Below are 129,924 nucleotides of genomic sequence, written 5' to 3'. Positions count from 1 at the left end.
CCCCCTTTCTCTCTGCACATCCCCCCTTCCCAACTTCCTCCTCTCTTTCTTTCCTCTCCACATCCCCCCGCCCCCCACCACACACAGACACACACACACACACACACACACACACACACACACACACACACACATACACACACACACACACACACACACACACACACACACACACACTACTATCGCACCCCTTCCCCCCTATACTTCCTCCCTTTTCCCTTTATCGCAAGCACACACAGGAATCGCCCCTGGGCTTCAGTGCTCTGACTGCTAATACACTGACACACTCACAGAAAGCGAGAGGAGAGAGAGAGAGAGAGAGAGAGAGAGAGAGAGAGAGAGAGAGAGAGAGAGAGAGAGAGAGAGAGAGAGAGAGAGAGACTAGATCAGAGTGGGGCGCACACGCACACTGTTTATGGCACACATCACAATGCACACATCTTTCCACTATCTGCCCGGAAAATCTATACACCTCTCTGTCTCTCTATACTTTATTTAGACAGCCATCAGCCAGCCTGTTCCATCTCTCAGTCTGGTTCCTGCCCAACACATGAGAGATGGGTCAACTCCCCCGTGGCCACTCAGTAATGATGCTCTCACTGAACCCTTAAGCGAGATACACTCACCCTGACTGCTCTTGTTAAATAAAAAAAGATACAAGCTGTGTAATTGGGCTCTTGAATATTTAAGTTAGCCCGGGATGAAAGTTTAATGAAAAGATGATTATCTACCAGTTTATCACACTATTTCATCTTTCATTTTATTCACTGGCTGTTGCAGCACTCACTGTCCGTTTTTGGCAGCGGTGGATACAGCAGAGGCTCACGGATTGAAACCGCACGAGCCAGCAAGTAGAATGTTAGGAATTATATTAGTGAACAGAGCAGATGTATTTAAAAAAAAGATGTATCTTCACAAACCACTAAATCGAACCTTCTAACACACAGACACAAACACACACACTTGTGTTTGATCATACATGTTGCTGTCATTTAGTCTTATTGTTTGTATCTATAGGGGGAATTAATCATTTTTTGTTGCCAGAAATGGTGTGAAAAGCAGACAATGTTGTGCTTTGACAGACATAGCATTTTAGCCAAACCCCAGTGGGATACGCGACGGAGTTAGGGAGGATTATGTATGGACCCAACTTGCCCTAAGGGGAGAGCTGCTGGAATGGGACATGGTTTGAACGACAGAGATTAGCAATCAATGTGCATGGTGCAAACAATTTGAGGGAATATCCAACACGGGCTAAAGCCCCCCGTTTCAATTTACAAAAAAAATATGCTTGTCTTTTTCTTAACACTAAAAATATTAAAAAACAGCCTGGAAAATGAGGTTGTGGCTGTGCAGGCTGTGAGGCTCAAGCATTTTGACATGGTTCAATTTACAGAGATAAGATTCTTGACCTTCACACACAGACTTTCCTTTGTGAATGTAGACAACATCAGCATAGATTTGTGCGCTATCCTAATTGACTGAGTAGGCAAGACTGTAACCTGTTTTATTTGATAAGTTACTGCAAAATTGCATGACCAATTTCACACTAACCAACAGACTGGCCTATGGTGTGGTGGATCATGATTTTGAAATATGGGGCTTGAATAGAAGTGTCGAGGGAATAGAGAGTTATTGTGTTAAGACTTTGTTTAACCTTGCCTTCTTAGATTTTGGCATTCAATTATACGTCCTGAAGAAATGCGAGGTCGATATCAGTGGCACCGTTTATCGGTTTAATCCACAATTTCACGGTGCTGAGGCGGGATGGGATGTCACCGTTTAGCGGTCCCTTTCGTCTGCAAACCGGGAGATGGACGTCGAGGGAAACTGGGCACGAGAGACCACTTCATCTCAAGGGGGTGAAAAAGAGCAAGTTAAATGGAAGTGACAATCTCTGAAAAAATTCCTGCTGGCAGCTGCGCGCATTCGACATAGTCAGCTCCCCTATATGGTCGCCGACCGCACGACCCCCGTGTCTGGCACACGCACCTGCCGCTCCCAGAAGCGCTTTCACCAACAGCCACATAATCCATGGGCGTGTCGCGGAGGGGCTTCTCTCAATGTGCTCTTGTGAAACCCCCTTATGCGTGAAAAAGCTCCCTTTCTCTCTCTATTGTCCGACACAGTTTTATGGGACAACATTGGGCATTATGAGGTTTCGGGATTTACATGGGACTCTATAGAAGGGTATAATCCTTTCAAGCAGAGAACGAATACAAGTTTTAACCCGCTGTTTTCATATTTATTAGCTGGTTAAAGCAACCGAGGCAGCTGAACCTTATACCCCAGACCCCACCAACAGGCTCTCAAGACCCCCACATTCAGAAAGTCCCGGCGAACCCCCAGAGGACCCCTCAGACTTGGACAAGCAGGCAGGCAAATGATCAGTGATACAGGTCTTCAGAAGGCCTACTATTCCCACAACCATGATAGCAAATTGAAATATAGGCCTATAGACGCACTGTATCGGCATAGGCTAACTTGGTGTGGTCATATTCAGGGATCATCATTTTATCTCAGCCAACAGGTTTCTTAAATCTCATCAATTAAGATGACCTGCATTAACAAGATGATGACGCATTAGTCAGGATAAATGATGTCTTCATTGAATTAGTCCATTTTATGTCCAAAATAAAACAAAAACAAATACAGGCCTCTATGAATCCATGAGGATATATCTCAATAAGCCCTCTGGATTGTGGTTTACTTTATGGAGAATAGTATCATTATTAGGCCTAACCTACATTTCAATAATAACTTTATATTGGACCTCGAAACATTTTCAACATCATATTAAAATGACATGAAAAAAAACATGTGGATGAATGAATTGTCATGTGACGCAAAGAGCACTTCCCATTTTTTATATAAGGACATATCTTGCCCATCCCTGACTCTCCTTGGCATTTATAAAGCACTCCATCAACACTTTTGTTAAGGCTCTGTGCACAATTTCTATCCTCACAGCACTGTAAAGGTTATGATGATATAGCCTACTTGTGCTTTCTGTTGTAACGCTACAGCCCTCCAGTTGTACCGAAGGTAGTTTGAGCATTTGCTAACCATTTCCAATTCAGGCAATTCAGGAAGTGGTTTGAAATTCCGTTCATGAATTAAAATGTGCCTGGTATTTCTATGAGGATATTTTCCATTCATTAATTTAATTCTAATTCACTGCTGTGGATATTGATATAAAAAAATTAAATGATTCAAAGCCTGGCTGGAAATGATCCAATAAAATAAATACTTTTTTTATTAAAAAAATAAGAATATAACTCACAGAAAACCCACACAATTTCATACTGAAGAAGGACATATATACTGTCTGAGTGGCTCATGGCAAATTTGAGTTCATTTTCAATTTGTTATGTAGATCATTGGTAAAAAGTGAAGAGATACTTAACTACATCTATCTATCTATCCTGCTGTATGTTTGCTCTTTCTCTTTTGGCGACAGGTCTTTCTATCCAGTTCATCATACACAGGCCGCAGGCCGCAGCCCCCCTGCCCTCCTTTCCCCCCCAATCCCCCACCACCCCCTTTCTGTCAAAGCTGATTGTTTCCACGCCAACAGAGTGCTGGGGGCAAGCACACTGTCACACTACATCAGGCAGAGGGAAGACAGGGAGAGAAAGAAGAGAGGGGAGAGAGAGAGTCTGCTCTATGGACTCATCAGACAACACTGGGTAGTACGGGCCTATATGTCCAACTCATAAAACACGGGCTGAACTGAAGCTACTTCATTGGATCATGCAGAAGATAGCCCCCTTGTGTTCTTAACACGCAATTGGATTTAAAAAAAATGTAAGTGACAAAAGGAGCTATGTGATGAAGAGTCGCCCTCTGCTGGACTAAAATATAGTTCTTATTTCACTCCGCTTTATAGGCCAACTGCAGGATACTGTGTCATGGTGGGTTCAGTTTGTTGTCAATGTCGTGTGAAAAAGACATGACCGTGTGATGGGAAAGAAAACACGTCAACAATGGGCAAATCATTGAAAATGACCATCCCATGCGTTATGGCACCATTACGCATGGGATGGACTAGCCTGACCTGGACTATGATGATCAATTCATGATTTTCAGAAATACAGGGGTTAGGCTAAATGAAGACAATATCATTGATATAAAATATAGCCTAATTCATGAGAATAGTTGGCGTTTTAGGCAGAACACCACTGCTATCGAAATCCAAGTTATGCCCGAATGCGCGCAAAGTTGCCAGATAGAATGTCTCTACACAATGGACACAACAGTCTGAAACGTACATTCCATACATTCAATTGTTGGAGTGTATGTAATGAGTAGGTGGATCGTTATTTCGCGAATATCGCAGGGTCACACATACTTGGAAACACTTGACACCGACTTGGATGACACCAGGCACAGCTGTGTGCACCTCTCTCTCCTCCGCAATAATTTGGGAGAAAACGTTAGCAACGCAGTTTGAGGCGTTATCTTCGCTCGTTTTTAGCAGTTCTGCTCAAGGAGAGAGACGGTGGCGCTTCCCGCAGCTCTCCCGTGCGTGTGCTTCTCCCCGGGCGGGGTGCTCTTTCGCCTGTGCGGCTGTTCGCGCCCAGCAGGACCTCCATCACACATGCCTCGTGTCCCGCCGTGTGGCGAACCTATTATACAGTGTCGCTGAGACGAAGAGATGTGTTCAGGGTGAGGTCACAGTGTTTAACGTTAGACACAGCGCAGAATCCCAAATTGAGATACAATGTGCATCCAAGAACACTTTTTTCCTCCTTACAGAAACAAAGGAGACATTTGCTTGAATTGGCCCTTTGTGGAGTTGAGGCCAAAAGCTAACAAGACATAATAACAACTCCATCCCATCTAATTGTATAGGCTACAGGCCAAAAAGTAAAATGTCCCTTTGCATTTTAACTTCACTGCCTGCCTAACTACATCATGGGGATTTTATGTTCTCAATATGTTTTGTTTCTCTGCGATTTTTGGAAACGGTATTTGTTCACAGGCAGGACAATGACAGAACAAACGTGTTATCCCAGCCGCTTCCCTTTTTGATGCCCTAAATACACACATCTTAAAAACCAATAAACAACAGATAAATATGTTAATTCTCTCACATGTTCACTGTCATGCCTGCGTCCAGGAGAGGCGATAAGCTTTAGAACATAAGCCTCAGCGCCCGGAGTTCGGAGGTATAACCGAGGATTATCCCAAACTTGCCCCGGGGTTTGGCTCATATTGCGGGACTGGACCGGCGGCTGCTCACCCGGCCGGATAGGACCGCCTGGCCCCGGGGCGCAAACTGACAGATTCCCCGGGGGACCGTAACCTGCAGAACCAGCTCAACTCAGACCGCAGATTAGTTGGCGAAGGCTGGTATCTCTGGAAGCACTCACACAGACACACACAGCACTGCTAGACGTTCCCTGCCCGCAGCGACGAGAGACGCAGTAACCATGCCTATAAAGAGTGATGCTTGGTCTTCACAGGGCTATCACACCACCAACAGAACACAGTCATGATGAGGCGATACAAACGAACTTTGTGCTGCTGATAAATAGAAGATTGTACTGAAAGGTCATGGACCAGTGGCTGCAATGTATATATTTCAACAATGAATACAAAGAGGCTTTAACTGTTCTATTAGTGCTTTATGTATAAAATAGAGCACACTGCCATGCACTCTCCATAGACAAACATTAGCAGTAGAATGGTCTTACTGAAGAGCTCAGTGACTTTCAACGTGGCACCGTTATAGGATGCCAACTTTCCAACCTTTCCTCAAATTTCTGCCCTGCTAGAGCTGCCCCAGTCAACTTCAAGTGATGTTATTGTGAATTGGAAATGTGTAGGAGCAACAACGGCTCAGCCGTGAAGTGGTAGGCCACACAAGCTCACCGAACGGGATTAACGAATGCTGGAGCACGTAGCCTAAAAATCGTCTGTCCTCGGTTGCAACACACACTACCGAGTTCTAAACTGCCTCTGGAAGCCACACCAAGCACAATAACTGTTCGTCGAGAGCTTAATGAAATAGGTTTCCATGGTCGACCAGCTGCACACAAGCCTAAGATCGACATGTGCAATGCCAAGCGTTGGCTGGAGTGGTGTAAAGTGCACCGCCATTGGACTCTGGAGCAGAGGAAATGTGTTCTCTAGAGTGATAAATCACGCTTTACCACCTGGCAGCCAGATGGAAAAATCAGAGTTTGGCAGATGCCAGGAGAATGCTACCTGCCCCAATGCATAGTGCCAACTGTAAAGTTTGGTGGATGAGGAATAATGGTCTGTGGCTGTTTATCATGGTTCAGGCTAGGCCCCTTAGTTCTGGTGAAGGGAAATCTTAACACTACAGCATATGACATTTTAGAAAATGCTCTGTTTCCAACTTTGTGGCAACAGTTTGGGGAAGGCCTGTTTCTGCATGACAATGCCCCCATGCACAAAGTGAGGTCCATACAGAAATGGTTTGTCGAGATCGGTGTGGAAGAACTTGACTGGCCTGCAACAGAGCCCTGACCTCAACCCAATCGAACACCTTTGGGATGAAATAGAACGGCGACTGCGAGCCAGGCCCAACATCAGTGCACGATCTCACTGATGCTCTTGTGGCTGAATGGACACCCTGCAACATCTTCCCAGAAGAATGGAGGCTGTTATAGCAGCAAAGGGGGGACCAGTCCAGATACTTTTGTGATGTAGTGCATGTTAAATAAACAGCCTATAGCTTAGGTTTAGCATGTGTTCAATATAAGGTATCTGACATAGCCTACTTGTTCTCATATGCTGCTAATCCACACTTTTTTTTGTATGCTGACCCAACATTGATGTGGGGTTTATACTGTGCAAAGAGTGCAAATAGACTAGTAAAATCCCAACAACATCCTAACCTTATAAATGATCAACTATCGATACACAAATAACTCTAAAACAATTGTATTATGCCACTGGAGAAGAAACATTTCACCTCATATGTTGTACTTTGAATATTTTTTGGCATGGATTATATCACAGTTATAGAAACAAATAAAATAGCACAGTCTACAACGTATATAGAACATTTTAAGATACAAGCATTTATTAAACTCTTAAACTCTCATATAATATTTTATATATTTCAATAGATTGGCGGAATTAGGGTGAAAAAAGATATCCTGGCTCTCAAGAAGAAAGGTGACATGGATATGTTTGGAAAGTGACACAGGGTAGGACGCCAATAAATAAAAAACAAATTGCATTATCCACTTATTAAAACACCACAACAGAGTAAAATCTCAGAGGAGGCTTGGAGATTGTCTAGTTCAGGGAAAGTTAAGCCTGGGACAAAATAATCTAAATTAACCATCGCCAATGGCAACAATGCCTTTGTATTCCCCTTCAAAGATTGTCCTGTCTCTGCTAGTGACCACTTCCTGTTATGGCCTCCGCTCTTCCTTCTTGCTCTACGATTGGCTGGCGGTGGCAGTTGCCTTGGTGCCAGCACCCATGCGCAGCAGCTCCTTCCTGTGGTCGAGGATGACGTCAAAGCTGGACTGGAGGCGGTTCTGCTGCTCCTGGACGCGGCCCTGCAGGGTGCGAACCCAGCGGATCAGAGCCAGCCTGCGGTACATGGTGAGCTGGACCTGGTGCTTCTCCATCTCCTGGGCCTTGAAGCGCTCGCGGTCCCTCAGGGTCCACACGGCATTCTCCAGCTCAGGCAGCTCACCGCAGTCCGTGTCCGAGTCCGACAACGTTCCCCCGTCAAGCAGGCTGTTCCCCAGTCTGCCCCACCCCCCCATCCCAGCCCCCTCGCCTCCACTCTCCATATTGAGAGAGGACAGGCTGCCGCTGGACCTGAACTCAAACTCTGAGTCGCTGTTGCCCCATTCCTCTGAATCCTCCACTTCCACCTCCTCCTCTTCCACCACCACTCCCTGTTTCATGCTGCCTCCCCTCAGCTCTTGTTTCTCCTTCTCGTCATCGCTCATCCTCCCCATCTCCTCCTGTATCTTGCCCTCCTCTGCGCCGTCGGGGGGGACTCTTCTGTACCCATTGTCTCCACTCTCAATCTCAGGCAGGGGATCCAGGGGGCTCCAGCAGGGAAGGCGGGAGAGTGGAGACGGGGGCCCCGGACCGTAGTGGTTGGAAGAGGATGAGGAGGAGGGAGGGTGGGGCTGGTCGTGGCCCAACAAGCCCAGGTTACAAGGACGTACCTGGTTGCGGTTCTCGTCCCCTCCCATCATGATGTCATCGTCTTGACCCAGGAAGTTGAAGTTGCCGTCCTTCTTGCCTTGCTTCCTGTTGCCCTCCTGAGGCTGGCTGTTGTTGCTGAGTATCCGCAGTGAAGAGGAGCTGCCTCCCTGGCCTCCGTACTGGGGATTCACGGGTCGGTTCTGGTGAAGCATTTTCCTTTGCTGAAACTCACTTCCTCTTGACCGAGAATCAATTCTTCTTGACCTTGACTGAGATTCACTGTTGAGAAAAGGAGAGACAGAAAATATAATATTTTATTTGTCACATGTTACAAGCCATTAACCAACAAAGAATAGTTAATAAAATGTAAATAAAATGTAAAAAATGTAATAAAATAACGTGGGGGTACCGGTACCGAGTCAATGTGCGGGGTACGGATTAGTCGAGGTAATTCGTACATGTAGGTAGGGGTAATGTGACTATGCATAGATAATAAACAGCGAGTAGCAGCAGTGTAAAAACAAAGGGTGGTGGGGGTCAATAAAAATAGTCCGGGTGGCCATTTGATTAATTGTTCAGCAGTCTTATGGCTTGGGGGTAGAAGCTGTTAAGGAGCTCTTTGGACCTAGACTTGGCGCTCCGGTACCGCTTGCCATGTGGTTGCAGAGAGAACATTCTATGACTTGGGTGACTGGAGTCTTTGACAATTTTTTGGGCCTTCCTCTGACACCGCCTAGTATATAGGTCCTGGATGGCAGGAAACTTGGCCCCAGTGATGTACACACTACCCTCTGCAGTGCCTTGCGGTCGGATGCAGAGCAGTTGCCATACCAGGCGGTGATGCAACAGGTCAGAATGCTCTCGATGGTGCGGCTGTAGAACTTTTTGAGGATCTGGGGACCCATGCCAAATCTTTTTATTCTCCTGAGGTGGAAAAGGTGTTGTAATGCCCTCTTCCCGACTGTCTTGATATGTTTGGACCATGATAGTTTGTTGATGATGTGGACACAAAGGAACTTGAAACTCTCAACCCTATCCACTACATCCCGTCAATGTTAATTGGGGCCTGTTCGGCCCTCCTTTTCCTGTAGTCCACAATCATCTCCTTTGTCTTGCTCACATTGAGGGAGAGGTTGTTGTCCTGTCACCACACTGCCAGTTCTCTGACCTCCTCCCTATAGGCTGTCTCATCAGTGTCGGTGATCAGGCCTACCACTGTTGTGTCGTCAGCAAACTTAATGATGGTGTTGGAGTCATGCTTGGCAACAGTCGTGGGTGAACAGGGAGTACAGGAGGGGACTGAGCACGCACCCCTGAGAGGCCCCAGCGTTGAGGATCAGCGTGGCAGATGTGTGTTGCCTACCCTTACAACCTGCGTGCTGCCCGTCAGGAAGTCCAGGTTCCAGTTGCAGATTGAGGTGTTTAGTCACAGGGTACTTAGCTTAGTGATGAGCTTTGTGGGCACTATGGTGTTGAACGCTGAGCTGTAGTCAATGAATAGCATTCTCATATAGTTGTTCCTTTAATCCAGGTGTGAAAGGGTCGTGTGGTCTGCGATTAAGATTGCGTCATGTCTAGGGTTTCCAGGATGATGGTGTTGACGTGAGTCATAACCAGCCTTTCGAAGCACTTTATAACTACAGACGTGAGTGCTACAGGGCGATAGACATTTAGGCAGGTTAACTTCAGTTTCTTGGGCACAGACTATGGTGGTCTGCTTGAAACATGTAGGTATTACAGACTTGGTCAGGGAGAGGTTGAAAATGTCAGTGAAGACACTTGCCGGTTGATCTGAGCATGCTGAGTACACGTTCTAATAATCCGTCTAGCCCCGTGGCCTTGTGAATGTTGACCTGTTTAAAGGTCTTGCTCACATTGGCTACGGAGAGTGGAACAGCTGGTGCTCTCATGCATGCTTCAGTGTTGCTTGCCTCGAAGCGAGCATAAAAGGCATTTAGCTCCTCTGGTGAAAGTTAGTTAAAGCAATTGTTTCAAGGCTATAATCCCTGAGTTAGCCTACAATTTAGATAAATCTGCATGCTATAATTTGATAACTCCCGCCTCGTTTCCTGATTCAGTCCTGTATGCTGCTGAATAACTCACAATATGTTTTAGATTAGCCTAATACTAGTTAATCTTCTAGCCATCACTCCTATTCCTTATTTTTCTAATATGGTAAAAAGGAGCTGCTCAGTGCGTCCAATTGCACTCCACTTATATTACCATCAAATATTTACATGTCTCCTCTGAATGGAAATTTCTCTAATCCTGACTTCGGGGTACTGTCACTCATTCTCCGCTCTGTCCCATGATGCACAGGCACGTTGTGCTGAAGGACAGCAACTAACGTTCCGCTGAAGGACAGCAACTAACGTTTCAGGGTCCTGCGTGCCAATGGCATCTATGTAAATATTGACGCTCGATTAGTGAGCATTAAGTTATCAAGTAAAATCGACATTTAGGTGATGAGATATAATATGTTAATTTATGTTTTCTATTCGTTTGTGGTTCCTGCAATAGCCCAACAATAAAACGCATTTCCATCATTTTTTAGCTTATGTTAAACTACACAGCATAAACGCTGTCAACTACGGGATGCACCATTACTCTAATGCGTTTGTTTGTTCTCAATACACCACCTGCTTTGCAGTTACACAGCATAATGCTTGAACATTCATTTTTATTAATTCGTTCTGAAATAGATTTGAAATGTTATGAACGAACGCCGATGCTCGATGAAAGCATATAGACTATTATAGGCTATAGATCTCACGACAATAAAGCGTCGAGATGTAATATTATCCTACATAGACCACATAATATGGTTTGAGAAAAACAGATGTGGTAAAAAACGCGGTTTTATGAAGTTAATATAAAGATGAATGAATCTCCACTGTGCGTTACGTAATAGCATAGCCCTATAGCAGCAGCGCTATCAGCTCACCCCATATCCGAGTTCTCCTCTCTCGGTCGTAGCGATAACCTCTCTCCCACTCATACAAAACAACCTTACCATTCTTTATTTCATTCACCGGTTACATAATAATTCTGTTTGACAAATGTGTGAATTGATTCATAGGAGGGCCTTGTCTTACCGTTTGGTAGACAAGTGCTTCGTAGAGGAACTAGATTCAGCGCCCTCCGTATTTCACCATCGGTCCACCCTCCTATGTAACGTTCATGTTTATCAGTGACTAACCTCCGCTCTATCCAGAATCTCTATCCATCCCATCCGCTCTCTCTAGCGCTCTGATATAATGGACTGCTAGCCTACCCAATGACTCACTTCTTAAACTGGGCAGGGAAGGTAGAAGGGAAACTTCAGAAAGATGTGAGCAGAAAGAGTGCTGCAGAAATGACATTGGAATGTCTCATCTTATCCTTGTTTTTTAAAGGGAAGGTACGACCAGAAAAGTATATGCCACAAACGAACAATTGTTTATAGGCTACTCAAATGTTACTTACAATAAATGCTCACACTGTTGTCAAGTGAGACAAACTGCTATTTGTTGCATTGTGTCGCTTTAAACTGACGACTGTGTATATGTCGGTATTAGATCATAGAGAACGCCTGTGTTGAGTGTGAGTGTGTTTATGGGTGGGAGGTATGGTACATCAGACAGACTTTGCAAGTATACTCCCTCCCCATTCCCTGACATGCAGTCGCTGGCGGCAGAAGAGCGAAAGTCCCCCTCGCCCCCCCCCTTCACCCCATCTCCCCCTCAAACCCTTTCCACTTCAACAACATCCCCATTCAAGTGTCGCACCTCCAGGCTGTCCCCCTCCTCCCCATCGTTCAATAGTAGCCTAAGCACATGAAAAATACATCAAACACATCGGCCGCCCGCGGCCTCGTCACATGCAAAATCATCTCTATCTTCCAAAACTGAACACAGAACCGTGGAGCAGGACACCGATATAGAGAAACAGATAGCTACAAGGCCGGAAAATAGAAACATTGCGAGGCATACAAAAAGAAACAATGAGAGCGCGTGCTGCGGTGCATGTGAACCAAATGTTCAGACGCATGGTCATCCGCGAGGTCCCTTGGGGTGGTAAATAAATATTGTGCTTTGGTTACAGAGCAACCGAGGAAACTCATAACCACCCATCTCACACGCCAGCATTTAATAAAAAGAGCATGACTTACCTAGCGAATAAGACCTTGTTAGATTTTTACACAGCCCCAAGTAATGACCCACTTCCCTCAGTTCAGCTTCATCTTCAGTAACACCAGTCCTTACTGTGACAGTGGCCGAGGGGAGCGACCAATGGCTATACTGTCAGCTCACAACACCACAATGCATAACGGCAGATACTGTACAGAGAACTAGAGTTGAGAGGACCTCCAGCTTTCTCTTCTCTAACAGAGATAGTCAAATCGACCAAGACACGCCACATAAAACGAACCCCGTTACATTTAGTTAGATGTTCCACCCCTTGGAATGCATCACGGAGAGTGAAAGAGTGCATATTTCTGGTCAATTATTCTAGCCTCTTCTCGGTTGGAAGTCAAATAAAACGGCTTTGTCCTCTAGATATTGTGGTCGGTCAGGCCCGATTAATATAATTCACATAACCTTCCCCGTCTTTCAAATGTTATGATTGAATAAACAAAACCAGGATTAAGTCTCAGCCTAAAGCTAAGAGGGTATCCATGGGGTTCACTCCAGCCCCTGTGCCTGCTCCTAATGGTGTGTAATGAGCTTTCCTGCAGCCCCTAACCCCGAGACCTGCTGCTAAATCACCATGGACTAATGAGATGGAGAGATAAAAGCGGTCATTAAAAGTACTCCTAATGGGGCCTTATTATTAGCCACTTATCATAATCATTAGGTTATAAACTGCAATTATCTTAACTCTGGACCAAGAGTGGGCCTCTCTGAGCCTAGAGAGGTCAACAGAGGATGGGTGTAACTTCTAAGGGACTGAGGTCTATAGGTAACAGTCTTGATTCAGTCAGGTTGAGGTCAGTCAACTGATATTCTATTGTTTGTATTCTGAAGCTAAGGTAAGACTGATCAAAATGAAGGTGCAGAGAGCGAGAGGGAGAGAGAGACAGTGACATTTAGGGACACATTTAAGTATGTGATAAGTATGTTACTTACATTTTCACACAATTCTATTGACATCAATGCAAAATCTGCACAAAAACTTAGTGCTGAGTGGACATTTTCCCAACTAGGATTCAGTCCTTCAAAGTCAGATATTTGATTTGGATCTCTTTTAGTCCCCATTTGGACTAATCTTCCAAGAGTCCTTAAACATTCAATTAAAATACAATTTATAATACAAACACATTTTCACATATAATACACTATTACAAACATACATAATATACGAGCATAATGACCCAATAAATACTCGATCTAAAAAATATTGATTCTTCATCTACTATAGTCCCACAACATTTCTAGGTATTATATTTAAATTGTTTAAAAAATAATCTTTACATTTATATATTGAAAGGTTTCTAGTTTGCTCAGTTAATTTTTCAATTTCTTTATTGCTCTAAATTCCTATTTCTCTTTTCTGTCTGGATAACGCATAGATAGTGGACAATCTATTCCTAGTATTTACGGAATGTCTGTCTCTTACCAACTGAATACCGTTGTAAAGAGAACTTGGCCGTTTTAAATGATGTATATTATGAAATAAAATAAGAATGTTTTTTCCCCAATTATCTTGTTGATTGATGACCAACCATGAACACTGCGCATGACTGCAACAGAAGAACCATATCTCCACCTTAAAACAATCCTTGCTGCTTTATTCTGTGCATTCTGCAGCCTCCTAACTTCACTTGATGATGCATTTCCACAGACCACCGAACAGTAGTTCACCTGACTCTCAATTAATGCTTGTGTTATTTGCTGAATCATTTTTCCCGGTAAATATTTAGCTATCCTTCTGATTATGCATGCTGTTTTAATATTTTTTTTGTACATAGATTAGTTATTTGAGACGACCATGATAACCAGTTGTCTAGCTGCACTCCCAATAGTTTGGTTTCTGCCACTTCTTCAATTTGTACTCCTCCCATACTTAATTGTATCCCATGCTGTTTTGGCCTTTTCCTAGTTGAACAGATCAACATAACTTTGGTTTTCTTGGTGTTTAAAACAAGTTTGTTTTGGCAAACCCACTTCCTGATATTCTCCAAATCTTCTTGTAAAGCCTGCTGTACCTGTTGAACCGATTGTCTTGCTGCATAAATTGTAGTATCGTCTGCAAATATAGTAGCTTGAGTTTCAACTAAGGCATAGTGAAGGTCGTTGGTATATATTAAATAAAGAAGTGGCCCAAGGCAGCTGCCCTGCGGTATTCCACAGTTAAACACTGAGGGGAAGAAAATTAACCATTGATATAGGTGGACTGTTTCCTGTCAGTTAGATATGACTGTACCCAATTCAATGCTACCTCCTTAAAAACATAACACACTAATTTTGTCAAAATTACTTCATGATCCACTAAATCAAATGCTGCACTGAAATCTAAAAATAGTACACCTACAAATTTGCCATTATCCATAGCATTGAGCCACTGGTCAATCATGTCAACCAATGCAGTGGTAGTGGAATGGTTTTTGTGATAAGCATGCTGATTGGCTGTAATTAGATCATTCTTTTCCATGCACTCCCACATTTGTCTACTCACAATACCCTCCAATATCTTACTGAGTGTAGGGAGTAGACTAATTGGTCGACTATTGGCAGGAGTAATGGGTTCTTTCCTGTCTTTTGGAATAGGACACAGTTTCGCATGCTTCCAAACATTTGCAAACATCCCCTTTTCCAGTGACCAATTAAATATGTATTTCAGAGGAACTGCAACCTAGGGAGCAGCACAGCGAAGCAAAAAATTGTCCATAAGACCATAACCTGTAGATTTACCATCAGGTAATGACTTCAACAGGTTTAATACCTCCACTGACACCGTTTGCAGACTAAAAGAGCAGATCTTGTTGCTCATAATATGATCATCAATCCATTGGACAATAGCTTGTTTGGAAGAATGTTGGTCTACATTGTTACTCAGTAATTTAATTTTCTGTATACAAAAATCTGCAAAATGATTGGCAATATCAACTGGTTTGGTTATTATTCTCCCGTCAACCTCCACACTAGATGGGCATGATGAGATAGATGTACCAAGTAAGCCCTTAACTGTATTCCATACCTTTTTAGAATCATTTTTACAATCAATAAAAGCATCGTTGTAAATTCACTTTTTTTTCTTTCGATTCAATTTAACTGCAGTTACGTGATGTTCTATAGTTCTGTTCATCAATTTCTAATTTTGACTTGGCTGCTATGACTTGTGCCATATTTCTTATAGTGCCTTCACTTTTGCCATATTAGATATAGTGCCTTCAGAATGTGTTCACACCCCTTGACTTTTTCCAGATTTTGTTGTGTTACAGCCTGAATTTAAAATGGATTAAATTGAGTTATTCTTTTGTCACTGGCCTAAACACAATACCCCATGGTATTCTACTGTCAACACTGCTCCACATAGTTCAAGGCGGGGTAGGCAGACTCAGATTTAAGGGTTAACTTGGCTTTTTGCAAAACAAAGCCCACTCCACTTTGTTCATCTTCATCAGTGGCTCCGATGTATGTCGATGCACCAATGGCTTTGTTGGAAGTATCTGAAAACCCACATACACTCAGCAAAAAAAGAAACATCCCGCTTTCAGGACCCTGTCTTTCAAAAAATAAAGGTAAAATAAAAAGACAAATCGTAAAAATTCAAATAACTTCACAGATCTCCATTGTAAAGGGTTTAAACACTGTTTCCCATGCTTGTTCAATGAACCATAAACAATTAATGAACACACACCTGTGGAACGGTCGTTAAAACACTAACAGTTTACAGACGGTAGGCAATTAAGGTCACAGTTATGAAAACTTAGGACACTAAAGAGGCCTTTCTACTGACTCTGAAAAACACAAAAAGAAAGATGCCCAGGGTCCCTGTTCATCTGTGTGAACATGCCTTAGGCATGTTGCAAGGAGGCATTTAGGACTGCAGATGTGGCCAGGGCAATAAACTGCAATGTCCGTACTGTGAGACGCCTAAGACAGCGCTACAAGGAGACAGGACGGACAGCTGATCGTCCTCACAGTGGCAGACCACGTGTAACAACACATGCACAGGATCGGTACATCCGAACATCACACCTGCGGGACAGGTATAGGATGGCAACAACTGCCCGAGTTACACCAGGAACGCACAATCCCTCCATCAGTGCTCAGACTGTCCGCAATAGGCTGAGAGAGGCTGGACTGAGGGCTTGTAGGCCTGTTATAAGGCAGGTCCTCACCAGACATCACCGGCAACAACGCCGCCTATAGGCATAAACCCACCGTCGCTGGACCAGACAGGACTGGCAAAAAGTGCTCTTCACTGAGGAGTCAGGGTTTTGTCTCACCAGGGGTGATGGTCGGATTTGCGTTTATTGTGGAAGGAATGAGCGTTACACCGAGGCCTGTACTCTGGAGCGGGAATGATTTGGGAGGTGGAGGGTCTGTCATTGTCTGGGGCTGTGTGTCACAGCATCATCGGACTGAGCTTGTTGTCATTGCAGGCAATCTCAACGCTGTGCGTTACAGGGAAGACATCCTCCTCCCTCATGTGGTACCCTTCCTGCAGGCTCATCCTGACATGACCCTCCAGCATGACAATGCTACCAGCCATACTGTTCGTTCTGTGCGTGATTTCCTGCAAGACAGGAATGTCAGTGCTCTGCCATGGCCAGCAAAGAGCCCGGATCTCAATCACATTGAGCATGTCTGGGACCTGTTGGATCAGAGGGTGGGGACCGTTCCCCCCAGAAATGTCTGAGAACTTGCAGGTGCCTTGGTGGAAGAGTGGGGTAACATCTCACAGCAACAACTGGCAAATCTGGTGCAGTCCATGAGGAGGAGATGCACTGCAGTCCTTAATGTAGCCGATGGCCACACCAGGTACTGACTGTTACTTTAAATTTCGACCCCCCCCCCCTTTGTTCAGGGACACATTATTCAATGTCTGTGGAACTTGTTCAGTTTATGTCTCAGTTGTTGAATCTTGTTATGTTCATACACATGTTAAGTTTGCTGAAAATAAACGCAGCTGACAGTGAGAGGACATTTTCTTTTTTTTGCTGAGTTTAGCTCTGTGCATTTTGCCTTTGAGAGGGTGTTCTTAGTGTTAGTGCATGGGATACGGAGCTGCTTCTGATCCTGTAGTGAGTCCCTCCATGCTTCCCATTCTTTCAGCTTTTTTTCAGGGAGTGGTAAATCCCAATTACAAGTGTCTGAGGAGAGTTACCACATTATGGCTCTGCCCTGTATGGTTACTTGAGCTACCAGGCTGAGAGGGTCGACGAGGCTGTTTACCGTTGACAGGACTCCACGTCGTGTGAATGGTTGACTGCTGACTGATACTCCGCAGTTGAAGGTGTCTGTTGCTTTTTCCCATAAACCAAGACTGTGCTGCATGCATAGTAAATGTCTCTCCATTAACTGTCGAGTGTCTGCTCCATGGTCTTGCTCACCTTCTTGAGCGGTTCGCCTGAGTCCGTAGATGGCGACATCAGAAGATGGGCTGTTGCCGAAGACATGGCCCTACATCATGTACTCGATGATGTCTTTTGTGATGTCAATGACTCTGTACCATAATAATAATCTCAGGTAGTTTCTGTGATCTTCTCTCACAACGAAACATCTGTTGGATATCTGCCGTTATTGGTACAGGTGCTTTCCTGAAGCGGATGAGAACTCCCAGAAGACTGTTGTTTAGGTCTGGGCCTGTGAGCAGCATGTTGTTGAGGGAGGGTGCTGGCTCTGCATGGTTGTTTACAAATATCTTCTCCATGAAGGTGACAAACTACTCTTTCATCTAAGGCTTAGACAGGTGAGCGCCTGTGAACGGTTGTTCGAGCGAGGTGGTCCTCATTGAGTCTGAAGCGGAGAGGAAGGGAGAGGAGCTACCCATCTGGAGGGGAGAGGAGCTACCCATCTGTGTATCTTGTCTTTGTAGATCTCTTTGTCCATAGTCTTTAAAAAAAGACTGTGTTCTCAATGGAGAGAGCTGTCTTGTTGTCGTTCTCTGGCCTGTCAAACAATGTGTGTCCAAGTTTGCCTTCATCTGCTTTGTGAATATGGCTTTCCTTGAATGTATGGGGAAACCATCCTGTTGCTCCCCGCCTTAGCTCACCTTTTCTTTTAGATGAATATAGCTCTGGCACGGAGTGTCACATTAGTTTTGAAGCTGTTCCTGATTGGCTTGTGTGCGTTTCCCAGGTATACTTTACACACCAGGACCGAATCTAAGTCGAGTCTCTGAGCAAAATGGGCATTGTGTGATCCATTGATATTTTGCCTCACTTTATGCACTCTGACAATGTCTCTCCCAAGCAACAGAAGGATCTGGGCACTTTGATAGAGCTCTGGAATGTAGGTGGCCACAGACTTGAGGTGGGCGGTGTGATGGGCCACCTCTAGGGTTGGTATTTCTCATCTGTTATTGAGGGTCTCACTGCACTCGATGATTGAAGGAAGGGCTAGGCTTACCCCTCCATTCACTGCCTTGATCTGGAAGCTGTCCGCCTTTCTTCCTGCCGTTTCCATGACTCCAGCGCAGGTCCTCAGAGAGTAGGGAGATGGGTTGCCCAGAATACTGAACCGATTGAAGAAGTCCGATCTTGCCAATGAGCGGTTGCTCTGGTCGTCTAGTATAGCATACTGGACAGGGCTTTCACGCTGCCCCTTGGGGTATACTCTCACGAGGCAAATTTTTGAGCATGAACGGGAGCTTTGGGAGCTGATTGCGGGTGCAGTGGTCGGGTTTCCTTCATCCTCCCCGCTGTTCTCTGACATAGAGCCAGAGGGCTGTAGGGTCCAGGGCTTGGATGCATTGCGATTCACCTCACACTCTTTACATTTCAATGGTATGGTGCAGTCTTTTGCCAGGTGGGAGGATGAAGTACAGCACTTGAAGCATATTCCCTTTTCTTTGAGAAAGGCCTTTCGCTCATCAATGATTTTCTGAGCGGATGTGGTTTATTGTGGATGGGGCAATCTTCTTTCTTTTCTGTGGTTACTGTTTTGGGGTCAGCAGTGGTGGCAACTTCCATTTTGTTTTCCAATATAGGGGTTCTCGTGTTCCTCATGGCTGGGTACTCGCTTCTCGCAGGTCCACTATTAGAAAGGGCAAAGCTCGGGTCGTGTCTAGTTCTTGCTTCATCGCATATGAACTTTGTGAAGAAGGAGAATGAAGGAAAGCAATGGTTGTTTTCATTTTTGTACCTTGAACCATGGGAAATCCATCTTTCCTGAAGGCTGTGGGAGAGTTGTTCCACTATGGGGCTGATACCACATGCAGTGTCCAGGTAAGTTAGAGCAGGTAAGTCTCCATCTTTTACAGGCTTAACTTCCATCAGGAGACCTCCAAGTTCCATTATCTTGGAATAGTCTTCAATAGAGATTCTGGGGAAGTTGTTCAACTTCTTGAAGAGTGTTGTTTCTATGACTACTGATGAGCCGTAACACTGCTTCAGTCTATCCCAGGGCTTTTTCAGGGCTACACTTGGGTCGTTGACGTTCACTGAGCCGACCCACTTTACATTTTGTTACGACTCCTTCCCCAGCCATTTTGTTAGCAGATCCAGCTCCTCATTAGCGGGAGAGGTCCAGGCCCTTGGTAGCATTGTTGAATGAGGACTACCATGCCCTAAAGCTCTCAGGATGGTTGACGAACTGTGGGAGTCCTGTGTTTACCATCTCCCAACGTGCTAGATATTTGGCAAAGTCAATCATTTTAGGAGCTTGAGTCTGGTCTGCTAGAGCTGTGTGTTGCTGAGCGGTGTAGGGCTGAGCTAGGGTGTTCCATGGCTGGCTGTGTTTTCTTTTGGGTTGTGATGCCTTAGCAGCAGGTGATCCTGTATTGTTGATGGGTGGTGAATGTCTCTCTGTTAGCATTGAGTTATGACGCTCTTCAGGGTGAGTGGGTTGCCATAACCTGGGGTCTTCCAAGTGGCTAGCGTGTCGTCAGGATTGGGTGGCGACCTACTGTCATCATATGCTTGTTCTAGGCTTGGCAAGAAAAGATAGCTAGTATGTAGCCTGGCCTGCTCCCTGACGGCTTAGCCTGCTCCCTGACGTAATTCGCCTGCTCCCTGACGTATTCGTCTGCTCCCTGACGTATTCTCCTGCTCCCTGACGTATTCGCCTGCTCCCTGACGTATTCGCCTGCTCCCTGACGTATTCGCCTGCTCCCTGACGTAATTCGCCTGCTCCCTGACGTAATTCGCCTGTGCGTTCAGCAATGTCCTTTGACATGGCGGGTCGCCAATTTTATCGTGGAGCCCCTCATCCTGTAGCTCTATCGCTGCCTCCCAAGATCTCGGCCTGAGCCAGTGCTGCGGCTGCCTCTCTATGAAGGTTTAATGCGTCTAACTCCGCTTCAAATGTAGCTTTTTCTATCTTGATCTAAGCTTCTCTGTCAGCGAATGATGCACGGGTGCGTGCTTCCTCTGCCCTGGCTCTACTAGCTGCAGCAACTGATGATCTTGACGATCCCGTTCTGGAACTGACCTGGGAACATTGGTCGTCTTGTTTTCCTTTAGCTTCCATGTTGCAGGTTCTGTTGTACTGTGTATCGATCCACTGCCATAGTAGTTGTGCCTTTTGACTGTACTGTCCTCCTTAAGGTGTATGCGACCATAATTTGACAGCAAGCCAAACTCCAATCAAGAACTGAACCAGAGTCAGGGACAGGCTTTCCATAAACCTCCTGTTTTACAGTTGAAATGGTATAAAGCTGTAACTACAAAGAAAAACTAAATTATTGGAGCAGCTCAGACTTAAAGGCAATATAAATACATAAGAGTGAATAGAGTTGCATTGTGAACAATACAATACTTGACCAACACTGTACATAGAAAATGCACGTATCCTGCTTGAATATTGTTCTAAACAGGATTAGTATCTACATTTTCACGTAAGATAACTTAAGTGTGAAGAGAACTCACATGTAGAGAGAAGCTAGCTGCAGAACAGCACTTAACAGGCAGGTGAGTGAAGGAATTTGTGTTTTGTCCTATATTTCGATGTTATTATTATTATTTTTTAAATCCCAACCCCTGTCCCCGCAGGTCTTTTGCCTTTTGGTAGTCCTCATTGTAAATAAGAATTTGTTCTTAATTGACTTGCCTATTTAAATAAAGGTTAAATAAAATTAATATAAGAAATACATGTAATCGATTTACTTAAAAACTACTTACAATACTACTTACTTACAATACTAAAATATGAACATCTTAGAAATGATTTGTACTTACTGGCAATGCTTTATGAAGGCATAACAAGGATGGCAGAAGATAAACAGCAGTATTACGTTGCTCTTTTCCAACAATGAGGCTGAACAGGCGATGAAGGCACTGCTGGCTGCCGTTTTATGGGCTCTTAACCAACCTTGCTATTTTGGTATTTTTTTCCGCATTGCTTGTAACTTATTTTGTACATAATGTTGCTGCTACCGTCTCTTATGATTTACTCTAGACACCCGACCAGGCCCTCATCCCCGTCATTCGCAGGAGGAAAAGACGGAGATATCGCGGAAGGAGATCGTGGGGTGCCTTGTAAAGATCCGGCGACGAGTGGCTAATCTGCCTTTGCCATCGGTACTATTGGCCAACGTACAATCGCTGAATAATAAAGTGGACAAACTACAGGCACGTATATCCTACCAACAGGACATTAAAAACGGAAATATCTTATGTTTCACCGAGTCGCAGCTGAACGACTACATGAATAACATACAGCTGGCGGGTTATTCATTGTATCGGCAGGATAGGACAGCAGCCTCTGGTAAGACAAAGGGTGTATATTTGTAAACAACAGCTGGTGCACGATATCTAAGGAAGTCTCAAGGTTTTGCTCGCCTGAGGTAGAGTATCTCATGATAAGCTGTAGACCACAATATCTACCAAGAGAGTTTTCATATATATTCGTCGTAGATGTCTATTTACCACCACAAACCAATGCTGGCACTAAGACCGCACTCAATGAGCTGTATATGGCCATAAGCAAACAGGAAAACGCTCATCCAGAGGCGGCGCTACTAGTAGCTGGGGAATTTAATGCAGGGAAACTTAAATCAGTTTTACCTAATTTCTACCAGCATGTTAAATGTGCAACTGGAGAAAAAAAAAAAACTCTAGGCCACCTTTACTCCACACACACAGAGACGTGTACAAAGCTCTCCCTCAACCTCCATTTGGCAAATCTAACCATAATTCTAGCCTCTTGATTCCTGCTTACAAGCAAAAACTAAAGCAGGAAGCAACAGTGACTCAGTCAATAAAAAAGTGGTCAGATGCTAAGCTTCAGGACAGTTTTGCTAACACAGGCTGGAATATGTTCTGGCATTCTTCCGATGGCATTGAGGAGTACACCACATCAGTCATTGGCTTCATCAATAAGTGCATCGATGACGTAGTCCCCACAGTGACCGTTTGTATATACCCCAACCAGTTGCCATGGATTACAGGGAACAACCGCACTGAGCTAAAGGGTAGAGCTGCCGCTTTCAAGGAGCAGGGCTCTAACCCGGAAGCTTATAAGAAATCCTGCTATGCCCTCAGACGAACCAACCAATCCTGTATTGACGCTTTGCCTAAGTGTCAATACAGGATTAAGATCAAATTGCACAACACCGGCTCTGATGCTCGTCAGATGTGGCAGGGCTTGTAAACTATTATAGACTACAAAGGGAAACACAGCTGAGAGCTGCCCAGTAACACAAGCCTAAGCTCGCTTCTAGGCAAGTAACACTGAAACATGCATGAGAGCATCAGCTGTTCCGGATGACTGTGTGATCACGCTCTACGTAGCCGATGTGAGTAAGACCTTAAAACAGGTCAACATTCACAAGGCCGCAGGGCCAGACGGATTACCAGGACGTGTACTCAGAGCATGCACTGACCAACTGGAAAGTGTCTTCACTGATACTTTCAACCTCTCCCTATCTGAGTCTGTAATACCAACATATTTCAAGCACACCACAATATGTCCCTGTGACCAAGAACACTAAGGAATCCTGCCTAAATGACTACCGACCCGTAGCACTCACATCTGTAGCAGTGAAGTGCTTTGAAAGGCTGGTCACGGCTCACATCAACCCCATTTCCCAGAAACTCTAGACCCACTCAAATTTGCATACAGCCCCAACAGATCCACATATGATGCAATCTCTATTGCACGCCACACTGCGTGTGCTCTCAAAGCTCATCAATAAGCTAAGGACCCTGGCACTAAACACCTCCCTCTGCAACTGGATCCTGGACTTCCTGATGGGCAATCCCCAGGTTGTAAGGAAAGGCAACAACACATCCGCCACGCTGATCCTCAACACGGGGGCCCCTCGGGGGTGCGTGCTCAGTCCCCTCCTGTACTCTCTGTTCACTCATGACTGCATGGCCAGGCACGGCTCCAACACCATCATTACAGTGGTAGGCCTGATCACCGAAAACGATGAGACAGCCTATTGGGGGAGGTCAGAGACCTGGCCGTGAGGTGCCAGGACAACCTCTCTCTCAACATGATCAAGACAAAGGAGATGATTGTGGACCACAGGAAAAGGAGGACCCAGCACAACCCCATTCTCATCGACAGGGGTGTAGTGGAGCAGGTTGAGAGCTTCAAGTTCCTTGGTGTCCACATCACCAACAAACTAACATCCTCCAAGCACATCAATACAGTCGTGAAGAGGGCACACAAAACCTATTCCCCCTCAGGAGATTTCGCATGGATCCTAAGATCCTCAAAAGGTTCTGCAGCTGCACCATCGAGAGCATCCTGATGGGTTGCATCACTGCCTGGTATGGCAACTGCTCGGCCTCCGACCGTAAGGCGCTACAGAGGGTAGTGCGTATGGCCCAGTACATCACTGTGGCCAAACTTCCTGCCATCCAGGACCTCTATACCAGGCAGTGTCAGAGGAAGGCCTGAAAAGTTGTCAACGACTCCAGCCACCCTAGTCATAGACTGTTGTGTTCGGCGCATGTGACAAATTTGATTTGAACTGCATAATTTTGTATTTAAGCAATAAGGCCCGAGGGGGTGTGGTCCATGACCAATATACCATGGCTAGAATATGTTGTTATGCACGAAGCAACGCGAAGTGCCTGGACACAGCACTTCGCCATGGCATATTGACCATATACCATGAACCCCCGAGGTGCCTTATTGCTATTATAAACTGGTAACCAACGTAATTAGAGCAGTAAAAATAAATGTTTTGCCATACCTGTTGTCGTACACAAATTTGTTAACATCCCTGTTAGTGAACATTTCTCCTTTGCCAAGATAATCCATCCACCTGACAGGTGTGGAATATCAAGAAGCTTAGGGGCGGCGGGTAGAGTAGTGGTTAGAGCGTTGGTTAAAAATAAAGGTTCAATAAAATAAAAATACATTTAACAGCATGATAATTACACAGGTGCACCTTGTGCCGGGGACAATAAAATGTTCAGTTTTGTTACACACCACCACAAATGTCTCAAGTTGAGGGATCGGGCAATTAGCATGCTGACTGCAGGATTGTGCAACAGAGCTGTCGCCAGATAATTTAATGTTGTTTTTCTTTACCATAAACCGCCTCCAACGTTGTTATAATTTGGCAGTACGTCCAACCAGCCACCCGGACAGCTGATGAAACTGTGGGTTTGCACAACCGATGAATTTCTGCACAAACTGTCAGAAATCATCTCAGGGAAGCTCATCTTAGTACTCGTCGCCCTCACCATGGTTGCGACCTGACTGCAGTTTGGCGTAGTAACCAACTTCAGTGAGCAAATGCTCACCTTCGATGGCTACTGGCACGCTGGAGGAGTGTGCTCTTCATGGATGAATCCCGGTTTCAACTGTACCGAGCAGATAGTGTATGGGGTTGTATGGACGAGCGGTTGCATTATGTCAAAGTTGTGAACAGAGTGCCCCATGGTGACAGTGGGGTTATGGTATGGGCAGGCAGAAGCTACGGACAACAAACACAATAGCATTTTATCCATGGCAATTTGAATGCGCATAGAACCCGTGCCGAAATCCTGATGCCCGTTATCGTGCCATTCATCTGCCGCCATCACCTCATGTTTCAGCATTATAAAGCACAGCCCCATGTCACAAGGATCTGTAAACAATTCCTGGAAGCTGAAAATGTCCCAGTTCTTCCATAGCCTGCATACTCACCAGACGTCACCCATTGAGCCGGTTTGGGGTGCTCTGGCTTGGTGTACCACAGCGTGTTCCAGTTCCTGCCAATATCCAGGAACTTCGCACGGCCATTGAAGATTGGTACAACATTCCACAATCAACAGCCTGATTGATAAACTCTATGCGAAGGAGATGTCACGCAGCATGAGGCAGATGTGGATAAAGTTAATGTCACATGCACAAGTACAGTAAAATGCTAAATTGCAAACTCAACCCAAGAACACAAATATCAATAACAATGTAATACCAGAAAAAAAGCACAAGAAGAAATACAACATGAGCATACTATATACAGGAAATATTTATAAAGTCAGGTCCAATACCATATTTACATGTGCAAAGATACATGTGTGGGGGAAAGGTGACTCGGCAACAGTATATAAGAGTAGCAGCAGCTTGTGTGCAAGTGGTATTTTATTAGGGTCCCCATTAGCTGTTGCAAAAGCAGCAGCTCCTCTTCCTGGGGTCCACACATAACATAATACAGAATGACAATACGGAACATCAGTAGACAAGAACAGCTCAAGGACAGAACTACATACATTTATACTGACTACACACCTGCACAAAATGTGCATATTTTGTTTGAGTGAGCAACTGATTGTGTTTGTGTGTGCATAGAAACAAAAGGTCAATAACGATAGAAGGTAAACTCAGTCCGTGTAGCTATTAATAAGTTGTGTTGCTTGGGGATAGAAGCTGTTCAAGAGCCCGTTGGTGTCACACTTGATGCAGCGGTACCTCTTCACGTGCGGCAGCAGAGAAAATAGTCTATGGCTTGGGTGGGGGTCTTGGACGATTTCCCCGGGCCTTCTTTTCGCACCGCCTGATATAGGTTCTGGATGGCAGGGGGCTCGGCCCAGTAATGTACTGGGCTGTCCTCACATCCCTCTGTAGTGCCATGCGACGAGGGCGGTGCTATTGTCATACCAGACACTGAATGGTTCAGATCCACACCCCTTTCAATTTTTTTTAAATATATATATATATATATACATATACATATACATACATATATATATATACACACAGACATTTAAAAAAAGGTATCTGTGACCAACATATGCATATTTGTATTCCCAGTCATGTAAAAATCTATAGATTAGGGCCTGACAAATTTATTTCAATTGACTGATTTCCTTATGAATTGTAACTCAGTCAAATCATCAAAATGGTTGCGTTTATATTTTTGTTCAGTGTATTAAAAAGGTATCTTTACTTTTCCACCACTGTACCCCAATGTCAGCAAAGAATTGCGAATGAAAAAAAGCTGGAATGTCTTGAGCCAATAAGTATTCAACCCCTTTGTCACGGCAAGCCTGGCATTCAGAAGTAAACATTCTTTAGTCACATAACGTTCTATGGACTTATTGTGTGCAGGCAGTGTTGAACATGGTTGTTGAATGACCTCATCCCTGTACCCCAGTAGAGCAGTGGATTTCAAAAACATTTAACCACAAAGACCAGGATGGTTTTCGAATGACTTGCAAAAAAAGGGAACCTATTGATAAAAACTTTTAAAAAAAATAGACACTGAATAGCTGTTTGAGCATGGTGACATTATTAATTACACTTTGGATGGTGTATCAATACACCCATTCACTAGAAAGATACGTGTCCTAACTCAGTTGTCGGAGAGGAAGGATAACGTTTAAGGATTTCAACATGAGTCCAATAGTGACTAAAACAATTAATGGCTGTGATGAGAAAACTAAGGATGGATCAACATTGTGGTTCAGCCACAACATTAACCTAAATGACAGAGTGAAAAGGAAACCTGTACGGAATTTAAAAAATACAAAAACATGCATCCTGATTGCAACAATTCAAAACAGCAAGATTTGGGCAGAATTTATTCCTGAAAACCAAGTGTTTTGGATTTGCACCAAACATTACAAAGTACCACTGTCCATATTTTCAAGCATAGTGGTGGCTGCATCATGTTATGGTTATGCTTGTCATTGTTAAGGACTGGGGTGTTTTTCAGGAATAGAGCTAAGCAAAGGAAAAATCCTAGTGCAAAACCCGGTTCAGTCTGCTTACACCAGACACTGGGAGATGAATTCACCTTTCAGTAGGACAATACTCTAAAACACAAGGCCAAATCTACACTGGAATAGCTTACCATGAAGGCCATGAATGTTCCCGATGGGCCGATCTACAGTTTTGACTTAAATCGGCTTGAAAATCTTGGGCAAGACATGAAAACAGTTGCCTAGTTATGATCAACAACCAATTTGACAGAGCTTGAAGAATTATGAAAATTGGAAAATATTGTATAATCCAGGTGTAGAAAGCTCTTAAAAACTTGCCCAGAAAGACAGTTACAGTATAATTGCTGCCAAAGTGATTCTAACATGTATTGACTCAGGGGTGTGAAAACATATGTAAATGAGAACCGCATTTCATTTTCTAATAAATTAGCAAACACTGTTTTCACCTTGTCATTATGGTGTAGTGGGTGTAGATGGGTGAGATTTCCCCCCCCCCCCCCCCCTCACTAAAAACAAAATGTGGAATAAGTCAAGGGGTATGAAAACGTTCTAAAGGCATTGTACTTCTATTCACCTACAAGAAACCTGTCTGAGTAAAAGAGAGAAAGAAAAAAGCATGTGTTAAAATATGATTTAATTTCATAAACTTAAAATACATTTAATTACACCCCCCCCCCCCCAAAAAAAATAAAACATCTAACCCATTCTATTTACATGATATAAAATTAATAATAATTCAGGACAAAGTCAGTCAAGTGCTGTCCAAAAGAGCCAATGTGGCCCTGGGAGAAAGTGTGAATGTTGTGGTAGCACACACTCCGGGTGTTGTGAATGTGATTGGCACAACAGGCACAATGTTGGGCACCTCAGTTCTCCAGGTAACAGAAGATACTTCTTTGGGGTCCTTTCGCTGCTGGTGTCTCTTTTCCCCGACATGGCCGCTTAGCAGCCGGGGCCAAAACCTCTATTTGTCCCCGCTTCTTCATCTGCAAAATAAAGATATTCGGAGTGAAATATGAGAAATTACTCCTGCTGCTAAAATAATAGACCAGAACCGAGCAGAGATGCACCAAGCTTGTCAACAAACTCTCCACCACGTTAGCAGCAAATGTCCCATTACGATAACATTTCCATTTAGGGACTCTTCATTTCTTATTAGAATGTAATTATTTTGGTCTCGGCATGGAGTCCCATTACAATTCTACACGCCCAGCTGTGTTTGTTGAGGTCTGTAGATCTACTGTACGGCTCTGAGAAGTACTACAGCTATTTAAAGATCAATTAGGCCTCAGTTTAAAACATAACTCCCCAACAGAGTCTTAACACGGTTAGCAGGATCTGTCACATTTTACTGTAATTATCATTAAATGTCATTATGACTAATAAAAATTAGAGCCAATTTAAAAAAAGACAATGTCCTGAGACAAATTGGAATTTCATGTTTCATGCTGCTTCCCTGATCGGTTCAGAGACGATATACATAGAACGTACAAAACATTAGGAACACCATTCCTAATATTAAGTTTCACTCAGAACAGGCTCAATGCATCAGGGTATGGACTTTACAAGGTGTTGAAAGTGTTCCACAGTGATGCTGGCCCATGTTGACTCCAATGCTTTTCACAGTTGTGTCAAGTTGGCTGGATGTCCTTCGGATGGTGGACCATTCTTGGTATAGACAGAAAACTGTTGAGCAAGAAAAACCCAGCAGCGGTGCAGTTCTTGACACACTCAAACCGGTGCGCCTGGTACCTACTACCATACCCTGTTCAACAGCACTTCAATATTTTGTCTTGCCCATTCACCCTCTGAATGGCACACATACACAATCCATGTCTCAATTGTTTTTTAAATGTTTATTTTTTTTAAACTTGTGACTGAAGTAGTTTTAACAAATAAGGGATCATAGCCTTCACCTGGACTCACCTGGTCAGTCTCATGGACACTCACTGTATACAATCATATAGAAATACATATTCCATACAGATCTAGTTTGAATTATGTAACGTTGTACACATTCAGCTTAAAAGCTGAGTAAGTACGGATAAGAGCGAGCAGTGAAACATCGACAGCTATGGCCTTTGTCGCCACCCTATGGTCTAATATCAGTACAACACTACAGGCTCCAACATGACAACTAGCAAAACGAGCACAGCAATGACTAAACTGGCACAAAGTTCTACAGAAGAAACCATGTGTTCTTAAAAATGTGGAATGGATGGGAGTGAATAGGGAGGCTTTCTAAAAGATAAATTATCATTTGTTTACAACACTGACCAACAAGCACCCTCATCCTCCTATGCGTGTTGGGCACACAGGATTACATATAAAACACCATTCCATCTCTATGGTTGGACCTGCCTGTTTTTTAGGGGCCTCCGCAGCAGAGGCCTCTTTCTCTGGTGACAGGCTTTGGAAGACAAACCCTCGGGTGTTGCGCGGGGCTAGAGGGTTCCCCTCAGAGATGCAGGCCAGCTTCTGCAGCACGGAGGGGGGCTGGCTGAGCAACGAGCCCCTCTTCACCTAAAGTCGGGGTTCAAAGGTTGAAGAGAGGTCAAACGGTCAGAGTCATCTAGTCATTTAGTAAAGATTCTTAGGAGGAGCAGATTACACAACAGTGAAAATCACAAGTGTCACACTAGAGAGGGTGATTACTAGTATGGGGAAGGTAGTGACCATGGTGGGTTGAGAGGGTCTCTGGAAGGGGTTCTGAACTGGGGTTCTCTCCACCTGGGGTGCAAGAGGCAGCTCTGGAAAACAAGAGATGGAGGGATTGTGATGGAGAAGGGTTAAAAAGAGGAGCACTTCAAAAATGAGAAATTTGCAGTCATTCCTTATATCTCTCATTCCATATCAGCTCACCTTTCTTCTGTAGTTTCTTGGCAGTTAGTTTCTTGGCGAGCTTCATGAACTGGCTGTCCTCCTCTCCAATTTGGTCCCCCTCTTCCTCGTCCTCCTCTTTCTTGGCCTTAGCGTCGGCCTAGACGGACAGAGGGGAGTTGGATACATGATACACCACACATAAACGCACACTACATAGAAGACAGACCAGGGGTGTAATCATCAGTACAAACCTTAGCAAACTGAAAAAGTTGTGCAACGAATACGAGAGTTTCTATTGGACAAATTCAGCTAGGTCCCTCCTCGTTTGGTTCCTAGTGAATACACCCGTTTCCCCTGACAGAGTAGAATAACACACACCAAGTGTTCAATACACTCCCATATGCTATACAAACCTGTTCTCGTAGCCAGTGCTCCCTTTCCAGCCTCTCTTTCCGCCTCTGCAGCTCTGCCTGGTCCAGCTCTTCCTCCTCCTCCTCTTCCTCCCCCTCCACCCCCATGCCATCCATGTCAAAGCCATCATCTATGGAAGAAAAGCACCACACACAATCTAAAAAAAGAAGGTATTTAACCTTTATTTGCCAGAGTCAATGTTGTTACCACAGTCTCTTTTCCAGATGAGCAGTGTTTAGTGCAATATGAAAACACACATTATATACACAAATCAAAAACACATTTTTCAGTAAAAAGAAACAGCAGTCTGAAATGCCCTAGAGGCACCAATTATGAAGTGTATTGAGATCATATCCTTCCAACACGGAAGGAGGAGAAATAAAAACTAAAAGCAGATCTCGAATCGATCTCCAGAGTTAGCCATCTCTGAGACCGGGTTTAGTATCTCATACGTCTGTCTAGAAGTTAACAATGAAGTAAGGTACTGAGGAAGTTTATGCAGGAGGGCTTTATAAAATGTTCTTAAAAAAGCAGTGCAACGCATCGATCTACAAGACTTCAAAAGATATCCATCCTACTTCCTCATCTGATTAAATACATTTGATTAATTTCTGACAGAATGCAGTTAAGAGTACTGAACCTATCGCTTGTAATAATAATAATGATGAACTGCATCCAACTGACTTTGTTGACAAAGTCTGCACTGGGCTATCCCCGACCGTCGATTAAAGCTTGTGGGATAGAAAAGTATTGTAATCAGTCTTAGAAGACCACCTATTGGCACACACTCACTCACCGATGTTCTTCCAGCGGAAGCGGCGAGCTCGGCCCGGGCCGTCTGAGTGCAGGTCCCCGTCGGCGAGGTAACGCTCCTGGTACAGCCTCAGTCTCCGCTTGTCGTCGTCAAGGACCTGTTTCCTGTAGACGAGCGGATTCAAGCAAGCTTTAGGGTAAACATTTCACACAGATATCCTATGATTGGATTGCTCCCCCCCAAAAAATAAAATGAAACCCCTCTACTAAACACTACCTATAAAGGTAACGCACATTGTGCATTGCTTTTCTTAACCAAATAGCAGTAATATTAATGACTATAGAAGTTATTCTGATTGTTTTGTTGAGGTATCTAGAATGTTCTGTCAGCACTTACATGTGGATCTTGTTGACCTGGTCCTGCAGCTCTTCATCAGAAGGCAGTTCGTCCAGCAGCTCCTCTTCCTCATATTCATTCTCACCGTCATCCTCATCCTCACTGCCCACGTCACTACCCGAGAGCTCAGCCTCAGAGTCCACAAACTCTGTTATGCGCCTGGAGGGGAACACACACACACACAACCGGACATGAATCCAAAGTGGGCTTAAACTATCCTCCTGGAAATGACATTTTAAACTGATGGCGAGTGGACGGACAGTAGGCTAACTTATGCCTAAAGCTAATGGCTGGTTAGGGGATGCGGGCTGGCTGATCAAAGTTCACACGTGATATTGGATGGAGCAGTCATTCTGATATGACACCACGCTCTGAACTCTGATATTCTCATTGTAGGACACCGAGGGATGCATTCTGGGATCAGTCAATCATTTCGATATTAGAAACATACCTCCCGAACCCAAACCTTTTCCCCTTGGGATCTACACGACTCACCTGGATGCCCCATTTTGAAATCAAAACGGTTAATAGTGACGAGTGTGCATACCTTATAAGGTATGGGCACATACTCAAAGACCTAAAAACTATAGACAGACTAAGAGAGTAGAGTACTGAAACTTTTTCAGTTGGCAGAATTTCTCGCAACACCCACCCCAAATCGAATAGCCACTTTAAAAAAATGAATTTCAACTTTTACATCAACGAATACTCACATTTTCATCTCTTATCAAAATGAAAAGAAATCAATACATTTAATAAAATGCAATTTGTCAGTTTGTATACATTTCCATCTTTATTAATTTCTGTAAAAAAAAAAAATCAAAGAAAGTGTTCTGTTCTAAAATGTTTAAAAATCATTCAAAAAAATCAAATCAATTTTTTTTGTCACATACACATGGTTAGCAGATGTTAATGCGAGTGTAGCGAAATGCTTGTGCTTCTAGTTCCGACAATGCAGTAATAACCAACAAGTAATCTAACTAACAATTCCAAAACTACTGTCTTATACACACACAAGTGTAAGGGGATAAAGAATATGTACATAAAGATATATGAATGAGTGATGGTACAGAGCGGCATAGGCAAGATGCAGTATATACATATGAGATGAGTATGTAAACAACGTGGCATAGTTAAAGTGGCTAGTGATACATGTATTACATAAAGATGCAGTAGATGATAGAGTACAGTATATATGTATACATATGAGATGAATAATGTAGGGTATGTAAACATTATATTAGGTAGCCATTGTTTAAAGTGGCTAGTGATATATTTTACATCATTTCCCATCAATTCCCATTATTAAAGTGTCAGGAGTTGAGTCAGTGTGTTGGCAGCAGCCACTCAATGTTAGTGGTGGCTGTTTAACAGTCTGATGGCCTTGAGATAGAAGCTGTTTTCAGTCTCTCGGTCCCCAATGCAGTTCGCCGTTTGGGGTTTTAGGCTGGGTTTCTGTACAGCACTTAGATATCAGCTGATGTACGAAGGGCTATATAAATTTGATTTGATGATTCAGGAAGTTCTGCCTCTACTTACATTTTCTTCTTTCCTTGATGGGGTGCAAACACAGCCTCCCTCTCCTCTTCTACCTCGTTCTCTCCATCCTCCTCATCGTCCTGCTGGAAGGAAGGAGTTAGTTCACCTGTTCAGGCTATACATCGTTGATGCAAGCGAACGCACACGCTCAAGTGTCTTACTTGCTCACTCTGGCTCTCGTCTGACAGAAGCCGAAACTCGCAATCCTCTTCCTCCTCCTCCACCCGCTTCTTACTACTGAAACACCACATAAATTGCATTTAGCCTTTACAGGGATCAATATTTGAATCTACAGCCTGAGAATATCATAGTTGGTTAGAAGTGTAAGGTGGTACTCTGTTACGGAATTGAATAAACTGACACGCAGAGGGGAAATTATTTATCAGATGTTAGGCTTGCGCTTTTTACCCGTCTTCAGCGGTTGAAGAGTGTGGGGTGGGGCTCGAGTTGGATCGCAAGGGGGAGACACCTATATGGAGAGAAAGATTAAGAAATGGAACCAAAACATCACACCTGTATACTACCCCCTTATATACCCCATCACACAGACAAACACTCTTACCTTGAGTAGTAAACTTCCCAGAGCAGAGGCCGAGCAGCTGATCCATGTCATTGTCTCGGTCCATTTCCAACTCCATCTTCTCCTCCTCCCTCTTCCTCCCTTCCGCTCCTTCCTTCTCCCTTTCAGCCTGTGCGCTAGTGAACACTCCCGAACAGAGCCCCAGCAGCTCATCCTCTTGCGTTGCCCCTAGCCCTCCCTCTCGCTTCCTCTCTTTCACTCCCCCCTTCTGTGTGGTAGGGAACACTCCCGAACACAGCCCTAACAATTCCTGTGAGGCCCCAAGACACCCCACGCTGCCCTCTCTGGCCGTCCCGAACCCCCCAGAGCACATTCCTAACAGCTCCCCCATGTTAGCATCCATAGCGTTCTCATCGAGGCTGTCGAGTAGGAGCTGTCTCTTGTGGGAGCGCGGGGGGCCGGTGCGGGGCCCCACATTGAGGAAGCCGTCCGCATCCAGGAGCTGGGAGTCCTCCTCCACAGAGAAGCATCCCTGAGACGGGGCCCCCAGGGGTCCAGAAGACTCGCCGGGGGAGTGGGGAGTGTACAGGTCCTGGGAGTCCTCCACGGGCAGCGAGAGGGAGGGCTCGGAGAGTTTGCCTGAACTCTGTGGGACGGAGAAGAGAGGGATGAGATGCCGGGGATGAATCTCAGCAAAGGAGTCATCCTTTCTCCTCTTCATCAAGGGTTTAACTCTAACTGGAGGTAAGCATGTCTGTGCAACTTGAATTCAGAGCCCTGCGGAAGTAGGATGCGGAAGTCTGAACCAAAAATGTATGTTTTGACACAGAAGTTTTAGCTTAATGTAGAAACTGAAATACGGACAATGACTGTTGGTCTATAACTCACAGGTAGCCTAACAATAGTATTTCTTGCAGTAAAATGATACAAAATGAACATATGGTGTCTCTGGGAATAGGAGTGGGAAAATCTGATTGATTTATTTCAGCATCTTGAGAGAATGTGTATGCACGGTTAGGGACTGTGCAAACGTGCAGTCTGTCAGCTGACAATAGGCTATTTCAACCACATAAAATATGCATCCAAGACAAACTGAAATCTTAGATTCATGATGGAGTTTTCACTTCCTTGAAACTAATGATGTCATTTGAACATTTTGCAGGGGCAAAAAAAACATGCTGCTTTAGAATGAGGATATTGCATTTTCGCTCCGGTCCCTACACGTCCACTTTGAATAGTGTTGCTTGACATGACAACGAATGAAAATGCCAGGGAAGAATTATTGTGATTGGTTCCTACCTTAAGTGTTGATAAGTGATTCCAAGGCTACATTGAATGTTCTCTTAGTAGCTAACATTCATGCGCCGTGTATTCCTCTATGATTTAAAAAGACAGTTGCACAAACATGCTGATTTAAGTCTACACAGTCACTGGTATTATCAGGCTGTACAGCTATTCACGTTTGCGCTGACTCAGCCAGCTAACTAACAATTAGCATTAGCGCCTAACACGTTTTGCACCCAAAGACAAACTAGTTTGTAGACGTCAGAAACAAACTAATAATGTAATTATAGAACGCTAGTGGATTTATATTAAGCAGCAAACTGAAAACAGCATCAATGTCATGACATGTGCTGCATTGACCATGCAGACTGAACGCAAGTCTCTCGTGGTCGAAGACCAACAAACGAGCTCCTTGCGTGATGGGGCAGGGCTAGGTCTGTGTGGAAAGCGGCATGGAGAGAGTGATGACTCAAGTAGCCAAGTAAACTATAAAAATTGACATCACACACAGCATATCACATTCAACAAACCAAACATTCAAATACCGTTATAGAAGGTAAAGTAAAAACCCAACCCGGTCCATGCATCAATACCAGTATATCGTAAAATACGTTATACAGCCCAGCCCTACATTACAGTTGGGTGTTATAATAGCAGTCGCTTTCCATTCATCAAAATGGCGGCGACGGCCATTAAAAACACCCAACTGTTAGATGCTGGAATCATTGTAGAGTGGATCAAACGTGCGCAGGTAGGCTACTTTTTTAAGTGGCTTGTTTGGCAGTAGCTAACATTTGATTCCAATTGGCGACAGATTTTCATGCAAATATTCTACAATTTGTATAATATAAAGAAAATGCTAATTTTCTCGCCAGCGGTGTCTCAGCCAAACAGACTTGTTGCAGATAACCTGTGGGGTCATGTAGCGCACACAAAATATATATATTTTTGCTTAAAGGTGCTATATGCAGAAATGGCTCTGCCATTTTCCTGGTTGTTAACATTCGAAATAGTTTGCCTAATTTCAGTTTGTGAGACAAAACAAGCAAGTATAGTGTAGAGAATCATTGTACCATCTAAACCGCTGTGAAATATCTTCTTAATAACAAAAAATATTATATTTTCAGCTGGTGTACGTAACATACAAAAACTAAACCTGAGAATGGGAAACATAGGACAGATCTACCACTTAGACTTGCTTTCAATGAGAATTACAGATCTGTCACTCAAATCCATGTGAATTTGATCAGGTCACCCCCCCCCCCCCCCAATAGTGGCAATAGTATTGCCAGTTTAACAGTAAAGCTTCCGTCCCTCTCCTCGCTAACTAGCTAGCCATTTCACATCGGTTACACCAGCATAATCTCGGGAGTTGATAGGCTTGAAGTCATAAACAGCTCAATGCTTGAAGCATTGCGAAGAGCTGCTGGCAAAACGCAAGAAAGTGCTGTTTGAATGAATGCGTATGAGCCTGCTGCTGCCTACCGTCGCTCAGTCAGACTGCTCTATCAAATCATAGACTTAATTATAACATAATAACGCACAGAAATACGAGCCTTTGGTCATTAATATTCATTTAGAAAACAAAACATTTATTCTTTCAGTGAAATACGTAACCGTTCCGTATTTTATCTAACGGGTGGCATCCCTAAGTCTAAATATTGCTGTTACATTGTACAACCTTCAATGTTATGTCATAATTATGTACAATTTTGGCAAATTAATTAGTCTTTGTTAGGAATAAATGGACTTCACACAGTTCGCAACGAGCCAGGCGGCCCAAACTGCTGCATATACGCAAGAGAAGTGACACAATTTCCCTAATTATAAGAAATTCATGTTAGCAGGAAACATTAACTAAATATACAGGTTTAAAAATATATACTTGTGTATTGATTTTAAAGAAAGGCATTGATATTTATGGTTAGGTTTGGTGCAACGACAGTGCTAAATCATCACCCGTTTGGCAAAGTAGGCTGTGATTCGATGAGAAATTAACAGGCACCGCATCGATTATAGGCAACGCAGGACACGCTAGATAAACTAGTAATATCATCAACCAAGTGTAGTTAACTAGTGATTATGTGAAGGTTTGAATTTTTTTAATAGAATTTCACCTTCTTTTCTCCCCAATTTCATGGTATCCAATTGTTAGTAGCTACTATATTGTCTCATCGCTACAACTCCCGTACGGGCTCGGGAGAGACAGATTGAAAGTCATGCGTCCGCCGATACACAACCCAACCAAGCCGCACTGCTTCTTAACACAGCACGCATCCAACCCGGAAGCCAGCCGCACCAATGTGTCGGAGGAAACACCGTGCACCTGGCAACCTTGGTTAGCGTGCACTGCGCCCGGCCCGCCACAGGAGTCGCTGGTGTGCGATGAGTCAAGGATATCCATACCGGCCAAGCCCTCCCTAACGACGCTAGGCCAATTGTGCATCGCCCCACGGACCTCCCGGTTGCGGCAGAGCCTGGGCGCGAACCCAGAGTCTCTGGTGGCACAGCTGGCGCTGCAGTACACAGGGTTAGTACACATTTTTGACAAATGGAATTGAATGACTTTTTCATGCCTTTTAACCAAATTTCCATGACCAACGGTTGGTGGCATGACCACAATAATTGGCGCTTACTTTTTATACGTACATAAAAGTATATGTATTGTGGTATGGACACTGGGATGCTGCTTTCTGATCCAAAGTACCAACTCCTGTCGTTGTGCAAGACACTTAACCCACCCGAAGTAGAATACCTGTTAGGCAAGAATTTAAAACAGATGTGGTCAACCCTTAGTCTGGAGAGTTACTGGGTGTGCAGGCTTTTGATCAAGCCCTGCTCAAAACAGAGTTCATCAAGGTCCAGTTGAGCAGCGAATTTCTTACGTGGTTTGTTAGAGGGACTGGAATAAAAGCATGCACAAAAATTTGCTCTCCTGGAGGATGGTAGACCAACCTTGATGTATAACATTGCAACCAAACACATTTAATGCCTGTTGAAATAATTTGCTCATTCAATATATATCAAAGATCAAATGGCTCTGGTAGGCTAGAAATGTTTTTATTCTGCTGAAGCAAGCACACAATTTTTTCAGGAAATGTACCTTTGAGTTTAGTCATATTTATCTTAGTTACCTCAGAAGTGTTTACTTTGCAGGTTGACTAGCATCTATTGAGTTACAAAGTATCTACAAAACCAGTTGAAGCCACACATTTCAAAAGGCTACATCAAATATGTTTTCCTAAAATAAACTGTTTGTGATTCACAAATTACTACATGATTCGATTCACAACTAATACAATGGCGAAGTGAACTGCTAGTTTTGTAAAAAATTATTTGTTTAAATTATGAATAAAGCTAATTGTTCCAAAAAAAGCTAATCAACTTTGTGCGACCTTAATCACAAGTGTTGGTGGAAAGTTTACGGGGACATGACTCATGACATTAATACATGCGAAAAATAGCTAAGCAGCTAACTAGAGGGTACAAGATATTCTTGAATTGACTACCTAGTTATTAGTCTGTCCTCCATCATATTTTATAGGCTAGGCCTACCTGCTGCTGTAGCAATGTCCGACTGTCGCTCTCTCCTTGAGCAACGTCCCAATTGTCTTGCACACGTGCAGGTGACGGCCGCAAACAGACGCGCTTAAGTGTCATGCTGATCCTGGCTGATATGTAGATTTTTATTTGATTGACAAAATATTTTAACTGTGCCTAAAAAAAATCTACATTAAATTCATTCTACAAAACCTTTTGGATTTGATCATTATCCAAAACTTTTCCAGGCCTGGAAAACGGCATTTAAAAATTCCATGACTTCTCCAGGATTTTCATGACCGTACAAACTCTATGCGGTATGACTTTACTCAGATAAAAACATGGTTCATCAGCACTCCTGGTTGTGTTCATGCCACATTAAAAGGGTAATACAATTCTACAGCCAAATGACACGACAAATACTATTATGCTCATAATTTAAAAAAATAATAAATCAATATATATATATATATTGCACACGCACAGGAGGTCCCGCAACCCTTGTCAAAATCGCTCCATCGCCCCTGCTTAAACTGTCACGTAACGCATGCATTACCGGGAGACATGCATACTGGGGTCTGTTTGGTTATGGCTGGCTCTCTCCTGACACTTTTATACTGTCATACAGTGGTACGGAAAACACCGGGTCCTAGTCATATATGTCATCAACCCTTCTAAACTGTCAGTGTCTTACCTTGGAGGCAGATCCCAGGAAGCTGGGTCGAAAGAAGCAGGGTGAGGGGGAGCGGAAGGTGCTGGCTGACAGACCCCTGCCTCCTGTGGTGCTGCGGTTGACAGGCTGGTAGGACGGCAGCATGGAGCCCTGCAGCTCAAAACTACTGTTGTGACTGTTGTCCTTGGCCAGGGACAGAGAATCTTCCTCCTCTGTAGCGGGAAAGAGACATAGAATGCCAACTAAAATTGAACTATGGTCGTTTAAAAAAAAAAGTTGTTTACACTGGAAAAAAAGACAGATTCCATCAAGGATGAGAGTATTTTCTGAAGTAGCACAGTTGTGACAATTGACTTTAAAGATGTTCGGTCTCGGCTCACCCATCTTTGTGTAACTGTCTTGACCACCAGGCTCTGTCCTCTTTACACCATCTCTGTGATAGACTAAAACGTCAACAACTTGGGACAGATAACACCGATACGAACTCACTGAGCACATACATTTACACCCGTGTTCATTTTCTGAATTATTTTTCTACATGTAGTCTCGTCAGTCATTTTGACTACATTATAAGTCTTATTCACATTTGTAATTGTAATAATGATTGTGTAGTTAGTCTAGTATTGCTTCGTTAACCTACAGTAAACATTAATCAGAATTCCATGTGCGTAAAACACACATAGCCCTGTCCTACCAAGAGAGACGTGACAGAAACATGAACACATACTAATAATAGCTAAACAGTTAACTAGAGATTACAATATATGTTTTGAACTGGCTATCGAGTTATTAGCCTGTTCCCTATCGTATTATAGGCTAGGCCTCTGACCCTCTCCTTGAACGACACGCTCGTCTTGCACACATGCAGGTGATGCACACAGACAGACAGCCCCTAAAGCAGGGGTGTCAAACTCATTCCATGGAGGGCCTAAGTGTCTGCAGGTTTTTCTTTTCAATTGAGTCCTAGACTACCAGGTGAGGAGAGTTCCTTACTAACTTGTGACATCACTTCATCAATCAAGTACAAGTGAGGAGCGAAAACCCGCAGACATTGAGCCGTCCGATCGGGGATGATAAGTTGATTTTTATTTGACTGATCAAATATTTTAAAAAACTGTGCCTTAATAAATTACATTAACAGAAAAGTAATTACATTTCCACGACTTCTCTAAAACGTTTTGGATTGTATCTTTTTCTATTCGATCCCCCCCAGGCCTGGAAAATACCATTTTGAAATTCCAGGACCTTCATGATAATATGAACCCAGACACTCCTTGGAGAGAAAAGCATAGCTAGAATGTTGTTTTACTGTTAAACTTAACGCTGCAAATTGTTAATAATTTCATAAAGCAGCTTGTGTTTCTTAACCAGAGGGTAGATAACTAGAAGAAAGTTGGCTGCACAATGTGTATAATCAGAGGTGGAGCTGTAGCCTGTGTGCCCATGCGCATCGCTTGGAGCCCTGCAACTAACCAGCTGATGTACGCTGTTTGTGCCAGGTGTGGCACGTCCTTCCCATTGCTGAACAGAACTGCGCATCTGTGCAGCTAATATTATGTTCATCACTGAAAAGCTCTCAGACTCTTATCCAGTCCATTTACTACGCAGATTTGTCAGAGATAATTTCATCTCGTTTTTGTGAAAATAAATAAATAATCTAGTCAATTGCCACAGAAAAATAGGTGTTTCACGAAAATTTGTCACATTTTTGCTGACGGAATTAACACTGGCGTACACACATTTACATTATTTGAATCCACCAATCACGTTTGAGAAGGATTCAGATATGTGGTACCTTGCTCTCTGCACAGCAAAGCTCCCCATGACCGCTGAAACAGAGCAGTATCTCGCTAGCTACGTTGCCTTTGTCTTATGCAGGCCTGCAATCTGAAGGCCACGTACTGTCAGCTCCTGTACATGACTGAGACTCCCGGATATCAGCACCACACACACGTACCCGGTGCGCGAGCAGGAGCTGTTGGCAAACAGCATGAGGGTTCCTTCTGTGTTGGGCAGATCTGGTGGTGGAGAGGGACACTTTAAACTTGACGGGGATGTGCTCCTTACACTCCTCTGGGCCACACTGCCCTCATCTTCATCCTGATCCTCTTCCTCGCCATCCCCCAGTAGCTCATCTACACCCTATGGAGTGACAAAAACAGGTTGACAAACTCTTAACCACACCTACTTCATGTTTCCTTTACAAGTCATTGGACATGCCCGGCTCCCCTCTCCTGGTCCATTAACCCTCGCTAAGTGAAACATTTAAAGGTTTTGGTCTTGAATGTTTCGGTTCCCATCTTCGAGCACCACCTTGAAAAGTCTACGGAAAGCACACTGGCTGTGGAACGTCAACGTGGAAGATCCACTCTTACCTCTTCCCCCTCGGAATCCGTCATTTCCTCTTCCTCCTCGCCACAGTCCTCGTTGTCTAGGCGATAGAGGGCAGCCTTCCGTTCTCTATCCTCCTGTCTCTTTACGGCCATGGCTTGCTGCAGACGGGTCTTCAGGTTGGTCAGCTTCTCACCTGAGGACAAAGGGAACACAGGACTGTTTAGGAAAGACTCATGTAAGCTAGAGGACAGAAGCGAAGACTGTTGGAAATATTTCAGGAACCTGGCTTACTATGAATCATATGGGATGCAGTGCAGTTACCTCTTTAGAGTGTGTGGAGGTTTAGAGAGACGGTGTGTGTGAGATGGTGTGATGGTACCATGTCCATACCAGGCGCGGTGTGTGCGGCCTCCTCCTCCCCTTCCTTGATGGTGGTGGTTACAAAGTCTTGGTGGAGCTCCTCGCTGCAGTCTTTACGGATGACGCTGAGCTGCACAGTGCGTTCCCCTCTGGGCCGGGCCACGGGCTGGACGTGGCGTAGGTACCGCTCCTTCAGCGCCTCCACGCCTAAGGGGGAAACAAACAGTTTAACTACAGATACATAACCGACTTGACTGGGTTACTTCTCACCTCAATTCATTCAAGCTCACCCTATTTTGCCACAATAAAGTGTGCTAAAGCAGTGGCTTAAGTTGTCCCACCAAGATCCTTTTGTCCAGCACATACAATTGACAACAGCATGCATCTAAACACAAGGCTTTAAACCCCAACCCACCATATGGGAAATATTGTGGTAGAGAGTTGACATTGCAGAGGTGAATATTATTTGTTGTGCTCTCACCTGGGTTAACCTGAGGGGGCTCCAGATCGAAGGACCCATCGTCAGCACACAGTTTGGAGACCGGCGGAGGCTCTACCCCCAACTCCCTCAGTCTGGCAAGCCTGTCCTTCTTGGGTTTGGGGACTGGTGGAGCTACGGGCTCCACACTGGCGGGAGCAGGTAGGGGCTGAGTTACATCCACATCCCCTGCTTTCGCCTCCATCTCTTGGGCTTGGGAGACAGAGGCCTCTGCCTGGTTCTGCTCTCGTGGTTCAGCCTCCATAAATTCTGGTGATGTCATTTCAGCACTATCCAAACGTAAAAAAATATTGGCCCCCTGCATAATGGCAGCCAGTTCAGGTAGTGGGGATTCATCGTCGTCGGAATCCGGGGTTGAAGAGGTCTCACCTGCCCTGCTCTGGTTCTCCTGGTGTGTGGAGGTGGTGGCCGGTAGCTGGGGAAGCGCCTGGGTCGAGTGTGGGTCCAGGGAGTCTGGGGGCTGTTGGGGCTCCTTGGGTGGATCAAGGGGAGGTGGTGGGGTTGCCTCCTTTATCAAGTCCTGATACTTGGCAGACCTTTACCGAAGGGGGGGGGGGGGGTAAAAGATTGAGGGATTGGGCTTAACGTAATGTAACGACGGACCGATGGATGCAAGGACTGACCACCTATTAGGACGGGGAATAGCCAGGGACCTCACAATACTTACTGTTGGTGCCGAAAATATATGTTTTGTGATTTGATACTGGGCACATGAGAAAATGAGTTTTAATCAGTCACGGAAAGGGCTGAAAACATGTTGGCTAACAATTTAAAAAGTAGATGGAGAAAAAGCCACATGGGGAAAAATACAGGCTTTTAAAATGCAACTACAGCAGACTAGCGCTAGCAAACGCTACCCAGCAAAATAAAATACAAATATATATATATATATATATATATATATATATATTTTTGCAAATCGACACTTGGAGTCAAAGTATCAATACAATATCCAAAATAATACTGCAATATATAATGGTATCGATCCCACCCACCATCACAACCACCTATATAAAATGGCTAAAACTATGTTGAGGTTATACAGAGATTTTGGGTTCTGATAGGGTATGACAGTTAAACTAAGCACATGAGATAAGTAATATTCTTAAAGACTCAATAGGTATAAAGCACCTTCAGAAAGTATTCAGACCACTTGACCTTCCACATTTTGTTACATTACAGTCTTATTCTACAAATGTATCTACACACAATCCCCGTAATGACAAAGCAAAAACAAGTTAATTATTTTTTTAAAGCCTGAAATATCACATTTACATAAGTATTCAGACACTTTACTCAGTTTTTTTGTGGAAGCACCTTTGGCAGCAATTACAGCCTCGAGTCTTCTGGTGTATGACGCTACAAGCTTTGCACATCTGTATTTGTGGAGTTTCTCCCATTCTTCGCTGCAGATCCTCTCAAGCTTTGTCACACTGGATGAGGAGTGTTGCTGCACAGCTATTGTCCTCCCTCCAGACATGTTCGATCTGGCTTGTCCCGAAGCCACTCCTGCGTTGTCTTGGTCTGAGAGTCTTTAGGCAAACTCCAAGCAGGCTGAGTGGCTTCCGTCTGGCCAATCTACCATGAAGGCCTGATTGGTGGAGTGCTACAGAGATGGTTGTCCCATCTCCACAGAGGAACTCTGGAGCTCTGTCAGAGTGACCATCAGGTTCTTGGCCATCTCCCTGATCAAGGCCCTTCTCCCCCGATTACTCAGTTTGGCCAGGCAGCCAGCTCTAGGAAGAGTCTTAGTGGTTCCAAACTTCTCTCAATTAAGAAGGCCACTGTGTTCTTGGGGACATTCAATGATGCAGAAATGTTTTGGTACCCTTCCCCAGATCTGTGCCTCGACAATCCTGTCTCGGATTGTGGAAACAAACTGGACGATCTACAATTAAGACTATTCTACCAATGGGACATAAGACTTGGCTGAACGATCTCACGAATAATATAGAGCTGACTAACTTCAGTTTTTCGGCAGGACAGAGCAGCGTCATCTGGTAAGACGAGGGGCGGGGTGTGATGCATTTGTCAATAACTGCTGGTGCGCGATGTCTAATATTAAACAAGACTCAGGGTATTTCACGCCTGAGGTACAATAGCTCATGATAAGCTGTAGACCACACTATGTACCAAGAGACTTCACATCAAAATTATTCGTAGCAGTCTATTTACCACCACAAACTGATGCTGGCACTAAGACCACACTCAATCAACTCTATACGGCCATAAGCAAACAAGAAAATGCTCACACAGAAGCGGCGTGCCTAGTGGCCAGGGACTTTAATGCAGGGTGATCTAGAAGAAAAAGAAAGATATTCCTTGGGGTGGTAAACAACGTCTATTTGCGCCCCCTACTGGATGGAAATTACAAATGTAATGGCTGTGCTCAATGCAATGGCACTTATAAATGTAGATCCTTCAAACACCCACAAACAGGGAAATCGATCCCAATAAAAGGTGTTATTAAGTGCTCCACTAAGGCAGTTATTTATCTTATAACTTGTCCTTGTGGTAAAAATTATGTAGGTAAAACAAAGAGCGAATTAAAAGTACGTATCTCAGAGCATCGTAGCACCATTAGGTGTAAAAACTTTACTTATTAACCAGTTGCGGCCCACTTCTTGGAGGCAGGCCACTCGATTTTGTCTCTGCGTTATATTGACATCGAACAGGTCACCCTCCCTAGGAGAGGGGGTGACCTTGATAATTTGTTAAAATGAGAGGCTGCCTGGATCTTTAATTTAAAGACCCTTGCGCCTTTCGGTCTCAACGTAGACTTTGAGCTGAAGCCATTCTTGTGACTTTGCCATTGTAATCGTTTGTGTAGTCAAATTAATCTATGATCGTATGCTATCCATTTGTTGTTTGTATGCTGTTCTTTGTATGACATTTTAATATTTGATTATTAACCAATGATATTAGGCCACTCTTGGCCATGATTACAGACACCTGTGTCTTGACACTATATAAACGAGTCATCCCGCAGTGTTTGTGATTATACCCTGATGAAGACAGCTTGGCTGTCGAAACGTTGGTAATTACATTTTTGCATCTGAGCTCCTAGAGTGTGCGGCTCCCTTTTATGTTCAACTTTAATGCAGGGTAACACGTGTAACCGGAGGGAGAAAAACAAAACCTCTAGACCACCTTTACTCCACACACAAAGACACATACAATGCACTCCCTCGCCTTCCATTTGGCAAAACTGACCATAATTCTATCCTCCTGATTCCTTCTTACAAGCAAAAACTAAAGCAGAAAGTACCAGTGACTCCCTCAATACAGAAGTGGTCAGACGACACAGGACTGTTTTGCTAGCAGACTGGAGTATGTTCCTGGATTCATCCAATTGCATTGAGGAGTATATTACCTCCCCACAGTGAACGTACATACATTTCCCAACCAGAAACCATGGACAACAGGCAACATCCGAACCGAGCTAAAGGCTAGAGCTTCCTCTTTCAAAGAGCGGGACTCAAACCCGGAAGCTTATAAGAAATCCCGTTATGCCCTCTGACGAACCATCAAACAGGCAAAGCATCAATACAGGACTAAGATCGAATCCTACTACACCGGCTGAGACGCTCGCTGGATGTGGCAAGGTTTAAACTATTACGGACTACACAAGCCTTCCAGACAACCTAATGCCTTTTACGCACGCTTTGAGGCAAGCAACACTGAAGCATGCATGAGAGTACCAGCTGTTCTGGACGACTGTGATCACGCTCTCCGTGGCCGATATGAGCAAGACCTTTAATAAACAGATAAAATTTCACAAAGCTGCAGGGCCAGACGGATTACCAGGACGTGTACTCAAAGCATGCGCAGAGTGCTAGTGTCTTCACTGACATTTTCAACATGTCCCTGATTAAGTCTAATACCAACATATTTCAAACAGACCACCAGTCCCTGTGCCCAAGATAGCGAAGGCAACCTGCCTAAATGACTACCACCCCGTAGCACTCACGTCAGTAACTATGAAGTGCTTTGAAAGGCTGGTCGTGGCTCACAGCAACATCATCCCAGAAACCCTATACCCACTCCAATTTGCATACCGCCCCAACAGATGATGGTGTTGATGCAATCTCAATCGCATTCCACACTGCCATTTCCCACCTGGACACAAGGAATACCTATGAGAGAATGCTGTTCATTGACAACAGCTCAGCATTCAACAACAGTGCCCACAAAGCTCATCACTAAGTTAAGGACCATGGAACTAAACACATCCCTCTGCAACTGGATCCTGGACTTCCTGACGGACCACCCCCAGGTGGTGAGGGAAAGCAACACATCTGCTATGTTGATCCTGAACACTGGGGCGCCTCAGGGGTGTGTGCTTAATCCACACCTGTACTCCATGTTCACCCACGACAGCGTGGCAAAAAATGACTCCAACACCATCATTAAGTTTGCTGACGACACAAGTGGTTGGCCTGATCACCAACAAAGATGAGACAGCCTATAGGGAGGTCAGAGATCCTGGCAGTGTGGTGCCAGGAAAACAACCTCGCTCTTTCTCAATGTGAGCAAGACAAATGAGCTGATTGTGGACTATAGGAAAAGGAGGTACGAGAGAATACCAAGAGTTTGCAAAGCTGTCATCAAGGCAAGGGGTGGCTACTTGGAAGAACCAAATATACACTGCTCAAAAAAATTAAGGGAACACTTAAACACAATGTAACTCCAAGTCAATCACACTTCTGTGAAATCAAACTGTCCACTTAGGAAGCAACACTGATTGACAAATTTCACATGCTGTTGTGCAGATGGAATAGACAACAGGTGGAAATTATAGGCAATTAGCAAGACACCTCCAATAAAGGAGTGGTTCTGCAGGTGGTGACCACAGACCACTTCTCAGTTCCTATGCTTCCTGGCTGATGTTTTTGTCACTTTTGAATGCTGGCGGTGCTTTCACTCTAGTGGTAGCATGAGACGGAGTCTTCAACCCACACAAGTGGCTCAGGTAGTACAGCTCACCCAGGATGGCACATCAATGCAAGCTGTGGCAAGAAGGTTTGCTGTGTCTGTCAGCGTAGTGTCCAGAGCATGGAGACGCTACCAGGAGACAGGCCAGTACACCAGGAGACGTGGAGGAGGCCGTAGGAGGGCAACAACCCAGCAGCAGGACCGCTACTTCCGCCTTTGTGCAAGGAGGAGCACTGCCAGAGCCCTGCAAAATGACCTCCAGCAGGCCACAAATGTGCAGGTGTCTGCTCAAACGGTCAGAAACAGACTCCATAATGGTGGTATGAGGGCCCGACGTCCACAGGTGGGAGTTGTGCTTACAGCCCAACACCGTGCAGGACGTTTGGCATTTGCCAGAGAACACCAAGATTGGAAAATTCGCCACTGGTGCCCTGTGCTCTTCACAGATGAAAGCAGGTTTACACTGAGCACATGTAACAGACGTGACAGTCTGGAGACGCCGTGGAGAAAGTTCTGCTGCCTGCAACATCCTCCAGCATGACCGGTTTGGCGGTGGGTCAGTCATGGTGTGGGGTGGCATTTCTTTGGGGGGCCGCACAGACCCCTTGTGAGACCATATGCTGGTGCGGTTGGCCCTGGGTTCCTCCTAATGCAAGACAATGCTAGACCTCATGTGGCTGGAGTGTGTCAGCAGTTCCTGCAAGAGGAAGGCATTGATGCTATGGACTGGCCCGCCCGTTCCCCAGACCTGAATCAAATTGAGCACATCTGGGACATCACGTCTCGCTCCATCCAACACCGCCACGTTGCACCAGACTGTCTAGGAGTTGGCGGATGCTTTAGTCCAGGTCTGGGAGGAGATCCTTCAGGAGACCATCTGCCACCTCATCAGGAGCATGCCCAGGCGTTGTAGGGAGGTAAAACAGGCACGTGGCGGCCACACACACTACTGAGTCTCATTTTGACTTGTTTTAAGGATATTACATCAAAGTTGGATCAGCCTGTAGTGTGGTTTTCCACTTTAATTTTGAGTGTGACTCCAAATCCAGACCTCCATGGGTTGATAAATTTGATTTCCATTGATAATTTGTGTGATTTTGTTGTCAGCACATTCAACTATGTAAAGAAAAAAGTATTTAATAAGGATATTTCATTCAGATCTAGGATGTGTTATTTTAGTGTTCCCTTTATTTGTATAACATTTTGCATTACTAAATGATTCCATATGTTATTTCATAGTTTTGATATCTTCACTATTATTCTACAATGTAGAAAATAGTAAAAATAAAGAAAAACCCTGGAATTAGGTGTCCAAATCTTTGACTGGTACTGTCTGTATTAGAGGTCGACCGATTAATCGGAATGGCCGATTAATATTAGGACTGATTTTAAGTTTTCATAACAATCGGTAATCGTCATTTTTGGACACCGATCATGGCCGATTACAATGCACTCCACGAGGAGACTGCGTGGCAGGCTGACTACCTGTTATGCGAGTGCAGCAAGGAGCCAAGGTAATGTGCTAGCTAGCATTAAAGTTATCTTATAAAAAACAATCAATCTTAACATAACTACACATGTTTGATGAAATTACTAGTTTATCTAGCTTGTCCTGCGTTGGGGCGGCAGGGTAGCCTAGTGGTTAGAGCATTGGACTAGTAACCGAAAGGTTGCAAGTTCATATCCCCGAGCTGACAAGGTACAAATCTGTTGTTCTGCCCCTGAACAGGCAGTTAAATAAGAATTTGTTCTTAACTGACTTGCCTAGTTAAATAAAATTAAAATAAATATAATCGATGCGGTGCCTGTTCATTTATCATTGAAACATAGCCTACTTGTCACGCCCTGGTCTTAATATTTTGTGTTCTTTATTATTTTGGTCAGGCCAGGGTTTGACATGGGTTAATTATGTGGTGTGTTTTGTCTTGGGGTTTTTGTAGGTTATGGGATTGTGGTATAGTAGAGTTGTCTAGGTAAGTCTATGGTTTCCTAGAGTGGTTCTCAGAGGCAGGTGTTTATCGTTGTCTCTGATTGGGAACCATATTTAGGCAGCCATATTCTTTGAGTGTTTCGTGGGTGATTGTTCCTGTCTCTGTTTGTTTGCACCAGATAGGGCTGTTTAGGTTTTTCACGTTACGCTTCTTGTTTTGTATTGTTTGTTATCATCTTTATTAAAGATGTCTCGAGATAACCACGCTGCATTTTGGTCCTCCTCTCCTTCACCGGAAGAAAACCGTAACACTACTTCGCCAAACGGGGGATGATTAACAAAAGCGCATTTGCGAAAAAAGCATAATCGTTGCACAAATGTACCTAACCATAAACATCAATGCCTTCCTTAAAATCAATACACAGAAGTATATATTTTTTAAACCTGCATATTTAGTTAAAATAAATTCATGATAGCAAATTGTGTCACTTCTCTTGCGTTCATTGCATGCAGAGTCAGGGTATATGCAACAGTTTGGGCCTCCTGGCTCGTTGCGAACTAATTTGCCAGATGTTTCAATGTTTCAAGCATTGTGCTGTTTATGACTTCAAGCCTATCAACTCCCGAGATTAGGCTGGTGTAACCGATGTGAAATGGCTAGCTAGTTAGCGGGGTGCGCGCTAATACTGTTTCAAACGTCACTCGCTTTTAGATTTGGAGTAGTTATTCCCCATTGTGCTGCAAGGCTGCGGCTTTTGTGGAGTGATGGGTAACGATGCTTCGAGGGTGGCTGTTGTTGATGTGTTCTTTGTTCGAGGCCAGGTAGGGGCGAGGAGAGGGACGGAAGCTATACTGTTACACTGGCAATACTAAAGTACCTATCAGAACATCCAATAGTCAAAGGTATATGAAATACAAATGGTATAGAGAGAAATAGTCCTATGATAACAACCTAAAACTTCTTACATGGGAATATTGAAGACTCATGTTAAAAGGAACCACCAGCTTTCATATGTTCTCATGTTCTGAGCAAGGAACTTAAACGTTAGCTTTTTACATGGCACATATTGCACTTTTACTTTTTGTTTTTGCATTATTTAAACCAAATTTAACATGTTTTATTATTTATTTAAGTTAAAATAAGTGTTCATTCAGTATTGTTGTAATTGTCATTATTACAAACCCCCCAAAAAACTGTCCGATTTAATCGGTATCGCCTTTTTTGGTCCTCCAATAATCGGTATCGAAAAATCATAAATCGGTCGACCTCTAGTATGCATGTATATATATCTATAATTAATGTAATCGCAGATTGCCAGACAAAACCAGATGAGCATAGTTCAGAAATGGTAGCGAAAACTATTACAAGTAAAAAAGAAATCCAGGTAGAAAAATTTCTACTTACTTGAGTAGTGCCATAGCAGAACCTTCAGGTCGGGCTCTCCTCTTGAAGAACTGGTCGATGCTCTTGGGCTCAGGCATGTGATAGGGCAGCCCGCATGTGGATTCTGCAAAGGAATTAAGAACACGTTACAAGAGACACTGGGTTGGACAATAGAAGCCACAAAGGACAAGTGTGTAGCAAGTCATGTAGAGACAAAGCATTGTGGAACACGGCACGATTGTAAAATGAACGTGAATACAAACTGACCACGGACAAGCCTCTGGGTCTCACTGTGCAGCTGCTTCATGGCCTCTTTGCCGGCTCGAGCTGCCTTCCTTTCCTGGGGACGCTGTTTCGGTCCAGCCTCTTCATCCCCCTCCTCATCGTCAAATAAAGGCTCCTTAGGGAAAGATACAGAGCATAGTTCTGACACACAGAATACAGTGCATCTTCTACCTGCAAGGCACACAAACCACTGACTTAATGTACAGAGAAAGCTAAGTAAGACTAGCCATAAACTCAAATGAACTCTCAAACCACTATTCTAGGGGATTTATTTTGGGAGTACGTTTGCTTTTTAGTGACCTCACACCTACAGATACTGAGATGACTTAAATGTTGCTCTTACTTTGTGCATCTTGGCTTTTTGTTTTACTGCTGCTCTGATGGCATCCAGAGACTCTTCCTCTTCATCATCCAGACCAGCATCATACAGGTCATTGTTAACAAGGAGACAACCGCTGTCATTCAGAGTACAGGGCAAAGGGGTCTCCTTCAAACCAGAGAGTGATGGGGATAACAAGTCTTTAATTTGTCTCAAAACTCTTCATTTTACACAGTCACTTATTTTTCTGTCCCTCAATCTCTTACCTCCTCAATTCTCCCTCTCTTCTTCTGCCGCTCCAGAGCCTTGCTGTTCTTTTCTTTCTTCTCTTGGTGTCGCTGGCTATTCTCCCTTTTCTTCCCTTCCTTCTTCGGTTTCACAGGATTTCTTACCAGCTCTTCCTCACACTCTGTCGTGCTTTCATCACTGTCGACAGGGGCTATCCGGGACATCTTCTTGCTCTCTAATTTAGCCCTTTTGACCTCTTCCTCAGCAGTCTCCATCTCATCTCCACTGGATGCTGATAGGACCAGAGCCTCTGCCATCTCATGCACCTCCTCCTCGCAGTCACTGTCTCTCAAGGCCTTACGACAACGGGACCGCCTGTTTACTGTCATGTCATCATCCGAATCTGGGAAAAATATTACAAGCCATCTTAACGACTAATGCGGTATAGGTGGTATTCCCGTTGCATCACAATGCAAACTATTTCCAAATAAAGTAAGTAGGTTAGTTTGCATTGGTGGTTGAATTGTCAAGTACTGCAGTTTGCATTGATAATCTAAAGTCAAAGACTATTCATCGTTTCTCATCAAAGAGCAAATGGCCCAGCGCTGTATATTTACATTAACAGAGGGCTCTGGTCAGGCTTTGGCTAGTTAAGTTTACTGATCAATCTTCTTTGTTGTGTCACTGTACCTTGCAGGTCAACAGTATTGCTAATCATCTCAGAAGCCATCTGCATCTCCTCCACTGGTGAGCCCATCCCGCTGTCTGAATCGCTCTCCGCTACTGAGACCTCAGCAGGGAGCTCCACTGCCTGGATAGGGGGGAAAAACAATGACAAATTCACCTCATGTTGATGTTAGATGGAACTATGCCAGTCTTCTTCATGCCCAGTGACAAGACATACAGTTGACGGATTTAAAAAACTTTGACAATTCAAATATGAAAAACACGATTGCAAATTTTAGGTAAATTAACTTGCATTTCTGTTCAATGTTGGGTCGCCGAAATGGCTGTGGTGCTTGCGGCCTTCTCTCTCAGCTGCCACAAAGTGCATACGGTTACGTTTGCCAGCCGGACATTCCGTGGTTAATGTCACACCTAACCTAGGAAACTGTCTAGAAGAATCAACAGTTAACACCGGCCTGTTCATTACTCACAGTCAGTGACAGTGTTACCCTGTGAAAATGACGAACAAACAAATCTTTCAAAAACGTAGACAAACTTAACTAGCCAAAGCCGGACGATAGTTGTTCGCCAGTTAGTTAACAGTAACGTTAGCTAGTTAATCCAACTCAAACAGCAACAATCCAGGTACCTAGTTAACGTTAGCTTGTTAGCGAGTTTACTGGCATATGGGTTATGGCGGACTCAATCCCCCAAATAAATGAACGTAACTAGCTAAACGTTTAACTAATTAAGCAATGTATTGGTATGCAGCTAGCGAAAGTAGTTGACTTAGCTGCTTGTCAATTCGAAAATATAAATTCTTACCTGTTGTTGATGGACCACCACACATCTTGACTTTATTCGCCAATTATGTGTATTCGCAGTGAAGCTTCATTAAAATCGGGAAACCAAAACTTCTGTACCGTTTTAAATTATTTCCAAACATAAAGCACAAATATCAGTGTAAAATGTTGTATGGCTAATGTTATTAAATTGTTTATTGATTCGAATTTAGCTAGCTAGGTACCTTTTTCTCTCTCTCGCTCGCTCCCGCTTGTTCTTGTTCTGAATTTATTTAATTTTTTTATTTTTCGCGGGCTGACAACGAAAGTCTAACCTTACATCTGTCAGTCATTGTCGTTGTGCTTTTCTATTGGATGATACTCAAAATTGGTGTCCACCATCACCCAATCATTGGATTGTGAGTTTGGCTATGACCGAGGGAAAGCTTTTGATTGGTAAATCTATGTGCCACAGCTGACCAGATATGTCCACCCACTCCACTACAAAAATCAAGGAAGGCCAGTTTATGCGAATATTCTATGATCCGAATAAAGAAAATATGCGAATTTTCCCACCAGTGGTGTGTTTCCACCAAATTGTCTTGTTGCAGATAAAAGTTAGTACCTGATGATGTAGTGCACACAAAATGTACTATTTCGTTTAAGTTTTCATGTACCGAATAAACATCTAAAATTCAGTATGTTTCATTGCATTTCTCACAAAAACTGTTCTGTTAAGTAGTAAATGTGCTTATTCTGGTCTTGATGAGATTATTATGTTTAAAAGCGATAATATTTGTATTTGTCAAAAGGCCGGCAAGCATCGATCATCATTTCACCAGAATCAGACCCAATATATCTATTGGAAAGCAGCATCAAACTCATCACCTTTCACTTTCACCATCCTCTGAAATTCATCATAATATATTTAATCTGTAGCCCAATAAACTGTATGGTTTCCGGAGTCGTAGTGGGAGGACCACACACCATATTATCGCGTGTCTCCAAGTGCACTTCGACATGATGGTTATTATATAAAGGGAAATGTAGCAAGATTATCTGGAGATAGGGGATGACATTATCATTTATAGTCTAATGACAAACAAGTGAAATACAGCTACTACGTAAGTACAGTACTATGATGTAGTAGCCTATTGTATGAATGAGTCACATTTACAGTAAAAAGTATGAGTAGTGTACTAACCATAAGTGCCCATGGGTGGTGCTCTTTTGCTACAGCTGTAATTCACTTTGCGCAAGCGCAGAGTTATTTTATATCACCTCCTCGCGCATGCTCATTTCCAAATCCACAGGATATGTGTTAAATCACTCAGAAGACAACGCATCCACAATACCTCTGGACATCTACGCATTATATTCCCTTTCTTAAATTAGCCCCCCCTCAGCGTCGCAATACCGCCCCCAATTTCAGTGTCGGTACGGAGCCGCCAGGCCGGGACAGAGACGGAGAGAGAGCCCTCGGCCATGGAAGCGCTCGGACCCGGTAAGAGGATGATATGAGAAGCCCATATCGGGGGTGTGTGCGCCTATTCATTGCGCAACTGGGAACCGTGGTTGTAGTTAGGCCTCGGCGACAGAGAAAAAACAAACAAGCATATCAGGCCCAACGTGAGTGGCATATTAATACAACGGAGATAAGGTTCTGTCCATGACTTCTACAGCCTGATAAGCACATGTTATATAAGACAAATCGAGTGATTTGTTTTTGTTTCTCGCCTGCTGCTTTTATATCTGAAGACCGCAGCTCCAGACGATGGTTGGATGGCATTGTGTGTATGTGGGGGGGATTTAACCAAGACCTTCCTTCCGTGTCGTGTGTTTACGATGTCTGTAGTTATCTAGCCCATCGTTTCATCATCAAACACGCTATTTATTCAGCATCATGATACGTTTAAAATGATTCCAGTTGAAATAGGTATGCCCTCAAGCCAATATAGCATTAGAAAACGTTAAAATATGAAGCCTAGTAATAAGTAATTGTACAATCGACAGTAGGGAAGGGAACTCTGGCGTCTCGTTCGTACTGTCCTTTCTACCTATTGAACGCAACGAGGTACAGTAACTAACATCACAATACTGTTATCAGGTCTTTGTTCACGCTGAAATATTTCAATATTATCGACTGTTTGGTGGCAATAATACATTTAAATGTGTTTTATATGCTCGCTAGAATTTCTGTCAGTACTCGGCGGTTTGCGCGCCACCGTCGCCTGCCCGTGCCTGGGAGGAAATCAACGTGCACTCGTGCACGCATGGAATGGAGCCTGCCTTGAGTAGAATGCGTACTACTATTTATCGATCGAACTTGCAAGCCATCGCCATACTCCCATGACCATAGTTGAGTTCAGGATATCACGCACGCTAGATGCCTTAATAATGCTGCATTGACAATTGATCTATTAATCTTTTTCACACCTGATATACAACTAACTTTCATGCAGCTGGTGAGAATTCCTGTCTTTATTATATGGGATTACCAAGTTATCACCTCTTTGTCGCCTGATATAGAAACAATTGTCACCAGCAATGCAGCACTCATGCCATCAGTTTACTGCCACATGTCTATCAATTCTTATAATGTTCATGTGTTTTAACCATTTCCATGCTAAGGTAAAATGTCACTAGGCAGTAGAAAGCAGTGTGTAAAGTCACAGGGGAAGCCAAGTCAATATTACCATTTTTAAAAAGCCATATTACAACCTATGTTGTGATAATTGGGTTTTTGCTCTATAACCCATTTGTTCATACGTCACCGTAATATACAATAAGGCCGATACAACAAAAATGCAGTCACAGTGGCAGAGTAAATTCAACTACACAAATGTTTGTTTCATCACAAAACTGAAGAGCACCATCTGTCCGGTGAAATCCACAAAGACAATATTGCATGTCACAATCAGCATGGTCATGACCTACAGCAAGGTCCAGCAAAATCATAATTTTGACAGTTTACTAAACAACTACTGATTTTAGAATCACAGAGATACCGTAAGCCTGCAGAAAGACAACAAGATCACTGCCTCAGCTATTGCAGCACCATTTTAACTTACTTTTATAACATCATCAAATCAACAAGACTATTTATGCTCATTGAAAACATACTTAAAGATGCCAAAAACAATTGAATCCAATCAATGTTCCTAAATATCATATGGCTGTGCACAGTGTGGCTGTGCATAGTACTGATTCTGTGTGCATGCGCACCCAATTAAAACATTTTTTTTTTTTTAAACGTGGCCTACTTGTGGTCTTGTTGAATGCCAATGCCGTCCTCCTCTCTTTCATGTTGGCAAAACTGTCTATGGCTCTGTCATACAGTACATATTTCGTTTTTGTCATAATTCTACCTAGCTAAGATGCTTGCTAGCCTAACTTCATTACATGGGCAACAATGAACCAGATAAGTTGATTAAAGGATCAAACCCTTTTTTTCAATCCAAATCTAACTCCCTGTAGCTCAGGACCTGAAGCAAGGATATGCATATTCTTGATACCATTTGAAAGGTAACACTTTGACATTTGTGGAAATGTGAAATGAATGTAGGAGAATATAACATAAGATCTGGTAAAAGATGGTAATATAAATAAAAAAACATGCTTTTTTGTATTTTTTTGTATTGTCTTTGAAATGCAAGAGAAAGACAAATGTATTCCAGCACAGGCACAATTTAGACTTAGGCCTCTAGCTAGCAGTGTATGTGCAAAGTTATAGACTGATCCAATGACCCATTGCATTTCTGTTCAAAATGTTGTATCAAGTGTGCCTAATTGGTTTATTAATCCATTTTCAAGTTCATAACTGTGCACTCTCCTCAAACAATAGCATGGTATTCTTTTGCTGTACTAGCCACTGTAAACTGGACAGTGCAGTTACATTAACAAGAATTTAAGCTTCCTGTCTATGTCCTGGGAAATGTTCTTGTTACTTACAACCTCATGCTAATCGCATTAGCCTATGTTGGCTACCAATCCTGTAGCGGATAGCTTGTTAAAGTGAGCCTACAAGGCTACATATTGAACTTAAATCGTCTCAGGCCAGTGGCACAATAAATGCATTTATGGTAAGAACAGAATCACCATCATAATCATTAGCCTATACAGAGAATTATGTTAAAAAAAACAAGTCCAAATACTCATCTCATCCATGTCTTAGGAAAGGGTTGATTTAGCAAGCTTTCTACTACATGAAAACTACCCAAGCAGACCTGAAACAGATCTGACAATGACGTTTTGCTTTTGATTGGTGTGAAGCCAAATCCAAACCTGCTCCGTTGAGAGGTGCTTTGCTGCACCAGGACACAACCCACACTTGAACTCAGCTCAAAGCTGATTGGCTAATTTAAAATCATTTATATATTTTTTAATAAAGGGAGGCAAGATGCTTGCTGGCATCAGTCAATCAAATGCTAAAGCTGCAACATGGGGCGGCAGGTAGCCTAGTGGTTAGAGCGTTGGGCCAGTAACCGAAAGGTTGCTGGATCGAATCCCCGAGCTGACAACGTAAAAATCTGTCGTTCTACCCCTGGACAAGGCAGTTAACTCACTGTTCCTTGGAGGGCTGTCATTGTAAAAATAAAAAAAATATATATATATATATATATATATAATAATAATTCTTAACTGGCTTGCCTAGTTAAATAAAGGTTACGCATGTCATACTCTTTTGGGCCAGACCGCATCAGATACATGGGCTACACAGACTGAGACAGAGATGTGCTGTTTTCCTTGCTCTGATGATTGGTATTATGGAAGGCTTCAATGGTTGTTTTAACCCCAGTTCTAGCCATGTGATCTTCCTCCCTGTTATATAGAGCCTACTAGTTTAGTATGCAACCCAGTGGCGGTCTGTGCCGTTTTAAGATGAGGGAGGACATATTTTTTTTAATAAGCTTGACCTTATTTCTATTACACCATATTGGATGTCTGTCATTCATATTCCATTCACCCAGTTCAATGTTACAGCGATAGCTTGAAGCTACTACATGATACTCAAAATGTCCTTTTACCCATCATGACGTTTCTACAACCTAGTCTATGAATGAAAGTTTACAATGTAGGTGCACACAGTTTGAGACAAATTTGACGTTGCTCAGTGACACATTCAATACTGCCTTTCACATGGGTGAACATTCGTCCCAACAGTTGCAAACAAGAGTTTCTATTGGACAATTTCATGTATGTTTATCCCGTTTCGTTTGCTTCCATTTTAAGAAAGGTTTTTCAACAGAATCGGTGGAATCAATATAGCCCTGGTCATGCATAAACACATTTAGTTTTCATAGCAGCCACGTTGTATTCCTTCTAGCATCTATGTGCTCTTCTCTTACCTTTTCCCTTCGCTTATGGACTTCAATGCACAACACATCAGCTGTATGTGACCAGGCGAAAAAAAACTTTCTAAGGCCCAACCATATCATAACTGCTACACACAGTCTACATCATTGTCACCATATTAGCTAAAGTAATGAAATAGTCAACCCAGTTAATATAACTAACGTGTTAGTAAACATTTGTGTATAGTCAGTAAGCAGTTTAGCACTTACACCGGCTGGCCCCGGTGTCAATAAACTAATGAAACCAAAAGCTTACTTTGACTTGGAAGCGTTCCAGTGTTGTATTGGATAGTCATAACCAGCTAGCTAACATAGTATTCCTCTGTTTGAGTAGGCTAAACTAGCTAGGTGCATTTGCTAGCTAAGTGAAACTAAAAGTGATGTTATGCAGTTCTAACTAGCTGTAGCTTATGCTTTCAGTACTATATTAATTATCTGATCCTTTGATTGGGTGGACAACATGTCAGTTCATGCTGCAAGAGCTCTGATAGGTTGGAGGACGTCCTCCGGAAGTTGTCATAATTACTGTGTAAGTCTTTGGAAGGGAGTGAGAACCATGAGCCTCTTCGCTTTTGTATTGAAGTCCGTATACCCGGAGGAGGATGGAAGCTAGTTGTCCTCCGGCTACACCACGGTGCTACCTCAGAGTGCTGTTGAGGCTACTGTAGACCTTCTTTAAAAATAGTGTATTTTAATAAATAATTTGGTGCCGTGAATATATTTAGTATAGTTTTCTCTAGAAAGGATAACTTTTTAAATGTTTTGCATTTGAATTTTTTATGACATTTTGTTAATTTTAAATTTTAAAAGGATGGTCCTCCTCTTCCTCCACTAATGCAAATCCATGGCTTTTTGTTCACAGCTGGCATTCTGCTTACTGTTGTCTATGACAAAATATCAAAAAGACCAAGTGATGGTCTTTCAAGAAATCATTGCAACACAGTCCACCCAAATAACCTCCTTATCAGCTGTAGCTCCCTGAGCAGCAACATCACATACAGTACATGAACGCTTGTATAGGTAGAAAATGTAATTGTCTTCCCGGTGGAAATTAGTTTTAATGTCGCATGATCCATAAACAAAGGAATGTAGGACATAAAATAACGACAGCAGATGGGTGTTTTCAGTAGACTAACCTTAGTTGACCCATAGTATGGGCCTAGGCAGTTTAATATACAAGACACACAGGCCTAGCTGGCCACTAGCTATCGCCTGTGTCTTGTGGTTATGAATGGCTGATGTGCGCCCAGCAGTCTCCAGGCCACTTACAACTGGCCCTTCTATTTTCCACTGTGTAGTCCAGGTGATTTACAGATGACTGCATGTCCCTCACAGTCAATGTCATTACTGACTCATCAGCACAATGCATCCTGTCTGCAGGTTAAGCCCCATTCTCACGTCACACGCTACACAAGCTAGAGGCCTAAGTGTAAACACAATGACCTCCCCTCAATATCACCCACACTGTATTTCCTGTCAAATACCCCCCCACACCCCCATATCTCACTTGCACTAGAGTAAAACAAAAATGTATGCTTTATGGTAGTAGGCTTATATGTTGACCGGTGGGCCGTAGCAGCTTTGCCTAGCCAGTAAATATAAATCATGACTGAAGAAGGTTTTGTATCTGTTACGACCATGAAGCTAACCCTAGTGCCTTTCCTTGGTCTCCCAACTGCAAGGTACTATTGGCCAGACTGTTAGACTCTAAGGAATTTTACGTACTACACCTTTTATTTACTACATAAATCACCTTAAAATGTGAATGATGATTCAGTTAATAGACCAACAACCAGTGCTCCTCATTTTAAAGTCTTATGCTCAGTCATTTAATCACATTGTATCAAATAACCAGCGGAAAAATCATTATTTCCCCACAAATGTAATTGTGGTGGTCTGCTTTATCTGATAGCGTTCTCCTTTGGTGCAGTGCAGCCACGGTAACCGCTTGGCTTTGAGATTGGCTTAAATCGCCTAAGAATCACAGTGAAGCCGCATGCTTACATCGTGGCCATGTACAATGCATTCATTTGCGTGGACAGTGGGCTTGATTGTCACATGCACTACATATATTACAATCAGCCAGGCCCTTCAGGTTGCTGCTGCAGGCTTGAACCCATAGTTGAGGTACCATTGAGACCCCCTCATTAGGGGGGGTGGCAGGGAGGTACGTGGTGTAGGTTTGGGGAGGGGTCCAAGCATTCCACACACTGACAACCCCTCTCAACTGCCCTGAGGCAGCAGCTGAGGGGGCTATATATAGAGCCGGTGCTGTTTTTGGTGACAGTGGGTGAGTCAGGGTGACCCAACCTGACTGCTACCGCTGGGATCCTTCTTTCTGAACCTCACCTACAGCACACACGTATGAACACACACCATGCCGCCCGGGGCTTTTGTTGCTCCCATGGCAGTAATTTACTGGGATATGGAGGATTAGGGAGGGGGGTGTTGAGGGGGGATGAGGGCATGCAGGGAGCGTGTTTTTTTTTTTTAGGAAGCACAGAGAGGGTCCTGATTGCTCCCCCTTGGGCTTCACTTGCTAACTGGAGCGTGGCGGTGCATCAGGTTCAGGACCCCCGCAGCCCCCTTGTTGTCAGTTGACAAAAGCAGTAAGCATCCCATTCCCTCTTACACCCAGCCTTCAATCATGAGAATCTCAACTCTTCCCTTTCCCTCTACATGCACTGCATCTTGAATGTGTAGGCCTAATTATTTTTTTACATTTTGTTTTTATACGTACCGAGTAGTTGAAATTGGATAGTTCCCCCTGTTTTATCATCTATTATTTTAACACAAATTCAAATTTAAATGTAAGACACAAGTATACAATACAGTGGTGCATCCCACTTCCAAACATCCACTCAAATGATTGTTGTATTTTCATTTGCTGGATGAATTGCTCAGGACACATGCCTGTGAGTCCGTATTGGGGCTTGGTATATTAGGCCTACACATTTAACATCGGGAAATACACAAATTGTATGAGCACATCTTGTATCAGACAGGAGTGCGGGGGCAGTGTTTGTTGAGTGTGTAACTGTAATCCCGACGGTCTCTGCGTACCCCCATCTGGCCCTGCTGCCCTCCGTCTGTCTCCGACACGCTGCTCTTTGTCTGGGGCGGGCCCTGTGCGTCAGTCTATGGTCTGGCTGTAGTGGGGTGGGGTGGGGTGCTGGGGCGGGCCAGCGTGTAATTGCGGGTCATTGTTTTGTCCTCCTGTTGACCTATCTGGGTTGGAGGCCAGAGTGATGGATGTTGTGGGTGGGTAGTCGTGACGTGTTGGGGGGAGTTCACGCGGGAAACCGTGGCAAGGAGGCGATTGAACAGATTTCAAAAATGGATTGTGCAAATTGACAAACAATTCTACAATAAGGGCAAAAAAGAAACTGCAAACGCATGCAGCAATTTTTGTTGGTCAGTTTGTATTATTTTCTGAGCGTCCTGTCGAAATAGCTTAGCTACCAACCAATAATTGCACCCACGGTGGTCAACATGCTGCTTAGCCTCATTGCCAAAACAAATTAGTCTGAGACCAAAAAGCCTCTTAACTACTTACTTCTCCTTTCCTCTTAAAGTGTAACTTTAACAGGATCTTATTCATTAGAGCACATCGTAGAAAAAGATTTTGCACCACAAACAAAAACGAGCATTTCAGGTTCGGGTACCCCCTCACTGTTTCTGTTTTCTTCCGTTTGGTACCTAGTGAATACGATCCAGCTGAAATGAATGTATCAATTAACAAATGTGTGTGTTTCTGTGTTTGGACCCCCCTATAGGCCCGTCGGCCCCCACCTCCCTCTTCCAGCCCCCGCGGAGGCCTGGCATGGGCACTGTGGGGAAGCCCATCCGCCTGCTGGCAAACCACTTCCAGGTGCAGATTCCCAAGATTGATGTCTATCATTACGATATCGACATCAAGCCTGAGAAACGGCCTCGGAGGGTCAACCGGTAAATACAACTGGACATAGAGGGGGAAGGAGAGACATTTCTCTCTTGAGGGGAGCTAGAAGGTGGAAATGAATTTTCATTGGAAGGAAGAGAGAGCAAGGTCTTAAGTTGATCATTTGAGGGTTTGTGTGTTTGGTGGAGGCTTTTTGGGGAGTTGAGGGAATGGAAGTGTGTACTTGTTAGCAAAATAAGTCAAACTCAAGTGCGAGTTGTACTTGTGAAAATAAAAATGGGTATTTAACTTCAGGGCAGGTGGGAAGTTGTTTATTTGAATAATGTATTGGGAGGGACAGTGAAGACCAGAATATAGTACTGTAAGCAGTACAGTCGATGTGAATGCATTATCTGGCCAGCTCATGATTCCCCCTCTCTCACAGGGAGGTGGTGGACACCATGGTTCGCCACTTCAAGATGCAGATCTTTGGTGATCGACAACCGGGCTACGACGGGAAGAGGAACATGTACACGGCCCATCCACTACCCATCGGGAGAGACCGGGTAAGCAACCGTCTAAACTATACTATTGTACCTCTAGTTTTAGCAACAATGTAATGGGTTTTCTCTCCATCCCAGCACCGCTGTCAGTTCTTGAAAGGTTTTTGGGATTTTCCTGTCGCATCCAGAACCACTGGATCCATTTGCCCAAAACGCGATGTGCATCTGTTTATTCCAGGCCTTGACCAGTTTCTTTAGATATACTGTCAGGTCCACCATTATTAAAGAATGATTGATTAAAAAAGACTATATAAAATAAAATAAATATATTGTATGCTCCAAAAAATATACATATATTTTATACTAATACATTTACCCCATTTACCGGTTGGTGGTTGGAATTGAAGAGGGGTCTCCAATGTTTTCTCCAATCTCATAAAACATTTTAGCAAAAGGCTCAGTGCCCTTATCCTTGCAAGTTTATAAATGATGTGGTTAACTGTATGGATAAAAGGAAATATTGTGCTGCCCTCTTCATTGACCTGTCAAAGGCTTTCAATACTGTTGATCCCTCACTGCTAATTCAGAGGGTTTCCTCAATTGGCCGCATGTAACTGGTTTAAAAATCACTTGACAGATGGAACTCGATGTATATCTACTGACGGTGTTACATCTGGTTTCCTGGATATTACGAAATGTGTCCCGCAGGGGGCGATTCTGGGTCCTGTACTTTTTACTGTTGACATGAACAACATTGTAAAATGTTCACCTGCACTTGTATGCCGATAATACTGTTGTGTATGCTATTTCTCCCAGGGTTGACCACGCTTTGTCTGAACTAAAGTCTGCCTTCATTGTATTACAGAAACTTAATTGACTTGAAATTAATACAGAATGCAGATAAAGCACCTAAAAAATAAATGTAAAAATTTAAGGATATGTACTTTGGATGGTGTCCATATTGATTGTGTCCCTGCTTACAAATATCTGGATAGATGAAAGCTGTCTTTTTAAAAAGCATATTGATGGGTTGGTTAAGAAGAAGCTGCGAATAAAAATGGGCTTCTTCTATAGAAATAGGTCCTGCCTCTCGCTGAATGGTAGAAAGCAGATTAATCAGTAGACGTTCCTATCGGTCCTGGACTATGACATCATCTACAGTATATTAATGCAGCTGCCACGTCATTAAAGCAGTCAATGCAGTTTATTATAGCGCACTGCGCTTTATTATGGGTGCTAGTTTCAGTACTCGCCACTGCATTCTATACCAGAAGGTTGGTTGGCTCTCTTTTTATGTCACGTAGGTTGGTACGTTATGTTTTAATTTATAAAGCCCACTGTACCTAACGTCATTACTAAACTTTAGACATACGAGTTACCACACTCAGTCTCAGGGATGGTTAACTCTCGAAATTCCTTTGGCTTCTAAGGAGTTTTCTTGCACATTTCTACTTTGTTTAAAAAAAAAAAAATCTTCAAACTGTTCTTAAATTTGACGTTCATGTGCCTCTAGCATTATTCAGAAAGCTGAGGACCATATTATTGATGAATGCATTTACTTTTATATTTTTTATGACCGTGTTTTTCTTTCTGCTATTTATATTTTGATGTGTGTATTTTTCTCTAACGTGTGTAATTCAGGGCTCATCTGTAAGAGACCTTGGTCTCAGTATGTAAAGGTTAAATAAAAATACAAATGAAAAAGGTGAGGTATTGAAAACAGGGGTGCCAATAGTTTTGACCCCTGTCTTTTTCAGAGGGGAAAAAAAAGTACTTAAATAAAATCTGTTATCTGAGCAATTGTATTAGTATAAAATAAAACTTTTCAAAACAAAATGGTGAATAATAAAAAAGCATAGTATTTGTATTTATTTGACAGTCCATTTTTGCTCCTCTTTATCAATAATTTTGGACCTGACGGTATAGCTCAGAGCATATCACAAATGTCTTTATTTGTGGCTTTCCGGACCTTGCAACCATTCCCTAACACCCTTCCCTCTGTCTCTCTCCTCTAGGTGGATCTGGAGGTGACTCTACCGGGGGAGGGGAAGGACCAGACCTTCAAGGTGTCGCTGCAGTGGGTGTCGGTGGTGAGCCTGCAGATGCTCCTGGAGGCCCTTTCAGGCCACAATGAGGTCCCCGAGGACTCTGTTCAGGCCTTGGACGTCATCACCCGCCACCTGCCTTCCATGAGGTAAATGTTCCCACTATATGGCTAACCTGCGATGTCGAAATGGGCTATTATGTGAACATTTATGTACACACATTTGCTTGTTGGTTTAAGTTTATGGTTAGGCATATGAGGTACACGGCTTCTATAACTTGGCCCCATAACACCTCTCTCTTCCTGTGGCAAAATACCAGTTGTTCATGGATTCATTGCGTTGTTATATCTTGGCATCCTATATCAAATAGTCTTGCCCATATAAACAGTGAATAACTTTATGGCCAGTTTCCACACACAGTTCCAAATAAATAACTCTGTGCCTATGACCTAATTTCATAAGAACATCAAGCAGATACTTTGAGGTGTAGAATAGTGTAACAGTATTTTTCCCAGAGGGAATTTCTGTTGTCATTCTGAGGGGTGAAGAGTGATCTCTTCCAGAATAATCTTGTCTGTCTTTTTTTGCTACATTGTGATCCCTCTAACTGAACCAGTTCTCTAACTGACTCCTCCATGGGGATGTTTCCAGGTACACTCCAGTGGGGCGCTCCTTTTTCTCCCCTCCGGAGGGCTACTACCACCCACTGGGCGGAGGGAGGGAGGTATGGTTCGGCTTCCATCAGTCGGTCCGTCCTGCCATGTGGAACATGATGCTCAACATTGATGGTAAGAGCCCTTTTTTGTGTCTTTAGGTTAGCCTTACATGCTGACCAGACCGGACACGTCGCGTGCGCGGCAAAATAAATGTAGAAATCCATGTTATTCAATTATTGCACCCACACTGCTCGCACGAGCCAATGAGCGTCTGCGACGACAAGGGCTAAAATAGAAGTCATTCCTATTTCTGACGCAGATCGCACTGAAAGTCCTGCCTCTCCCATCTCCTCATTGATTTATAGAAGTAGGTACCCACGTGCCGCCATCTCATTGGTTATACCCACGTGGGTGATTGAAAGACTAACTTTGTTGTGGTAATACAATGAAAGTTTAGATGCGATCACCATATAAGTTCAAAGATGAAAAAGCCTGGAAGGAGGAGAGATGACTAGAAACGATTTGGTTGGCCGTTTTATGTGTGGATTAATTGTCGGAGTAGAGGACCTTGTGCAGTTCAGGTAAAATAACAACTCAATGTTTATATCCCAGGACAAATTAGCTAGCAAGTGCAAGCTAACTAGCTAAATTGCCACACATGTTTAATGCTTTTCGACCTGTCCCCAAATTAATGTCATTCGTTCAGAGTTTGTTTTGATATTTTAACCTGCGTGTCGCGTTTGGTTTAGGGGGGGAAAATACATTTATGCACAATAGCGCACGATGGCGCATATGCGCGCAGCCGGTTTGGGTTCCGTGACTACTGACTGTAGTCAATACAATGACTCAATAATGTAAAAATCCCAGGCTGTGTTTGTGTTGGAGTAATGTTTGCTTTGGTCGTGAACCTAACATCTGTCTCGCTTTGTCCCCCCCCACAGTCTCTGCCACCGCTTTCTACCGTGCCCAGCCTGTGATCGAGTTCATGTGCGAGGTGCTGGACATCCAGAACATCAACGAACAGACCAAGCCACTCACCGACTCCCAACGCGTCAAGTTCACCAAGGAGATCCGAGGTGGGTGGGGACCTGCAGGTCAGACCAATGTTTTTACCATGTTTCTACACACCAAGGCTGCATTTGAAATGGCACCCTATAATCGTGTTGGCTGACACTGTCACGAAACCAATGCGCACGCTTCAATGGGGCAGAAGTGTGTGTTGTGATTCTGGATTGCCAGATGGCTAGAAACAATGACAAGAAGCTGCAATAAGGGGGATTGTAGGTGGCTCGTTTCCGCTAGTTTTATCTTTTATCTTTATCTTGTACCATGTCTTGTTTGATACCAAGTCTATGCTAATATGGCAAAATTTCGTTAGCCAGGTAACCAACAACTCTAACAATGTATTTGAGACAACAAATGCTCATTGTGCAAATGTATTTGTTTTCAATTAATATTGGAGACAAAATATAGTTGACATGTTGTCAACAATCTAAGCCAACCCCTTCTGTTTTGCCCCATAGTTGCGCACGTGTCGGTTTTGTTGCTAAACAACCAACCATTCTCTTCACTGTATGATGCGCTACTTTTGAGCCCTAGTCAAAAGTAGTACACTACATAGGAAATAGTGTGACATTTCGGAGCCTTATTAGACGGCATCCACCCACCCAGACAACTGAACTGTACTACACTGAAGTGTATCTCAGGGTCTCGTGTCAAGTCCATTCCAATGCATGAAGTGAATTGAGAAACCAGTTTGAGAATTGTGAAAAGTCTTTACTGACAATAAATGACCCTTTTAACTTGTATCTCTTGACTTGAATTTCAATGTATATGAATTGAAATGGAATTGACAACCAACTGTGCTGTACACCCAGAATCTGAATCCTAACGTGAGATATGCGTGCTTGACTTTAACTTAGTGTAACTTTTGTGTAAATCAGGGATGGGCAACTTTGATGGGGGTGGGTGACACAAAGTAACAGAACTCATCTTGAGGGCCCGCAGTGGCTCGTCGGTCTGCGTATCCACCCCACACTCACAGCACACACCCTGCGAGCAAAACATTCTAGCGGCCCCCTTCGTGACAGCGAAGAGAAAACAAAAATATGTTTTAAAGTTCATTTCCTGCAATTCTGCTAGGGCTGTGCGATATACCGATATTTGAATGATTGGTTTGTTAAATGTGATATGCAGTGTGTAATGTCCATTTCTATAGTTTACTTCGCTACTTGAGTCATCTTTCTCCGCTCTTTCACGCCATGCCACTTTCGACACACACCTAGCCCTGCCACTCAAGGAGCGCATTTGTTGTTCCTTGACCATGAGACACTTGCGTTCAGTCAGCATGGTCAATGAAGCACATGCAACGATGTTGATGACAACGATGCTGTTTTCACTTTGCTTCCTAATATAAATCCACTAGCGTTCTATAATTACATTATTAGTTTGTTTCTTACATCTGCAAACTGCTAGTTTGTCTTAGCAAGTTGGGCCTAAAACGGGTTAGCCGCTAATGCTAATCGCTAGTTAGCTGGCTGAGTCAGAGGAAACGTACTTAGACATTACAGCCTGATAATACCAGTGACGGTGTAGACTTGAATCAACATGTTTGTGCAACAGTATGTTAGAGGAATACTCAAAGCATTTCTGTTAGCTTCATGAAGTAGCGAAGAGAGAACATTCAATGCAGCCGAAGATTATAGGGTCCCCTAGCAATCACTTATCAGCACTTTGGTTCTTACCTTGTCACAATAACTCCTCCCTGGCATTTTAATTCAATGTCATGTCAAAAAACACTGTTCAAAGTTCCCACTATTATATTCTAACTAAGTAGAATTAGCATAATCATTATATTTCCATGATTTGAACAGTTCACCCAAGTGTTTTGCTCGAAATCGCAAGTCAATTCCTAATTGCAACAATTGGTTAAAAATAAGGCCAAGATTGTTTGCCCGTGTCCTGCAGCCCTATGTGGAAATGAGGCAATTTTTTGTTGTTGTTGAAGTTGAATAAAACAATCAGAATGGATGAAGACCCACTAAAATCCCTTAAAATGTATGTGTTGTCACCCTAAGGTCACGCACTACTCATAAAGCAAATTTATAACTCGTATTATTTTTTTCGTTTTACCTCTACGGGATTGCTGTCCCCCCCACAGGACTGTTGAGCTAACGTGCGCTAATCTGATTAACATGAGGTTGTAAGTAACAAGAACATTTCCCAGGACATAGCCATATCTGATATGGGCAGAAAGCTTACATTCTTGGTAATCTAACGGCAGTGTCCAATTTACAGTAGCTATTACAGTGAAAGAATGCCATGCTATTGTTTGAGGAGAGTGCACAGTTATGAACTTGACAATGGATTAATAAACCAATTAGGCACATTTGGGCAGACTTGATACAACAATTTGAACAGAAATGCAATGGTTCATTGGATCAGTCTAAAACTTTGCACATACACTGCTGCCATCTAGTGGCCAAAGTCTAAATTCCTCCTAAACTGGAATACTACATTGTGGCCTTTCTTTTGCATTTCAAAGATGGAACAAAATGGAAAAAATGTAATTTCACATTTCCACAAACATCAAAGTGTTACCTTTCAAATGGTATCAAGAATATGCATATCCTTGCTACAGGCAGTTAGTTGTGGGTTTAGGCAAAAATTTAAAAAAAGGGCCTGATCCTTATGCCGTGATATCATAATTTGCCCATATCGCCGACCTCTAAATAATATACATTTTGCCATGGGACGATTTAAGAGATTTTGCAATTTTATAACTAATTTCCTGCAATTCTACACATTTTGCCATAGGGTGGAGGCAAATGTTTGATTATGAAATATCATATTAAAATGCAATGGGCCCGCCCTTGGTTGATAATTCGACCATGCTTACTACAAGTTTAGATTGTCTCACGGCCAGCTAATTTACAATACTTTTTTTTTTGTTGCTGACATGGTCTAATTGAGACTGCTGATGCACAACCACATTTCTAAATTGCACTGTCAACAGTAAGTTGAGACCCCGACTGAGTCCCCGTCCCCGCCAAATAAATATACACTGCTCAAAAAAAATAAAGGGAACACTTAAACAACACAATGTAACTCCAAGTCAATCACACTTCTGTGAAATCAAACTGTCCACTCAGGAAGCAACACTGATTGACAATACATTTCACATGCTGTTGTGCAAATGGAATAGACAATAGGTGGAAATTATAGGCAATTAGCAAGACACCCCCAATAAAGGAGTGGTTCTGCAGGTGGTAACCACAGACCACTTCTCAGTTCCTATGCTTCCTGGCTGATGTTTTGGTCACTTTTGAATGCTGGCGGTGCTTTCACTCTAGTGGTAGCATGAGACTGAGTCTACAACCCACACAAGTGGTTCAGGTAGTGCAGCTCATCCAGGATGGCACATCAATGTGAGCTGTGGCAAGAAGGTTTGCTGTGTCTGTCAGCGTAGTGTCCAGAGCATGGAGACGCTACCAGGAGACAGGCCAGTACATCAGGAGACATGGAGGAGGCCGTAGGAGGGCAACAACCCAGCAGCAGGACCGCTACTTCCGCCTTTGTGCAAGGAGGAGCACTGCCAGAGCCCTGCAAAATGACCTCCAGCAGGCCACAAATGTGCATGTGTCTGCTCAAACGGTCAGAAACAGACTTCATGAGGGTGGTCTGCGGGCCCGACGTCCACAGGTGGGGGTTGTGCTTACAGCCCAACACCATGCAGGACATTTGGCATTTGCCAGAGAACACCAAGATTGGCAAATTCGCCACTGGCGCCCTGTGCTCTTCACAGATGAAAGCAGGTTCACACTGAGCACATGTGACAGACGTGACAGAGTCTGGAGACGCCGTGGAGAACGTTCTGCAGCCGGCAACATCCTCCAGCATGACCGGTTTGGCGGTGGGTCAGTCATGGTGTGGGGTGGCATTTCTTTGGGGGGGCCACACAGCCCTCCATGTGCTCGCCAGAGGTAGCCTGACTGCCATTTGGTACCGAGATGAGATCCTCAGACCCCTTGTGAGACCATATGCTAGTGCGGTTGGCCCTGGGTTCCTCCTAATGCAAGACAATGCTAGACCTCATATGGCTGGAGTGTGTCAGCAGTTCCTGCAAGAGGAAGGCATTGATCCTATGGACTGGCCCGCCCGTTCCCCAGACCTGAATCCAATTGAGCACATCTGGGACATCACGTCTCGCTCCATGCACCAACGCCACGTTGCACACAGACTGTCCAGGAGTTGGCGGATGCTTTAGTCCAGGTCTGGGAGGAGATCCCTCAGGAGACCATCCGTCACCTCATCAGGAGCATGCCCAGGCATTGTAGGGAGGTCATACAGGCACGTGGAGGCCACACACACTACTGAGACTCATTTTGACTTGTTTTAAGGACATTACATCAAAGTGGGATCAGCCTGTGGTGTGGTTTTCCACTTTAATTTTGAGTGTCACTCCAAATCCAGACCTCCATGGGTTGATTAAAATTTGATTTCCATTGATAATTTGAGGGATTTTGTTGTCATCACATTCATCTATGTAAAGAAAAAAGTATTTAATAATATTTCATTCATTCAGATCTAGGATGTTATTTTAGTGTTCCCTTAATTTTTTTGAGCAGTGTATATACAGTACCAGTCAGAAGTTGGGACACACCTACTCATTCAAGGGTTTTTCTTGGTGAAGAAATAAAGACTATGAAATAACACATGGAATCATTTGGTAACCAGAAAAGTGTTAAACAAATCAAAATATACTTGATTCTTCAGTGTAGCCACCCGTTGCCTTGATGACAGCTTTGCACACTCTTGGCATTCTCCTAACCAGCTTCACGGAAGGTCCCCAAGACCACAGTGGCCTCCATCATTCTTAAATGTAAGAAGTTTGGAACCACCAAGACTCTTCCTATTTGTATTTTTTTATTTAACTAGGCAAGTCAATTAAGAACAAATTCTTATTTACGATGTCCACTGTGGTCTTTCGGTAGGTACCCTTCCCCAGATCTGTGCCTCGGCACAATCCTGTCTCGTAGTTCTTCCAGTTGCCCATTCCTGGTGTAAATCATGCATTGATGTGAATGGGTTTTCACTTATGCACAGCCATCTCAAGTGAGAGTTAGGCTATGTGATAAGGCAACCCGTCACCTCATATAAGAGCAAACCATAGTCTTGTCCAACAGTCAAAGATGAAAGTGTCTAAAATGATCTGCTAAAATGTTTTGAATTACAAAGATTTTCAATGATGCCCCGAAATGTCAGTTTCAAACTCCACTGGTTATATCTCCCTCCTCTTCTGTCTCTGGCCCTATTTGTGATGTGCTCTTCTGGGTGTTTCTATGCGTATGCTTTTCGCTCTTAGGTCTGAAAGTCGAGGTCACCCACTGTGGTCAGATGAAGAGGAAATATCGCGTGTGCAATGTCACACGCCGTCCTGCCAGCCACCAAACGTAAGTGCTGCGCTAATCGCTACACATTCCAGAAGTTTATCTTATGTTTTTTTTATCAACCTATCCAAACATATAAACCGTATCTATCTCTTGATACAAGATCATGTTGATGCAAAGATGAGACGCAGTGCTCTTTCCTTTTGCTCTTTTGTTTTATTCATACGGTGGATGAATATGTATTATGTCTGCCCATTGCTCAGGTTCCCCTTACAGCTGGAGAATGGCCAGGCCATGGAGTGTACAGTGGCTCAGTACTTCAAGCAGAAGTACAGCCTACAGCTAAAATACCCCCACCTGCCCTGTCTACAAGTGGGGCAGGAACAGAAGCACACCTACCTACCCCTGGAGGTAAGAGGGTGGCTCTAAAATGTGCAGACACACACACACTCCACACATGAAACCCTGCTGTATGTATAGAATGCAAGTGATGTTTCTCTCACTGTGGTTTTCCAAGCCTTCGTGACTTTAACGAAATTGCATGAAGGCAACACTCATTGCAACTGCGGATACCCGATGGGTAGGGGGGAAAAAGGGGTTTTGGACCTGGGCATGGTCAGATTTTAGTTTCCACCTTACTTCAGGTCATTAGGCACCAAATGGAAGAAAAGGGACTGAAATGGTAACGAGTATCTGGGCTTGTCCAATAGAAACAATCCTTTTCATGTTCCTCCATTACTTGACTACTGTGATCGTCAGTAACTAACTATTCTCTGTCCGTATACAGGTTTGCAACATTGTGGCTGGGCAGCGCTGCATCAAGAAGCTGACAGATAACCAGACCTCCACCATGATCAAAGCTACAGCACGTTCTGCACCCGACAGGCAGGAGGAGATCAGCCGACTGGTGAGTGATTACTTGCACCCTCGGTGGGAGTGTGAACTGCAACTCAGGAAGTGGAGCGCCGTAGTCCGACAGTACAGTATGGAACCGCATCTCTAATAGAAATCCCCAATCAGTTGTAGTTGATGTCATGGCGATGTTGGCTAGTTAAGCTCATGCCCAGAAACACGTCATAGGGGTAACGGTTATCTCGGTTATGTCTGAGGCAGCCATTTTGTTTGTTTTTTGCAAGGAAAATGCACTGTTGGATCTTTTGAGTAGTTGCAAATATCCGTGTTACTGTTTTCTAAAGAAGTGTGGTTGTCCAGAAAAGGTCTGCACATATCTCTTGCATCATATGGCTTCCTTACTGAGTATTCCATGTCCACCCCCCCAAATATAATCTGGGCAGGGTTAACTGTAAAGTAACTTTGTGCTAAAAGGGCTTTATGAATGAATTGATGATCTGGTATTGGTAACGGTCGATTGCAGTAGGAATCTAAATGATAGATTCACAACAACAAAAATACTTCAGACACTAGCAGGAAGCAAAGTCTTCTCTGCCTACCTAACCCCTTTCTTCCTTTCACCCCCCCCCCCCAGGTCAAAAGCAACAGCATGGTGGGCGGTCCCGACCCCTACCTGAAGGAGTTTGGCATTGTGGTGCACAACGACATGACCGAGGTGACAGGCCGAGTCCTCCCAGCGCCCATGCTGCAGTATGGGGGCCGGGTGAGTACCGACACTGGGCGGGACTGTGGCAGGGTGAGTACTGGGGCACTGGGCTGGGTCAATGTTTCATGGGAGGGATGGGCCATACGTGTGTGTGTGTGTGAATGAAAAGGGTGAGTGGACTACTCAAGGGGAGGAGGATGAGACTTCATGCCACACAGCACATTTGAATTAAATTCAATAACTGTCTTCTGGCAAACAGTTGTTATACCTTTGGCCAATTTGCCGCAAGTAGGCACTAAGCTTGTATTTTCACATGCAAACAGTTGCAACTTGTGAATTTTTGGCAAACAATTATAGGAAACTTGTGGCGAACTTTTTTTGCTGCAAACATTTTATGCAAATTAGATCAGGTTTTTGGTTACTGTGTGTTAACATTGAACTGTATCTACATGAACCAAATCACACACAGGTCTAACTTTAAGTGAACTTGCTTCTCACAGAGAACTAAAACTTAACATACTAAATATATACTAAACATGTATTCAATGCCTTAGGTGATAAAATAAATCATCATGCTAATGAAGAAAAGAGCAAATTGTTTAATCTATGTACATTTACATGAGAGAAATGTAAACACTGGGGATGTTGACCTTAGGATTTTTAAAGGGGCAACTACAGAATTTACATGAGCCAAGTGATAACTGAGCAATATCTTTCAACCAATGCAAGTTTAAATGATAATTAACACAATTTAAATACATTTAAAGAACTAAATCTAAACCAGGTCAGAACTATTGCCTTTTTGAGTGAACTTTGGAGATTGCTGCTCTGTGGAAATCCTTCATCCAAGCTTGCTGAATGCATGAACTGAAACAATCAAACACAAAAACAAAATTAGGACACAAAAACAAAATTATTACTGAAAACATTTTCTATTTTGGCATCTTAAGGTAGACTCAGAGGCTAATGGTCGGTCGGGTTTGGCTTTGGAAAAACGGGGTCGGCTGTGACAAAATTGGCTTGATGTTGCAATGCTTCTCAACAATGTTTCTGCCTTGTATAAATGCTATAAAAAGAAACATTGTAACTAGCATAAACTTGGACTTATGCCTACTAAATCTACCATTAAATGTGTGGCCAACTGTTCCTCGAGATTTTTTTCTCCAGCCAAGCCTCAATACAACTGATTTAAAATGAATCAATGAATTATGATATTCAATCTAGACTGGGGACTTCATCATTTAAGAGACAGTTGTCTCTTCTCCCTGCCTCAGGTGTGTATAAGACTTGGGTGGAAGATAAGCAACAAAAGCAGTTCATATTATTTGTCCAAAATGAATTATTGCCTTGAAGTCTTGACCTGGTGCACACATACATTGAGTCTACAAAACATTAAGAACGTTCCAAATATTAATTGGGGCATGGACTCCACAAGATGTCGAAAGTGTTGACTCCAACATGGGCCAGCAAGTTGGCTGGATGTCCTTTGGGTGGTGGACCATTCTTGATACACACGGTAAACTGTTGAGCGTGAAAAACCCCAGCAGCGTTGCAGTTCCTGACACAAACCGGTGCTCCTGGAACCTACTACCATACCCCGTTCAAAGGCACTTCAATATTTTGTCTTGCCCATTCACCCTCCGAATGGCACACATACACAATCCATGTCTCAATTGTCTTGAGGCTTAAAAATCCTTATTTAACCAGACTCAACCCTTTCACTCTATCCCATAAAACATGACACTGCTAACTAGGCATCAATTAGCTAGCACTTTTTACGTTTATTAGGAAGGTTAATGAAGTTGGACTCATTCCAGACCACTTTGGTAGGTAGCTTGGTTTCCATTTTCCAGCAGATTTTCCTAATACCCCTGATTGGTTGTCAACGGTTACTGGTCTTGGAACTCATGTGTTCCCCAGAAACGGCTTCTGGTGAACTGTTTGCAACTAGCAGCAATACATATTGTTGCCACAGGTTTGCCACCGATTCAAATAGAATCTTGAGAGAATTGTTGTCCAGAAAATAAAAACAACTCTGGCTAGCTGTTTGCCAATAGTGGCAATAAATATTATTATTGCCAGAGGTTTGCTGCGGATTACCACTAGTGGCAAACATTTGCAAAATTCTGGCAACATTTTGTGGCACACTATTTAGTTTGCCTCAAATTTGACACCAACTTCTGTGAAGTTGCCGCAAGAAATTCCTTCCAACATCTCTCAAGGGCATTTATTATTGCATATTGTGTTTGTGGTACCAGTCATAAGTTTGGACATACAGGTGAAGTCGGAAGTTTACATACACCTTAGCCAAATAGATTTAAACTCAGTTTTTCACAATTCCTGACATTTAATCCTAGTAAAAATTCCCTGTTTTTTAGGTCCGTTAGGATCACCACTTTATTTTAAGAATGTGAAATGTCAGAGTAATAGTAGAGAGAATGATTTATTTCAGCTTTTATTTATTTCATCACATTCCCAGTGGGTCAGGAGTTTACATAGACTCAATTCGCATTTGGTAGCATTGTCTTTAAATTGTTTAACCTGGGTCAAACATTTCAGGTAGCCTTCCACAATAAGTTGGGTGGATTTTGGCCTCCTTGCTCGCACACGCTTTTTCAGTTATGCCCACAAATTTTCTATAGGATTTAAGTCACTGCTTTGTGATGGCCACTCCAATACTTTGACTTTGTTGTCCTTAAGCCATTTTGCCACAACTTTGGAAGTATGCTTGGGGTCATTGTCCGTTTGGAATACCCATTTGCGACCAAGCTTTAACTTCCTGACTGATGTCTTGAGATGTTGCTTCAATATATCCACACATGCCATCTATTTTGTGAAGTGCACCAGTCCCTCCTGCAGTAAAGCACCCCCACACCATGATGCTGCCAAACCCATGCTTCACGGTTGGGATGGTGTTCTTTGGCTTGCAAGCCTCCCCCTTTTTCCTCCAAAGATAACAATGGTCATTACGGCCAAACAGTTCTATTTTTGCTTCATCAGACCAGAGGACATTTCTCCAAAAAGTATGATCTTTGTCCCCATGTGCAGTTACAAACCGTAGTCTGGATTTTATTATAGCGGTTTTGGAGCAGTGGCTTTTTCCTTGCTGAGCGGCATTTCAGGTTATGTCGATATAGGACTCGTTTTACTGTGGATATAGATACTTTTGTACCTGTTTCCTCCAGCATCTTCACAAGGTCCTTTGCTGTTGTTCTGGAATTGATTTGCACTTTTCGCACAAAAGTAAGTTTATCTCTTGGCGACAGAACGCATCACCTTCCTGAGTTGTGTGACGGCTGCGTGGTCCCATGGTGTTTATACTTGCGTACTATTGTTTGAACAGATGAACGTGGTACCTTCAGGCATTTGGAAATTGCTCCCAAGGATGAACCAGACTTGTGGAGGTCTACAATTTGTTTTCTAAGGTCTTGGCTGATTTCTTTTGATTTTTCCATGATGTCAAGCAAAGAGGCACTGAGTTTGAAGGTAGGCCTTGACATACAGTGGGGCAAAAAAAAGTATTTAGTCAGCCACCAATTGTGCAAGTTCTCCCACTTAAAAAGATGAGGCCTGTAATTTTCATTATGTCATCATTTTCAAAACATTTGACCTCTGTCATTGCCAACAAAGGGTGTATAACAAAGTATTGAGAAACTTTTGTTATTGACCAAATACTTTTTCTCCACCATAATATGCAAATTAATTAATTAAAAATCCTACAATGTGATTTTCTGGATTTTTTTTCTTCTCATTTTGTCTGTCATAGTTGAAATGTAAAATTACAGGCCTCATCTTTTTAAGTGGGAGAGCTTGCACAATTGGTGGCTGACTAAATACTTTTTTGCCCCACTGTACATCCACAGGTACACCTCCAATTGACTCAGGCTAATTGACATTGTTTATCAGAAGCTTCTAAAGCCATGACCTAATTTTCTGGAATTTTCCAAGCTATTTGAAGGCACAGTCAACCAAGTGTATGTAAACTTCTGAGCCACTTGAATTGTGATACAGTGCATTATCTGTTATAATCTGTCTGTAAACAATTGTTGGAAAAATTACTTGTCATGCACGAAGTAGATGTCCTAACCTACTTGCCAAAACTACAGTTTGTTAACAAGGAATTTGTGGGGTGGTTGAAAACGAGTTTTAATGACTTAAACCTCCGACTTCAACTGTACCTACTCATTCAAGGATTTCTTTATTTTTACTATTTTCTACATTGTAGAATAATAGTGAAGACATGAACTATGAAACGACCAATAAAGTGTTAAAGAAGTATATTCGATTCTTCAAAATGTTTTATTTAGCCTTTATTTAAATAAACAAGTCAGTTAAGAACAAATTCTTATTTACAATGACGGCGTAGGAAACATTATTCAGGGGCAGAATGACAGATTTTTACCTTGTCAGCTCGGGGATTCGATCTAGCAACCTTTCGGTTAATGCTCTAACCGCTAGGCTACCTGCCGCCCCCTTTGTCGCCACCCTTTGCCTTGATGACGGCTTTGCACATTCTTGGCATTCTCTCAACCAGCTTCACGAGGTAGTCACCTGGAATGCATTTCAATTAACAGGTGTGCCTTGTTAAAAGTGAATTTGTGGAATTGATTTCCTTTTTAATACTTTTGAGCCAATCAGTTGTGTTGTGACAAGGTAGGGGTGGTATACAGAAGGTAGCTCTATTTGGTAAAAGACCAAGTCCATATATTATAGCAAAAACAGCTCAAATAAGCAAAGAGTGACAGTCCGTCATTGCTTTAAGACATGAAGGTCAGTCAACACAGAACATTTCCACATTTTAAACCTTTCTTCAAGTGCAGTCTCAAAAACCATCAAGCGCTATGATGAAACTGGCTCTCATGAGGACCACCACAGGAAAGGAAGACACGAAATACACGAGCACTGGACATTCGACCGGTGGAAATCTGCCCTTTGGTATGAGTCCAAATGTTTGGTTCCGATCTCCGTGTCTTTGTGAGACTCAAGAGTACGTGAACGGATGATCTCTGCATGTGTGGTTCCCACCGTGAAGCAAGGAGGGGGTGTGATGGTGCTTTGCTGGTGACACTGTCGTGAATGATTTAGAATTCACGGCACACTTAACCAGCATGTCTACCACAGCATTCTGCAGCGATACGCCATCCCATCTGGTTTGTGCTTAGTCCCACTATCAGTTGTTTTTCAACAGGACAATGACCCAACACACTTCTAGGCTGTGTAAAAGGCTATTTGACAAAGAAGAAGAATGATGGAGTGCTGCATCAGATGACCTGACCTACACAATCACCCGACCTCAACCCAATTGAGATGGTTTGGGATGAGTTGAACCGCAGAATGAATGAAAAGCAGTCAACAAGTGCTCAGCATATGAGGGAACTCCAAGACTGTTGAAAAAGCATTCCATGTTAAGCTGGTTGAGAGAATGCAAAGCTGTCATCAAGGCAAAGCGTGGCTATTTGAAGAATCTAAAATATATTTCGATTTCTTACTATTTTCTACATTGTAAAATAAAAACCCTTTGAAAGAGTGTGTCAAGACTTTTGCCTGGTGCTGTGTGTATGTGCGTCTGTCATATGTAGGCTATATACTTGGTTTCTACATAATGAGTTCCGTCCAGTCTTTATATAGTGTAATAATGTTTGTTACGGGTAGACCTCTACCACAGACCTTCTTGTATGCCCCATGTGGACTGTAAAGCAGAAATGGCTTTAATAGAAATGTACTGACAGTTTTGGCACAGTATTGCTGGTTTCTATGCATTTTATTGGGCCCATTTTACAGTCTCTTCTTGAGTGTTTTGGACTGCTTGGTAATTGAGTCTTATCTTCATCCTTTGAAATGTTTTTCTCAATACTATTCGTTTGTATGACTGGCACATCTTTCAGCCATTTGAACTGCTATGGCTATGTTGTAGCTCTAATGGGTTCGTGATGAGACAAGTGACTGTCCTTGTGTTTTGTCACTCCATCACTGTTTAATCATGCTGATGTTTATAATATACAGTATGTTGCTATAATTACTGTGGAAATCTGTGATTCAATGCTGGATCGGCACCTCAGTCTTCAGGGCTTTTTCTTTCTTGAACTGCGCATTTTTATATGTATAGCTTGCTGGAGAATCACATGTGGTTGCCCAATAGTTACAAGAGCAAGTAGCCTAACTCGATATAATGTCAAATTTAAGCAGGGATGCTAAGGGCCCTGAACACTGGAGGAACTTCTATTCATAGCTAGAATGATTTGATAACATCTGGGTCCGTGTCCACAGAGCGTCTCGGAGGAGGAGTGCTGATCTAGGATCTGTCCATGTATTCATTATGCACTAAAAAGCGTAAAGCAGCAGTGACACTCCTACTCTGAGTATCCGCTTTGTGGATACGGACCCTGAGAGATAGATGGATAGATGTACATCTATCTAAGTAAGCTTTAGTAGGAATGGATTTAATAACGCATGGCACCTAGGTGTGTATCAGCAACATTTTGTTGTTGATATAACTGGAAGGGTGGTAGCCTGCAGTCTTATCACAGTGTAAAGTATTTGCTCATCTGTAGAATAGACCATTCTGGGCACGTCTTATATTGTACAGTGTCTATTCCATACGTGAACGTTCTACCCTGTTGAAAAAGCTTCTGGTGCGGTCTAGTACGTGGAGGTTTTGCCTGCATGCTTCTTGCAATGGGATGAACTGTGTGTAATAGGATCTTACGGTAGAAGTTGCCTCAAACCACAGATCTAGGGTCAGATTCTCCTACCCCCCCCCCCCATCCTAATCACCCCCATTAGTTGTATGTAAAAAGATCTGACCCTGTATCACTGGGAAGGTGCAACGTATTCTACCCGCACCATGTGCGTGGTGCAGGCAGGAAGCTGGGTAGTTGTATCTGCTGTGTCGGCTGGTTAAACCGGGGGGTTCACTAAGAGCGTAGGGACTCTCTCCGCAGAATAAGACCGTGGCCACGCCCAACCAGGGCGTGTGGGACATGCGGGGGAAGCAGTTCTACGCCGGGATCGAGATCAAGGTTTGGGCTGTGGCCTGCTTCGCCCCACAGAAACAGTGCAGAGAGGACCTGCTCAAGTGAGTCATCTGCCCGTCAACATGGGAGACACACCTCCACCCTTTATCTTTTCCTATTCCCACAAATCTCCATAGCCCAGCTTAGTCTGTGGTGATCATTACTCATTTAGGGACAAATCCAAACTTTTAAGATATGTGGGCTTATCCAAAATATGATGTACATCTCCCATTGATGTATGCATACTACGCAAATATATCTTAAGTTTGGATTTTGACCACAGAATTTCAACTTATTATTCAACAGTTTGAATGCAGTATTCTGGCTCTAGACTAGATTCCCTGAAGGTTTGTTCATGGTTTTCTAGGAGCTTCACAGACCAGCTGAGGAAGATCTCGAAGGACGCGGGGATGCCTATCCAGGGACAGCCGTGTTTCTGTAAATACGCCCAGGGAGCGGACAGCGTGGAACCCATGTTCAAACACCTGAAGATGTCCTATGTGGGACTGCAGCTCATCGTGGTCATCCTGCCCGGCAAAACCCCTGTCTATGGTAAGAATCATACTACTTTAGTTGGGAAATCTATTCTTTATTTGGGGAAAACTATTATGTTGAAAGAAGGGCAAACTAACTTCAACTAGGTTGTCCGTCTCTTCCTACTGTCTTTAATAAAAAAGTGCATTTCCTCTTATGGATTTGTATAAAATATTTGATCAAATATAATTGGAAGGCTTGAAAATGGTGGTAGGGGAGCAAACCCCCCCTCAATTTCCACTAGTGACTTGAGGAACACTAGTTCACTATTCATGCTTAAAATGTTAAGAGAACCAATCTACTAGCTACTCTTGTATTTGAGAATATTAGAGCTCAATTACTTTTCTGTGTCCCTATGGTCCTGGTGCCACAGCGGAGGTGAAGCGGGTAGGAGACACTCTCCTGGGCATGGCCACTCAGTGTGTCCAGGTGAAGAACGTGGTGAAGACGTCCCCCCAAACCCTCTCCAACCTCTGCCTCAAGATCAACGCCAAACTGGGTGGCATCAACAACGTCCTTGTGCCCCATCAGAGGTGGCAACCACACACACGCATACTCATACATGCAATTTTAAAGAGTTACAATTCATATAAGGAAATCAGTTAATTGAAATAAATTCATTAGGCCCTAATCTATGTAATTTCACATGACTGGGCAGGGGTGCGGCCATGGGGAGCCAATCAGAAATGAGTTTTTCTCCACAAAAGGGCTTTATTACAGACAAATACTCCTCAGCACCCCCACCACCCCTCAGACGATCCTGCAGGTGAAGAAGCTGGCTATGGAGGTCCTGGGCTGGTGTGGGTTACAAGTGGTCTGCGGTTGTGAGACTGGTTGGACATGCTGCTAAATTCTCTAAAATGACGTTGGATGCAGCTTATGGTTGATAAATTAACATTAAATTATCTGGCAACAGCTCTGGTGGACATTCCTGCAGTCAACATGCCAATTGCACGCTTCCTCAACTTGAGACATCTTTTATTGTCCCCAGCACAAGGGGAACAGCACAAGGGGAATCAGCTTCTTCATATCCCACACTTGTCAGGCGGCTGGATTATCTTGGCAAAGGAGAAATGCTCACGAAAAGGGATATAAACAAATCTGTACACAAAATTTGCGAGAAATCAGCTTTTTGTGTGTATGGAAAATGTCTGATTTAAAAAAAAAAAAAATCTTTTAGCACATGAAACCAACACTTTACATGTTGCGTTTGTGTTTGTTCAATGTGGTATACTGAAGATTGTGTCTCGCTGCAAGTGATGTTGTTCTCACGATGGTCTTCCAAGCCTTCATGGCTTTGAAGAAATTGCCTAAAGGCAACACTGATGCAGTACAACTGTGAATAAAACAGCCCACTGCTTAATCATCAATGAAAGCGCAATACACCCACACAACATACAATTGCCTATCCACATTCTGTTATGTCCATAACATGTCAATCAATTCTCAAATGTATTGTGCTGAAGACCTATACCTCTGCTCTAAGAGCAAAGCAACACTCATATACACACACACACACACACATATGTTTATTTTATTGCCATATCTTTATAAAAAAAATAACATGTAAATAATGTAAACTTCTCCCTACCTCCAGACCCTCTGTGTTCCAGCAACCTGTCATCTTCCTGGGGGCGGACGTTACTCACCCTCCAGCCGGCGACGGCAAGAAGCCCTCCATCGCGGCGGTGGTGGGCAGCATGGACGGCCACCCCAGCCGCTACTGTGCCACGGTGCGCGTGCAGACGTCGCGTCAGGACCTGTCCCAGGAGCAGCTGTACAGCCAGGAGGTCATCCAGGACCTGACCAACATGGTGCGTGAGCTGCTCATCCAGTTCTACAAGTCCACACGCTTCAAGCCCACCCGCATCATCTACTACCGCGGCGGCGTGTCCGAGGGCCAAATGAAACAGGTGAGGAGGGGGTGACTGGGAGGGTTTGATGCGTGTCGTTTCGGTTCATTAGGGTTTGTGGGTTTTCAAGTTTTGACTCTGTTCTGAATTGACCGTTGAATGACATTGCTTTATGATTTCTCATTTTGAGTCGGTGGCTGCTTATCCCTTTAAAATGTGTGGCCCCTCGCACCCCAGCAAAACCATGGTGTCCTATCAGTGTTGGGCGTTGACGGTTCAATACTGACTCAAAGTATATCCAGACGGATCTCCCTCTCCAATTAACCCTGTCTCTACAACTTGAGATATAATGTAAAGGATAGAAGAGAACAAGTTTGGTCCCTAGTGATTTGTGCCACAGTGCCCTGGATATAGCATCTCACTGCGTTTACACAGGCAGCCCGATTTGGATCTTTTGCTCAATTATTGGTCTTTTGACCAATCGGATCAGATCTTTGGCCAATAATTGGGCAAAAGAACAGAATTAGGCTACCTGTGTAAACGCAGCCAACTTTGACTCAACCAGAGAATCACATCAATGCATTTTTCCATGCAATGTGAATCTCACTGTTTCTATGTCTGTGTGGGTGGCTGTGTGTGTAGGTGGCGTGGCCGGAGCTGATAGCAATCAGGAAGGCCTGTATCAGCTTGGAGGAGGACTACCGACCGGGAATCACCTACATCGTGGTTCAGAAACGCCACCACACCCGCCTCTTCTGCTCAGACAAGGCCGAGAGGGTGAGTGGAGACCCATGTAGAGCAGGGGTGTCAACTCAATTCCTGGAAGGTTGTATCTGTGGTTTTTGAGGGAACTTCCTAAGCAATTACCTTTTTCAAATGATCGATCAAGTACATGGTAGGGGCGAGGACACCCAGCCCTCCGGGAATTGAGTTTGACATCCCTGATGTAGAGGGTGCAGTTAACCGCAGGTCTAGGATCAGATTACCCACCTGTAAACCATTTGTGGATAAAACGACATCTGTACCAGGGCTTTGGCAGTGTTTCAATACTTTTTAAATGCATCTCTCAAAACTCCTATCTTTGGAGTAATATCTGAGCTGACATTTCACTAGATTAATGATTTAGACACAGCCGAAGTTACAGACTGGTTGCAGAGCGAGTTAGGCCCTCTTCAGCTTGCACCCCAGCATATCCAGTGTCTTTAATCACAACTATCCCCCCCTACAGGTTGGAAAGAGTGGCAACGTCCCAGCCGGAACCACGGTGGACAGCACAATCACCCACCCCTCCGAGTTTGACTTCTACCTGTGCAGCCATGCTGGGATCCAGGGCACCAGCCGGCCCTCCCACTACCACGTCCTGTGGGACGACAACTGCTTCACGGCCGACGAGCTCCAGCTGCTCACCTACCAGCTGTGCCACACCTACGTCCGCTGCACCCGCTCAGTCTCCATCCCCGCGCCAGCCTACTACGCCCGGCTGGTGGCTTTCCGCGCCCGCTACCACCTGGTGGACAAAGATCACGACAGGTACTGAGGAAAGTGGCAAGGCACAAGTTCTGAATACTGAGGGGTATCACAGATATACAGTGCCCTCTGTGCATCATTTTAGCCTGAACAGACACTAATGGGCTGTATTAGCTGCCCTATATGTTAGATTTATATCTGCAACATATTATGCATCTAGCTTTACTGAATATACCATTTTTGTTTGGCATGTTGATGCAAATACATTCTGGTAGATTTAGTTCAAAATGACCATAAGTTGTAATGGGGCAACCAAACAGTTGGGCTTTTGCTTCTGTTACTTTATCATGTATCTGACCCCTTTCTCTTGTCCTGTCCTGCAGTGCGGAGGGCAGCCACGTGTCGGGCCAGAGTAACGGTCGGGACCCCCTGGCCCTAGCCAAGGCAGTCCAGATCCACTATGATACCCAGCACACTATGTACTTCGCCTGAGCCACGCCAGCAATGGGTGCAGTTCTGTCCCTTCTCTCTCTCTCTCTCTCACCTCTGTCTCTCTCTTTTTTTGCCAGTCTCTCTATCTCTCTCTTGCGTCTTGATCTGCACCAAAGCGGTTCGAAGCCAGTGAAGTGTGCCAATGGAGTATTTTCCTTTTCGGGGAAAAAACGACATCCGGCGTTCCCGATTGAGCCGCCGCCTACCAGCAATCCGGCACTGAGAGAAAGCAAATACACGCATACACAAGTTGAGCCATTTTATTTTTTATTTTGAATGTCTTTTTTGTGTTTTTTTTTTTTTGTAACACTGAGCAATGGAGCGGACTGACGCCAATTGTCAGTGGCAGCTCTTCTAGCTAAGCAGGACTCTGTCTACTTTTTACCTCAAAGCCCCTTTGGGTGAAAACCTGTCATAAGGTCTTGGGTTGGTGGGGGTCATTGGGGGTATGCGTGGAAACATGGGTGGGGTGGACCTTTTTTTTGAGAATATATATTTTTTCCTTTTATGATCATGTTTTTCCTTTCTCCTTTTCTTCAGTCTTTTACAAGCGAGGTCACCTGGGTATCCATACCCATTACTCTTTCTTCTCCCATTTAGCGAAGAATAAGTGTGTTTGTGTATATACGTGTGCGTGTGTGTGTTTCATGGCAGGCCACTGAATTGTAAAGGGAAAATCAAGGAGATAACTGCTGTAAATGCCTCAGATTTGATGTTTTTATATTCACACATTACATATATATAAATATTTACATCTATAGAACAGATTGAACTATACAGGCTTCACAGAGGCCGGTGGGTATATGTGTAGCAGTAGCAACCGTGGTTTAGCCGGTGTGGCTGACTGGGCAATGGGACCTATTGAATGGTTGAGAGCTTCGTGAGGGTTTACGGCATTGGGCTAAGCCGTCTTAGTTGGTGCCCCATGTGAGGAAGGGGATCCATCCCTTAAACTTGTTTGTCTCAACGGTTATGACATTGTTGGGGTGGAGCATGTTTTTTAGCAAGGCGCTAGTCGTCTGAATTTTTCAGAGCAGGAAAACACATTCACTTAACTTTTGGGGTCTCCTTTGCTACCGGCCAATTCATTGCACTGACCGGGGACGCTAGGTAAAGCAACAGAGGGCACTCTTCTCTTACCTTTATGCATTTATACATACAAATCAAAAAGCAGAATTTGTAAGAGTTTAATATAAAACTGTTTTTGTGGCTAATCTTAACTATTGTTCAGACATAGTTGGTATATTTGATGTTGTTCTTATTGTTGTTGTTAATGTTCTTATCTACGATTATGATAATTATCAAACCGGCAGCAACCAGATGTGTAGTTAGGAGATCAGTGGCTGGGTTTAGAGTTAGACACTTTGTAGCATTCTGGCCTCCGGTGTGGGGGAGGCCCAAGGTGGGGGGGCCTCCGGCGTGGGGGAGGCCCAAGGTGTATCAGTTTATGTTCCCTTCTGCTCCTCAGTTATGTAGTAGTTTATGGTGGTAGGGAATGGTTTGGCTGTGTTCTCCAGTAGGGAACATCTGTGTTGATCTATCACCGTTACTCCTGACTGGTAAAACAGGAGACTACCATCAGTGCTCATCTGGTGAGTATTGTTGGCAGCAGGGGGTTTCGGTTCGAATGGATGAAAGGTGACAATCAGAGCTGGCATTAGGAAGAAACTGGGACAGACAGTGGTAAAAAAAAGAGGTATGCAATAGGCAATGAGTTACATTTTTAGAACTTCATAATGTGTTTCTATGATAGTTTGTGTGTATTTGAACAAGTATATCTATCCAAGTCTAAACTTCTGGTATTTTTTTATGAAATTATGTTTTGAACACCAGATATGAACATAAAGCATAAGCACTGCCCTTGGATCTAATGACACCTGACCAGTCACGACCGCGGTTAAAGATCCAATTTAACCACAGTCGTGGGTATGGTTGTGCATAACTCGCGGTGATGATGGGGCGTGGGTCGACGGCGGCGTGCACGCCTTGTCAGGGGGGGTCGGCTCAGCGAGAAACCCTTTTGTAATAAACCATACGTTAAGCAGCAGGTTTGCTATGAATGAGTTTTGAGCGCCTACCTGTCGAGGGCGTGGGCGCTTGCCTATGGGAGGGGAAGCATGGTGGCGGTCCAGGCGTTGCATGCAATAAGTTTGAGGGGCGGGGCTAAGCTGTTGTGGAGACGTGCACTAGTTTTCCCACGCGGCAAGGGTGCTGCATTGATTCAGCCTGGTGTGGTAGTCTGCAGAGTGTGTTCCTGTGGGTGTGGCCAGACTGGAGCATTGTCCAGGATGTGGGTGTGGTCTCCTAGCAGGGGATCCAAAGGCGGTGATGACTCCCCAGTTTTGAACATATTATCATTGCAAAGCAATATTAACCCAGAATCCAGTTTTCGAATGAGGAAAAAGCTATAATTCTTCTCGTCGACGTGGCTGTTGGTCTGCTCTCTGTCGCCGTTTGTGTTTTTGTAACTAGTTTTGTTGCCTGTATCAATCAGTGGGAATGTGCATTCAGTGGACTAGCTCTTTAGGCTCTGAGAATAAACATTTAAAAAAGATAACATTTAGACTTTGCTCGCCTGCATGCCAGAGTATTGTCTCTAAAAAAAATATCTTTAGAATTATATTTATTAAGAGACAGGAGGGGGAAAAAAATATGGTAAATGTTTATGAATTTAGTGAGACTGTTATAGACTAGCAATATCGTCCACTCTCCTCGAGACGTATTTGAAAGATTCCTAAACAAATGTCAGTAAAAAACGGAGGCACAGGCCACTAGAGGCTGAGCGTTCGAGCCTTTATGTCGTGGCCCGAAGACAAACGAGGTACTTTCTTCAAAAGTGGGCCCGGTAAAGACTTGAACTCTCGCCCCCGCACAGGCTTCAGTGTAGCGTCCATTTAGGCCTCCACTTCCTGGTTTGTGCCCCTGCCACGCCTCTTGGGGCTGTCCTGTCTCGTGGCGCCACCCTGCTGGCCACCCACACAAGCGCACTTCCTCTCTGTGGGGGGCCTCGGCCCAAGGTGTCCACGGCCACAGGAATACCTCCTTTTTAACCTTTTTAACGAACCATTCTTTCTGTGCCCCGTTTGAAAGAGAGCATGATTTTATTTTTTAATTCCTCTTTGATATAATGACTACAGGTTTGTTATTTGACATTGTGTAATTACATTTTTTTCTTTATTCTGGTGTGTAGCTCTGCTGTTTTCTGCTAGTGGTCTGAGCTGTGTGACTGTCCAATAGCAATAGAAAGGTACCCTGTCTGACCTGCTGGGGAGGGGGTGGGGCTTCCTCAGGCCCCTCCCACAAAGGCGCCTAATCACTCGCTGTATTCGCTATGTGACATGTTGAATTTTTTTAAACATTTTTTTTAGCCTGCAGGGAATATTTGTGTTATTGTGCAATGTAATAAATTGGTATTTTATGCCTATATCATACGCTGTTGTTTCCTCTCTTCATTCCTTTATTGCTTTTTACCCCAACACCACACATGACACAAAGGGCAAATGCTAGTCTTCTGCTCCATTTACAATGTATAATAAATGAGTTGTGTGATTACAGGGCTGCCACTGTAGAGAATTTAATGTACAGTATAATAGAACTAGTCCACAATCACAACTAGAGGTACTACATTAATCTGTCAGTAGATGGCATCATTCTCTCAATGAGCAGAACAAGTCACTTACCAGTTTACTGGCTGAGCAAAAACAGTCTGAGGAGATGGGACTCCTGAAAACCCCCTCCTCACTCAGTTTAGCTTAACAAAAGATAAGACACTGTCATTTTATGACAAAGCCACTATCATGTACCAAAGAGCAATTGTAAATCTAAGGGCAGCATTTGTTGACTTGGACAATGTAGTCAGCTGATACGACTATCTTGGAGATGATTACACAAAATCAGGGATGTCCATCTTGAACAATTACTACTATTGTGTGTGTTAGGGTGTGCAGTGCCTGTTCCGTCAAACATGTTCTGTGTGTGTGGAGCACCAACTAGACAAATCAATGAAAACCTGGCGACTTATATTTGGGTTTCGAACATTTATTTAGACTTTCATGTATTCTAATGATTCCGGTGGATTTCCGCCTTCATTTACGATGTGGTATTCATCATATGCAGTACCATGGGCCAATATGTCTCATTCACAATGGACAGCCTGTACATCCCCATCCTCCCTCCCCCTTTCCCCCTCTCTTGTATCACTGCCCCTCCTATTCCATTTCCTGTGTCCCGTGCTGTTGTCATGACCACCGTTGCCAAGGAGAGGTCACACTCGCACGAGAAAGGGAACTCGAACCGCAGATCTTGTTACCATACTATTGAATTAATCAGCACACCAAGGTTCAATGAGATGTGAGCGAGGAGATCAGAAACAAACCGCTGATAAGCTAAATAAAGAATTTGTTCTCTGTCAGTCACACTGTTAACAATGTAAATCCATTGATATAATCCACAATATGGGATATCAGCCCTTGATATGGAAGACCAGTGCTTTGTGACCATAGACATTGAATCAATCTCTCTTGAATGAGAAGAAACAGACGATCTCAATGGAAAAATGACACTCGCTGCACTTATTTTTTGTGAGTAAATTTAAGGAGACTTGTTTAGGCAACACCACTTTTCTCCATCCCTTAGATGGAGAGTGAATGTTTACACCTGACCGGTATTTCTCACGTGGGGGTTTCTGCTTTGTAGTCCGATTCTTTCTGCTCGCAAACAAGTCACTCCACCTAGCTGCCTTTATTTTTTGGGCCATTTCTCCCTTTCACTGCAGCGCCCCCAGACAAAAAGCAAAGTTGTAAAAGCTCATTTAGCCATGTAGCGCAAAGCAGAGCATTTAAGCCCCATTGTAGAGGCCCCCTTGATTATCTTTGTATTAATTGATCCGCCTACAGACACCCCCCTCTCCCTCCCCCTGTACTGTCGAGTTCCCCTTCTCTTTCCAGACACGGTGTTGCTCTCACAGGTTGACGCTAAAACTGAGGTTGTTCTGAAGATGGGAGGGACGGACGTACTATTCCACTTACCTGGCAGTTTGACTAAGTGGTCTGGCCTGCTATCTATACCCTAACACCCAGATTGGACTGACTAATTTGGGTTTGCGTGCGTGGGGGGGGGGGGGGAAGGGCAGCAAGCTGAACCTGCGTCGAGTCTGAAGTGGCTCGGCAGGCTCTGAGCCCTTTGTGATCATTGTGACGAAGACACTTCAACAGGCGCCAGCGACAGATGCCTCTTCACTCTCCAAGGCTGTGTTCTTTAAGACACCATCATAACACATTTTGAGCTTTAGCGGTGAAACAACTTTGGCATCAACCATCAAGCTTTGGTTCGTTTGGAGGCTAATTTAGGATGAACTTGGACAAAGGACATAAATGGACAAAGGCCTATTTGTGTTTTATCAAGACATCGGTTCATATTTTGTTTATCTTCTGTGGACCTTTTTGCTCATAGAGGACTGTATCAGTTGTTTTATACTCCCAGCGAATCGAGTATCAGATTTGATCAGCCTGACGTATCTAGGTAAGGCTACACCTAGATCAGCTCAGCACTTGGGTTCGTGGGAAGTTAGAGGGCCAGAGCTGCTGACAGAAGTGGATGACATCAATTATACCTTAGCCACAAACCCACTAGGCCTGATGGTGCCGTTTCTGAAGCTCGATCAATCAAAAATAGGTGAGCTGCCACTAGCGGCTGCACAGCTATTGACTCTTCAATAATTCATCAGTTTGTAAGAGGGGGAAAGTAAGAGAGCTAGGAGTGACGGATGGTGGTGGAGGAAGAGAAGACTATCACCGGGGGGGAAAAAGTAGAAAAACGCTGAGTTGAAGACATCTGACTAGATGTTGGAAAGAAACACAGAGACATAAGAAGCTTGAGAAGGGAAGGTAGTTTTAGACCGGACAGTGAGTGACTCAAATTCAGGATTGTGAAAGGCCCAGACAGAGAAAGCAGGTGGAGCAAAGGAGTGGGCCTTGAAGTGAGAAAGAGGACATAGACAAGAGTTTTAAAGGTCAGTTTCAGGTGGTCAGAAGACATCGAGAGCGGCCATCATGGTCAACACAGGCATGCAGCTGATCAGCTTCACCTGCGCGGTGACAGGTTGGGTCATGGCCATCGCTGTGACGGCCTTGCCTCAGTGGAAGGTGTCAGCCTTCATCGGCAGCAACATCCTCACCTCCGAGATCAAGTGGGAGGGCATCTGGATGAGCTGCATCTACCAGACCACGGGCCACATGCAGTGCAAGACCTACGACTCCATGCTGGCTCTGCCCCCGGACCTACAGGCAGCACGTGCCCTCATGTGTGTGGCCATCTTCCTGGGCTGGTTGTCCTGCACCGTGTCCTGCTGCGGCATGAAGTGCACCACGTGCGCTGGCGACGACCGTCGCGCCAAGGCGGGCATCGCCCTCTCCGGCGGCGTGCTATTCATCCTGACGGGCCTGTGTGTGCTGGTGCCCGTCTCCTGGACCGCCAACACGGTGGTCCAGGACTTCTACAACCCCAACGTGCCTGTCATGTACAAGCGAGAGCTTGGCCAGGCGATCTACCTGGGTTGGGCATCTGCAGTTATTCTGATAATCAGCGGGGCCGTGCTGAGCAGCACCTGCCCCCATATCGAGAGGGGAGGAGGGGAGTACCGCCGGGGATACATGGGCCGGAGCTTTCCTAACTTGCGCCCCTCCCCCCTCGCACCTGATCCTCCGAAACCTATCACCTCTAACAGCGTGCCCCTGAAAGAATATGTGTAGTCAGAGAAAATGTGTGAATATAATTGTATGAATTGGAGTATGGGAAGGAGCAAGGTTGAGAAGAGGAAGTAGAAGGCAGGCAAAGGAAACAATTTTTGGACTGTGAGTGGGGGTGAGGAGTTGTGATTTGGAAGGTTTTGACGATGGGAAGCATTGGATTTGAAGCTCTACTCTGCAGTGATCTTTCACTCTTTTACTGTGAACCTGATGCATTTTTATTTATTGGAACTAATATTTTTCAAATGTATTTGTACATATTCATCTCTACATATTGTTTGAGACTTTCCATTATGCCTATCATTATTCGCCTCATTTGTATTCTAATGTATTTGACTACAATACACATTTATTACATCGTGATATATAGTATTAGTGCACAGACAGCTCACAATACTTCAGCGAATGCCTGGAAGACACATCAATCACCATAAACATCTTTAAGATATTCGTTTTGGTTGCCTTGTGTTGTGAAGATTTTATTGATTTCTTTCACAATTCTTCTCAGATGTCTGTTAAATTACTTCACAGATTTTGTCTCATGACTATGTAATGGAGTTTGAATAAGTCAAAATTGTAAAAGAATAAACAGATTTTCCCATGGGTGTTATGTTTTTACATATGTTTAGTTCATGACAAACTGATATTTTTTCATTGTTTGCCCAGAGTATTGGGGGCCTCATATCTGTGCTAAATGTTCAGCTGTGCACAACTCCAAATGTGTTCCTGTTGCTCTGACCTTGGGTAATATAATGATGGCTCAATCTAGCCCTCCTATAGGCTGTTGGAGTTCCTGTCAAATTCATTTTATCTTTCAGGTTAGCAAAATGAGGAAATGGGATCCTGAATAACACAGATAGTTGGAGCAAGAGAGGTGTAAACAAAAGTTGTCTATTTATTATTTCTCATATACTCCATGACATTTCAAATGTTTGTCCACAATACATTTTTTTTTGCTTAGAAGTCAACAGTGATACAACAGCAAAGACCTGAGCTAGAATGGTAACAGAGCTCTGTAACAATTATGACGCTCTGTCCTCTGCCTTGTTCAGTCCTCTCCTTTGTCCACATCCAGTCCAGTCAGGTGCTCTGCACCGATCAGGGCTGACACATCCAAGTCAAGATCAACCTGACCCCAGTTTGTTCTTTTACTCTTCAACCCATTACGGAGTCCTGTTATTGTAGACCATCTGAAAGTGGACAATCACATCCACCGGGTAGTCATCTTGCAGACATCCTGGTAGTTCTCTTTCACTGAGACTCAATGAAAAAGGACACTTTAAACAGTGTATCTGAAAGAGTATGCAGAATAACTACATGAGTTTATTACATTCGGTGAGGGTAATTACAGTGCCTTCAGAAAGTATTCACACCCCTAGACTTTTTCCACATTTCATTATGTTTCAGACTGAATTTGAAATGGATTAAATTGAGATTGTCACTCAACACCCAATAATGTCAAAGAGGAATTGTTTTTAGAAATGTTTACAAATGAATGAAAAATTAAAAGCTGAAATGTCTTGAGCCAATAAGTATTCAACCCTTTTGTGATCGCAAGCCTTAACTTCAGGAAGTAAAAATGTGCTTAACAAGTCACATAATAAGTTGCATGGACTTGCGCAATATGTAAAGTCCCTCAGTCGTGCTGGGAATTTCAAGGACAGATTCAACCACAAAGTCCAGGGAGATTTTCCAATGCCTTGCAAAGAAGGGCACCTATTGGTAGATTGGTAAAAAAAAAAAGAAAATAATAATATCCCTTTGAGCATGGTGCAGTTATTAACTACACTTTGGATGGTGTATCGATCCACCCAGTCACTACAAAGATACAGACGTCCTTCCTAACTCAGTCGCCAAAGAGGAAGGAAACCACTCAGGGATTTCACCATGAGGCCAATGGTGACTTTAAAACAGTTAAGAGTTTAATGGCTGTGATAGGAGATAACTGAGGATGGATCAGCAACATTGTAGTTACTCCACAATACTAACATAAATGACAGTGAAAAGAAGAAAGCCTGTACATAATACAAAACATGCATCCTGTTTGCAATAAGGCACTAAAGTAGTACGGCAAAAACTGTGGCGAAGAAATTATATTTTTGTCCTGAATAGAAAGCGTTATGTTTGGGGCAAATCCAATACAACACATCAGTGAGTACCACTCTCCATATTTTCAAGCATGGTGGTGGCTGCATCATGTTATGATATGCTTGTCATCGGCAAGGACTAGGAAGGTTTTTGGGGGATAAAAAGAAAGAGCTAAGCACAGGCAAAATCCTAGATTTAAAAAAATTGGTTCAGTCCGTTTTCCAACAGACACTGGGAGACAAATTCCCCTTTCAGAAGGACAATACCCTAAAACACAAGGCCAAATATACACTGGAGTTACTTACCAAGATGACATTGAATGTTCCGAGTGGCCTAATTACAGTTTTGACTAAAATTGGCTTGAAAATCTATGACAAGACTATCTAGCAATGATCAACAACCACCTAGGATCAAGAGAGACGCTCAAGTGTTTTAGTACTATATCTCTTGACACAATGACAAAAATAATCATGGCCTCTAAACCTTCAAGCTGCATACTGGACCCTATTCCAACTAAACTACTGAAAGAGCTGCTTCCTGTGCTTGGCCCTCCTATGTTGAACATAATAAACGGCTCTCTATCCACCGGATGTGTACCAAACTCACTAAAAGTGGCAGTAATAAAGCCTCTCTTGAAAAAGCCAAACCTTGACCCAGAAAATATAAAAACTATCGGCCTATATCGAATCTTCCATTACTCTCAAAATTTTTAGAAAAGGCTGTTGCGCAGCAACTCACTGCCTTCCTGAAGACAAACAATGTATACGAAATGCTTCAGTCTGGTTTTAGACCCCATCATAGCACTGAGACTGCACTTGTGAAGGTGGTAAATTACCTTTTAATGGCATCAGACCGAGGCTCTGCATCTGTCCTCGTGCTCCTAGACCTTAGTGCTGCTTTTGATACCATCGATCACCACATTCTTTTGGAGAGATTGGAAACCCAAATTGGTCTACACGGACGAGTTCTGGCCTGGTTTAGATCTTATCTGTCGGAAAGATATCAGTTTGTCTCTGTGAATGGTTTGTCTGACAAATCAACTGTAAATTTCGGTGTTCCTCAAGGTTCCGTTTTAGGACCACTATTGTTTTCACTATATGTTTTACCTCTTGGGGATGTCATTCGAAAACATAATGTTAACTTTCACTGCTATGCGGATGACACACAGCTGTACATTTCAATGAAACATGGTGAAGCCCCAAAATTGCCCTCGCTAGAAGCATGTGTTTCAGACATAAGGAAGTGGATGGCTGCAAACTTTCTACTTTTAAACTCGGACAAAACAGAGATGATTGTTCTACGTCCCAAGAAACAAAAGAGATCTTCTGTTGAATCTGACAATTAATCTTAATGATTGTACAGTCGTCTCAAATAAAACTGTGAAGGACCTCGGCGTTACTCTGGACCCTGATCTCTCTTTTGAAGAACATATCACATATCCATCTATGTAACATTGCAAAAATCTGAAACTTTCTGTCCAAAAATGATGCAGAAAAATTAATCCATGCTTTTGTCACTTCTAGGTTAGACTACTGCAATGCTCTATTTTCCGGCTACCCGGATAAAGCACTAAATAAACTTCAGTTAGTGCTAAATACGGCTGCTAGAATCCTGACTAGAACCCAAAAATTTGATCATTTTACTCCAGTGCTAGCCTCCCTACACTGGCTTCCTGTCAAGGCAAGGGCTGATTTCAAGGTTTTACTGCTAACCTACAAAGCATTACATGGGCTTGCTCCTACCTATCTCTCTGATTTGGTCCTGCCGTACATACCTACACGTACGCTACGGTCACAAGACGCAGGCCTCCTAATTGCCCCTAGAATTTCTAAGCAAACAGCTGGCGGCAGGGCTTTCTCAAAGGGGGCTCCATTTTTATGGAATGGTCTGCCTACCCATGTAAGAGACGCAAACTCGGTCTCAACCTTTAAGTCTTTACTGAAGACTCATCTCTTCAGTGGGTCATATGATTGAGTGTAGTCTGGCCCAGGAGTGGGAAGGTGAACGGAAAGGCTCTGGAGCAACGAACCGCCCTTGCTGTCTCTGCCTGGCCGGTTCCCCTCTTTCCACTGGAATTCTCTGCCTCTAACCCTATTACAGGAGCTGAGTCACTGGCTTACTGGGGCTCTTTCATACCGTGCCTAGGAGGGGTGTGTCACTTGAGTGGGTTGAGTCAATGATGTGATCTTCCTGTCTGGGTTGGCGCCCCCCCTTGGGTTGTGCCGTGGCGGAGATCTTTGTGGGCTATACTCAGCCTTGTCTCAGGATGGTAAGTTGGTGGTTGAAGATATCCCTCTAGTGGTGTGGGGGCTGTGCTTTGGCAAAGTGGGTGGGGTTATATCCTTCCTGTTTGGCCCTGTCCGGGGGTGTCCTCGGATGGGGCCAGTGTCTCCTGACCCCTCCTGTCTCAGCCTCCAGTATTTATGCTGCAGTAGTTTGTGTCGAGGGGCTAGGGTCAGTTTGTTATATCTGGAGTACTTCTCCTGTCCTATTCGGTGTCCTGTGTGAATTTAAGTGTCCTCTCTCTAATTCTCTCTTTCTCTCTCTCTGAGGACCTGAGCCCTAGGACCATGCCTCAGGACTACCTGACATGATGACTCCTTGCTGTCCCCAGGCCACCTGGCCGTGCTGCTGCTCCAGTTTCAACTGTTCTGCCTTATTATTATTTGACCATGCTGGTCATTTCTGAACATTTGAACATCTTGGCCATGTTCTGTTATAATCTACACCCGGCACAGCCAGAAGAGGACTGGCCACCCCACATAGCCTGGTTCCTCTCTAGGTTTCTTCATAGGTTTCGGCCTTTCTAGGGAGTTTTTCCTAGCCGCCGTGCTTCTACACCTGCATTGCTTGCTGTTTGGGGTTTTAGGCTGGGTTTCTGTACAGCACTGTGAGATATCAGCTGATGTACGAAGGGCTATATAAATACATTTGATTTGATTTGAACATGACAGAGCTTGAAGAATTTTCTAAAGATAACGTCCAAATATTGTACAATCCAGGTGTGCAAAGCTCTTAAGAGACTTACCCATAAAGACTCACATCTGCAATCGCTGCTAAAGATGATTATAAAATGTATTGAAACAGGGGGTTGAATACTTATCTAATGAAGATATATTAGTGTTTAATTTTCCATAAAGTATTTTTATTTCATTTTATAATTTATTTGTCTTTGACAGAGTATTTTGTGTAAACCGTTGACAAAAAAAGTACAATTACATCAATTTTTATCCCACATTGTATCACAACAAAATGTATAAAAAGTCAAGATGTGTGAATACTTCCTGAAAGCACTGTATATACAGAAAATAGAGCACCATTGAAAGGTTTACCTGATATGCTCTCCTCTCCACTGGGTGTTTCCAGGGACTCCCATCTCTTGGGAGCAGTTTGCAGAAGGGAGAGGTCATCAGCCCTCAGTGTCAGCAGCAAGTTCTTTCTTCTCAGAAACCTGTACATGTAGATGAGGAAAACTATCTTTCTCACACAAATCAACAATAGGACCTTTTCCAAATGGTAGATTTCAAAATGTGTAATGCCACACACTGAATTGATGCGTTTCAGCTCCAAGCCATCCTCAGCAGTATGCAGTCGAGAGGCATGCCCACAATAGATCACACACAATGAAAATGTATTGCGCACCCCTAGTACTGGTACAGTAATACAGTGACACAGGAAAGGATACTGTTGACGATAGAAACGCTCCGCATCCTGAAGCCACTCCAACATGTCAGCGATGGATGGAGCGACTGCAGATCTCTGGGTGCAGGTAGCTAGGTCAAGGCTGCCTATATTCTGCTCATACAACTGGAACGCACCAGACACCTGATTACTGATAGCATCTCGCACAGACTGGAGAGAACACCTGTAAGAAATATGAGTCATTTTTGGTTTAAAAAATGTGTTCAAGCTTTCTCTGCACTATTTTAAAGAGTTTATGGAGTGAGCTACCATTTATCTTACATTTTGTCAGTGAGTTTTCCCAAAACTATGTCCACTGCCTGTATGAGCTTGAAGTGAAGACGCTGGTGCAGATCAGGAAAGGTGTGAAGAGGGGTGTTGGCGATTTGGACCTTTTGAAACGCCCTCAACTGCTCTTCGAGGTTTCCAAGTGAAACCATTAAAGGCTTGCATTCAGCCAAAACTGAATTCCATACTTTCTGATTGTTCTCCAATATTTGAAAACATTTTTTTAATGTTTGGTAAATCGAAAATAACACAGACTTCGACATTTGGCTAGCTAGTTTAGTTAACACACCTTACAACTCAGAACAGCGAAAGCCATGTGGCTGATGAAAAAAGACAACGCAATTATTTGCTGGAATAAATCTGATACACAGCGAAATAAATAAAACATTCAACTTAATCTAAAAACGGACGATTTCCTTCAAAAATGACTGCCACTTAAGTTTTCCAGTCAACATTTGTACCTCCTCACGTTAATTCTATTACATTTCCGGTCAAGTGATCTAAACATGGACGTTCTTCGAAATGATAGGCTAAAAATGGTTCCAAAATGACGTCAAGGTAAAGCGTATCCTTATTGGCTGATCTCTGACACATTCTGCGTCTGCGTGGACATTTTAAAATTTCTCCAGCTGGAAAAAGAGGGAGCAGCAGAATTACGTTTCTAACTAGGAAAGAAAAAAAAATACCGTCACCGGGTAAATCATAATGAAATTAAATATGTCAAACAGTTAACCTCAATGTTTAGAATACCATTGCATTTTATGTATTTCAAATCTGAAGTGAAACAGGGACTTTTGAAACGGAGCAGTTTCAATCTGGCTAAATCATGTAAAGATAGCTAGCTCATGATGCCTGAATAGTTAAAAAAGGGCTAGCTAACATTCGTTATTACTAGCAACATTTTAGCTGCTTGACTATCCCAAGCACCAATTTACTGTTGGTACCAATGCACAGAGTCACAATGGGACGACCAAAGAAGACGACCAAACAACGTAAAAACCCCAAGTTGGACAAATTGGAGTCTTTTCTCGAAGATTTCGACAGTGAGGGTATGGACCAATGACAAAGAGCATGTATATGCAAGTTAGCTGTTAGCCATTATGTGAATGTTAACGTGGGGTTGGAGAAGTTATACTAACGTTTTATTTTCAGTGAAAACTGTAGTTGAAAGGCTGAAGGAGAGGACAAACGGCCTCCTGAAAGATGCAGACAACTTCTTCAACATGGCTGTGATCAAGCTGCCTAAAGCAGTGAGGCAGATGAACTGGCTTGAGCATTGTGGTAAGTTAGGTGAAGACTCATGCACCTGATGACAACCACATGGGAAAGGTTGGAGATACTTTTTTTGTGTGACACACACACACACACACACACAACTTCTGACTTCAACTGTATATTTTACATACACCTTAGCCAAATACATTTAAACTCAGTTTTTCACAATTCCTGACATTTAATCTTGGTAAAAAGTCCCTGTCTTAGGTCAGTTAGGATCACCACTTTATTTTATGAATGTGAAATGTCAGAATAATAGTAGTGATTTATTTAAAACGTTCTTTCTTTCACATTCCCAGTGGGTCAGAAGTTTACATACACTCAATTAGTATTTGGTAGCATTGACTTTAAATTGTTTAACTCGGGTCAAATGTTTCTGGTAGCCTTCCACAAGCTTCGCACAATAAGTTGGGTGAATTTTGGTCCGTTCCTCCTGACAGAGCTAGTCTATAGGATTGAGGTCATGGCCACTCCAATACTTTGACTTTGTTGTCCTTAAGCTATTTTGCCACAACTTTGGAAGTATGCTTGGGGTCATTGTCCACTTGGAATACCCATTTGTGAACAAGCTTTAACTTCCTGACTGATGTTGCTTCAATATATCCACATAATTTTCATGCCTCATGATGCCATCTATTTTGTGAAGTGCACCAGTCCCTCCTGCAGCAAAGCACCCCCACAACATGATGCTGCCACCCCCGTGCTTTATGGTTGGGATGGTGTTCTTCGGCTTGCAAGCTTCCCCCTTTTTCCTCCAAACATAACAATGGTTATTATGGCCAAACAGTAATATTTTTGTTTCATCAGACCAGAGAACATTTCTCAAAAAAGTACAATCTTTGTCCCATGTGTAGTTGCAAAACGTAGTCTGGCTTTTTTGGGCGGTTTTGGAGCAGTGGCTTCTTCCTTGCTGAGCGGCCTTTCAGGTTATGTCGATATTGGACTCGTTTTACTGTGGATATAGATACTTTTGTACCGGTTTCCTCCAGCATCTTCACAAGGTCCATTGCTGCTGTTCTGGGATTGATTTGTACTTTTCGCACCGAAGTACGTTCATCTCTAGGAGACAGAACGCATCTCCTTCCTAAGCGGTGTGACGGCTGTGTGGTCCCATGGGGTTTATACTTGCGTACTATTGTTTATACAGAAGAATGTGGTACCTTCAGGCATTTGGAAATTGCTCCCAACAATGAACCAGACTTGTGGAGGTCTACAATTGTTTTTCCTGAGGTCTTGGCTGATTTCTTTAGATTTTTCCATGATGTCAAACAGAGGCACTGAGTTTGAAGGTAGGCCTTGAGATACACTGCTTAAAAAAATAAAGGCAACACTTAAACAACACAATGTAACTCCAAGTCAATCACACTTCTGTGAAATCAAACTGTCCACTTAGGAAGCAACAATGATTGACAATACATTTCACATGCTGTTGTGCAAATGGAATAGACAACAGGTGGAGATTATAGGCAATTAGCAAGACACCCCCAATAAAGGAGTGGTTCTGCAGGTGGTAACCACAGACCACTTCTCAGTTCCTATGCTTCCTGGCTGAAGTTTAGGTCGGGGGTTGTGCTTACAGCCCAACACCGTGCAGGACGTTTGGCATTTGCCAGAGAACACCAATATTGTCAAATTCGCCACTGGCGCCCTGTGCTCTTCACATATGAAAGCAGGTTCACACTGAGCACGTGACAGAGTCTGGAGACGCCGTGGAGAACGTTCTGCTGCCTGCAACATCCTCCAGCATGACCGGTTTGGCGGTGGGTCAGTCATGGTGTGGGGTGGCACTTTGGGGGGCCGCACAGCCCTCCATGTGCTCGCCAGAGGTAGCCTGACTGCCATTAGGTACCGAGATGAGATCCTCAGACCCCTTGTGAGACCCTATGCTGGTGCGGTTGACCCTGGGTTCCTCCTAATGCAAGACAATGCTAGACCTCATGTGGCTGGAGTGTGTCAGCAGTTCCTGCAAGAGGAAGGCATTGATGCTATGGACTGGCCCGCCCGTTCCCCAGACCTGAATCCAATTGAGCACATCTGGGACATCATGTCTCGCTCCATCCACCTACGCCATGTTGCACCACAGACTGTCCAGGAGTTGGCGGATGCTTTAGTCCAGGTCTGGGAGGAGATCCCTCAGGAGACCATCCGCCACCTCATCAGGAGCATGCCCAGGCGTTGTAGGGAGGTCATACAGGCACGTGGAGGCCACACACACTACTGAACCTCATTTTGACTTGTTTTAAGGACATTACATCAAAGTTGGATCAGCCTGTAGTGTCGTTTTCCACTTTAATTTTGAGTGACACTCCAAATCCAGACCTCCATGGGTTGATACATTTAATTTCCATTGATAATTTTTGTGTGATTTTGTTGTCAGCACATTCAACTATGCAAAGAAAAAAGTATTTAATAAGAATATTTCATTCATTCAGATCTAGGATGTGTTATTTTAGTGTTCCCTTCATTTATTTGAGCACTGTACATCCACAGGTAAACCTCCAAATGAATCAAATGTCAATTAGCCTATCAGAAGCTTCTAGAGCCATGACATACTTTTCTGAAATGTTCCAAGCTGTTTAAAGGCACAGTCAACTTACTGTATGTAAATTTCTGACCCGCTGGAATTTTGATACAGTGAAATAATCTCTCTGTAAACAATTGTTGGAAGAATTACTTGTCATGCACAAAGTAGATGTCCTAACCGACTTGCCAAAACTATAGTTAAACAATACATTTGTGGAGTGGTTGAGGAAAAAGGGGGAGGCTTGCAAGCCAAAGAACACCATCCCAACCGTGAAACACGGGGGTGGTAGCACCATGTTGTGGGGGTGCTTTGCTGCAGGAGGGACTGGTGCACTTCACAAAATAGATGGCATCATGAGGAAGTACAATGATGTTGATATATTGAAGCAAAAACTCAAGACATCAGTCAAAGTTAAAGCTTGGTCGCGAATGGGTCTTCCAAGTGGACAATGACCCCAAGCATACTTCCAAAGTTGTGGCAAAATGGCTTAAGGAGGACAACAAAGTCAAAATATTGGAGTGGCCATCACAAAGCTCTGACCTTAATCCTATAGAAAAGTTGTGGGCGTAACTGAAAAAGCGTCTGCAAGGAAAGAGGCCTATAAACCTGACTGTCATACCACCTCTGTCAGGAGGAGTGGGCCAAATTCACCCAACTTATTGTGGGAAGCTTGTGGTAGGCTACCCAAAACATTTGACCCAAGTTCAACAATTTAAAGGCAATGCTACCAAATACTAATTGAGTGTATGTAAATATCTGACCCACTTGGAATGTGATGAAAGAAATAAAACCTGAAATAAATCATTCTCTACTCTTCTGACTTTTCACATTCTTAAAATAAAGTGAAATCGAGCACACAGCCATGCAATCTCCATTGACAAACATTGGCAGAAGAATGGCCTTACTGAAGAGCTCAGTGTCTTTCAACGTGGCAGTGTCATAGGATGCAACTTTTCCAACAAGTCAGGTTGTCAAAATTCTACCCTGGTAAAGCTGCCCAGGTCAACTGTAAGTGTTGTTATTGTGAAGTTAACGTCTAGGAGCAACAACAGCTCAGCTGCGCAGTGGTAGGCCACACAAGCTCAGAACAGGCCTGCTGAAGCGCGTAAAAATGGTCTTTCCTCGGTTGCAAAACTCACTACCGAGTTCCAAACTGCCTCTGGAAGCAGCGTCCGCACAAAAAATGTTCGTCGGAAGCTTCATGGAATGGGTTTCCATGGCCGAGCAGCCGCACATAAGCCTAATTTCACCATGTGCAACGCCATTTAACTCTGGAGTAGTGGAAACGCGTTCTCTGGAGTGATGAATCACTCTTCAGAATCTGACAGTCCGATGGACTAATCTGGGTTTGGCGGATGCCAGGCGAATGCTACCTGCCTGAATGCATAGTGCCAACTGTAAAGTTTGGTGGATGAATATTGGTCTGGGGCTGTTTTTAATGGTTTGAGCTAGGTCCCTTAGTTCCAGTGAAGGGAAATCTTAACGTTATGACATTCTAGATGATTCTGTCCTTCCAACTTTGTGGCAACAGTTTGGGGAAGGCGCTTTTCTGTTTCAGCATGACAATGCCCCTGTATACAAAGCGAGGTGCATACAGAAATGGTTTGTTGAGACCGGTGTGGAAGATCTTGACTGGCCTGCACAGAGCCCTGAACTTAACCACATCAAACACCTTTGGGATAAAATGTTGGGCCTAATTACCTGACCTCACTAATTCTTGTGGCTGAATGGAAGCAAGTTCCTGCAGCAGTGTTCCAACATCTAGTGGAAAGCCTTCCCATAAGAGTGGGGGCTGTTATTGCAGCAAAGGGGAGACCTCCTCCATATTAATGCCCATGATTTTGGAATGAGATGATCGAGTATGTGTCCACATACTTTTGGTCATGTAGCGTATGTTGTGTACGTTTGTCAGATAAAACGTCTCCTTTATCCCCTCAGGGTCAGAGAAACCAAAGTCACCGGTGGAGGATGTCAAGGTGAGTTTTCTACACTGAACTAAAATATAAACTTAACAATTTTAGATTTTACAGTTCATATGAGAATCAGTCAATTGAAATACATTTGTAAAGGCCTTAATCAATGGAGTTCACATGACTGGGAATACAAATATGCATCTGTTGGTCACAGTTACCTTTTTTTTTTTAAAGGTAGGGGTGTAAGAATTTTGAGAAAATAATACACAACGCAGAGTACTAACGGTCAAGAGGGTACTAACCAGAGGTGGACTCGAGTCACAAATATGATGACTTTGACTTTAACACCAATGACTTGTGACTGAACTTGGACTTGAGCCTTATGACTCGACCTGACTTGATACCCTCTCCAAGCCCAAATATTAAAAATAATGCTATTTTAAAAAAGTGTGCAGCGCATCAACTCTTCATTTAATGGATTACAGTTTGAATCGGACAGCAGCCAATCAAATTGTGCTAGCTGAGAAAAAGTTGTGCATGGTAGTGCAGAGGAACGTCGGCGGGTGAATTCAGATGGATCCCTTGGAAAGATGATACCCTAAATGATTATTTTCAGATATAAAGACGACAGTGTATCAACCAAAAAAATGGATTGCAAACTTGCAAAACATGCGGGAAGAAAATGACAGACAACCAACTTTGTTCGACATTTGAAGCTGCACAAAGAAGGGTAAATCGTGGCTAATATAGCCGACAGCTATGTATATAACTTTGCTAGTGTAGCATAACTTAATGTTAAATCAATGAGCCGCCACACAGTCAGTCAGTGTGGGAACGTGATCATTGCACCCAAGATTGAGCTACAACTGACTAGGCAGTTGGTAGCCTAAATCCTGCCTGATGGTACTGCTGTTCCTAAAACCATTGACATGCGTTAGCCTACTGTAACCACACAGAGAGGGAATGTGTGTGTGTGTGTGTGTGTTACGGTTGGGCGATTGCGATCTTCCATAGTCGATCACTATTCGGGGGGGGCTTTCTCATGGCTACCCATGTATTTCTATGGAAATATAACGTTTATTTGGAAATTAATAAATGCACTGCACAAAAAAATAAAGGGAACACAAAAAAAACACTAGATCTGAATGAAATATTCTATTAAATACTTTTTTCTTTACATAGTTGAATGTGCTGACAACAAAATCACATTTAACAACCCATGGAGGTCTGGATTTGGAGTGACACTCAAAATTCAAGTGGAAAACGACACTACAGGCTGATCCAACTTTGATGTAATGTCCTTAAAACAAGTCAAAATGAGGTTCAGTAGTGTGTGTGGCCTCCATGTGCCTGTATAACCTCCCTACAACACCTGGGCATGCTCCTGATGAGGTGGCGGATGGTCTCCTGAAGGATCTCCTCCCTTGGATTCAGGTCTGGGGAATGGGCAGGCCAGTCCATAGCATCAATGCCTTCGTCTTGCAGGAACTGCTGACACACTCCAGCCACATTGTCTTGCATTAGGAGGAACCCAGGGCCAACCGCACCAGCATATGGTCTCACAAGGGGTCTGAGGATCTCATCTCGGTACCTAATGGCAGTCAGGCTACCTCTGGTGAGCACATGGAGGGCTGTGCGGCCCCCCAAAGAAATGCCACCCCACACCATGACTGACCCACCGCCAAACCGGTCATGCTGGAGGATGTTGCAGGCAGCAGAACGTTCTCCACGGTGTCTCCAGACTGTCACGTCTGTCACGTGTTCAGTGTGAACCTGCTTTCATCTGTGAAGAGCACAGGGCGCCAGTGGTGAATTTGCCAATCTTGGTGTTCTCTGGCAAATGCCAAACGTCCTGCACAGTGTTGGGCTGTAAGCTCAACCCCCACCTGTGGACGTCAGGCCCTCATACCACCCTCATGCAGTCTGTTTCTGACCGTTTGAGCAGACACATGCACATTTGTGGCCTGCTGGAGGTCCTTTTGCAGGGCTCTGGCAGTGCTCCTCCTGCTCCTCCTTGCACAAAGGCGGAGGTAGCGGTCCTGCTGCTGGGTTGTTGCCCTCCTACGGCCTCCTCCACGTCTCCTGATGTAATGGCCTGTCTCCTGGTAGTGCCTCCATGCTCTGGACACTACGCTGACAGACACAGCAAACCTTTTTGCCACAGCTCGCATTGATGTGCCATCCTGGATGAGCTGCACTATCTGAGCCACTTGTGTGGGTTGTAGACTCCGTCTCATGCTACCACTAGAGTGAAAGCACCGTCAGCATTCAAAAAGTGACCAAAACATCAGCCAGGAAGCATAGGAACTGAGAAGTGGTCTGTGGTTACCACCTGCAAGAACCACTCCTTTATTGGGGGTGTCTTGCTAATTGCCTATAATCTCCACCTGTTGTCTATTCCATTTGCACAACAGCATGTGAAATTTGTCAATCAGTGTTGCTTCCTAAGTGGACAGTTTGTTTTCACAGAAGTGTGATTGACTTGGCGTTACATTGTTGTTTAAGTGTTCCCTTTACTTTTTTGAGCAGTGTTTGTGTGTATATAGGTATTTTTTTAAAGCATTCATGATTTGCGTAAATCTAATATACTAACTATTACTCTTGTTAAAAATATGAAATGGTAATACATTTGAAGAGCACATTGACTTGTTTAGGACTCTAAACTCTAAGTTTAGGACTTGAGACTTGACTCGGACTTTCCTGTCTTGACTTGGGACTTGAGTGCCAAGACTTGAGACTTACTTGAAAAACAATGACTTGGTCCCGCCTCTGGTACTAACGGTATCAATGGAAATAGTGTTTTTTCTGTAATAGGGAATTAATGGTTAACGGGTCAGAGACATGGGAGAATTGTCAAGGCATTGAGCCTGAAACAGGATACTTGTTTTTTGGCCATTGGCCCAGTGCTATTGCAAGGAATTCTAATTGGTCAACCACAGGCTAGGGTTGGGTTATAAAAATGCATCCCGTCCCTTTGTTCTGTGGAGAGAATCACTGAGGACAGGAGAATGAACATCTACTTCTCAGCATAACATCTATGATTTGTCCTTTTTTGAATTAACCTATTTTTCTCCCCCTGATTTGCATTGGGGTCTGTGTTATTGAAGAGTAACATCAACTGCTAACACTTGGTGCCGGCACCCGAATGAATTGGTCTTGAACAACAAGGAATAACTCAACTGTGTTGATCCAGGGAAAATAGAGGGCTGAGTACAAACCACCACGGGAGTCGACTCTTGATCTCCTGATTGACTGCTATCAAGGGCGTGGATCAGAAAACCAGTCAGTATCTAGTGTGACCACCATTTACCTCATGCAGCAAGACATCTCCTTTGCGTATAGTTAATCAAGCTGTTGATTGTGGAATGTTGTCTTACACCTCTTCAATGGCTGTGCGAAGTTAATGAGTATTGTCTGGTACTGGAACACGCTGTCATACACGTCGATCCAGAGCATCCCAAACATGCTCAATGCGTGACATGTCTGAGTATGCAGGCCATGGACGACAATGGGCACCAGGATCTCGTCATATCTCTGTCCATTCAAATTCAAATGCAATTGTGTTTGTTGTCCGTAGCTTACGCCTGCCCATACCATAACCCCACCGATACCATGGGGCACTTTGTTCACAACATTGACATCAGCCATTTTCCCGGTACAGTTGGAGCCGGGATTAATCCGTAAAGGGCACACCTCTCCAGCGTGCCAGTGGCCATCGAAGGTGAGCATTTGCCCACTCAAGTTGTTTATGTTGCAGAATTGCAGTCCGGTCAAGATCCTGGTGAGGACGACGAGCACGCAGATGAGCTTCCCTGAGAAAGAAAAACCTTTGGTTGTGTAAACCCACAGTTTAATCCGCAGGTGAAGAAGCCGGATGTGGAGGTCCTGGGCTAGAGTGGTTACTCATGGTCTGCAGTTGTGAGGCCGGTTGGACATATTGCTAAATAATTTAAAACAACATTGGAGGTGGCTTATGGTAGAGAAATGAACATTAAATTATCTGTCAGCAGCTCTGGTGGACATTCCTGCAGTCAGTATGCCAATTGCACGCTTCCTCAACTTGAGATATCTGTACATAACTGCACATTTTAGTGGCTTTTATTGTCCCCGGCACAAGGTGCACCTGTGTAATGATCATGCTGTTTAATCAGCTTCTTGATATGCCATACCTATCAGGTGTATGGATTATCTTGGCAAGTAGAAATGCTCACTAACAGATGTAAACATTTGTGTAAAATTCTAGAAGCCTTTTGTGCGTATGGAAAATCGTATTTTATTTCCGCTCATGAAACATGGGAAGAACTTTGAATGTTTTATATTTTTGTTCAGTATAAATTAAAATTGAATATTTCATCAACTGTCAGTTAAGTCTGGCCATGGTTTTGACACAACATCAAGTGCCACCCACACAGTCTCTGTTCACTCTATTTGTCTACTTCCAGAAATTAGAGGAGGCTGCACAAGTGGAGAGCATCATGGCTGAAGTCCATACTATTCTCCCGAAGACTGCTAAAAAAGGCAAGTCTCTTTGCTATACTACATACCAGTTGTTATATGTCTGTGACTCTTTAGAATCCCACTGGATGGCCTCCTGAGTGGCGCAGCGGTCGAAGGCACTGCATCTCAGTGCTAGAGGCGTCACTACAGACCCGGGTTCGATCCCGGCCTGTATCACAACTGGCCGTGATTGGGAGTCCCATAGGGCAGCGCAACAATTGGCCGGATTAGGGGAGGGTTTGGCCGGGTAGACCGTCATTGTAAAATAATAATTTCTTAACTGACTTTCCTAGGTAGATAAAGGTTCAATTTTAAAAGTTGCAGTGCTTGAGGTGTCACTACAGACCCGGGTTAGATCCCAGGCTGTATCACAACCGGCTGTGACTGGGAGTCCCATAGGGCGTCGCACAATTGGCCCACCGTCGCCCGGGTTAGGTCGTCAGTTAGTGTTTCCTCCGACACATTGATGCGGCTGGCTTTCGGGTTAAGTGGACGGGTGTTAAGAAGCGCGGTTAGGTGGGTCATGTTTCAGAGGACGCATGACTCGACTTTCGCCTTGGGGAGAAATGCAACAGAAAGGGATCCCACTGAATGTTCAACTTATTCTGCTCCACTGCAGTAACGTCGAAAAGCAGTGAAGTCAGGACAAGTTCAGAGGATGAGGAGAACACTATTATGGCCAGAGGGAAGAAGGTTAGTGCCGTATTCATTGGCAAGGTTAGAGAGACTTATTGTGTGTTTAGTTTCAGAAGACTCAATGTAGTCCTCAAAAGCCTCCTTTCTTTAGGCTTTTACATTTTTATTCCAAATTATAGCAATAGCCCATATCAGTATTAGTACAGCACCATGTTTAACTCAAACCTGCACTGTTGCCACATGGTCCAATTCTCAGGGTAAATCAACTAGGAAACCTCTGTCAAAGAGGGCCAAAGCACTGTCAGTCAGCCAGCAGAACACCTCCATCAAAAAGTAAGACCCATTCCGCAGCCGAAATCTGCTAATATTTTTGTATGTGTTGGTGTGTGTGTTTTATGGATGTACGCAAATAACTTTCTGATATTCACTTGCCACTTGTGTTCAGGACCAGTAGGAAGCCACTGGTCACTCCTACTAGGAACATGCTGGACAGCTCCCTGATGGGCCCTACCCCCCTCATCACACCACGCTTTGACCCCTGGTAAAGTGGCAGTGGGTGATGTTCTGTTTTTAATAAGATGAGTTGGGTTTGCTGCGGCTTGTCCATAACGAGTGTTTCCTAAAGCTGGTTTGTGGTTAGAGAACGGTCTTTCCCCTAGTTACATTTTCCAGGCGGGACACGAAGGCCCCTAAAGCAACATTGGGTACCACTGTGCTAGTGGACACTGCTTCACTTGTTGTCAAATACCTCAGGCTTCCCAAGACCCTGGCGACGAGGATACCCCGCCACAAGGAGAGGGTGTACAGCATCTCGGTCAACGGCTCCCCCATCTCAGAAGGCAGTAATGATATCGTCATCAATGTCCCTGTGGGGAACGGAGTGGTAAGCAGGCTGCCATCAGCCTTCCAGTTTTAGACTGGTCCTTTCTGAACAGTATGTGTGACCATCGGACTTGGATAAATACCCTCACTAACTCCTCTGACTGTTTGCGTGTTCATGTTACTTGTGTAAAATGTGTCAACCTGATTATTATTGTTTTATTGTCACACACCGGATAGGTGCAGTGAAATTGACACTTCCTGTGTGTCGATAAGGTTAATCTGCTGACGTAGAGTTTTTGGTTCCAGAGCATTCAGCTGCTGGCCAGTCAGATGGACACTGTGGACCTGGGACAGCTGGATGAGACGGCCATAACGAGCATTCGTCTGCTAAAGGTATGGTCTTCACTAGGGCTGTCGCGGTCACCGTATTACTACCACACCGGCAGTCATGAAAGCAGTTAAATTGCACGTGACTGAGTCATGCACTCAGGACGTGTTGTAAGTACCCTGACGAACATCTGGTCGTTAATGGCCTGGTACTCTGGGCTGTCCCTCTAACCGCTCTGACATCAATGCAAATGAAATCGAAAATCACATCAAACGCTTATCATCAAAATAGTATCATGCTTTTAAAATCACCTCACTGTGATGATCAATTTGGAGAAAGAAGTTCAGCAGCAGGTTGAAACAGTGTAAAACATGTTTGGATGTTTCAAAGCCTAACACAAGGAAATGGACAACGCTTTCCAAGGTGATGATTCATTCAAAACAACCAGAGCTTATGCATAGGCTTATGAGCCCAGGCCTGAGAACTCTGAATAAAAATGACAAGTGTGCTTTTATACAATACTTAGCCTACTGCATATTATGCATGGCAGAAAAACAAACATGAAACAAAACTGATTTAAGATGTCTTTGGCACATAATTGGTCTAGCATCCAAAATTAAACAAATTTGAGGAATGGCTTTTTGAGTGTGGAATGTAATTATTATACATACTGGATGGACTGGTTATATATGCTACACTCCAAAATGTCTATCCATGAGTCTGGTAGAGAATGTATAGCACTAGTCGATGCTGTCTGTTCATTGATTGTGCAGGGCGGATTACAGTTAGCCTACAATTCTAGTGAATTTGTATTTGTTTTTGAATAGCCTAGTAATAGGGATTTCTTTTTATGTTTTCATAAAACATATAAAACGACCCACCGGGTCCTTGGTCACTTCCCTGACCAAGGCCCTTCTCCCCCTATTGCTTAGGCCATCTCTAGGAAGAGTCTTGCTGGCTCCAAACTTCATCGATTTAGGAATGGTGAAGGCCACTGTGGTCTTGGGGACCTTCAATGCTGCAGACATTTTTTTGATACCCTTCCCCAGATCTGTGCCTTGACACAATCCTGTCTCGGAGCCCATGGCTTGGTTTCATTCCTTTATCAAGTGTGTAGATGGAGTGTCAGCAGTTTGGTGAAATATGTTCCGTTGCGAAAACATGTTACTATCAATGTTCCAGAACAGATTTCACAAATGAAGCTCTGTATAGCTGCAGGAACAGGGTTGGGCGGAATATCACCTGTCGCGAAGCGAATGCATGCTCTTCAAATAGTGGTTGTTGTGTGGAGTCAGTGTTTATTTCTCAGCTGCTCCTATTAAGCACAGCTCCCCCTATAAAACCGAAGTAGTCTATCCGGCATCATTGGAAAGCGTGCTGCCTCCATTCACTATTTGAGCGTGGATGACTGTTTTCTACCCTTGCTCATTCATCAAACTAATTTGACATATTAAAGACCAGATTAAATGGAGAAGTCTGATGGGGTAAAATATGATCACTTGATGAGAGAACAGCTGTGCAGCCTGGAGGCAAGGACCAGAGCGCAAGCTTCTTTTGCTACTTTCTCTAATCAACAGCCTATAGTCGTGCCACGCAGCCCGTATATGATTTGAATGCAGTGTTTGTTTTTTGCCAGGCATAATGGGACCCATCTGTCCATACAACATTCTTCCAAAAGTCTTGATCACCCACCCGGGTGTGTTTTGGCAAACTTGAGTCAACTTTATGGATGAGATGGTTCCCATTATGCCTGGTGAAAACCAAACACTGCATTTCACAGTAAGAACCTCATCAACAGTCAAGTACCTGGGTGACTTGCCTTAAAAGAAGGAACCATGAATTCTGCAGGAGAACATCACACTGAGCTGCTTGTTTCTTTTCTTTGTAAGCTCAGGTTCCCTTAACCTAATATTTGATATTCGTTGAAGATCCGTTAACATTCAGTAAACAATATGCAAAAATAGAGAATCAGAAAGGGGGCAAATGCTTTTTCACAGCACTTTATATGTTTGTATGATTGCCTAACATTAGCCATGTGTATTTAGCTGGTTTGAAATGGGTTTTCTTTGTAAAAGCTGAGAGTAGCTGTTATATCAAACTCATGTTCACATTGCTCTCCACAGAAGCGTCTCGCAACACTGTGTGAAACGGCCGAGTGACCGCTGCACCTTCAGTCCCAGCATTTTTCTCCCCAATTTCGATCTTGTCTCATCGCTGCAACTCCCCAACAGTCTCGGGAGAGGTGAAGGTCGAGTCGCGTGTCCTCCAAAACATGACCTGCGCTTCTTTAAACACCTGCCCACTTAACCCGGAAGCCAGCTGCACCAATGTGTCGGCGGGAAACAGTGTTCGGCTAACGTCCGAGGCGAAGGAGTCGCTAGAGCATGATGAGCCAAGTAAAACACCCCCAGCTAAACCCTCCCCTAACCCGGACGACACTGGGCCAATTGTACGCAGCCCAATAGGACTCTCGGCCGGTTGTGTCCCAGCATTTTGTTGTTGTACAAGATTCACATTTTTAAATGTTTTTTTAACACTACTATCTGTATATTTCTTCTATTTTTAATACATCGTTATGTTTATCTGTCAAGTCTGCATCAGGGTGTTTATCGTTGCATTCTTTTCATTTAAAATCTTTGATTCTTAAATCAGTCCGACATGATTTTGAGACGCTATTTCTCAGGGATGCTCAATGCATGCAGTAAGGGAATGTTCTAGTCTTCCATGATGGTGATTTATATAACGTCAAGGTTGTAAATATGACTAAAATGAATAAACCCTAACTACACCCTTCCCCTCATAGTCTAGCATAACATGTTTGAAACTCATTTGGGAGCCTGTTATTGTCAATGCTATATCTATTGGCCTGTCTCATCAATATAGCTTTGTCTGCACTATAGTGGGGGTTGTGCCAGTTCAATGGGTGATGTAACTACGGCCCATGTATTTTAGATTTTTGTAGTATTTGGACATTTCTGTTTTTAAAAGTAAATGTGCTGTTTTGTTCAGTTATTTTCCTTAAGTGTAATCTCTTGTGAACGTCTTAATTTGTGTGACGGAAGTTGGGACCGCTGTTTGGGGGAGGGGGTTATGGCTCTGTAGGGTTTCAGATCTAGGCCTACATGAAGCTCTGGTCGTACTAGTAATAAAGTACAGAAATACAAGTGTCTTTTTCATGTCTTGTTGCCATAATATGCTGTAGTCAGAGACAACTGGACATTACTGTTTGCCTGCATTGATTCCCTGAGACAGTCTGCTCATTACTCCCCTGTAATTGAATTTGTGTCCCTGATACCCATTTCAGACAGGTGTGGTATATTATCTCTACAATATAAGGCAATGGGATTTGAACTGTAGATTAGTGACAATTCCAAAATATATCCTCTTGGGGGGGGAAAAAAGAGACTAATAGCCTAGTCAATGTCAAAGCAGTAACTGACGAAACGTCACACTCCATAGCAATCTAAATTGTGTTGTTGGTATGTTTTAGTAGCAAGTTGCAAGATGGTTCATGATAAATGTCTAAATTAACTATTCAAATCACATTCCCTGTAACTGTCATTTGGAACTACTATTAAACATATTGCAACACCCCTTTTGTTAGTGTTTGGATTGCTTGTATGTTTTTCATTATAAACTGGGTGGTTAGAGCCCTGAATGCTGATTGGCTGAAAGCTGTGGTATATCAGACCGTATACCACGGGTATGGCAACCTTTCTTTTTACTGCTCTAATTACCTTGGTAACCAGTTTATAATAGCAGTAAAGCAACTCGGGTGTTTGGTATATTTCCAATATACCGCAGCTACGGGCTGTATCCGGGCACTCTGTGTGCCGTCACGCTTAAGAACAGCCCTTAGCCTGGAATGGTGACTATATACCACACCCCCTTGGGCCTTATTGCTTAGTTTTACTTTAGTAAGTACTTCAGTACGTTGCCCTTTGACTTTTTTCAGTTTGTTACGTTACAGCCTTATTCTAAAATGTATTCAAATCAATCTACACACAATACCCCATAATGACGAAGCAAAAACAGGCTTTTAGAATTTTTAAATGTATAAAAATGACTCTTCACTCAGTACTTTGTTGAAGCATCTTTGGCAGCTATTACACCCTCGAGTCTTCTTTGGTATGACGCTACAAGCTCGGCACACCTGTATATGGGGAGTTCCTCTCATTCTTCTCTGCAGATCCTCTCAAGCTCTGTCAGGTTGGATGGGGGAGCTTCGCTGCACAGCTGTTTTCAGGTCTCTCCAGAGATGATTTATCGGGTTCAAATCCGGGCTCTGACTGGGCCACTCGGACATTCAGAGACTTCTCCCAAAGCCACTCCAGGGTTGTCTTGGCTGTGTGCTTAGGGTTGTTGTCCTGTTGGAAGGTCTGAGGTCCTGAGCACTCTGTAGCAGGTTTTCATCAAGGATCTCTCTGTACTTTGTTCCTTTCATCTTGTCGTGGAAATTCTACACAGGGACACTGAAAGTAAATATGAAATTAATCATTGTTCATCCGTTCATCTTTGCCATCGATCCTGACTAGTCTCCCAGTCCCTGCCGAAGAAAAACATCCTCACAGCAGGATGCTGCCACTGCCAAGCTTCACCATAGGGATAGTAACAGGTTTTCTCCAGATGTGACACTTGGCATTCAGGCCAAAGTGTTCAATCTTGGTTTCATCAGACCAGAGAATCTTGTTTCTCATGGTCAGTCTTTAGGTGCCTTTTGGCAAACTCCAAGCGGGCTATTATGTGCCTTTTACTGAGGAGTGGCTTCCGTCTGGCCACTCTACCATAAAGGCCTGATTGGTGGAATGCTGCAGAGATGGTTGTCCTTCATGAAGGTTCTCTCATCTCCACAGAGGAACTCTGGAGCTCTGTCAGTGACCACTGGGTCCTTGGTCACTTCCCTGACCAAGGCCCTTCTCCCCCTATTGCTTAGGCCATCTCTAGGAAGAGTCTTGCTGGCTCCAAACTTCATCGATTTAGGAATGGTGAAGGCCACTGTGGTCTTGGGGACCTTCAATGCTGCAGACATTTTTTTGATACCCTTCCCCAGATCTGTGCCTTGACACAATCCTGTCTCGGAGCCCATGGCTTGGTTTTTTGCTCTGACATACACTGTCAACTGTGGGACCTTATATAGGCAGGTGTGTGCCTTTCCAAATCATGTCCAATCAATTGAATTTACCACAGGTGGACACCAATCAAGTTGCAGAAACATCTCAAGGATGATCAATGGAAACAGGATGCACCTGAGCTCAATTTCAGATCTCATAGGAAAGGGTCTGAATACTTATGTAAATAAGGTATTTCTGTTTTTTTATTTTTAACAAATTTGCAAAAATGTCAAAATAACTGTTTTTGCCTTGTCATTATGTGTATATGAGGATTTCGTTTATTCAATCCACTTTAGACTAAGGCAGGAACGTAACAAAATGTGGAAAAAGTCAAGGGGTCTGAATACTTTTCAAAGGTACTGTACAGGGCATGCAGAAAATATGTTTGCAATGTGAGTAATACACAATTCCACCACCAAGAGGCAGTGTCAGACACCTTTCCAAACAGCATCTTAGTGTTCTATCATCTATGGTGTTTCAAGCCCAGCCACAACTCCCTCCTGTCAATCAAACAAATACCCTCTCTGACCAAAGGGTGAAATGACATGTGTCAGTTTAATGTAATTCTCCACTGCTGTTTCACTAAGTGAGATTGAGCACAAAAACACCGTAGGATGGCCCTTCTTTAAATCCCATATCTGTCAGGATGAGAGGAAAGATCACCCAATGACGAGGAAGTAAAAATAGAGTAGAGAGAATGAAGGGATTGTTGGCTCTGTGGTTGTTTCCTGGCACTGGGAGAGAGGGATGGAATGAGGAAGGGAGAGATGAAGCATGGAGATATTGACTGAGATGAGCGTAGGGAGTCAAATAAAGCAATTACTACACAAGCATAGATCCACAGATGGAAAGACACTGACTGACTGACCAAATGACAGACAGAGAGTGAGTGATAACTGTAGTATAAGGAGAGAGAGAGAGGGGGAGCTCCCAAGCCACATGGCGGTCACACAGAGTTTAATCTGAGCTCACTTGAAAGTTGTGATTTAGTAGGACTGAACTTGTGCCCTCTAATTGGATAAAGAGGCAGGGGGGGTTACACTGGGGAGGGATGTGTGTGTGAGAGAGAGAGGATTTGAGGAGAACGGTGTCTCTTCCATCAGAAAAAGTGAGAATGAGGAGGGCTTCATGATCAGATCAAGGCACTACAGGCCATAATGCGTCTTAGTTATTCGCTGTACTTGTACAAAAGAGAGCAAGAAGTAGAAGAGATGTGAAAGGAATAAAGTGTTCTAGGAATAAGTGAAGTTCATGCTCTTTTCCCCCTGGAGATACAGGAGGACAGTTGAGTCTTTTCTCCTTGGAGATACAGGAGGACAGTTCAGTCTTTTCTCCTTGGAGATACAGGAGGATAGTTCAGTCTTTTCCCCCTGGAGGTACAGGAGGATAGTTCAGTCTTTTCCCCCTGGAGGTACAGGAGGATAGTTCAGTCTTTTCTCCCTGGAGATACAGGAGGACAGTTCAGTCTTTTCTCCCTGGAGATACAGGAGGACAGTTGAGTCTTTTCTCCTTGGAGATACAGGAGGACAGTTCAGTCTTTTCTCCTTGGAGATACAGGAGGACAGTTCAGTCTTTTCTCCTTGGAGATACAGGAGGATAGTTCAGTCTTTTCCCCCTGGAGGTACAGGAGGATAGTTCAGTCTTTTCCCCCTGGAGGTACAGGAGGATAGTTCAGTCTTTTCTCCCTGGAGATACAGGAGGACAGTTCAGTCTTTTCTCCCTGGAGATACAGGAGGACAGTTGAGTCTTTTCTCCTTGGAGATACAGGAGGACAGTTCAGTCTTTTCTCCTTGGAGATACAGGAGGATAGTTCAGTCTTTTCCCCCTGGAGGTACAGGAGGATAGTTCAGTCTTTTCTCCCTGGAGGTACAGGAGGATAGTTCAGTATTTTCCCCCTGGAGGTACAGGAGGATAGTTCAGTCTTTTCTCCCTGGAGATACAGGAGGATAGTTCAGTCTTTTCTCCCTGGAGATACAGGAGGACAGTTCAGTCTTTTCTCCCTGGAGATACAGGAGGACAGTTCAGTCTTTTCTCCCTGGAGATACAGGAGGACAGTTCAGTCTTTTCCCCCTGGAGGTACAGGAGGATAGTTCAGTCTTTTTTCTGCCTCATTTCCTTCATTTTTCACATCTATCCAACCAATAACCATACTTTAGCATTCTCTCTCTTACACTTTCTTTAAAGCCTCAACGTCTCTATCCTCCCCAGTGAGCGAGTGTGTTTTCACCTAGAATTGCCAGGGTGGCCCTTAGCTCACTGCACACACACACACACACACACACACACACACACACACACACACACACACACACACACACACACACTCAGATCCACACACTGTCTCCTGTTTGTTTATGCCCAGCCACAATACAGGGATTAATTTCTCAAAGCTGATTTGAGCTCGGCACACTTTCTTTCAACCATTGAACTACAAGTGGACTCTTCTCTCTCCTTTATGTGGACTTTTTAATCTACTGAGTGAGAGAGAAGGAGAGAAAGGCGTCCCTTACCGACGCACAGCTGGGTGTCACTCAAGACTTTACGGCACTTCCTCTCTCGCCCTCTCTTTTTTGTTCACTCGCTCTTTCTTTCAATCTCTCTGTGGCTCTTTCTCTTTCCCTCTTTTTTAATTTCCTTCCAAGGCTCTTCCTTGCTTCTCTCTCCTTAGTCGTTGACTTTTCCTGGCAAGTCAGTGCTTGGGGATTGAGGCTGAGAATACACTATATAAATACACTATATAAATACACAGTGTGAACAACTGTATACAAGATAAATTAAGTGTCCATCATTTAATGTCTCTATAAACTCAGCAAAAAAAGAAATGTCCTCTCACTGTCAACTGCATTTAGTTTCAGCAAACTTAACATGTGTAAATATGAACAATATGAACAACAATATAAACTGAACAAGTTCCACAGACATGTGACTAACATAAATTGAATAATATGTCCCTGAACAAAGGGGGGGTCAAAAATAAAAAGTAACAGTCAGTATTTGGTGTGGCCACCAGCTGCATAAAGTACTGCAATGCATCTCCTCCTCATGGACTGCACCAGATTTTTCAGTTCTTGCTGTAAGATGTTTCCCCACACTTCCACCAAGGCACCTGCAAGTTCCCGGACATTTCTGGGGGGAATGGCCCTAACCCTCACCCTCCGATCCAACAGGTCCCAGACGTGCTCAATAGGATTGAGATCCCATTTGCCAGTCCTGTCTGGTCCAGCGACGGTGGGTTTATGCCCATGATGTCTGGTGAGGACCTGCCTTACAACAGGCCTACAAGCCCTCAGTCCAGCCTGATCTAAGCCTATTGCGGACAGTCTGAGCTCTGATGGAGGGATTGTGCGTTCCTGGTGTAACTCGGGCAGTTGTTGTTGCCATCCTGTACCTGTCCCGCAGGTGTGATGTTCGGATGTATCGATCCTGTGCAGGTGTTGTTACACGTGGTCTGCCACTGTGAGGATGATCAGCTGTCCGTCCTGTCTCCCTGTAGCGCTGTCTTAGGCGTCTCACAGTACGGACATAGCAATTTATTGCCCTGGCCACATCAAATCAAATCAAATCAAATTTATTTATATAGCCCTTCGTACATCAGCTGATATCTCAAAGTGCTGTACAGAAACCCAGCCTAAAACCCCAAACAGCAAGCAATGCAGGTGGAGAAGCACGGTGGCTAGGAAAAACTCCCTAGAAAGGCCAATACCTAGGAAGAAACCTAGAGAGGAACCAGGCTATGTGGGGTGGCCAGTCCTCTTCTGGCTGTGCCGGGTGGAGATTATAACAGAACATGGTCAAGATGTTCAATGTTCATAAATGACCAGCATGGTCGAATAATAATAAGGCAGAACAGTTGAAACTAGAGCAGCAGCACAGTCAGGTGGAAGTTGAAACTGGAGCAGCAGCATGGCCAGGTAGACTGGGGACAGCAAGGAGTCATCATGTCAGGTAGTCCTGGGGCATGGTCCTAGGGCTCAGGTCAGTTGAAACTGGAACAGCAGCATGGCCAGGTGGACTGGGGACAGCAAGGAGTCATCATGTCAGGTAGTCCTGGGCCATGGTCCTAGGGCTCAGGTCCTCCGAGAGAGAGAAAGAAAGAGAGAAGGAGAGAATTAGAGAACGCACACTTAGATTCACACAGGACACCGAATAGGACAGGAGAAGTACTCCAGATATAACAAACTGACCCCAGCCCCCCGACACATAAACTACTGCAGCATAAATACTGGAGGCTGAGACAGGAGGGGTCAGGAGACACTGTGGCCCCATCCGAGGACACTCCCGGACAGGGCCAAACAGGAAGGATATAACCCCACCCACTTTGCCAAAGCACAGCCCCCACACCACTAGAGGGATATCTTCAACCACCAACTTACCATCCTGAGACAAGGCTGAGTAATGCCCACAAAGATCTCCGCCACGGCACAACCCAAGGGGGGGGGGGGGGGCGCCAACCCAGACAGGATGACCACAACAGTGAATCAACCCACTCAGGTGACGCACCCCCTCCAGGGACGGCATGAGAGAGCCCCAGCAAGCCAGTGACTCAGCCCCTGTAATAGGGTTAGAGGCAGAGAATCCCAGTGGAAAGAGGGGAACCGGCCAGGCAGAGACAGCAAGGGCGGTTCGTTGCTCCAGAGCCTTTCCGTTCACCTTCCCACTCCTGGGCCAGACTACACTCAATCATATGACCCACTGAAGAGATGAGTCTTCAGTAAAGACTTAAAGGTTGAGACCGAGTTTGCGTCTCTGACATGGGTAGGCAGACCGTTCCATAAAAATGGAGCTCTATAGGAGAAAGCCCTGCCTCCGGCTGTTTGCTTAGAAATTCTAGGGACAATTAGGAGGCCTGCGTCTTGTGACCGTAGCGTACGTATAGGTATGTACGGCAGGACCAAATCAGAGAGATAGGTAGGAGCAAGCCCATGTAATGCTTTGTAGGTTAGCAGTAAAACCTTGAAATCAGCCCTTGCTTTGACAGGAAGCCAGTGTAGAGAGGCTAGCACTGGAGTAATATGATCAATTTTTTTTGGGTTCTAGTCAGGATTCTAGCAGCCGTATTTAGCACTAACTGAAGTTTATTTAGTGCTTTATCCGGGTAGCCGGAAAATAGAGCATTGCAGTAGTCTAACCTAGAAGTGACAAAAGCATGGATTAATTTTTCTGCATCATTTTTGGACAGAAAGTTTCTGATTTTTGCAATGTTACGTAGATGGAAAAAAGCTGTCCTCGAAATGGTCTTGATATGTTCTTCAAAAGAGAGATCAGGGTCCAGAGTAACGCCGAGGTCCTTCACAGTTTTATTTGAGACGACTGTACAACCATTAAGATTAATTGTCAGATTCAACAGAAGATCTCTTTGTTTCTTGGGACCTAGAACAAGCATCTCTGTTTTGTCCGAGTTTAATAGTAGAAAGTTTGCAGCCATCCACTTCCTTATGTCTGAAACACATGCTTCTAGCGAGGGCAATTTTGGGGCTTCACCATGTTTCATTGAAATGTACAGCTGTGTGTCATCTGCATAGCAGTGAAAGTTTACATTATGTTTTCGAATAACATCCCCAAGAGGTAAAATATATAGTGAAAACAATAGTGGTCCTAAAACGGAACCTTGAGGAACACCGAAATTTACAGTTGATTTGTCAGAGGACAAACCATTCACAGAGACAAACTGATATCTTTCCGACAGATAAGATCTAAACCAGGCCAGAACATGTCCGTGTAGACCAATTTGGGTTTCCAATCTCTCCAAAAGAATGTGGTGATCGATGGTATCAAAAGCAGCACTAAGGTCTAGGAGCACGAGGACAGATGCAGAGCCTCGGTCCGATGCCATTAAAATGTCATTTACCACCTTCACAAGTGCCGTCTCAGTGCTATGATGGGGTCTAAAACCAGACTGAAGCATTTCGTATACATTGTTTGTCTTCAGGAAGACAGTGAGTTGCTGCGCAACAGCCTTCTCTAAAATTTTTGAGAGGAATGGAAGATTCGATATAGGCCGATAGTTTTTTATATTTTCTGGGTCAAGGTTTGGCTTTTTCAAGAGAGGCTTTATTACTGCCACTTTTAGTGAGTTTGGTACACATCCAGTGGATAGAGAGCCGTTTATTATGTTCAACATAGGAGGGCCAAGCACAGGAAGCAGCTCTTTCAGTAGTTTAGTTGGAATAGGGTCCAGTATGCAGCTTGAAGGTTTAGAGGCCATGATTATTTTCATCATTGTGTCAAGAGATATAGTACTAAAACACTTGAGCGTCTCTCTTGATCCTAGGTCCTGGCAGAGTTGTGCAGACTCAGGACAACTGAGGTTTGGAGGAATACGCAGGTTTAAAGAGGAGTCCGTAATTTGCTTTCTAATAATCATAATCTTTTCCTCAAAGAAGTTCATGAATTTATCACTGCTAAAGTGAAAGTCATCCTCTCTTGGGGAATGCTGCTTTTTAGTTAGCTTTGCGACAGTATTAAAAAGGAATTTCAGATTGTTCTCATGCAGTCCTCATGCCTCCTTGCAGCATGCCTAAGGCATGTTCACGCAGATGAGCAGGGACCCTGGGCATCTTTTTTTTGTGTGTTTTTCAGAGTTAGTAGAAAGGCCTCTTTAGTGTCCTAAGTTTTCGTAACTGTGACCTTAATTGCCTACCGTCTGTAAACTGTTAGTGTTTTAACGACCGTTCCACGGGTGCATGTTCATTAATTGTTCATTTTTCATTGAACAAGCATGGGAAACAGTGTTAAAACCCTTTACAATGAAGATCTGTGAAGTTATTTGGAGTTTTACGAATTATCTTTGAAAGACAGGGTCATGAATTTTTGTTGCTGCGTTTATAAGGGACAGCAGCGTTGGCTGTGTGTGTATGTTTGTGAGTATGGGCGAATATGTGTGTGTGAGTGTATATGTGTGCAGGACTCTGTATGTGTGTATGAGGTGTGTGAGCATGTCTGTATTTTGTGTGAGTGAGTGTGTGAGAGTATGCGTGCCAAAAGGTCTCTAATGTGCAGGACAGAGTACCGGGCAGGAAGATGGCTAGTGATGGCTGTTCAATAGTCTGATGGCCTGGTGATAGAAGCGGTTTCCAAGCCTCCAGGTCACGGCTCTTATCCACCTGTATCGTCTGCCAGACAGTAGCAGAGTGAACAGTCCATGGCCTGGGTGGCTGAGCTCCGCAATGATAGTAGTATCTGTGGAGGTTTGTGAGGTTCTTAGGGGCCATCCCGAAATTTCTTCAGCCGCCTGAGGTTTAAGAGGCACTGTTGTGTCTTCTACACCCCGGTGTCGATGTGATGGGACCATTTCAGGTCCTCAGTGATGTGTGTGCAGAGAACCATGAAGCTTTTAACCATCCCCACTATGGCCCTGTCTATGTGGATGGGGTTTGCTCTCTGATCGGTCTCCTGTAGTCCACAATCAGCTCTTGGTTTTGTTGATGTTGAGGGAAAGGTTATTGTCCTGGAACCACTCGGCCAGGGCTTTAACCTCCTCTGTGTACGCTGTCTCGTTGTTGTTAGTGAAAAGGCTCTGTCGTGTCGTCAGCAAACTTGATTATTGAGTTGGAGTCGTGCGTCGCCACACAGTCATTGGTGAACAGGGAGTACAGGAGGGGGTTAAGCACACACCCCTAGGGGGTTCCCGTGTTGAAGGTCAACGTGGCGGAGGTGTTGATGCCTACCCTCACCACCTGGGGTCAGCTTGTCATGAAGTTCAGGACCCAGTTGCACAGGGATGAGTTCAGACCCATGGCCCAGAGCTTAGTGATGAGCTTGGGGGGCACTAGGGTGCTGGAAGCTTAACTGTATAGTCGATGTACAGCATTCTCACATAGGTATTCCTCTTGTCCATGTGGGATAGGGTAGTGTGTTGTTCATGGATATGTTTGGGCGGAAAGCATATTATAGGAGGTCTAGGGTGTATGGTAAGGTGGATATGGTCCTTGACTAGCCTCTCATGATGACAGAAGTGAGTGCTACTGAGTGATAGTCATTTGGGTACAGGAACAATGGTGGACATCTTGAAGCATGTGGGGACAACAGACTGGGATAGGGAGAGATTGAATTTGTCCGTAAACGCTCCAGCCAGCTGGTCTGTGCATGCTCTGAGGACGCAGATGGGGATCTTGCGAGAGTTAACGCGCTTAAAAGTCTTACTCACATTGGCTACGGAGTTCGAGAGACCACAATTCTCCTGAACAGTGGGGGCCAGCGTCACTCATGGTTTTGTCTCACCAGGGCTGATGGTCAGATTCACGTTCATCGTCGAAGGAATGAGCGTTACACCGAGGCCTGTACTCAGGAGTGGGATCGATTTGGAGGTGGAGGGTCCGTCATGGTCTGGGTTGGTGTGTCACAGCATCATCAGACTGAGCTTGTTGTCATTGCAGTCAATCTCAACGCTAGGCGTTACAGGGAAGACATCCTCCTCCCTCATATGGTACCCTTCGTGCAGGCTCATCCTGCTGCACTGCAGTACTTAATGCAGCTGGTGGCCATACCAGATACTGACTGTTACTTTTAATTTTGACCCCCCCATTTGTTCAGGGACACATTATTCAATTTCTGTTAGTCACATGTCTGTGGAACTTGCTCAGTTTATGTCTCAGTTGTTGAATCTTATGTTCATACAAATATTTACACATGTTAAGTTTGCTGAAACTAAACGCAGTTGACAGTGAGAGGACGTTTCTTTTTTTGCTGAGTTAATCTTGTGTCTTTTGCATGTTCAGTGTGCAGTGGAGTCCACAGCAGTTTGTCGTGGCACTCACACGTACATGTATGTATGCATATTCAGTATATATTTCACTATAAACAGAAATGCAAGGGGGGTAAAATGACATGTATTTCTTTCTCAAAACATTCTATTTTTATAGATTTCGAGGTGAATATTAACAAGTACAGAAGACAAACAGATAAGCTTTTCCTCCCCCTCCTCCTCGTCCCCCTCTTCCTCTTCCTCTAACTCTCTCTCCAAAATTGGCCTCCATTGTTGTCCAAACCAAGAAAGGCAACCTGAAACCTATTCATAGTGCTCAAGCTCTGATGTCTAAGTGAAGACATTAGCTATAAGTGCTTCCACAGGTCAGCACTGGGTGTAGGTAATCGGTCAATGAGTGTGGCATTCAGAATTGCAGTGTTCTCCGAACAAAATCACAAGACCTGTTAGTTTTGAATGACGTGTCTAATGTAGAGAACTGCATATATATATTTTTTTAAAGCATTGTTCGTTAAGGGCTAAGTAAGCATTTCACTGCAAGGTCTTTTTCAAATTTGATGTCAAGTGTCCTATATATCAGTACACTTGTAACAACCTAATAATTACGAAACGTCTATTCAAGCAAATAAGCCATTACATTTTTTGTTAACCAAATTTTACACTCATTGACTGCTGAACAAGAAGACAGAGTTTGGGCCAAGTTATCCCTCTTGCCTCGCCTCTTCCTCTCTGTTGAGTTCTTGGCAACCACCTCTAAGGCCTTTTTTAAATTGAACTCACCTGTAAACTCCACCGACTGATGTGTCACCTCAAGCTGTGCCCATAGCTTTCATCCAACCAATCACATTCGTTCTGCCCTTGAAGTGGAGCCAGAGAAGGAAGAAGTGAGACATATACAGTCAATGAACAAAGCAGACCAGACCCAGCTGCTGCCTATGGGAGAACCACCTCTTGAGCCAGGGATGAGCAATTCCAGTCCTTGGGGGCTTGATTGGTGTCACAGTAGACTGGAACTGAGACCAATTTTATCAATCGTATACGGCCTGAGTTAGACATCTTCATTTATCCACCATCTTTGGTGGAGCTTCCTTTAGAACAAGATTGAGGCCGGGATTCACAACTGAGCACAATTCCAGGGCTCTTTCTCAATGAAGGCCTTGATTCAATCCGGAGAGTCATTGGCAAAGGCTGTGAACAGAATGTTTGCTGAGAAGAACAGAACAAAAGGTGAACTGAAAGAGTTGAGTTTTCTGTAAACTGATTGACTGCATCTTTTCACAAGGGGAATGAAGCAGAATTGCACATGGGTAAGGATGAACAGATGATCAAGCTCAGAGCCTGAAGCACGCCAAATACGCAGACAATGTTTGCTCTTATTGGAGATTTTTTAATAACACATGTCAATATTGCAACAGCCATCTGTTTTTCTAAACAGGTAAAAAAAAAAAAAATATGTTTTAAAATTCCAAACACCCAAGTTGATTGGCAATGGCCCTAAATTCAAACGATAAAACCCCTACACAGTGAGCAGATATTTAACACATTGTTCTTCAAACAAATTATAAAAATAGATTGCATTTTCAAATACATATTTACAGTAAACATATTTTGTAATGGTAGAGTAAACAGGGGGGGTGGGGGGGGGACACACACACACAACAACGACTGATTCGCTGAAGTGAAAAGGTCCAGTTTGGTGTCTGTGTATACAGGGCTGTTGAGACTGTTTCTATATATATATATGTGTGTGTGTGTGTGTGTGTGTGAGTCTATAGGAGTATCTTTTCAGAACATGATATGGGTTTATATATGGTGTTGAGGCAAAACCGCTCCAGAGAGAGGGGGAGAGAGAAAGAGAATACATGGGAAGAAAAGAGAAAATGTACTGGTATTCCTTTCATACCAGATACTATTACAAGATGCCATTTATGAACCGCACTGAACCAATAAAACATCTATTGTGTACGGTGCATTCGGAAAGTGTTCAGACACCTTCACTTCTTCCAAAATGTGTTATGTTACAGCCTTATTCTAAAAGTGATTACATAGTCCCCCCCCTGATTAATCTACACACAATACCCCATAATGACAAAGGAAAAACAAGTTTTGATTTTTTTGCAAATGTAAAAATATCACTGATATCACATTTATATAACTCTTCAGACCCTTTACTCAGTACTTTGTTGTCCTGAAGCCACTCCTGCGTGTGCTTAGGGTCATTGTCCTGTTGACCTTCACCCCAGTCTGATGTTCTGAGTGCTCTGAAGCAGGTTTTCATCAAGGATCTCTCTGTACTTTGTTACACTGAAGGCCAATATTAAATGAATCATTGTTTTATTAACAGCAAGCTGGAGAGGTCACAGTCAAACCTAGATGCATAAAGTACCGGTCTGAAGTGAGCTCCATTGGGGCAGTCCCGTGAGATCTCATACTGTTTACGTAGACTTAGCCTGATTTAGCCTATTCATCATTCATAATTAATTTATCATTAACGTTTGGTTCGCGCATGTGACCGACCAATACTGGTTCATGCATGTGACAGACCAATACCTCACAAGGCCTCTTCTCTCCAAGCTGAGACCTTGAAACTGAGATATCCCTTTCATTCTCAAAACAAGGTTCTGGAAGTACTAGCAAATTGCAGATATTGATGGTGAGGATTACTCCCAGGCACATTCAATCAGTCAGTCACTTGCATGAACACAGAAATTTGTTACTACAAAAGCACAAACATAACATTTTCCATCACAGTATTTCCCTCGATCCTAGTCTCCCAGTCCCTGTCGCTGAAAAATATCCCCACAGCATGATACTGCCCCCACCATCCTTCACCGTAGGGATGGTATTGGCCAGGTGATGAGCGGTGCCTGGTTTCCTCCAGACATGACCCTTGGTACTCAGGCCAAAGAGATCAATCTTGGTTTCATCAGACCACAAAATCTTGTTTCTCATGGTCAGAGTCCTTTAGGTGCCTTTTGGCAAACTCCAAGCGGGCTGTCATGTGCCTTTTACTGAGGAGTGGCTTCCGTCTGGACACTGATTGGTGGAGTGCTGCAGAGATGGTTGTCCTTCTGGAAGTTTCTCCCATCTCCACAGAGGAACTCCAGAGCTCTGTCAGTGACCATCGGGTTCTTGGTCATCTCCCTGACCAAGGCCATTCTCCCCCGATTGCTCAGTTTGGCTTGGCAGCCAGCTCTAGGAAGAATCTTGGTGGTTCAAAACTGATGGAGGCCACTGTGTTCTTGGGGACCTTCAATGCTGCAGAAATGTTTTGGTATCCTTCCCCAGATCTGTGCCTCAACACAATCCTCTCTTGGAGCACTACGGACAATTCCTTCGACCTCATGGCTCGGTTTTTGCTGACATGCACCGTCAACGGTGGGACCTCATACAGACAGGCCTTTCCAAATCATGTCCAATCAATTGAATTTACCACAGGTGGACTCCAATCAAGTTGTAGGACCATCAAGAATGATCAGTGGAAACAGGGTGTACCTGAGTTCAATTTCAAGTCTGATAGCACAGGATCTGTTTACTTACGTAAATATGGTATCTTTTTCATTTTTTATAAATTTGCACACAAAAAAACTGCTTTCGCTTTGTTATTTTGGGGGTATTGTGTATAGATTGATGAGGGGGGAAAAGTATTTTAAAATAAGGCTGTAACGTAACAAAGTTTGGAAGAAGTGAAGGGGTCTGAATACTTTCCGAATGCACTGCAGCGAGCTACAAGAGTATGATATAAATCAAAAAATGCCTCATAACATGTTACCTACGATTAAATGTTACCTGTTTTGAAAAATACATAATACTGACAAATGGGAGTGGCTTGTGACTGCACAGTGGGGGGTTGTGGGATTTGTAGGAACATTTAGAACATGTTAAGTGTACAACCATGATGTATAGCTAAGGCCCTGTGTTTTAGTTAACCACTTAACCTTGATTTTAAGCATTTTCCAGAAATGAGAATTAGACCAAAAATGTAAGCAATTGTCGGAGGATGGCGCTTAGACCATCTGACATAAAAAAAAAGGGGGAAATGTTTGATGAAAAAGTTTTAAACGAAAAGGTTCAAATCCAGGTCATGTGACATGATTAACCAAAACACAGGGCCCTATGCATGACGGCTTGAATTGCTGGCCCGGAAAAAAAACATACATGATCACTCTACGACATTCTGAAATACTGCAATACTGCATATATAATGCAACACATCGATACCATACATCCAGCGACACTGGACTCAAAATGTATAAGTCCTATATCAACTACTGTAGATTTGTTGACTGTATCAAAATGATTCTACACCCCTGTCTAGGAGAAGACAAAAGTCAACATACTATAGTGTATGTCCTCTTCATAATATCTTCTTCTGGTTCAGAACACCCTTATTCAGTAACAGAATCCCTCTAATTAGAAAAAATAAAGAAAATGTTATGATACACACTGTAATCAAAAGAAACAGAACGGCTAGGAAGGGATATGCTTGACACCAAAGGACATGTGCTTTGCAGCATCCTTAAACACAAAATGACACAAAATGATTTAGTAATAAAAAAAATCAAGTATGACCCTCGTAACCTCTTCCTGTCAGGTCGTGTGAGAGTCTGTAAACTGGAAACGCATATAAATATGAATACATTTCAGATACGTCAGCTTGAGACTTGACCTTTATTCTCAACAGTGCAATATACCCATGTAGTGAAAATGCTTTTTAGACAGGAGAAATATATTAGCGAGACGCTACATGATACCACTGACATCCCGGCTAAGGGACATTAGCCATTCCACACACTGAGAAAACACCGGGAGAGCAGAGACGGTTAACGGAAAAACTTTTTAAAAAGACAAATTGTGTAACAGACTAAATAGAAATGAACAATCAAACACACGGAAATCCTTTGTTTCGATTTACAGTTTTCTAGTTTTTGTTTTTTAATCAGTAGTTTCCTTCTGAAGGTAAGTCTTTTTCCAGCCTCGTGATTGGTCGGGCTACGTACGACTTGACACGGCCTGGGCTCCGCCCACACTGTGGGAACCAGTCACTCGATCGCACTTCAGCGGCCGGAAGAGTAATGTTTTAACCATTGAACTGAGACCAGTTTTATCATTTTAGCCCTGTTCGACAGACAGAACTTTCACCATTAGTGCCTTATCCCACTGTTCTGAGACCAGTGGTAGAGGGACAGCCCTGTAATGGACAGTACTTCTCAACCAGGGTGGTTTTAACCTCAGTTCTGAGACAAGTGGTTCAGTAGAGTATCACTCTGCTTGAGGGGACAGTTCTTCTCCATCAAGGAAATGTAATTACCCCATATTTTGAGAGCAGTGCCAGACATTTTAGGTGGACAGTACTTCTCTATCCGGGTAGTTTTAAGTCTCTGTAACTACTGATCCAGGGCCTGTTGTCAGAGCGGACATCCAGTCAATTTGGGTCAGCGTGCAGACAAAAGTCATATGACTTTCGACAAAGTACGTTGATCACATGACTGGAAGATGCCTCGCTCCCAAGGACTTAGAGAGAGGGAGGAGGAGGAAGAGTGAGTGGGTGCAGTGTGGCGATATCTCTTCCGATCTCTCTATCCACTTCATGTTGTCCATCTGGATGAGAGACGAGTCTCTCCTCTGTGAAAATCCTTCTATCCGTCCGTCCGTCCATTTGCACGTGTGTGTATGTGTGTGTCAGACCTGCACCCCTCTGCCGTGCATCTGGATGACCTGGGCTCTAAGGGTCTGGATGGCAGACAGGATCTGTTTCTGGTGCTCCAGAGAGGTGATGCCTAGACTCAATACATCTCTGTGGAGAACGACCACAGCACAAAGATATCAGTTAGACTATACCAACTCATGATATTCAGATGCACCAGCAACATATTTGTTTGTGCATCAACGCTCTCTCACCCGCCCACACACACACACACACACACACACACACACACACACACACACACACACACACACACACACACACACACACACACACACACACACACACACACACACACACACACACACACACACACACACACACACACACTTAGAGCCACTCACTGGACTGTCATACGGGCCACAGACTCCAGGTAGCAGTATCCTGCCGCGGTGAAGTTGTCCTTGTAGCGCCCCATGTCCACCGCATCCAACCACTCCCCTACCGAGTTAAACGAGGGGAACGACGGAAGAGTCCGCTCTGCCAGGGAGATGGAGGAGCCCAGAGGGAGGGTTCCTAGCTGAGGGAGGGTTCTACGGATAGAAGGGGAGAGAGAGAGATAGATTTCAGGAAGGGATGCATGAGTCTGTTACCATAAGCGGTAGTATTTCTACTCTGATATCAAAACTGAGTGGGACGTGGGAGACCTGCTTGGACGACATAAACAAACCCTTACCGATGCCAGCCCATGTTGTCTAGCAAAGTCTGTTACCTGTTAGCCTGTATATTGACCCTTGTTTAGCACGTGTTAAGCATGGTTTGCAGGGGCCTATGTCCTACCTGCGTGCCAGT

General features: G+C 43.8%; 7 protein-coding genes and 1 non-coding gene across 30 annotated transcripts in view; 4 read left to right on the top strand and 4 right to left on the bottom strand.

The window, feature by feature from the left end:
* Positions 1-7,207: 7,207 nt before the first annotated feature.
* LOC109904467 (uncharacterized) lies at positions 7,208-12,547 on the bottom strand. Of its 2 annotated transcripts, none has more exons than XM_031789301.1 (2): positions 12,302-12,547; positions 7,208-8,430 (listed from the first exon to the last, which is right to left on the bottom strand). In XM_031789301.1, exon 2 carries the CDS (start codon positions 8,361-8,363, stop codon positions 7,422-7,424), a length of 942 nt encoding a protein of 313 aa, XP_031645161.1. In that variant the 5' UTR covers positions 8,364-8,430; positions 12,302-12,547; the 3' UTR covers positions 7,208-7,421. The 2 variants fall into 2 exon arrangements, with proteins under 2 accessions (XP_031645161.1, XP_020357289.1); XM_020501700.2 differs by lacking the exon at positions 12,302-12,547 and adding an exon at positions 11,247-11,435.
* A 13,261-nt stretch (positions 12,548-25,808) lies between these two features.
* On the bottom strand, positions 25,809-53,376 carry LOC109903690 (claspin). 9 transcript variants are annotated; one of them, XM_020500555.2, is made up of 24 exons: positions 53,112-53,374; positions 52,600-52,658; positions 52,311-52,431; positions 51,659-52,023; positions 51,417-51,560; positions 51,056-51,188; positions 50,810-50,912; positions 42,522-43,075; positions 42,071-42,247; positions 41,722-41,873; positions 41,304-41,488; positions 39,727-39,779; positions 39,368-39,558; positions 33,892-34,495; positions 33,738-33,798; positions 33,491-33,566; positions 33,330-33,412; positions 31,791-31,949; positions 31,437-31,558; positions 30,643-30,770; positions 30,269-30,386; positions 30,083-30,156; positions 29,768-29,929; positions 25,809-28,392 (listed from the first exon to the last, which is right to left on the bottom strand). In XM_020500555.2, exons 1-24 carry the CDS (start codon positions 53,134-53,136, stop codon positions 28,273-28,275), a joined length of 3,969 nt encoding a protein of 1,322 aa, XP_020356144.1. In that variant the 5' UTR covers positions 53,137-53,374; the 3' UTR covers positions 25,809-28,272. The 9 variants fall into 9 exon arrangements, with proteins under 9 accessions (XP_020356144.1, XP_031645159.1, XP_031645157.1 ...); XM_031789299.1 differs by having other exon boundaries at positions 28,028-28,392; positions 33,491-33,563; positions 53,112-53,375; XM_031789297.1 differs by having other exon boundaries at positions 28,029-28,392; positions 30,062-30,156; positions 33,491-33,563; positions 53,112-53,375.
* Positions 53,377-54,343: 967 nt separating this feature from the next.
* LOC109903691 (protein argonaute-4) lies at positions 54,344-88,243 on the top strand. 10 transcript variants are annotated; one of them, XM_020500557.2, is made up of 17 exons: positions 54,344-54,572; positions 62,199-62,370; positions 62,748-62,868; positions 64,821-64,999; positions 65,502-65,638; positions 66,448-66,600; positions 71,871-71,958; positions 72,159-72,306; positions 72,683-72,802; positions 73,382-73,543; positions 80,380-80,528; positions 80,834-81,018; positions 81,374-81,533; positions 82,598-82,913; positions 83,496-83,630; positions 84,082-84,383; positions 84,704-88,243. In XM_020500557.2, exons 1-17 carry the CDS (start codon positions 54,554-54,556, stop codon positions 84,810-84,812), a joined length of 2,655 nt encoding a protein of 884 aa, XP_020356146.1. In that variant the 5' UTR covers positions 54,344-54,553; the 3' UTR covers positions 84,813-88,243. The 10 variants fall into 10 exon arrangements, with proteins under 10 accessions (XP_020356146.1, XP_031645152.1, XP_020356150.1 ...); XM_031789292.1 differs by having other exon boundaries at positions 62,187-62,370; positions 66,448-66,582; positions 73,382-73,510; positions 80,395-80,528; XM_020500561.2 differs by having other exon boundaries at positions 62,187-62,370; positions 66,448-66,582; positions 80,395-80,528.
* LOC116353511 (small nucleolar RNA SNORD35) lies at positions 82,252-82,335 on the top strand. Its single transcript, XR_004202945.1, has one exon. It is a non-coding gene; the product is annotated as a small nucleolar RNA SNORD35 (small nucleolar RNA).
* Positions 88,244-90,021: 1,778 nt separating the features above from the next.
* LOC109903692 (claudin-9-like) lies at positions 90,022-92,586 on the top strand. Its single transcript, XM_020500563.2, has one exon. It carries the CDS (start codon positions 90,863-90,865, stop codon positions 91,559-91,561), a length of 699 nt encoding a protein of 232 aa, XP_020356152.1. The 5' UTR covers positions 90,022-90,862; the 3' UTR covers positions 91,562-92,586.
* Positions 92,430-98,117, bottom strand: airim (AFG2 interacting ribosome maturation factor). 2 transcript variants are annotated; one of them, XM_020500564.2, is made up of 4 exons: positions 97,610-98,116; positions 97,332-97,511; positions 96,979-97,097; positions 92,430-92,850 (listed from the first exon to the last, which is right to left on the bottom strand). In XM_020500564.2, the coding sequence occupies exons 1-4, from the start codon at positions 97,876-97,878 to the stop codon at positions 92,810-92,812; spliced, it is 609 nt and encodes a 202-aa protein (XP_020356153.1). In that variant the 5' UTR covers positions 97,879-98,116; the 3' UTR covers positions 92,430-92,809. The 2 variants fall into 2 exon arrangements, with proteins under 2 accessions (XP_020356153.1, XP_031645149.1); XM_031789289.1 differs by lacking the exon at positions 92,430-92,850 and adding an exon at positions 96,656-96,699 and having other exon boundaries at positions 97,610-98,117.
* A 59-nt stretch (positions 98,118-98,176) lies between these two features.
* On the top strand, positions 98,177-113,203 carry LOC109903695 (borealin-like). 4 transcript variants are annotated; one of them, XM_031789288.1, is made up of 12 exons: positions 98,177-98,310; positions 98,570-98,664; positions 98,768-98,896; positions 103,353-103,390; positions 106,989-107,048; positions 107,770-107,845; positions 108,444-108,517; positions 108,717-108,793; positions 108,906-109,001; positions 109,214-109,343; positions 109,589-109,675; positions 111,734-113,203. In XM_031789288.1, exons 2-12 carry the CDS (start codon positions 98,577-98,579, stop codon positions 111,767-111,769), a joined length of 891 nt encoding a protein of 296 aa, XP_031645148.1. In that variant the 5' UTR covers positions 98,177-98,310; positions 98,570-98,576; the 3' UTR covers positions 111,770-113,203. The 4 variants fall into 4 exon arrangements, with proteins under 4 accessions (XP_031645148.1, XP_020356155.1, XP_020356154.1 ...); XM_020500566.2 differs by lacking the exon at positions 106,989-107,048 and having other exon boundaries at positions 98,178-98,310; XM_031789287.1 differs by lacking the exon at positions 98,177-98,310 and having other exon boundaries at positions 98,317-98,664.
* An 11,588-nt stretch (positions 113,204-124,791) lies between these two features.
* Positions 124,792-129,924, bottom strand: part of epha10 (EPH receptor A10) — a 182,980-nt gene continuing 177,847 nt past the window's right edge. Inside the window, exons 15-17 of the mRNA XM_031788560.1 lie at positions 129,913-129,924; positions 129,477-129,665; positions 124,792-129,222 (exon numbers count right to left, since the gene is read on the bottom strand). The exon at positions 129,913-129,924 is cut by the window's right edge and continues 179 nt beyond it. Of these exons, the coding sequence (XP_031644420.1) occupies positions 129,108-129,222; positions 129,477-129,665; positions 129,913-129,924 (316 nt within the window). The 3' untranslated portion in view covers positions 124,792-129,107. The remainder of the gene's footprint in view (positions 129,223-129,476; positions 129,666-129,912) is intronic.

This window comes from Oncorhynchus kisutch, linkage group LG14 (assembly GCF_002021735.2).
Source record: "Oncorhynchus kisutch isolate 150728-3 linkage group LG14, Okis_V2, whole genome shotgun sequence".
NCBI lineage: Eukaryota > Metazoa > Chordata > Actinopteri > Salmoniformes > Salmonidae > Oncorhynchus > Oncorhynchus kisutch.
Note: the sequence above shows the minus strand (reverse complement) of the source record. Positions and strands in the feature narration are given on the sequence as shown.

What these genes read in the sequence shown, in the direction of transcription:
- LOC109904467 (XM_031789301.1), bottom strand. Translation starts at nt 8,363, where the DNA reads ATGCTTCACCAGAACCGACCCGTGAATCCCCAGTACGGAGGCCAGGGA.
- LOC109903690 (XM_031789294.1), bottom strand. Translation starts at nt 53,136, where the DNA reads ATGTGTGGTGGTCCATCAACAACAG. An exon ending in AGACAGTTACACAAAGATGG is followed by an intron (nt 39,559 to 39,726) that starts GTGAGCCGAGAC and finishes TTCCCGCTACAG; the next exon opens with AGGAGGAAGATTCTCTGTCC. An exon ending in AGCACTGGCTACGAGAACAG is followed by an intron (nt 30,387 to 30,642) that starts GTTTGTATAGCA and finishes CTGTCCGTCTAG; the next exon opens with GCCGACGCTAAGGCCAAGAA.
- LOC109903691 (XM_020500556.2), top strand. An exon ending in CGGCCTCGGAGGGTCAACCG is followed by an intron (nt 62,371 to 62,747) that starts GTAAATACAACT and finishes CCTCTCTCACAG; the next exon opens with GGAGGTGGTGGACACCATGG. An exon ending in GTGGACAAAGATCACGACAG is followed by an intron (nt 84,384 to 84,703) that starts GTACTGAGGAAA and finishes CCTGTCCTGCAG; the next exon opens with TGCGGAGGGCAGCCACGTGT.
- LOC109903692 (XM_020500563.2), top strand. Translation starts at nt 90,863, where the DNA reads ATGGTCAACACAGGCATGCAGCTGATCAGCTTCACCTGCGCGGTGACA.
- airim (XM_020500564.2), bottom strand. Translation starts at nt 97,878, where the DNA reads ATGTCGAAGTCTGTGTTATTTTCGATTTACCAAACATTAAAAAAATGT. An exon ending in GGAAAACTCACTGACAAAAT is followed by an intron (nt 97,512 to 97,609) that starts GTAAGATAAATG and finishes TATTTCTTACAG; the next exon opens with GTGTTCTCTCCAGTCTGTGC. An exon ending in TGGAGAGGAGAGCATATCAG is followed by an intron (nt 92,851 to 96,978) that starts GTAAACCTTTCA and finishes ATACTCTTTCAG; the next exon opens with ATACACTGTTTAAAGTGTCC.
- LOC109903695 (XM_031789287.1), top strand. Translation starts at nt 98,562, where the DNA reads ATGCACAGAGTCACAATGGGACGACCAAAGAAGACGACCAAACAACGT. An exon ending in GAACTGGCTTGAGCATTGTG is followed by an intron (nt 98,897 to 103,352) that starts GTAAGTTAGGTG and finishes TTATCCCCTCAG; the next exon opens with GGTCAGAGAAACCAAAGTCA. An exon ending in CCCGAAGACTGCTAAAAAAG is followed by an intron (nt 107,846 to 108,443) that starts GCAAGTCTCTTT and finishes GCTCCACTGCAG; the next exon opens with TAACGTCGAAAAGCAGTGAA.